The sequence below is a fragment of the Mytilus trossulus genome, chromosome 1, assembly GCF_036588685.1.
Source record: "Mytilus trossulus isolate FHL-02 chromosome 1, PNRI_Mtr1.1.1.hap1, whole genome shotgun sequence".
Taxonomy (NCBI): domain Eukaryota; kingdom Metazoa; phylum Mollusca; class Bivalvia; order Mytilida; family Mytilidae; genus Mytilus; species Mytilus trossulus.
In genome coordinates, this window is record NC_086373.1 from 29,186,929 (window position 1) to 29,331,107 (window position 144,179).

The window sequence follows — 144,179 nt, forward strand, 5'->3', positions numbered from 1 at the left end:
CGGAACTCAACACATTTATTCAAAAACAGTTGTTGGCATGACACGGGTTATGTTCTTCTCATATATGAGATGATTGTATGATACTAAACCCCTAACGGGAAGGATTGTGCCTGATATTCATATGATGAAATCATAATCTTTCAATCAGTTTAACTGAAGTCTGGAGCTGGCATGTCAGTTAACTGCTAGTAGTCTGCTGTTATTTATGTATTATTGTCATTTTGTTTATTTTCTTTGATTACATCTTCTGACATCAGACTCGAACTTCTCTTGAATTGAATTTTAAATATGCGTATTGTTATGCATTTACTTTTCTACATTGGCTAGATATATAGGGGGAAGGTTGAGATCTCATAAACATGTTTAACCCCGCTGCATTTTTGCGCCTGTCCCAAGTCAGGAGCCTCTGGCCTGTGTTAGTCTTGTATTTTTTTAATTTTAGTTTCTTGTGTACAATTTGGAAATTCGTATGGCGTTCATTATCACTGAACTAGTATATATTTGTTTGTGGTCCAGCTGAGGGACGCCGACGGGTGCGGGAATTTCTCGCTGCGTTGAAGACCTGTTATTATTGTTTTTTATATGGTCGGGTTGTTGTCTCTTTGACACATTCCCCATTTCCGTTCTCAATTTTATTGTATATGTTGTGATTTTGTACATGTACCAAACAATTATACATGTTATAAAATGAACAGTGCAAAAACTAAAGTCATAACATGTACAAACGTACCTCGCATATGTGATATCATGTACATTATATTGCTTCAAAAAATAAATTTTAAGAAATAAATTTAATGTACCACAACATACATTTAAATTTTTTTTTTGAAATTTGGTTAATGCTTTACACCTTATTTTGGGTGTCGTGTCATTGCATGGTGTTTGCAATTAAGCATGGCCTACAGCAGTGTGGTACTGCTTATTCTTTACACACATTTCGCCGATGACAACACAGAAGATAACTGGTTCATTTGAAATATTTTAGAACAATTTCTTACAATTCTGAATTATACCCCTCCCCCTCTTTTATTTTCATACTCTATGAAGACAAGAAAGCAGACAAATAATTGATTAATAACGGAATCAGCCCTTTAACATGTTTTGCCTTTACCATAACTTTAAGATTAATGTAAATCCTATTCATCTCATTATTCTTTAATGCAATAAGATCATCCCATGAGTCGAATGTGTTTTTTAAAAATGTTTTAAATTTCTATCTTCATCTACTTTAAAAACAGGGTGTTCTCGAGGATTTAATTACACAGTCTATCCTGCCCATTCTTTACCATCTTCAATCTAAAACTAGTATGACAGTATTGTACAGTTGCCTGTAAAGTAAGACAACACGATTATAATTCATCAGGTTAGAAAACTGCATGATTAACTGAGTAATTTTTGTTATAATGTTTGTTGACTGCAATGTGTATTTGAAAAGTTTTTTAGTATTTAAAGAAAATGTATTAAAAAAACATCAACATCATCATTGAAAATATTAAAACGGAATTGTGGTTAATGAAACGTGTTGTAATACTAAACATTTATATCCGTTTTCAAATTTTGTATAATTCATAACCCTCTTTAAGCAATAGTTGGTATTGTTATAACATGTACAAAATCGTAACTTGTACTCGACATTTATACCAATAAAACAGCATTCAAAGATTTATATTATACATGTTCTCTTTTCAGTATTATTACTCATATCAAACCATTCAAACAGGAAAACCAAAGGTCTAATCTATGAACAAAACTAGAAACGAGAAACACGTATGAATTACATAAACAAACGACTGTACATCAGATTTCTGACTTAGGATAAGTGCAAACATTTGCAGCGGGATTTAGACTAAAAAAACAAATTGTCAAATTCAATGTATTGTATAACTAACCATATCTACAAATATATTTTTCACAGTATAATCAATCTGCCTGGTTAAGCAGTTACTAATTAATAGGGATATGTCATGAGTAGAGTACGTTGTACAAACAGCAAAGAAGTGTTCAATAAAGATTTATTTTACCAAACAAAATTTAAGATTTTTAAACGTCACAACAGATACGACGGGCATGGTGACTCTTGCGAAACATAAACACCGTAAGGTGGTGCCAACGGAACATCACCATACAAAACGGAACATTAACACTAGCGTTAAAAAATCGTCTCTTTTGCAATATACTTTAGTGCGGAGTTTCCTGTTGAAAACAGAAAAGTTTAAATCTATGCAACGACAGTTATCAGCAATTGATTTTGATTTATTCAAAGTAAGTTCCTTTTAGTAATAAAGAAAGTCCGGTAAGGTCTTATTTCCGCCATTAAATTCAAAGTAGGGCTTATAAAAGATTTTTGACACTTTTTTTAACCCTTGAGTGTCAATTTTGTTTGATTCAATTGGTTATTGATAACGATTAGGACTGGTCTAGTCATTACAGACACTTATATTCGAGCTTAAACAAGAAAAATCCATCAACTATACTCATTCGTGTTCCACCTCAACATATATATGTGATGTGTATAATCATTGAATACACAAATTGTTTTTCAATATGAGGTGTGAACACAAATACGGTCACATTCAATTTAGACAAAACTGTCTGAAAATTAACCTTAGCTAACATTAGCTGGATTTTTCAAAACTTTTAGGAACTGTGGTCATCAATGCTCTTCATCTTCGTACTGTATGTGGCCTTTTTAACTTTTTTGGATTCCACCGTCACTGATGAGTCTTTTGAAAACTACACGCGCGTATATACAAAATTTAACACAAATATTTAAATTGAGGTGATACAATGTACCAGTATGTTTGCATGGAATAATGATGCTTGTATCTGATGTATGTTTGTTGTTTTATTAAAACAGCCCATATTTATGTAACAAAAGTATTCTACCTTCCAATTAATAATTATTTTTTTTCCCAATTCAACAACTTTATAAAAACACTATTAATTGGGGTCAAAGGTATTTTACTGGTTCCACCTCTTTCGTCAAAATTAACTATTTTCGAAGGTATAATTCGATCAATAATATATGTATGTGTTCTTAATATTCATTAAAAAAAATATATGAATGCAATGGTAATTGTTTCAATTCAGTTCATTTTTCTTGAAACTTTTTTCATAAGTCTGTACAAACAACGGTACATTGCCGGCTTATCTGCACGTTTGACTTTAGAACTGCCCACCATATTAACAACATATATGTCCACCATGGAAGAGGGTCTTCAGCAATACTGTACGAATTCAAGAGCATTGTGGATCAAAATTTGTAAGCGTTTTGCCCAATACAGATGACGTAATCATTCATCAGGTAGAAAAGCCTTCGTATTTGAAAAAGTTTTGTAAACAGTTAATTTATAAATAGGACCATATCAATGATAATCCATGTCAGTAGTGATGACTACTATGTGGATTCCAAAAAAAAAACTCTTAAAAAAAGAACCCTTGTATAATTTTTAAATCTCGATCTTTTCTGCTGAAATCAACACTTTTCATTTTTCAACCCTGTATACCACCATTTCTCATGACCAAAATGAGAAATCGTCTAAAAGAAATAATCCTTTTCAGCTTAAAATGGCAGTATAAGCTCAAAATTGATTACGTTCGGATACCCAACGGATAATTTTCTGAATAATGAACAAAACCGCTAAACTGAGGAACAAGTTATCAGTATGCTTGAGTTTCTATAATATTGACAATATATTTTTTGAATTTGGAAGCATATTTTTTCAACAAATTGACAGCATTTATGGTATCTAACTAATGGCGTTTTCTTGCCGACCTCTTATTTGATTTTCATTCGATACGGAGCTTCTTCGGTCTTTTGTCAAAAATAAAAAGACCAAAAAACGCCAGGCCATTTAGTTTTACATTCATATACTAGTATATTGATGGTGTTCATTCAATTTACAATCCAAACTTTTCCGATTGAGTTCTAGTAATTCATATCCCTCAGAACTAGAAAATTGAATTAACAGACATTCCGCTTCATTTTTAGACTTTCACCTACACAGTCATCTCATAACCAGAATCACGTAAAAGGAGACAATTTATTTGTTATAAATTCTAAATTCCCTCGTCATTTCGATAGTGTGCTACCATTAACTACTTTATTCTTGTCTTTCAATTTTGTACTTCTTTATAACAATTCATTTGACGTGGTTCTGTACTTAAACATATTGTCATTATGTTAATGTGCTGAAAAAAAATTGTATTCTTGTCTTTCATTTTTCTTATATGCTCTGTCTTAATGCCTTTGTGTGTTTCTCTGTTTCAAATGACTTGGCTCTGTACTTGTACATCCATCCAATTGTGTTAATGTAAATAAAATTATCTTAAGGCTTTCATTTTTGCTGATGAGCTTTGTCTAATTGCCTGTTTGAGTTTCCTGGTTACATATTTGTATGTTTTAAATCGATTAATATTAAAACGCAAAGTTGTCTGCTGTACCCCAATTGTGGAAATTTTTACCTACTTAGTCTGTTATTTTGTTTACACATCGGTGTCAATATGATATAATTTGATTCAACTGGCATACAAGAGAGAGGTTAAGCTTGTTGTGAAACCATGTTTTAACAACAATTTTCTACATATGATTGTTCCTGCACCAAGTCAGGAATATGACATGTGTTATCCATTCGTTTGATCATGTGTTTGAGATTTTCTAATTGCCATTTGATTATGGACTTTCCGTTTTAAATTTTTCTTGGAGCTCGTTAGTTTATTGATTAAATTTTTCATGTTTTTGTTAACCTTTTTCATGATTTATCTGTCATGCATGCGGCGTTACCCCTCCATTATTGATTTTTTACCGTAAAGGAAAGACTAATGGTATATTTTTTTTTTCATTCTTACACGATTTATATATTACCTGACCTATTTTATTATTTTATTTAATCAATATGGGGTTATTCATTGGCCAAAATTCAAATGTGACATCCCATTTTCTTACTGTCCCCTTCATTTTCTGTTGTGATGTCGTGACAAAAGGCGATCATGTCTGATGACGTCACATATGAGATTACTATCTTTTTAGATCATTCGGAATGAATAATCGAATTTGTCTGCATATCGTTTAAAATCATTAGAGAAACATATTCCAACACCAAATATTGTGCTATCCGATCATGAATTTTAATATTTACAAAGATTCGCAAGTACTGCGTTTTAAATTTGAAAATTTAACTGTCTCAAGTTGATATATGTCGTACCAAACTCGATGTAGTGGCAGAATCAATATATGGCTGGGACTGTAATAATTTGTAGGATCCTGAACACAAGATATTTCAGTTGATCTGTAACAATTCTATCTTCATGCCTAATATATATCATGAACTGTATTACGACACTAGATTAAAAGTGACGAGGAAAGGTAACACCCGGCCACCGGAAGCTATATTATTGTGAAGCCAATGTGATCGAGTGGTAAAGGGCGTCAGATATAGTACAGGCGATTTGGTGTCATGATATACCAGATGCATGAGTTCGAATCCATGCGAGTGAGAAACAAAACAATTGGCTTAAGCAAATTTACAGATCTAACACTGTTGGGTTGATTTTAAGACGAGTTTTATATACCGTATGTATAATTCGTCTAAATACCAGCCCAACAATGTTAGATCTGTAAATTTGCTTTCGGAATTTTTTGTTCTTCCCTCACCGGGATTCGAACTCATGCTGCTGAGATATTTATAAGCAAATACATAAAACTCCTTTCGACTAGAATTTTTTAATACGTAAACGATGAAATAATATTTATTTAAAGGAAGATGCATATGTGATAAAATCAAAAAACAAGTATATTATCAATTCATTAAATTTAATATGGATATTTAATTAACAGAGGATTCCGTTTGTAATTTTAAAATAGTTTGTGCATGTTAACGTTCAAATCTTGATTGATGCAATTGGTCTTATCTAGTTCAATTTGGAATGATAAAACAACATCACATATGAACTCCAAGCGTTAAATATACATGTTGTTAATTCGACCTGTTGATACTGTTTATAATGCTTTTTTGTTATTTTTTATTTATATGGATCTTGTCTGTACACCAGCTTTGATTATTTGTAATATCTTCAATTTTTCACTTATTCTTACAATATTTGTATAAACTTCAAGATTATAAAAAACCGGGTTTTTTCTAAGGTGAACATTGATTGGTTAAATATTTCTCAGTGATGTCCTGTGTTTGAATTTGTTTGTTAGCTTTTTGGTCATGAATGCTTGTCTCTAATATTTAATTAACTGTGCATTTGTATTCAGATATCGCAGATCAAATTTATTCGTTCATTGTGTAATCATACGTTTTTTGATTGAGTTAAGTCTGCCAATTGATATTTTATCGTATGTTTTTCTATGTTGTGATGTTATGCTATTGTTTTAGAAAAAGGGAGAAGGTTTGGATCCATTTAAACGTTTAATCCCGCTGCAAATGTTTGCACCTGTCCTAAGTCAGGGAGCTGATGTACAGTAGTTGTCGTTTGTTTATGTAATATATACGTGTTTCTCGTTTCTCGTTTTGTTTGTATAGGTTAGACCTTTGGTTTTCCCGTTTGAATGGTTTTACACTAGTAATTTTTGGGCCCTTTATAGCTTGTTGTTCAGTGTGAGCCAAGGCTCCGTGTTGAAGGCCGTACTTTAACCTATAATGGTTTACTTTTTAAATTGTTATTTGGATGGAGAGTTGTCTCATTGGCACTCACACCACATCTTCCTATATCTATGGATTTCATACACACAAATTATGTTGTGTATGCGGAATTTGTTTTAATGGATGTATATATTAGCTAATAGAAAATCAAAGCGTTTAACATAGCAAAATAGCAAAAAGAAACCTCATCCTTATAAGATATAAGAAGATGTGGTGTGAGTGCCAATGAGACAACTCTCCATCAAAAAAATATATATATTACAGGTCAATGTACGGTCTTCAACACGGAGCCTTGGCTTACACCGGACAACAAGCTATAGAGGGCTCCAAAATACTAGTGTAAAACCATACAAACAGGAAAACTAACGGTCTAATCTATATAAAAAGACGAGAAACGAGAGGCTAGTTGGTATGTAGTTAGAATGTTTGTTTTATATAGTTCAGCAAACGTTGGCGTCGGATATCTCGATTTTCTGGTTCAAATCAATATTATCATTCTTAGTAGTATGACGTGCTGTGTTCCATCGTAAATAACACCGTGTTGACATTTTGGATATATCTATAGCAAGCGCAGACACAGAGATGTACAATATAATTGCTCACTAAAGATACTTCCAACATAAATCCACACATATCTGCAAACGATATGGTGATTTTTCTGTGTTTAGAAATGCAAATCGAAATAAACCTACAGAACATGTGTCCTTTATTTATTTTCAGATACTCAACGATGATAATGTTCTTATTCGTCAAATCCACTGTAGGTGAGTTTACAATTTCTATTTAAATGTGTTTATTTGCGAAACAAAATTTCACAATTGGATGAGATAACATAGTATACTGACGTCTTCTAGCATTAATAAATACAAAAATGCAATGCATTTACTGAAGCATTTTTACTCGAAGCAACTGGCATATTTAGGAAGCAACTTTCAAATCTTTTCTTGTTGGGATTAATCATCTAAATACTGACTTTAATCATTGAGTTAATGACAACCTCCTGGTTTTGCTGAATGTTCATTATGTCTCCTTTTTATTTTACTTAAGCATGTATGTGCGTGTAGTTACAAAACCAATATACAAAAAGAAATTAACACAAGACGTATCGTTTAATATTTCGAATAACATATATTCTTTATGAGTATGATCATGTTGTTGAATGAATCATTTTAAGAAAGAAAAAATTAGAATCAACAAACTCTTATGAAATTCAAATCGGACAGTCTCTTATCAAATGGCAAAATCAAAAGCTTAAACTCATTAAAAAAAGAAACAACAGTTATATTCCTACCCTATGGTACACGCATTTATTCATTTCACTTGGTTTTTTTTTAGCTAAACCTTTTACTTGTATGACAAAATTCTGTTAAAATTACAACAATGTATGAACAAAGAACACAAATAGGATGAGCGAAAATGTCGAAAACTGGGGTACAGTAGTACAAACTGTGTAAGCATCTTCTTGTTTGTCATATATTATGGTACTGAGAAGACTACATATGTCAAATCCAAGGTATCAGTCCTAAAAAAGAGACAGAGGAAACCCTGTTTCTTTTATTTCTAGTTCTGTGGTATATATGTTAATGTAACCAAGTCAGGAAATTTTGGACTGTAAATGGAAAGAGAATTATAAAATATATCTAAACGTATTATTAAATGATGTGGTTGTTATGGTCTTTCTATTTTGGACAAAGAAATTCGACTCAGATGTCGACATGAAAAGGCACACAACACATTCCCACAAGCATATTTACAACTTACATGTAAAGAAAAAGTCTACCTCAATCAATTATGATATAACTTAAACATTCAATTAAGTTTAAACCACACGTGAATCATTTTAAAATGTTAAAATTGTAGACAATTTTATTAAACCTGTCTTTAGAGAATCTCCACACCTTCTGAAAGCAGTGTTGTGGTCTATGATAGTAATAGGAAATCTGTTTTACGATCTGAACATGTGGACTAAATGAAAGGTCGGTGTTGCATTTTTAAGATGTGATAACTTGTCAAATGAACGATAGTAAGTCAGCACGAAAGTAACTCTTATGCTGACCCTTTTCTATTCATTACGTAAATGTTAATCTCATCTGATGGTATTTATTATGGTGTAAATTATGATAATATGAATGGTACAACGCCGTCAAGTGGTGGCCCCTATGAATCCGTAGGAAGTTAATTCATTGTATATGGGTTGATGACGTCACTTCTACTGTAAATAGTGACATCGTCTTTTTTTATTGTACTTCATTGTTTTGTTTCTACATGATGCGGAAGGGAAAGTTGAACGTGCGATAATGCGTTATACGGTTAACTTTTGACCTCCCCCTTACGGACATAGATGATGATTATAATATACAAGAGATTCGGCTTTTGACCACAACCCCTTACCTAAAATTACTAACACTCTATGGATCAGTAGGGGATCAGTAGCGAACCATTTTACTTATATTATGTGGCTGGCCGGACTGTAGTTAATGCTTTGTTGAAATGTTTCGAATCACAATTCACGAGAGGGAGAAAGATATTGATGTGGGTCTGTAGACTTAACATACAAATCTGTTTATATCAATGAATCTTTCTACTAGTGAAGCAGTGTCAAGAAATTTGACCTTAGAGGCAAACACTTCATTACTTAGGCCGTGTTCACACCAAACGCTGTGTAGAGTAAACATGTTTACAATTAGTTAAGTGTAGTGTACACTAGTTTCACATTACATTTGTTCACATCTATACACCTTGTTTAGCTACCTGTACATAAGATTTTATCCCACTTGTAAACTATATGTCATTTAAATGTTCATTACGTAGAACTGAATTCAAAATTTGGAAAAAATTTTCCAGCGGTAAGGGAACAACCATTTGATTTCAAAAGGGAGGAGGGGTGGGGGATGAGAATGGAAATATTCCGATCCCCAATTTGATAAAAAAAATGGTCGTACAGATGATAAAAAAAATTATTCTGAATCAAGAGTTTCCCCATACATTATAGTGTTAAATATTGAAAAAAAAGTATTTGATCACCAGCACTGAAAAAAAAGGAATAAAAACGTACGCACGAAAAAAAATATGACTCAGATAAAAAAAAAATAACCCTTCCCCTTTTTTTAAGTTAAGTGGTTGCTACTTTATGAAAGCCATTTTTATAATTTGCAGTAGTTTGAATATACTAGAGATGTCTCGATAACGCAGTAGAAAACGTTAGCTGCAACAGCGTGCTTACAGCCGAAAACAAAGGATTGAGATATTAGGGATCACTACATTTTTATCTTTTCTGTTCGTTTCAAATGGTATTTCTTCTCCAAGGAGTATTTGGTAAAGGAATAGGGTAACGTTTTTTAATTTATTTTACGTGTTATTTAACGGATTTGAGATACTAGACAAACATATCATTTACATCGCACCTTTTTAGTCATGCATTTATGCGTGAATCGTTTTTTGAGTAAAGACCAGTGGCGAATATTTATGTGTAAGACAAGTCGAATCGTGAAGACCTTTTCAAATGAATTAGGCAGCAACTATTTACTTCTTTTTTTGTAAAGGGGGAGGAGGCGTCAGCTATTCATTTTTTTTTCAGGACAAATTATGGTGACAAGTCGAAATCAATTTTAGCATTATATAGTGGCAGCTGAGGGTGAAACAAACAAAAAAAATTCAGGGCCAAAAACTAGAAACATGTTTTGTTTCCAAAACAAAATCCATAGCTCACCACCCCAACCCCTTGCCTTTATGTTTCATACTCAACTATAATAGCCCCCCTCCCGAAAATCAGTTGGTTGCTGCCTTATGGGTTCGGCAATGATGCTGCTTTGAGTCTTGATTAGGGATTAATAAAGTACGTTAATTTTTAACAAAAAAAAATCTGTAAAATTTAGACAACTAGTTATTATCAAAAATATCAATTTTACTCAAAAATAGTTTCCTCCTTAAATATATACACGATAAAACTAATGTCCTAAATGCCTAGTTTTGTGTACACTTAACCTACACAAGGCTTACATTGACTATCGACTGGGCGTAGGTAAAACATGATTTAAACTACATGTACAAATTGAGTTTAATCAATGGGAACGCAATTGTGTTTAGTTTACGTGTGAGTTACACTAACCCAACACCGAATTTAGGTCAATGTGAACACGGCCTTAGTTTTAATGACAGATGGGTGTCGTTGGCGTGTTGATGCAATGATTTCTTGTTCAGTATCAAACCAATTTCAACTCAACACCGTCCATACATCATTAAGAATTAAAGAGAGGGATTGATGGAGAGAAAACCTAAAAACTTATCGTTTTAGTAGGTGCACAAAACATGTGGTTTACGATGGATTCATCGTAGATGTTCCATGAAACTGAAATTAGTGTTTGCCATTGAATGTGAAGTTTGTAGTGGATTTAAGGTGCTGCAAGAGGGCCAGACTTCAATACCATCTTCATTTTCATATTAGTTTAGATAAAGGTAAGCTCACTCGAGACTCATAGTGGTTTAGGTAAGAGATGGTTCAAAGTAAGGATAGTTTGTTGCATCTTAGATTTTATAAATATTTGTTTTCTAATTTTTGGTCTTAGATACAAATTGAATAAACGCTGAAAGGGTGGTAATAGAAATTAACTGTTGGCCTTTCTTGATAATTGACTTTGTGTTTTGTTGAAGAACAATACGTCTTGTGTTTGATTTAATTTTCTTAGAATTTAGATATGCTAATTTGCCTTTATCCATATTATTTTATGCAAACATAATTTTCGAGTCCCGAAAAGGAGAAGATAAAACTGACAACTTCAAATCCGATCACTGAATTAATTTGACTTTTTTTTTAAAGCTTTGCCATTCAGTACAGCTATTTGTAAGATCCAGGCAGGGGGTAATTCATGTATGTGTCAGAACTGTTTTATTCTTTTATATAATAGGCAGCTTAGACTTATTGAAATGAAGTTTGCAAGCTATTTTTTTTTATTTTGTTGAATGGTTGCTATGGAAACATGCAGCCATTTTTTTAGGAATTTATGATGAAATAAGACATGAAAATTGAAAAATGTGTATTTTTTGGTTGCAGCAAATTGATGATAATGACAATTTCAAGAAAAAGAAATTCAACATATAGTTAAGCATTATTTGAAGTTAATGTTTTAGAATTTTTTTTGACTTAAGGCTTAAATGGTATTTAAAAAAGGTGCAACAATCTGTATTTTGACATTTTTTAAAAATAGCTTAAATATCATATTTCAAATCAAGAAAAACTTACTTTGGGAAGACAAGTTCAGTATAAACAATGATTTCATCTTAAATTTATATATTTAATTATTAAAAACAGTGAAAAAAAAACATTTAAGTTATTTTGAAACATTTTGTTACCATGGCAACAATAATTGGTAAAATTCATAAAAATGACAATTCACAATACTTGTTCATTATTAGGTTTTTGATATTTTTTTGATATTTATGTTATTTAACAGACAATAAAACTAATAATTTGTTTGAAAATGATAAAATATATATTAGCTTTTAATCAAGTGGCTGAAAGACCATGGCAACATTAAGAAAGACTCTAGCAATCGGTCTGAAATTGTTGAATTAATGCAGAATCAGCATGAAATAGATGGTTTTCTAGGTATTGGATACATATAAATAATGGAGTTTGAAATATATACTCAACAGTTAGATAGTTAACTGTAGATCTGATTTTGGTAACCATGGGATCAAAAAAGTTCAGATTTGATACAACCATAGTACCTTATACTATCTGTTTTGCAGCCCTGTAAATGGACTTCTTTCAACCATTATCAACAAGCAATGTTATTTCTCTATATATACAACTCATATCTCTTGATCTTATGTAAGGGTCATTTGGTTGTTGTAATAACAATGTATGGCATAGAAATTTTAGATGGAGAGACAGAGTTAATAAAATAGGATTGCCGAATTTGGTGCATGGTTCCTCAAAAATTTGTATTCCTTGATTTTTCTCAACATATCAAAATTCAAATTGCATTTTGGTCTAGAATCGTAAAAGGAAATGGTACGTATAAACACTTATAAGGACTCATTAGTGCACTAACGATGTATACAATGCCACTTAGGACTAGAAGGCGTGCTGTAATAGGTATTATTTATCATTATTTAGAAATGATCCATTTAAACTTGTCGCTCCTTTAAATAATCTTATTCTTAAAAGTTATCTACTAGTATTCAACACTATATTAAGATCATTGAATATTGTTATTATTGTTACAAATATTGATTTTGTTATTAGTAATATAAAATCTAACTAAATATTACTAATATGTTATATACATATACACATGCATGGATCTACAATCTGTTGATACCTGTTTCTTGGCATTGCACAAGGTCATGTTTTTCTTTAGCTGTTTATGACGTCTTTACATTAAATCCTTTAGATATTGGATGTGAGCGGATTAATAGTTTAGTCTTAGATGCATCATTTTTTTATTAGTTGTTAGTGGCTTTGAACTAGCTGTCAGATAACTGCGAGTACTTTCATCTCTGTTTATTGTGTCTTTCTGTGTCGGGGTGTACAAGTACCCGGCTACGTCCACTTGTATTTTTGTGCATCTGATGAGCCTTTTTCAACTGATTTGTATAGTTCGTTCTTATGTTGTACTGTTATACCATTTTCCCAGGTTAGGGGAAGGAGTGTGATCCCGCTAACATGTTTAACCCCGTCCCATTATGTATGTATGTGTCTGTCCTAAATCAGGAGCCTGTATTTTAGTGGTAGTCGTTTGTTTATGTGTTACATATTTGTTTTTCGTTCGTTTTGTATGTATAAATAAGGCCGTTATTTTTCTCGTTTGGATTTTTTATATTGTCTTATCGGGACCTTTTATAACTGACTATGTGGTATGGGCTTTGCTCGTTGTTGAAGGCCGTACAGTGACCTATAGTTGTTAATGTTTGTGTCATTTTGGTCTCTTGTTGACAGTTGTCTCATTGGCAATCATACCACATCAATTGGGGTAATTAATAAAAAAAAAAATCAGTGATTGCACTGTCATTTAGCTGTTACAATTTGTTATGTTACCTTTAGCTGTCCAAACACTTTGAGAAAGAGTAGGGCTATTCTTGGACAGCTAAAAATAACATAATGGTTTCTTACAGGTAAATGATAGTCCAATCACTCATATAAAGAACAATGTTTTCCTTAATTACAAATACATTTACATATAACTATCATTCAAATAAACAACAATAGAAACGTATACTTTGCCCTGCTTAGAGCAACTGTTAATCTGAAGATTTATATAGTAACCGTTGATAAAGGTATGTCGTACATTGTCGCAAGGTGCAAAAGTGGCGCAGATTTTTTAACCTGTAGTCAAAGGGTGAGATTTGAAAATTTTATACAGTTTGGCCAAGTTCTTCTAGATAACTCATTTAATTGTCTAGTAAACTATGCTATGCGAATGCTCCATGAACTTAGTTAGTCATATTGATTCCCCATTGCCACACATAAACGATAGATACCGCCACTTTCAATATGTAAGACAATGGGGGAAAACATCTTTATCTTCGAAAATTATCGAGAAAAACATATTTATATTTATCATTAAGCTATGTATTGATGTATGACAATATGTATAGAGGATTTTGTGAGAGTTCCGTTAAAATGTAATTTATAATTGATTGCTTGTTTTTGTAACTTCATTGGGGCGTAAAAGCCTTGACTGAAGTACTTTGTGTATGAAGTTTTTCATTCTATAAATATGCGCAGGGTCAACACTTTTACATCCCAATGAAGTTACAAAAATAAGATTTCAAAACTTATATATTAATATAACATAAATATATTAGAGGATGAGGAGGAGTGCCAATGAGACAAATTTTCATCCAAGTCATAATTTGTAAAAAGTAAATTATCAGAGGTAAAACAAAAGGTCTTCAACACGGATTCCTTGCAAGCTATCAAAAGCTTTTAACATAACTAGTGTTAAAAGTTATCAAAGGTTCCAAGATTATAATTTAATACGCCAGACGCGCGTTTCGTCTACATAAGACTCATAGACTCAGTGACACTCAGGTCAAAATTCCAAACAGTTGTAAAGCCATTTAAACGGAACAAACAACGGTTTAATCTATATTAAAAACGAGAAATTAGAATAACACCTATGAACCACATCAACGTACGACAATCACTGAACATCAAGTGCATGTATTGGGACAGGTGCAAACAGTGGGTTTCACGTTTTAATAGGTTCCAACATTTACCCTTACTTGAAACATTATGTAACATCACAACATAGAAAGGCACACTATGAAGAATCAATGGCTGAACTTAATCAAAAGACATATTAACACCAACAAGTGAATACACACTCAACGAATAAAGTTGATTTAAAACACAATGTAAATAAAAAAAGAAATACAATAGGATGATAGATGTTAAACAATTTCAGAAAGACAACCATAACCTTGAACCAAATGCCGGCAAATAGAATAATGTTCACAGTTAAATGAAAATAAAACCATAGAAGACATGACATTATAGACAGTCTGTCGGATAGTTAAAGAGTTCACCTTTATATATAAAAAGAATGTGAGTGTGTATTCATTCATCCCGTTTGAAAAGATTACACATTTTGTAATGTTTTAATTTGCTGAATACAAAATCGAAATTTGTTGCCAATGTAAACCTTATTTAAAAATACAATCACAACATTGATCTGATAACTTTTACTGATGAGTTTTGTTAAAATTTTAACATGTGAAATACCGTTTTTAAATAGTCTACAGGTTCAACCAAATTTACTAATCAAATATTTGTATCAATGAAATAATTATGTTAAAGTTTTTATATACCAATATGGGGTTATTTTCTTTTAGAATGAAAGGTCATTTATTTTCAGAATCAACCCGGACGATACCATGTTTCAATGAAATATGCTCAAAGGCATAAAATAATGACCTGTGTGAGGTCTTTATTTTCCTTGATGAAAATGCAATTTATAATTTACTTCAAAATATTATTCGTCTTATAGTTTTTTGTTGCTGATTTGGAAATTTATATTTTAAAGTTCAATCGATGATAGATGAAAAAGAAATCCTCATTGCCCGCATTTTATTTTTAGAAACAAATCATGTGAAGTTTTGTTAATTTATCGCTTCAATAAAGAAACATTATCATAGATGTGAGATGAATTTTAACATAGACTTTCATAAATAAAGAGCCAGTTTACACATATTCGTGTGTTAGATTTTGAAAATCTTATTGAGTCACACTGAATAGGTTGGTTGATTGTTGGTTGCTAAGTTAGCGTCCAGTGGCACATATTTCATGCATGTTCAGGACGATAATCGCTGAATAGGAAATCATACTGTGTCCTACATGTATTTATATTCGTCTTTGTGTCAGTTCTTAACTGTTTTAAATTTATGTATACTTTTACTCTATCAAATGATCAAATAATAAGATAATCTTATATTCTAGATCAATTGAATACCATTAACATTACTGTGAAAAGGGTCGTTTGCGGTGGGTATATAACTATATCCTGGTTATTTGTTAATAACATGTATTGCAATTCAAAAGACAATCTTTTTTAATTTTTCATTCGATTCAATCTTAATTGTTAATAAAATAACCACTTTTCCGCGATAGAAATGACAATACAAATAGGAAGAAAAAAACATACCCCTCCCCCTTTTCCATAAATTTAGTGGTACAATAAATTACTTACAAAGTGTCTTGTATTTGTCATACACCGTTATCGGATGGTAACAATACATTTGTGTCTTACTTCATGCAGTAACAGTTATATTTTAATTGTGTATAAATAATGTTTTTTAAAAGGTTTATTTCTAGATTAATTAGTGAGTTTTATTTCACATTCTAAATGAGCCGTAGGGCGTATTAGAGATGACCAGGATATTGACGAACGAACGTACGAAAGCGTAACTTCGCGAATCTTACGAAGCGGGAGCGGCAGTTTACATATTATTGAATGTATCCAACATTAAATCGTCGAAGTGAAAGAAATTGCATGGTTCTGCATGTAGTTGAAAGAAATATTCTGTTTATAAGCTTCAATCATTAAAAAAATTATGTTTGCTACAAAAGAAATAGGTGCACTCGATTATTCAAAACTCTGTTTTAAAATATGAGGTCCCAAAAGTGTTTTTGGTGGTATAAAAGGGTGAAAGCATAGATATCAAAGTTTACCATATTGTTATAATTTCTTTTTAATTTTAAATCTTGTTTTCTTTTCCGAAATTTATCTATCTTCGTTGGCTTATGTCCCACAAACATGCCAGATAAGGCTGATTACAAGGAACCCTGATCAAATCAAAGACATAAGTTCCTGAATTCTAATTTTTTAAATATTTTGCATGTCGTAAAAGGGCTGCTGAAAAATGATATTGAAGTTTATTAATAGTGTATTGATACTTTTGATATTCAAAGTGCAGTTGCATCTCTTATGGTTATTACATTTTCCGCTCATTTCAATAGTGTATTCATTATAATTGCAAACTAGTACGAATATAAATGAGTTTACAGACTGCTATTATGTCCATTTTCACTGAACTAGTGCATAATTTTATTATGGAGCCAGCTGAGACCCACCTCCGAATACGGGATTTCTCGCGGAGTTGAAGACCATTGGTGGCCTTCAACTGTTATCTGCTCTTTGGTCGGGTTGTTGTCTTTTTGACATATTCCCCATTTCCATTCTGATTATTATTTAGAAATAATTTTTTGCTGATTTTATTTTGTAACAGCGGTCCAGCTTTTTGACAAATGGTGAAAGGAGAATATGTCAGGATATCACAATAAGACTAGCAATTTCAAGGGACCATTTCGATTATTTTTTGTATTGTTATTTTGTGATGATTTAACAGAGTTATAGCCGATTGCATTGAGTGTGTATGTAAAGGTAGAATCTTTGGTTAGCTTGCTTGTTAGCTAAACAATGAACTCAATATTATGTACAATATATTACCTTCCTTTTATTACGGGTCAAATTACGGCCTAGAACACGGAGCCTTGGCTATAATGTATGTTTTTTTCATATGCTTGGTGAGATAAAAAAAACAATAAAGAAATATATACTTTTTTGCAATAATAATATTGTTTAAAGTGAACTAAGCAATTGTTAATGGACCAAGTAAGCCTTGTATGAAATCTGATGACCAGTTTAACACTTAACAGATTTTTTCGTCAGAGGTTGACAGGTATGATAAAAGTCTACCATATATATTTTAGGGGGGGGTGAAATTTGAAAACGGCAGGACGTGAATGTGGAGCAAAAAAGGCGAGTAACAATTATGTAATAAAAAAATCAGGACAAACTTATATTAGAAGGCAGGACCGAATAAAGTGAAAAATAAAAGGGACAGAGATTACACTAATTTAAAATATAAATAAATGCAGGACAACATTTGACATACTGCCCTCCCCCCGTCCTCATTTAAAAATAATAAGTTTTTGAACGGGTTGCAAAAACGGACTTTATTTTTATATATAAACTGATCGATGAGTTGAGTTTACATATATAACTTTAAAACTCAATTAAAAAGACAGATAAAGAAACGATCTCACAACATTACATTTACATATTGTTTCAGAGCATCTAAATTATGCATTCATATCTGTATGAGTATGATAAAAGTTGTCGGTGCACTTGAATACGCCTGTGCGTGATGTATATTTCATCATGCGTTCAACAATAATAAAAACTACATGTATATGATATCGTAACATACGTAACACTTTTATTCGTCTTTTATCTATAAATCATGAAAACCATTTAAAATTTGTATATTTAATGCATTTATCTCTATTATCAGTCAGGGGCATTACTTAAACAAGTAACAATTAAAATTACCTATACAAGTAATGTTGAAAACGAGGCTAATTTAGATATAACTTATATAAGTTATTTTTCTGAATCCAAGAATACAGATTCTACTAGCTTTAAATAATGTTAACAGTTATCTGGTTATTTTTCCCTTGATATATAAAAACTAATTCTTCAGAAACACTATTTAACTTTCCTCTAAAATCTTGAAGGAAGACTGATATAAATAGATAGATACTTGTGAATTAATTAAGACCTGAAGTTATTTATAATTTGTAACCGAAATCAATTACATATGTGCCTTAGATAAGTGTAATTGCTATTTTTTTCAAAAATGTTTAAAATAACTTATTCAAGTAATATTTTTGTCATTATTTTCAAAGTAATCCTTTATCTCTATATTCCTCTCAAATCTGATAAATTATTTATTTCATGATATAAAATGTTGTTTAAAATCACGAAAACTCCATTTAGTCTATGTTTCTATTGAAAATTAACATAACTCTATGAAGTAATTTTATTATTTTTAAAATAACAAATTACTTATATAAGTAATTAAAAAAAAATAACTTGTTTAAGTAACGCTCCTGACTGATTATCGTGATTGCATCCGAATACAATTCAAACATATTAACCATAACATAACAACACCTTTTAGTTTTAAGTACGTTTGTAAACATATAATTACCCCTCCTAATACGTTCGTTCGTCGAGATAGGTTCGTTCGTCAATATCCTGGTCATCTCTATTAAAACCTGAACGTATTAGAAAGGAATATCCCACTTTAGTGTTGTCGGAAAAATAGGATACTTAATTTTGCAAATCTTTATAAAAAATAATATTTTTTTGACGGTATATAAGTCAGATAATGCATATTTTAAGGTTTTTCTTGTCGTAGAACACACCTCGGGTTGTCAGGATTGCTCAAAGAAAGACTTCCCTGTGGTCGGTCTTTCATTTGATCAATCCTGACACCTTTTGGTGTGTTCTAGACTACGACAAGAAAAGCCTTAAAATATGCATTATCTATAACTTAAGTAATTTATTGAAACGAAATCCCTCACTTAATAATTTACCAATGATGTATAGATTACGTTCGTTAAAATCTTTGACATCACTACAGACCTGATATATTAACACGATACCCAGAGATAGTATACGCTACACTGTTATCTATTATTTAATAAACTAACATCAAACATCAATATGCACGTCCATTTGAATAGTTAATGCTAAAAAAGTATCTTTGAATGTCAAGATTACTAACACTTCCGATACACAAATTCAATAGAAAAAATATATAAAGGTGTTTTCTAGATAAAAAGAGGGAGAGAACACTTGAAATAATATATATTGAGATTTCATAATTCAATCATCATCCGTAATGAAGAAATCTTCTTTAATAATTGTATGGGTTTCTACAATCGGCATTACCTTTTTTTAAACAGTTCTTGTATATTTTTTTTTAAATAATTAGGTAATGAGCATCAATAAAGACCGAAGAACAAGAGACATAACGTCCAATGCCAAATATTCCATTCGCTATTTGAACGTCATCTTATTAACAATATATACTGCATATAGGTTCTATGATATCGGGAATGGGAGATTGAGCCGTAATTTTTACTGTTATTTATTATTAACTCTAGTTGGGATTTTAATCTAAAAAAAATAAATGCGAGAAAAGACCGATTTGTTTATGACTTCAGTAAGAAGCTACTTCAATCTCTGTTATGTATAAGAGACCGCTTTAAATAAAAGTTGCGAGACTTTAAAAAATATGTTGCTTTCCAAAATACAACTAATGGAACTTTATAACAAGTGATAAGCTACACAGATTTTAAAGCGCAGAGAAAAATACCTTAAGTGAATACTTTTATCTTTTAATGAAATAGTAAAAGATCGTAAAATGAGTATACAAATAGCAAACAGATATAACTAATTAACCTACGTATTTAAAGTATGGACACAAATGATAGTTCCAGTAAAAGTAAAAAGCTTGATATGGACACGTTTTGGGGGTCGAACACGTTTGGGTGTTATAAAAAAATAGACAGGTTTGGGCGTTTATGCAAATGACATCATGTGGCGCCCTTTTACAACTAGACATGTTTTACAGTTCATTGACGTCGATGTACACACGATTGGGAGAATCGGACACGTTTGGGGGAAGGACACGTTACTGAGTGTTACATATATATACGCATATATATAGCTATAGGAATGATGTGAAATTTCAAACGATATTGAACTTCTTTTCACATTTTCCCCCGTATCATGAGTGATCTGTAAGATAGCAAACTATACCACAAGGAAACAAATATGTCATCCTGTAGATTATATGTTAGTGTTTGATAGCAGCATCATGATCCGATAAATTTGAGGCATTGGATGACAGTTTTTCTTTTGTCGTTTCGTCCAGTAGGTTTCGATGTTTCTGGATAATTTGCATCATCTTAATCATAACTGGCTCGCTCACATGACACGACATCCCTTAGTTAATACTTGTATCGTTGTATGACTTTTGTCATCAGAATCAACAATTATACCCCTCTATTTGTAATGCCATATGAAGCCTGTTTAACGATCATAGATTTATTGTCACACGTTTTAGTTTTCCCTAGTTCAAGCATATCAATATGTATTCTTTTTGTACCTGTAACGTTTGATAACATGACCTTCGCATTTTTTGTCGTTCGCATTCAATGTCACTATTAGTAATAATTCATATTATTTCGGATGTATTTCAATGCAGTTAACTTAATTGTATTCGAAAACTTCAATAGGAACATACCTCAATGATTTTTAAACCTTAACATCTGTACTTATTCAAACATTTATTTTCTTATTTACAGAAGAGAAACATATGTATATTTGATTTATTATGATAAAACCAAAAAGTCCGGAAAATAGGAGAGAACAGGACTTATCGAGGTGAATATTGTAAAGAAAAACTGCTATATGATGAGTAAAAAAAAGACTGATAAAACTTTATTTGTAAAGCTTCGTAGGTATTGGCTGTGCCGCTTTTTTTTTGTCAAAATCGACTACAGTTGATGTATGTAAGACATTTTATATAATATGACATGACGACGGAACAAAAATCCATATTACAATGTTTACTCTGTCATCATATGGAGTTTTTGCTATAAAGTATGTCGGTTCAATTCACTTGATTTGTCTTGATTTGTTATTCACTATAAACATTCATGCATTGACATCATGATAATAGTATGATATTCAAATCTGCATTTGCAATACACGTTAAAAGTTTTTATTTGGGTTTTTTTCAGCCAAAAATGTATCTTTAGCGGTTCTAGCCTTTTTATTTGGCATATGGATCGTGTGGACTTTACGTCAAATAAAAGACTTTGAAAGAACAAACTCTAATACTTTCAAGAGGCAACCGCAACATTTAAGAACACATGCTTCTAAAACCTTTTTTACTATAATGTTTTATGCAAAACCTGCCTGGTTTAACCCTAAAACTGTTGTGTTTGATAAGTGTAGCTTTAAAAACTGTGAATTAACCATAGACAAACAATTATTTTCCACAAGTGCAGCTGTCATCTTTCACCATGATTCATTTTCAACCTTACCCGAGAAGCCAAGCGGTCAAGTATGGATATTTGCTACTTTAGAGAGTCCATTTTATACTAGTAAAAGTTTCAACACTGATGGATCGAAGATGCATTTTAATTGGACAATGTCGTACCGAAAAGATGCAGAGGGATTTTCACCGTATGCATTTCTGAGGAAACAACTTCACATTCCAGTCAAAAACTACACTTCTATATTTATTAATAAAACAAATAGTATTGCTTGGGTAGTAAGCCACTGTCAAACTCAATCAAAGCGAGAGGCTTATGTCAGAGAATTATCGAAATACATCGATGTTGATATATATGGAAAATGTGGGAAACCTTGTTCTTTCAAAGGAGATTGTAAAATACATTTGAGTAAGACTTACAGATTTTATCTTTCTTTTGAAAATTCACTATGCAAAGACTATGTGACGGAAAAAATATTAAGTATGTACATTGATGGCATTGACTTTATTCCAATAGTTCGAGGTGCACCTAATGCAGGAGAAATTTTGCCACACAAAACGTATATATCTACGTCTGATTTTAAATCGCCGCAGAAACTGGCGGCGTTTCTAAAAATGATTGGCAGCGATGAATCACGCTATATTTCATATTTGAAAGAAAAAGAAAAATATTTGAATAATGGAAATGGAATGCTTAAAGCGGGAATTTGTGATATATGTCATCATTTAAATGTTAGAAAACAAAAGCCTAAACTCATAGACCTTAACAAATGGTTATGGGAAAATCAGTGCCATGTGCCAAATGACATACCGTCTGACAAATGATAGTAATTGATATCAGAAAACAATTGGAATTCATAATGAACTTAAAATAATAAGGTAATGCTTTACAAGCGTAATGATTAGCATGTTGATAGTTATAAAAGGTACCATGATTTTTGTAAACAGAAAATTTATAAAAATGATCACATTATTGATATTCATGTCAACACAGAAGTGTTGACTACTGGGCTGTTAATACTGGTAAAACTTAAAACTGTATTTGAAAAATGTGTCGACGAGATAATAACCCGACCAAACTGCAGAAAACAGCCGAAAATCAAAGGCGAGAATCAGCTGTCCCATTGAAACAAAAGTGTATGTATTTAACAGAAAATGGGTTGTGTGTGTTTAGAATATGTACCTTTATCTTTATAATGAGAAACTACTGTCTTTTTTTCATAATTTCTATTTGGTTACTGATATACATTATGTAATATATTAGTTAGGACATCAAACTGCAACCGAAATTTTTATAATTGATAAATTCGTAGCGACAGTGTCGAATTGATTTCTGACACTTAAAATGGGGACAAAGTCCCCTATTACAATAGAAAATCAATAAATAAGTAAATGAAAAAAATCGTGAAAATTTCCCAAATTTTTTATTGTACTAATGAACTCAAAATCGTTCAAACTTTTTTCAGTCGCTTTTTTTAACTCCCGTTTTTGCAAAGAATGTAAAAAGTCTACTTCCTTCTTCCGGTCTCGTTGTCGTGAGACTTTGAGTAGTCTAGTAAAATATAGGAATTCATAGAACAGAATACCAATATTTCATTTTTAATAATTCTTTGTCTTTGGAATAAATTGACGTTATGTAATGCATTTCATTTTTTTGTTTACATTGCACATGACGTCACAACTTAAATAACGTCACAAGTAAAATCCCTAACAACAGAACCAATATTGGAAACGTTACGGTATGTCCGTTCCTTTTTTTAACAAATATTTAGGTTACAAAAGAGAATTCATAAATACTTCGTCCCCATTCACAGGTAATGGCGGTAATGCCTGCCTAATATTATGGGGACGAACATTTTTGCGTTCTGTGCAAAGCGGGAATTAAGAAAACGACCAATGAACAAAAAATAGTTCAAACTTTTTTATTGTCGCTTTTTTTTAATTCCGGCATTTGCACAGAACGCAGAAATCTACTTCGGTTTGCCGGTCTCGTTGTCGTTAGACTTTGAGTAGTCTGGTAAAATAGAGGAACTCAGGAACACACAAATATTTTATTTTTAATAATTCTTTGTCTTTGATATGAATTAATGTTACTTGATGCATTGCGTTTCTTTGTTTACATTGCAACAAATGAAAGTTTTTAACGACCTTGACTGGCTATACAGCCCTTGCACGGTCGGTAGACATTGAACATGACGTTATACCTTAAATAATGTCACAAGGAAAATCCCTTACAACAGAACAAAATTTGGAAACGTTACGGTATTTTCGTTTCTTTTTTTTAACAAATATTAAAGTTACAAAAAAAAAAAATCTTACAGACTTCGTCCCAATTCACGGGTAATGCCTGCCTCATCTTATATAAACGAAACTTCAAATATCGTTCTTCAAAAATCGAAAATCGATTGGATTAAATCAAAACCGGCTTATAAACTGAAACCGACGGAAACACATCAACTATAAAAGTGAAACAGAGGAACAACATATACTGTGAATTCAGTAATATTCGTTGTATACCAATTTTCGTGGGTTTCGTTGGTACAGGTGAACCACGAATTATGATGTTCCACGAATAAAATATTTTCAATAGGCTTTGTATGAAGAGATTGGCAAAACCATGAAATCAAATATCCACGAATAAGCAAGTTTTCAGCAATCCACAAAATTTGATACCCACGAGAATAAATGAATCCCCAGTATACTGACGTGTAAAAACAAACTAACATTTAAACGAATTATTTGATAGGTACTGCAATATTCCTTACTTGTTACAGGACATTTTACGTAAAAACATTTGTTGGTTGATATAGTTATCAAAGGTACAAGGATCATAATTTATTACGCGAGACGCGCGTTTCGTCATCAATGACGCGCATATCAAAATAGTTATAAAGCCAAACAAATACAAAGTTGAAGAGCCTTGAGGATCTAAAATTCCGAACATTTGTGTCAAATACGGCTAAGGTAATCTATGCCTGGGATAAGAAAATTCTTAGTTTTTCGAAAAATTCAAAGTTTTATAAACAGGAAATTTCTAAAAATTACCACATAATTGATATTCATGTCAACACCGAAGTGCTGACCACTGTGCTGGTGATACCCTCGGGGACGAAACGTCCACCAGCAGAGGCATCGACCCAGTGGTGTAAATAGTTATCAAAGGTACCAGGATTATAATTTAGTGAGCCAGACGCGCATTTGTCTACATAAGACTCATCAGTGACACTATTATCAAAATAGTTATAAAGCCAAACAAATAAAAAGTTGAAGAGCATTGGGGATTCAAAATTCAAAACATTTGTATCAAATACGGCTAAGGTAATCTATGCCTGGGATAAGAAAATCCTTAGTTTTTCGAAAAATTCAAAGTTTTATAAACAGGAAATATCTAAAAATTACCACATAATTGATATTCATGTCAACACCGAAGTGCTGACTACTGGGCTGGTGATACCCTCGGGGACGAAATGTCCACCAGGAGAGGCACCGACCAAGTGGTGTTAATAGTTATCAAAGGTACCAGGATTATAATTAAGTACGCAAGACGTGCGATTCGTCTACATAAGACTCATCAGTGACGCTCATATCAAAATAGTTATAAAGCGAAACAAATAAAAAGTTGAAGAGCATTGAGGATCCAAAATTCAAAACATTTGTGTCAAATACGGCTAAAGTAATCAATGCCTGGGATGAGAAAATCCTTAGTTTTTCGAAAAATTCAAAGTTTTATAAACAGGAAATTTCTAAAAATGACCACATAATTGATATTCATGTCAACACTGAATTGCTGACTACTTGGCTGGTGATACACTTGGGGACGAAATGTCCACCAGGAGAGGCACCGACCAAGTGGTGTTAATAGTTATCAAAGGTACCAGGATTATAATTAAGTACGCAAGACGTGCGATTCGTCTACATAAGACTCATCAGTGACGCTCATATCAAAATAGTTATAAAGCGAAACAAATAAAAAGTTGAAGAGCATTGAGGATCCAAAATTCAAAACATTTGTGTCAAATACGGCTAAAGTAATCAATGCCTGGGATGAGAAAATCCTTAGTTTTTCGAAAAATTCAAAGTTTTATAAACAGGAAATTTCTAAAAATGACCACATAATTGATATTCATGTCAACACTGAATTGCTGACTACTTGGCTGGTGATACACTTGGGGACGAAATGTCCACCAGGAGAGGCATCGACCCAGTTGTGTTAATAGTTATCAAAGGTACCAGGATTATAATTTAGTACGCCAGACGTGCGTTTCGTCTACATAAGACTTATCAGTGACGCTCATATCAAAATAGTTATAAAGCCAAACTAATACAAAGTTGAAGAGCATTGAGGATCCGAAACAGGTGACAGAAATACAGCACAAACACAGTTAGAAGACTCATCATAGAAAAACTCTGAAATATATAGATCATACAGTCACAGAAATATATACATATGAAAATAACAACAAACAAAGGATTTTCAAATGATAATGACGTTTGTTTGAAGTTACATAAGTAAATCACTTTACAATCAATAAATCAACCAACCAACCAACCAATCACATGGAGAACGGAGATGAAGAATATTTTAAATAGTAAAAACCCCATCAAAAGAGCAGAAAACAGCCGAAAGCCACCAATTTGTGTTCAACACAACCGTAAAATCACGCAATCAGAGATTGTCTTCAGCTGCCCTCTAAATAAAAATGTCAACTAGTTCAATAAAAATGGACGTCACACAAAACTAAAATAAAAGAAACAAAACATACAAGCGTACTGGGCTATAGTTTCCTGACTTGGGACAGACGCAAACATGCGGCGGGGTTCAACATATTTTGTGACATCTCCACTATCCCCCTTTACCACTATAGCAAGCCAATGTTTAATAAACAGACAAACGATAATACATTCAGTAAAACTCAGTTTTAAAGAAATCAGAGGCCGATGTAAGAATAGGAAACAACAGAGACTAAGCAAAATGACAATGATTCATATATTAACAAAGAACTACTTATAGTCACTGACACGCTAGCTACAGACCTCAACTAAATTGATCGAAAGATAAGATTGATATAAGAAAATGTGATATGAATGGAAATGAGACAACTCTTCGTTCAAGTCACAATTTGTAAAAGTAAACAATTTAAGGTCAAAGTACGGTCTTCAACACGAAGCATTAGCTCACACCGAACTGCAGTATATTAAGGGCCACACAAATTAGAAAGATCATAAAAAATGTCATATGTAATAGTCAGTATTGAGATTCAAGTTGATTGGACTTTAACTCCTTCAAAAAACTACTTTGACCACGAACTTGAACCTGAATTCGAACAGACGAATCTACGGAAGAACAAACGGACACACACACTGAGAAAAACATACTGCCCAAAATGTGACATAAAAAAATGTGCTGAAGTTATATGGAGGGCTAGTAAATCGTAATGGGCCGTAATATCGTTTCTCGATGTTTGTCATATTTGATCTTTATCGTAAATTAATGTGTTATAAATTAGGCAGTTATATTTCTAAATTGAGCTGTCAGGACCTTTTATAGCCGAATATCCATTATTTTTTTCTCATTGTTGATGGTAATTCAGTTGCCAATATATAATGGCTTACAACCACTTTCTTTTTAAATTTCTTAGAAAAGCTCTCCTGGTCTTTTTTTTATCGTCAGGCGAGAACTAATTTAATTCAATGGTTGTTATTTTTTACGTGTAACATGTTTAAGAAATAATTCCTTCATGTCCTGCTCTATGCTTATTTTAACATGGGTAAGCATTATATTTGTCAATATTTTATACAGAGCGTTAGCGAGGTATAAAATGTGGTCAAATATAATGCTGACCTATGTTAAAACAAGCATAGAGCATGACATGATGGAATTATTTCGATTCTAATAGGACAAATACAGTATTTTTATAGGTCGAAGCGAACGAAAATATCGTAAATATGTTTGGCTGTTCCCGTTTTTTCCCCAAGGAGTCTATACATTGAATTTCACATTTGATAAGTTTAAAAAAACTACTAACAAGGCAAATATATGTTGTTTGATAAAAATATATAATAAAAGTTTATGTTAGATGCTTCAATGTATATATTTTATGGTAAATAATCACCGCCTTCATTTATCAGATTTCATTTTGTTCAACGTAATCTGTACTTTGTTTTACGTTTGAAGTTAGATTCAAAACAGACCAGACATAGCTAAATAAATATAGTTAATTGCTACCTTACTTTGCTATTAATAAGTATTGAAATGTGTATTGTTATTATATTAAATATCATTATTTAATTCAAATATAATCTTAAATCAATCCTTATTCTATCTTATTTTTTTCTTATGTGACGTCATTTTTTTTATTTTTTGATGATCTGTTTTACAATTTCAAATATGACGACACTTGGCGTAGAGGTTTGAGATTATCCGGATGTGTTTCATTTTGTCGGGTTATGTAATGTATTTCGGTTGTTTCCTGTAATTAGTTAATACTTCAGTTGTATCATATATCTTTTGTATAGTCATTTTATAAAATTTACTGTTTGCAATAGTATGAATTATTCTAAATAATAGGGATTTTCTGGTATTAACAAACATTCTGGCCGTTTTTGGCACAACTGTTGGTCCTCGATGCTGTTCAACTTTGAACTTGTTTCGACTTTCAAACTTTTGTGTCTGGACGTCACTAGTAAGTTCTGTGTGGACAAAATACTCTTCTGGCGTATCAAAATTTTAAATTTGTTGCCTTTTGTTAGCTATTATTCGTGTGTTTCTTTGTCAATTATGTTCTGTAATGTTGTGTTGTCATTTTAATGTTCTATTTTACATGGTCATAAAAGAGGGAGGTTTGGCATGCCACAAAACAAGGTTCGACCCACGTTTTTTTTTCTTTTAAAAATGTTCTGTACCAAATCAAGAATATGTCACTTGTTATATAATAGTTCGTTTCTGTATATGTTACATTTTAACGTTGTATTTCTGTTGTGTCGTTTGTTTTCTCTTATTTTTTACTGTGAATTCACATTGCTATAAGACGTGTCACGGTACTTATCCATCCCAAATTTCCTCAATGCTTAGCCCGTTTCTGTGTGTCGTTGTACTCTTCTTATATTTAATGTGTATCCGTCAGTTTTAATTTGTTACCGCGATTTTGTTTTTTGTCCATGGAATAACGAGTTTTGAACAGCGGTATACTACTTTTGCTTTAATTTAAGGTTAACGATGGAAATATAGTTAATATGAACAGTAAGTTCGTGCGCATGTGTCAAACATATTTTGTGATAATTAGAACATAGTTTTGTTTATTAAGCGTAATAAGGACGTCATATTAGAATTGTTCTTCGATTATTTTATGTACATAAGTTAGGCCGTTATAACGTTATAACTTGATTTCAATTTGCATTGCAGTGACTTTTATAACTGACTATGGGGTATTTGCTTTGGTCATTGTTGAAAGCCGTTAATGTCTATGTCATGTGGTCTCTTGTGGTAAAGTTGTCTCATTGGCAATCAAAGGACTTTATTTAATATCTTAGCTAGGTGTATACATGTTTATATAATATACTCATATAAATTCAAGTCCAAGTATATTCGAAGGCTAAGATTGACTTTGGGGGTAATTTCCCTAAAGGTTAAGGAAAAAAGGGTCAACAAGGGGTCAAAACAAGCAGTGCTCTACTTTCCAGACAAAATACTTGTGTTTAAAGTGGTATGGGAGTCTTTAAAAAATCGATATTATTAATTCATACTTTGCCGAAGTGTAGAATGTAGTGTGATATGATAAACAACAATGTAATGAACGTAATGGGTCAACGGGTATTTTCTGAAGCTACAGGTTACGACATAATGACAAATTTTCTAGGGATTATACTGGCAAAACATCATTATGTGATTAGAAGCTAAACTAAATGATAGAATTGTAAATTGAATTATTAGAAGTTAGCTTTTTGTAAATGCCTTGAAAATATCAAAAGAAAGAAAGGGTGACCATGTTTTTTTATCCGGCTTAAATATAACATAACAAAATTGTAAATTGTATATAACATTTTCATACGTTAAAAAGTTTTCTTAATGAACCATATATTTATAACAAACACACATTAATTGAAATTAATTTTTTAGCATGTTATGTTTAATAAATGCCTATAATTCTAAGGTCATCGCCTGGAGATAGAAATTAAGAAATGGAGACGCATGAGTGCCTGCAGTTGAAATTCGACAATCAGAGAGACGACATGGAATAAAGAACCGGGATGTCGCTGCTGCGAAAATCTAGATATTGAAATTGTAGCTGCAGGTAAAGTCCGACAAATATTCTGGCTCTCATGACATTTCAAGTATAACATCACATGAATGGGTCTGTAAAACCGCTATTGAACGTAAATTAAAGCGCCATTTGTGCCAGTAGATATACCAGCGCCTATAACTACATATTCAAAACTGGTGAGATAGATAGAGGTTAAAAAAATGTTCGATAGAAAAGATAGAGAATAGGGATTTCACTTGCTTATCGCTGATCAAAAATGGTGTCAGTCAAATTTAAATGCATATATAAGTGTAATATAATGTGATAACTGTTTAACAAAAAGCAACAAAGTTTAATACATTAAAACTATTGAGTCTATTACTAATGTATTTTTTTGTTATATTAAGATGCTTTTGCAACGATTTTCCGATTTAACTAGTAAATTGATTCCTTATGTGTCAATAGTTAGAGATATACGGATTTGATTTGAGAGATTTTTTATTGTCAAAAAATATTAAGGATAAGACATGCAAACAATCTGATTAATAAAAAAACAGTCTTATATTGGTGACATTTTATAGTACACTGTTATAGTAAATGGGCAACTAAAAAAGTAACCTAATTCATAAGACAAGTGTATCAACCCGAGATATTCTGTATGTGGCTATATATTCCAAGCATTTAACTCGATGATTTGTTGTGTGTTGTGGTATACATGTATCATATTTGTTTTCTTTCGTTGTTTTGTACATATTTTAGGCTGTGAGTTGCATGTGTGTACAAGTTATCATGTTTTACAAACTATTTTCTGTACAAAAAGTGCATGTACAAATAATTTATGACGAAAATTCACTAATAACTTGTACAATAATTCATAATATGAATTTTGGGTGAAAAAAACATTGATACACACCACGTGCACCATAGCATTGTTATTAAACTATCGTTAAGTACACCTGGTTAACAAATACAAGAATAGTTATTTATCATTCGTTTTGGCAGGTGATTGAAATATGGCATCAGTAGATGCATATATTCACATCAGAATAAAAGGCATCTCTTCGTCAACACTTCAACGGCTTATTACTTTTTGGGTCAATTGCTTTAATAAGTTGTCAAAGGTATATATCCCGGGATTTATAAATTACTCTTTTTTAGTCATTTACTGAGTTGATGCGATAGTGTAAACATGAATGACTTTATTGATTATGATCAGAAGGAGAAATTTGTCCAAAAGGTTCTGACCCTAGCAGGGAATGATACAATAAATAACAAGTATGTGTACACCAAGGACAAGCATAAAGAGCTTATAGTTAAATTTGGTAAGATACTGATAGTGAACACCTAATTAAAACTTCGATCATTCTTACTAGGAATCGTGCACCTTGTCGACATTAGATCCAAGACTAATATCTTACCAAATAAATAAAGGCAATAGTAATATACCGCTGTTTGAAAATTTTAAATCGCTTGAGAGAACAAAAATCCGGGCTACAAATTAAAACTGAGGGAAACGCATCAAATATAAGAGAACTACGACACAACAGAAAGACAACATTAAAATGTAACACACACAGAAAGAAACTATGATAATACCACGGCCATGGTCCTGACTTGGTCCAGAACATTTTTAGACAACAATAGTGGGTTAAACCTGGTTTTGTGGTAAGTCAAACCTCCCGCTTGTAATGCAATGTTAAATATAACATTTATATATGACAATGAAAAAAAATGGGAGAACATATAGGATAGAGAAACACACAAATATTGGCTGAACAAGGTACCAGGTTTTAAAGTTGATACGCTTGACGCTTTATATTTTTGAAATCTCAGGATTTTCTTATCCCAGACATAGATAACCTCAGCCGTAGTTGTCACAATTTTTTTTTGGAGTTTGGGATTCTCAATGCTCTTCAACTTTGTACTTTTCTGGCTTTCTAAATATTTTGATATGAGCGTCACTGATGTAGACGGAACGCGCGTCTGGCGTTCTAAATTAAAATCCTTGTACCTATGATAACTTATTGCACCACTGGATCTATCCCCCTGCTGGTGGACGTTTCGTCCCTGAGGGTATCACACGCCAAATAGTCAACACTTCTGTGTTAATTTGAATATTAATAATGTAATCATTTCGTTTAATTTCCTGTTTACAAAACTTTACATTTTTCGAACATTAAAGGATTTTTCTTATCCCAGGCATAAATAACCTTAGCCGTATTCGTCACAACTTTTTTTGAATTTGAATCCTCAATTCTCCTCAATTTTGTACTTGTCTGGCTTTATGAATATTTTGATATGAGCGTCACTGATGAGTTTTATGTAGACGAAACGCGCGTCTGGCGTACTATATTCTAATCCTAATACATTTGGTAACTATTGTTTGCACAAGACGTAAAAGTAACGCTCAGAGTAAAAAATCTCGAAAGCAAAAACAGGTACAAAGCTGAAGAGCACTAAGGACCTAAAGTTCCAAAAAGTAGTGTCCAATACGGTAAGGGTTTTCTGCCTGTGATAAGACCATCCTTGTTATTTAGAATACTTCTGAATCATACTTTTGCAAACAGTAAATTTTATGAAATGACTTTATATAATAGATAAACATGATCAAACCGAAGTGGTGACTAACTAAAGAGTAAGAACGGATACATTTCATAAAACAACATCAACAAGCTCAGAAACATACACAGCCGAGTTAGCCAAAACCGTCAACGCACAAAGTGACGTCATATTTGAATCTAATAAATGAACTGGGTAATTAAATATCTATACATAACACACGAATATAACAGATTTACAACTACAAACGTTAAGACATGTGACAAAATCCAATGAAACTAAAAAATATAGCATCAAAACAAAATACATGAATTTGGGATATAACGTGAATTTGGGATATTAAAGTACCGTGAATTTGGGATATTAAAGTACCAGACGCGTCTAGAAATGCGAATGCACAATCAGCAAAGCAGCAAAGCAGTCACAATCGGTAATAAGTCACGTTCGGTTATTAAAAGATCAGACGACGTTATTACAAACCACAATCTAACACGTGGTAAAATGTCCTTAGCTAGTTTGGACAAAGAGACATCGTATGGATCAACCTGTTCGTGATGGTGTTCGTAAAATTTACTGAGTATGAATTTTAATCTGTCCTCCTCGTATAACTTTGTTGAAAGCGTTTCTGCGTTAGGAGCAAACTCCTATATAAAAGGTCCGAATAGTAAATAATGTATCAATTGAGATATGTAAACACTATACGAAGGGGCAGAGGGTATGTTACTGCTGAGAGATTGGAAAACGATAACTTGGAAATTGAAGGAGGAATAGAAGATACAAGAGGGACAGTCAAACTCATAAATTGAAAATAAACTGAAAACGCCATGGCTAAAAATGAAAAGGACAAACAGACAATGTAGTGAAGTGTGAGCCAATGCTCCATGTTGAATGCCGTACATTGACCTATAAAGGTTTACTTTTATAAATTGTTATTTGGATAGAGAGCTGTCTCATTGGCACTCACACCACAATTTCCTAAATCTATAAACAATAGCACACATGATACAATATATAAAACTAAAGAATTAACAACACGAACTCCACCAAAAATTAGGGGTGACCTAAAGTGCTCCGCAAGGGTAAGCAGATCCTGCTCCACGTGTGGCACCCCGTTCGTCATAGATATGTGTGTGAAGTTGTCCATATGTGTCAATATTGACAAAGAAATCAAGGTATCAGTAGTATCCTTAATTTCAAGTTCACTGGGATATATGAGATGTAAATATTGGCTGAAAAATGGTTTGATTTAATATATCGGAAAGTAAAATTAAAGAATTTCGCAAGGTGCTTTCTCCTTTTGTCTTTTAGAAGGGTCTGAATGAATTCTGCTTCATACGAGTACAAAAACAAATCGGTCGGTAGAAGTGCACAATAAAAACCCATTGGAATACCGACTGTCTGTTGAGATATGATCCTCCAATCTCAAGAGGTATATTGTCCATCAAAAAGTTCAGCATTTTGATAATATTATCTTCTATATATTTTTTGGTAGATTCATTGTGGTTCTGCAGAAAATATGAATTATTGTAACACAAAACAAGAAATTTGTATACACGATTCCAATGATTATCGAAAAGTCTCTGTTTAATAAGATAGTGAAGTTTATCTTTTAACTGAGCTGCGGGAGTAGTTGTGTAAAGGGTAGAACAATCACAAGTCTTGATGTTGCTGCAAAATTGCAAAGATAATGATCGAATATTAAGCAGTAGATTTTTCGAATTTTAGTATTTTTGAAGCCACTCTTTTACTGTAGAAAGAATAGTTGTCAATACTTTAGAAAGATGTATAGTCGAACGATTTGATGACTCAGCTATGTATCGTTCTTTATATGGAGTTTTGATAAGTTTTTGTATCCAGTATAATGATGGTGAATGTTCTTCGTTTTCTTTGATGTTGATACCAAAAGAAAGAAGGACAGATTTGTAACTTTATTAAATTCGCCCTTGGAAAATGATGTTAAAGAATATGTATGAATACCAGTAGTTCTATTTATTCAAAGCTCTGTTGTGAGACATGGCTTGCAAATAATGGTTTTTATATATAAAGACATTATTATTGGAGGCTTTATCTGCTCGAACAAGACATGTGTGTCATGCAAAGAGGATAAAGCATCCACCATATACGGGTTCTTGAAAGGGTTATCAACTCTTGTGTTAATAGTACATAGTAGTATGCGCTTCTGAATGCATGATCGAATAGCTTTGATCAATTCAGACAAAATAGCCAGTTCGGTTTTGTCTGGTTTGCGTTTTTCTATTTCCTTGAATAGTCCACAACTGCATCCACCAGTAACTTGAAGGTTTTATTCTACTTGATTGGTTGGGGAGTTCTATATTTTTGTTCTTTGACTAACAACTCTCCCAGTTGTTCATTTGTAACGATGCTAAGTAATTACATGACCAGTAAGTTTATAATTGTATTGTGACAATGAACATGAGCAATTCGAAGGCTTGGCTTTCACATCTTTGAGGTTAAAAACCTCTAAAACCCTCTTGTAGTTCAGATAATTTAATGCAATAGACTTGATGTAAGTGTAAGACATAACAGGTGTAGCTTTATTTTTGAAGAAATCGGGAATAGTATTTTTGTACAGATTTTCTGATGGAAAATATTACACATATTTATATTTACAGCATCTAATCTTCATTGTAAACGAGACAATCCCCTTTATTTTTTAGCCTTGTTGTTTGGGGTCAATGTCATTATATATATTCAACAGAATGCTCGGGTAAAACCCGGTCTTCAAAATATCCAGGGCCTTTTTTAATCTGTAGATAAATTTTGAGTACCAATCGGAAAAGCTTTATGACTGTTAACAGAATATGTATATCTTAAAGTTAAATTGAAGCTCTGGAAGATGGAAGCCACATGTGTAATCGCATCAACGGTTCTTGTGCTCCAACTTTTTTTAGTGAAGCAGTTAAACAGACTTTAAAAAACATGTTGAGTGTTTTAAAGGTGAGCGATATTGACATAAATGTTTTATCTTTTTATGTTGAAAAAGATAAAACATTTATGTCAATATAAATTAACTCATCATAGATATCAGGACTAAATTTAGTATACGCCAGACGCGCGTTTCGTCTACAAAAGACTCATCAATCACCTTTAAAATTCCATTCAAAACATGTTCGATAACCTATAAATATGTTGTAAACAAGTTGTCATCTTGTACAAATTATAATTTGTAAAACCAAATCTACGAATTATAATATGTACTTTTTTGTATTTTGGTTAATAAAAAAACATGTTCAACACTCAATTTCGTAGGTTCGTTAGCCTTATTATGTGTTGGTCATTATTCGAAAAGATTCACATAAACATATTTGCAATATGGTTTTACAAATAGAGATGCAGATTTTATTTTTGTAACACATAAGAGAGATTTAAACTATTTCAGCATATACACATTCATCCATCATTCTGAGGGAATTTTAAACATTTTAGAATAAAACTATTAATTCTACATTTCAGATTAAGTGTCTCTGCAATACATATACAAACTACTTATACAATAGCTCTTTGGGGAATAAGGCAAAATAATTAATTTTGTATCTGGTAGAATGCAGAGTACTGGGAGTACTTATTTTCCAAAAGTGTCGACCAAACAGGATGAGCCATACACATAACTCTTAATTTAGAATACATCATTTAGTTCATGTTTTCATTTATTATAATTTTTGTTAATTTAGATAAGCTGGGAATCTAAAACATAGTATAAATACACATTTAAAAAGAAATGACTTTCAATATAATAGATTTTAGAAATTGGATTTACACAATTTCAAGCAAATAATTTTGCTCTAGAAACACTTTACGTAATCCTATGTTATCAAAATATCTTTAAATTAGATATGTGATCAATTGAGCAGAGTACAATGAGAATATGGCACAAAACGTAATCTAACTTCAAAGAGAAGGGCAAAAGTAACCAAAGGGACAGTAAAAATCATAGTGAAAGATAATCAGACAAATAACAGTACATAAGATGCAACCCAGAAAACAAAAGCTAGCAATACGAAATCCACAAACAGGACTCATTTGGATGAAATCAAAACAAGCTTTTGCTTAGATTAGATGAGGTAACATATTTTTAAACGAATGGTCATTTTGAGTTACGTCGTGGAAAATCTGCATATAAAAAAACGAAATAGCTAACACAATAAATTATTGTGGCATCTGCTCGTCTTGATAAAATATTATTTGTCGGTTCTTCAATACTTTCCAATGCTCTTGATTACTTAAAGAACAGTTAATCAGGTAATACTTTAGATCACTTAAAATGTACAATAGTTTAGTGCAAGACAGGTAAGTCTGATATGATATGGATTATGTTGCAGGTACAATAAAAAAAACTTTTCAACGTGTGCTGCAAAATAAATCAAGTTTTGAATAATATTGCAATTAGTGGTACTCTCCCTTATCACTTAAACTTAAGTACCTAATGTGGTTTTGATTCCTGATTGTGTTAGCAGTCAGTCTCATATTTGACGACTGAAATGTTTTTTTCATTTATTGCAAAAATTATATAATTACTTTTGATCAACATAGTTATCAATAGAAACATTCATAAAGCATTAACATTGTTTATATACATATAGATATCTATATATAACTAGTCTAAACATCAACCCGAAAATGTTAGATCTGTAAAAGAGAGACGGAAGATACCAAAGAGACAGTCAAACTCATAAATCAAAAATAAACTGACAACGCCATTGCTAAAGATTAAAACGACATACAGAGAAACAATAGTACACATGACACAACATTTAAAACTAAAGAATAAATAACACGAACCCCACCAAAAACTAGGGGTGATCTCAGGTGATCCGGAAGGGTAAGCAGATCCTGCTCCACATGTGGCACCCGTCGTGCTGCTTATGTGATAACAAATCCTGTAAACAGTCTAATTCGGAAGGTCATATTCATGAAAGGGAAGGGAATTGTTGTTACGACGTAAGGAACATTTCCAATATCATTTGTGAAATGGTTATTCGGAAACGGTCAACCAACTCATGATGACATCCGTAAACTTTACGAAGGGATGATTTCAACTTCACCATTTGGAACTCTTGGTTTGATAGCTTCGTTGGGAGTAGCAACCTCTATAAAAAAAATCATGATAGGAAATGCAAGCACGGGAATATCATAACAATTTGGAGATATATACACCGTATGCAGGTTCTGCTGGAATGTTGCTACTTAGAAATGGAAAGTTCACAATTGGAAAGCTGAAATCATCTCTTTTGTCGTAAAGTTTTGTTTACAACCGACCCTCATTTCAAAATGTAAGTCAAGATATCAGACAGACTTAACTGTATCTGTAGTATTATTTATCTCTAGTTCGATGGGATAGATGCGTTCCACATAGTCACCAAATTTTGAATTATTTAGTGAAAGAACATCATCTATATAGCGGAAAGTACAGTTAAATGATATTGCTAACTTCTGATCTATCTTCCTTAGAAGTTCGTGCATGAAGTCAGCCTCATAATAATAAAGAAACAAGTCGGCAAGTAGAGGGGCACTGTTTGTTTTCATTGGAATTCCGACAGTCTGTTGAAAAAAACGTCATCAGAACGCAAATTGTTGGTTCTTCCTTTGCCGGGATTCTAACCCATGCTACTAAAATATCATGACCCAAAATCTCCTGCACTAACCGATGCGCTACACAAAACGACCACCTGAACTTCATAAAAATGAAACTTGCGAAGGCCGGGTGATAATTTTCCACGTCAGTTTTAATCTAGCGTCGAATTACAGTACATGATATACAAGGCACGAAGATGTAATTCTTTCAGCACAGCTATCAGCTAAGTTATCTACGGTAAAGGATCCTACAAATTAATGTAAGATACAGTCACAGAAAATAATTATATTTATTAGTACGTCTGAACAAGTGACAACTCTACAACAAATTTATCCATCGGATCACTAGAAGTGATGGTGAAACATGGCTGTGTACACTATATATATATAACTCGTCTAAACATCAACCCAACAATGTTAGATCTGTAAATCCCATGCTACCGAAATATCGTGACACCCAATCGCCTGCACTAAAATCGGGTGTTACCCTTCCACGTCAGTTTTAATCTAGCGTCGTACAACAGTACATGATATATCAGTATGAAGATGTCATTTTTACAGATCAACTAAATTATCTTTAGTAAATGATCCTATACAATGTGTTCACTTATTTTTAGGTCTTACTTTGCTGTTTACAGTTTATCTCTTTCTATATTAATATTCATGACAATTGCCAAAAGCTGCAAAATTTTCCTAGCATTACCAATTCAGGGGTAGCAACCAATCAACGGGTTGTCTGGATTGTCTGCAAATTTCAGGACGGATAGATCAGGACCTAATAAGCACTTTTATCTGTGTCATATTTACTCTTAATGCTTTGGTTTCAGAGCTATCAGCCAAAAACAGCATTTTACGCTACCTACTATTTTTAGACATGTCGGCCATCTTGGTTCGCGGGCGAGGTCATGATGATTTTAGATAAGTTTGGTTAACTTTGTATAAGTAGTTTCAGGGGAGAAGATTTTTGTAAAAGATTACAAAAATTTATGAAAAATTGTTAAAAATTGACTATAAAGGGCAATTACTCCTTGAGGTGTCAAGTGACTTTTTTGTCACGTTGACTTATTTGTAGATCATATTTTGCTGGACTTTATTGCTGTTCAGAAATTCTCTCTTTTTATGATAATATTCAAGATAATAACCAAACAGCTGCAAAAATTACTTAAAATTACCAATCCAGGAGCAGCAACCTAACAACGGATTGTCCAATTCATCTGAAAAATTTACGGCAGATAGATCTTGAGCTGATAATCCTATCAGATTTACTCTAAATGCTTTGGTTTCAGAGATATAAGAAAAAAGTCTACATTTACCCCCTATATTCTATTTTAGCCATGTCAGCCGTGTTTAAATTAGATACCCAAATAATGATTATGCCCAAGTTTTGTTAAATTTGGCCCAGTAGTTTCAGAGGAGAAGGTTTTTGTAAATGTTAACGACGACAGACGAGGGACGCCAAGTGATGGGAAAAAAATAGATAATTTTGATGCAAAAGTAAAATGTCTTGAATGAATTGTAAAAAAGCAACTTTAAAACTGATTACAAAAAGGTCATGCCTGTCCCAGTTCAAGTTCCTGTAATTTACTGGTTGTCGTTTGTTGCTTTGTTCCATTTTTTTTTTTTTATTTATTCAAGGGTTAATAAGTTATGTTATTAGTTTACTCGATTGAATTGTTTGACATTCGTGATTCTTGGGCCTTTATAACATACTAGGATGTATGGGCTTTGATCATTGTTGTAGATCGTTTGGTGACTTGTAGCTGTTAATTTCTGTGTCATTTTCTTGTGCAGTGTTGTCTTTTGGCAAATATTCCACATCTTCTGTATTATACAGATATAATATTAACGAAATTATATAACTGAAAAAAGTAATGATAAAATAAAATTATAATTATAGTCTAATAAAAGGCTTATAAAATTAAGGATCTCTATCAAGACCCTTTTTGTCTGCCAATAATTTTAATGTCGCAAAAGCAGGACAAGAATTAGATTTGATGTAATTTTGACAGGAACTAGAAGCGAGACATAGACTGATTGCTAAACAAACAACACAACCAGCAAGCTTTAAACTAGGCTGTCGATTCATAAAACAATCGCTAATAACGACCAACGTTAATTTTAGCGTGTAACTTACGATTACATAACGATGACGTCTACGTGCGTTTCATTCACCGTACGAAGAAGTACTGATAGAATTTTAGACAATCGCTATTTATTTCTAGCACGGGAATCCCCGAAAACAGCACTCCTTTTCATCAGGGGTATGTAACACAGACATTAGCAGACGAAAATGAGTACAACTCTATCTGACTATGGAAGAAAAATAGTCCGAGAAAACCAAAATTTTCCAGTAAGGAGGTATATTTAATTGTGGAGGGAGTGCAAGAGAATTATTTTCTTCCTTTTTGGGCACTTTCTCCCAATTTAGACCAGCAAAAATAGAGGGATATCTGGTCAAGTACTGTTCAAAAGTATGGTGACATATAGTTGTAAATGTCTGTGTCATTTGGTCTCTTGAGGACAGTAGTTTCATAGGCAATGATACCAAATCTTCTGTTTTATATGTTTACACACCACTTAGTATTTCAAATAGACATTAATTGAATTAGAAAAAAAAACAGTTAAAAAAGCAAACCGAAATCAGTCAAATACCTCTTTTAAAAAATGTATCTTATATATAAGATATTACAGGGATTAAACATGTTTATGAGATCTCAACCCTCCCCCTATACATCTAGCCAATGTAAAAAAGTAAACGAATAACAATACGAACATTAAAATTCAGTTCAAGAGAAGTCCGAGTCAGCTGTTAGAAAATATGACCAAAGAAAATAAACAAAATGACAACAATACATAACAAAACATCAGACTACTAGCAGTTAACTGACATGCCAGCTCCAAACTTCAATTTAACTGATTAAAAGATTATGATTTCATCATATGAATATCAGGCACAATCCTTCCCGTTAGAGGTTTAGTATCATACCATCTTTATATATACGAGAAGAATAAAACCCGTGTCATCCCAACAACTGGTTTAAGAATAAATGTGTTTATTTCCAATGCAAAGACAGTATAAGTTAATCAATATTAAAGCCAAAATATGCAATCTTCAATGACCTGACAACAGTTTCGTAACTATATCCCTTCTTAAAAAGTCTAGTTAAAGATTTTGTTAGTTTCTGAGGGGAAAATTGACATTTTTGTACTTTATAAAGAATATTTCCATAAAAAATTGGATGTGAAATACCTGAACGTATAAGAAATCTGCATGTTGAGCATGTTGAGCTATGTTTACGAATGATGTCCTCGTACCGATGATAAAATTTAGTAAATGTTTTTCAAGTTTGTGATATCGAAAACCATGGTGTACTAATTTTTCAGTAATACATATATTTCTCTCCTTAAAATCTAAAATATTGTTACATACACGAGCGAATCGTTCAAGTTGAGATATATAAACACCGTAAGATGGTGACAAGGGAATATCACCATCTAAAATGGATAATTAACGATAGGAAATGAAAAATTATCTCTTTAATCATAAATTTTAGTTTTCAGCTTTCTGTTAGTGATATAGATATCAAGATCGAGACAAGGGCAGTGGGCATTGTTAGTAATGTTTTTTAAAGTAAGTTCAACAGGATAAATGTCTTTAGTATACATACTAAAGTCGTCATTATTGAGAGCCAAAATATCATCCAAATATCTAAAATCATTATTAAATTTGTTTATCACATGTTGATTCTATTGGTCTTTGCTGATTTGTGTCATTTGAATATGCTGAACTGACTGTGATTTACAATTGAATATAACGGATGTATATGTAGAGATGTGTTTGTTAATATTTTTATGAAGGTAAATATGATAATGCTTGCAATATGAACTAGATACCTTTAATAAAGTTTTAATAGATTTTGTTTGTTCGATAAGTTAAATATAACATTGAAATGACAACATAACATTACAAGACTACAATACAAATAAATAGGAGAACATATTAGACAAATAAACACATGAATAATAGCTAACACAAGGCATCAGGTTTAATTTAAAATGCAATACGCTAGAAGCGCGCCTCGTTCACACAAGACGTACCAGCCACGCCCAGATATAAAAGTTCGAAGTCAAAACAAGGACAAAGTTGTACAGCACTGAGGATCAAAAGTTCAAAAAGGATGTGCCAAATACGGCTAGGGTTTTCTGGAATAATAACATCCTAAATTATTAAGAACAATTAATTCTATTGCAAACAGCAATTTTTATCAAATGAATATAAAAGATATACATGATAAAACTGGAGTATTAACTAATTACAGAAAACAAAACCCGGATACATAACATAAACCAACACTAAAAATAGACACACCCGACTACGTCAAGGCCTAAACGCCTGGATCTATGCCCGGTATAAGAAAATATAAACGTGATATAAATCATTCGACTAGAAACCTCTTTATTGACCTATCAATCTAATCAATATACAATGTGTTGGTCTAAAATAAATTAAGTTTCGTACAATTAAAATCTTGATACACCTGTTGTTTATGTATGGAGCTTACCTTTTTTTCTGATAGTTGCCAAATTGCTGACAGAATGATCTATTCTTGTATAAGAGTTGAAACATGAGGTATCTGTTAGCAAAACATATAATTAGGTCTTTTCACTGTTCTGTGAAAAGTCTATTCATCAAGTCTTGTCCTCGAATCTAATAAAGTCGATGACATGAGCACTAACTGTTTGGGCAGATATTCTGTTGTTATTTCTTCGGTGGTTTTATTGTGACACCATTATAAACAAATTCCGGGAGATGAATAATGCGTATACGCTGATTTGAGGTTACGTCGTTTCACTTGACTTGTACTTTGGGACTACTATTCGTTATGCCATTATCTCTAAGACGAGTATTTTATTATATTTTAAGTAATATCCCAAGTGCTCGTTCTTTATCAGTTTTAGGTATTCAGGGCATTGAATTTTTGACAATTGTGAAGGTTACCTATCGATAAGCATAGTGATCATGATTTACACAAATGATCATCAACAGAACAATTCGATGCCATCTCTTTACAGGTATCTTTTTTAAAAACTATGATTATATGTTTGAAAAAAAAAATTGTTCTATTCAGAAATGAGAAAATTTATAGAAAATCCATGAAGTCCAATAATTTTAATCATACAAATATTTGAAATAATTATATGTGAATTCGATCAAAAACAATGTAACCTTTCTTTGTTGCTAAGTATATATTATCTTAAAGTTGTGGCGTTTTATTTATACCCTGCATGAAGGGTTATTTCTCGTATGTCACTGCACGAAATGTTATTCTTAATTATATTGTACGAAAATCTGTTAATTTCATTGGCTTACCCAGCCTTTTGAGACGATAGTACGACATTTCCTTTGGTATTAGTTAAGTCATTTGTGACTTTCAAAGTTAAAGACGATGTCAATATAGTACAAAACAACGGACATATGTGATTTCTTAATTAATACAAATAACACTCAAACTTTCGCCTAAAAATCTTCTTTTTGTAAAGTTTTGAAATCCTAAAGCGTTCAGTATTTAAACAATGTCCGATATTAAAGTTTGACACCGGAAGAATATATATGACATCATACCGCAACTTGCATTGACTAGATCCACGCGTTGTATATTTTTTTTATTTAACACTTTGAGAGTGTTGACCATAAGCGAAATCGTTTATACCAAAATTAATAAATGAATATTGCTTGGTTATAATTATCGTTATAAAATGTAAGGCTCGTTTATGAATGTATTGAAATAAAATTCAATTAAACCTGGGATTTCTTTTGATTTGAATGTTTCAAACAATCAATCTTTATAGCGTAAAATCTTTAGGCTTAAACATGGTAATAAGTAAAACTGGATAAATATAACAACTTGTATAAAACAACCCTAAGTTTTACCAGCATTGATAGATCAATTCATCTTTCTTCTTACTTAGATATACTTGAAAAAGAGAAACAAATGCTTAATTTAATTATTATTGTTCATATGAAACATCACATCATACCAATTTTCTGCTTGGCGTCCATCACATTTATTAGCAGCGTTGGCATCAATTCATGCATCTTCTTATCAATAATCTGTGCAAAATGATTGCAATATTTCCACTTACGATCATGCGGACATTTTCTATAATGATGTAAAACAACATTATGGGATCTGAGAAAAATTCTGGAAAAGAAAATAGTAAAGATTAGACTCTGAACAATAGGCCATGGAGTTCATCATTCACCGGGAAAAAATCAAGTCAACTATGCACGCCTTTTTCAGATAAGGGGATCGCATGTATCCCTGAACTTTTACCGTTTATCAAGCGTCCTAGTTGTCGTCATTGTGCAGGATACACCAGAAATAATGTTTGTTTTGTAATGACTTGATCACAAGTCCTTAATGCCAGCAATGCTTTTTTTTCAATTATGAGAATTGCATTTGCATGACATTGATCAAATCAACATTGGAACGGTAGTGACGATGCTTCTGAACACATAAAACACTAAAACCAGAGTTTTTGACAGAAATTCGTTGAACCCGAAAATTGTCTTTTGAAGGTCTTTCCAAACCAAATTCAAATATTTTGATATGAAAATAAAATAATCAAGTTAAAATATTCCATTTAAACAATCACAGTTAGATTTCTTTTTATCTCTAAAAGCCTTATGGATGACATATATGATATAAACAGTGGCAATAGCTACAGATCAGCTCATTCACCAGTTATTTTGACTTTACAGAAAAATGAGATTATGAAAGGCAGAAGCCTCTGGAAATTCAACATCTCTCTTCCAAAATACTGAATATGTCAAATTAATTAAAACCTCAATTATTAGCACAGTTGAGCAATGTGCAGTGCTAGGTTATAGCAGAGATGCTTTAAAAAATAGTAGTATGATGATTTTGATATAAAATTTACATTCAGTAACCATTTTTTGTTTTACACTTTCCATTGAGATCAGAGGCAAGACTATTCCATATTCGACTTATATAAAACGGGAGAGGGTATTCCATCCCACGGTACCGAGATATTGTGACACCAAATCACCTACACTGTAACTGGCGCCCTCGACCACACGACCACCTAGTCATCATAGAAAATGAAGCTTTTGGTGGCCGGGTGTTACCTTACCAAGTCACTTTTAATCTAGCGTCGTACTATAGTACATGATATATAAGGCATGAATATGTTAAATTTACAGATCAGCTAAGTTATATATCGTAAAGGATCATACAAATTAATGTAAGATACAGTCATAGAAATAGTTGTATTTATAAGTACTTCTGAACCATTGACAACTCTAGCTACAACAGATTTATCCATCGAATCACCAGTAGTGATGGTGATCCGATGGATAAATCTGTTGTAGAATTGCTAACGTTCAAGATAAAACTCGAATATCATGGCCAAGGCCATATGTTTATTTTCAACAATCTATGGCTGCCATGAATTATTTCAATTTTAAAAGGAAAAATACGGTCATAAAATACTGAAACAAGAGTGGGTATATTGTGTGTGTGGCTGTTCTTTTTTACTTCTCGTTCGATAAAGCTCAATCATTTTAATAAATTTATAGCTTGCATGGATTATGTCATGAATAATCGCTAGAAAACAATCTGTTTAATTCTTTAAATCCTCAAACCCAACATTTGCCATTTTTAGTTTACATGTTTTTCTCGTAAACTGCCGTCAAATACACAGATGACATTTCGTAACAAAGGAGCCGACATGTTGAAACAGTAAATATGCGAATATTAAATACAATAGAAAAGAAAATAAATAAGGCAGAACCTACTTCAAAAAATCACTTTAAATACAATACTATATGAATCTGGATGGCTCAGACTACAGACAACTTTCAACTCTATCATTTTTCATTTGCATGACGTCATGTTTTGAAATGAAGTAAATGTGCCAAAATCGTTACTAGGCTTCAACATGTTCAACGGAATTTAATTTAATTTTCTATATTATTGAATTTCCCGTGCTATCGTGCATAACTTCTTTTTAGTATGCATCCGAATAAGAATAAAAGTTATTTATCTTTTTTTTTAATTGTAATTTTTAAAACAATAAAATCGGCAAAGGGTTGCCAATAAATTCCAAAACATTTGGATTAACGTGGGAAGTATATTGTAACAGTCGTTCTAATGTATATTTCTGAGTCTGTGCTAGGTCTAGATAAAATCATGTTCAAAACAGTGTGGTTGTGGCTATTGATTGACGACCTAAATTATCCCATTGACTGGGACAGATAAGGCGAATGTTTGTCTGTAACTATCACTGCACACTACTTACTTATTATAGAATGTAAACTGTGAGGTCACCAAAGGTTCTCAACGCCTTTAATAATGGACTAATTCGAAAAATTATTCAGGAATAATCTATATATTTTGATTTATATTATTGATATAAATCAAAACTTCGTATTCTCCTGATTCGTTTTTCAAATTACTTTATTTAGGTGTTGAGAACCTTTGGTGACCCCACAGTTTCAGTGTCTTCAACAAGTACACAGTGAGCAGTGGTCGTTACAGAAAAACGTTCACCTAATCTGTCCCAGTCAATGAAATAATTCAGGTCGTCAGTCAATGGCCACAACAAAACTGTTTTGAATATGATTCTATTTTGAGAATTTTATCACGGTGTTGTTTACAAAGCGAAAGAAGCACGTCATATTAGAATCGGGAATACATTTGTCATTTGAAACTAAAGAATGGCAATGAGCATTATGATATGAGCTTGGGAGATGAGCAATTGATGAATACTTCTATTGAGAAATATACCTTTGAAACAGTAAAAAAAGATACACCAAAGCAATTACTTGTTCTACCAGAGATTGAGACTCTATATACATAAATTTGTGTATGAGATTATTGCTGCAATAACAGAGATACAAATTGGATGTCATGAAAATCAATAAATCAATAATGAATATCCACATTCTACCGAAGTGCAGCTAAAACATAATCTGAAATTTGTCATACAATAACCTGATAAAAATGTCTATGGTATTAGTAAAAAACAAATGTCCCATTCAGGCTTCATAAAACCAAAATTAAGGGCACGCCTGAAAAACAAATTTAACTAAGTCCCATAAAGACCAAACAACATAATTCTATCGGATATTGTACATAAATCTTGTATGATAAAAATAAGAATCAGGCTATAATTCAAGAGTTTTGTTAGATTGTTCTTCTGGTTGGATTTCTTTGTTGGATTTACAAAAGATAATTGTATAATTTACATTTTTCACTTTCCTGTTGAACAAAAACATTACATATAACTTGCATATGATGTCTTATTTTGTTTACCTATATAACTTGTGGGAAAATATATATCTCCACGGCGCCTGATTTTGGAGTATATACATTACGGTTAATACGATATGAAAGTGCTTCTTTTTATTCATAGCTAGTAACTGTTGACTAGATAAGTATATCTATCAAGAGTTTGAAATTGTATTCTAATTAGTGCTTTAGTGTAGCAGTAACCGTTCAGTCTCTAGTAGAATACAGTGTATTACCTTACGAATTCGTGGTGTTCGTGATGTGCAAGCTTTTTTTTGTGGTATTTTAAATCGGACAAAATATGTGCATTATAATTTCGAATGACCTTTTGTAATAACGAGTCACTATAAATAATAAAAGCTTCGCATTGCCATGAGTTTGACTCTTATCCAATTTAATAACATATATTTGAAAATCACGTATACGATATACAAAATCGAAATACATTTATTTTGACAGGCCTTTAAATATCTTCATTTTGTGTATCCGATGGATTTATTACCTGTCGATCTTTATCTATTGACAATATAGAAACAACCATCCGTCAAGGTATAATTTTTGTTGTTGATAAGATTAATTACTAAGATAATCTATCGAGAAAAAAGTATATGAAACATACCGATTGTATCCATGTTTTGGCTGGACTTCATGCGTGTTTACATATTGAGTTCTTTTTGGGATGTACAAATTTTTATACCGCTCAAATCGAGGATTTGTTCTTTTTACATATTGACTTGTGAGTAGTGGTTCTACTCCTGAAACACCCCAGTCCGTAATAAAGAAAGATACATTGAATGTGAATGCTGCAGCCTGTGGATACAATGGTAATAATTCGGTCTGAAAGAAGCAAATTATAAGTATGCAGGTATAAATATAAAAATGAATTAAGTTCAACATCGATACCCTTATTGAAATTGCGTATCCGCACAGATACTTCGTCAACAAAACACCCATCTCTGACGCTCGAATCAAAACAATCAATTTGGTAATATCAAGTTAAATATTATTGAGGAATAATAACATAAGAAAATGGGACATCAAATCATAGAGCCCGTACATGAGAACGTAGAAATATAACAAAAAGGCATGCAAACTCATAAGTTGAAAATGAACTGACAACGCGATGCAAAAAAAGAGACAAGAACAGTATACAAAGCAAATATATAGAAATCTCAAAAGATATACTTATTCAAAGGTTATCAATTAAGCATACTTGAATACATTGAATACTTGCTACTAGAATATCGTTTTTATCAATACTAACGTTGATGTTTTACATCTAAAAAAACATAAGTTCTTAACTGAGTACTGTTGTTTTGCAGATATGATTATTGAAGTCTTGACATTCTATTATGTGTATTATGTCTGTTTGTTTAACGCATCAATGTAAATAAACGGAATTTGAAGAGACTGTCATTAAAGTGAGAGGATTAGCGCTATAGAACCAGGTTTAATCAACCATTTCTATATTTGAAAATGCCTGTACCAAGTCAGGAATATGACAGTTCTTGTCCATTCGTTTGTGATGCGTTTTGTTATTTCATTTTGCCATGTGATTATGGACTTTCCGAATTGATTTTCCCCTAAGTTCAGTAGTTTTGTGATTTTACTTTTTGTTCATAGATTATATATATATATATGATAGATTTACTTTTTGATCACTTTTTTTCATACTTTTTGTCGTATGTCTTGTTGTTAATTGCCTACTTTGTGTCTGTCGTGTTCAAGGACGCATCATGCCTTTTTCAAAACTGTATTATTCTTGTCAATAATGATATTTTGTCCCAGACGGATAACCCTGACCTCACAACATTTTGGAGCTTTTGGTCCTCGGCGAATTTAAACATGGTAGTTGTTATGGCTTTCAAACTTTTTACATCCCAGCAGTTTTGTGTTGACGTAGCGCGCGTCTGGTGTATAAAAATATTTTTTTGACCTGTTGCCTTTCGATGGCTAGTCTTCGTTTGTTTCTCTGTCCTATATTTTCTCCAATTTATCTGTTTATTTATTGTAACCCTGTCATGTAATGTTGTATTTTTAATGTTTTAATTAACACTGCCATTAAAGCGGGAGGTTTTGCATGCCAAACACCAGGTTCAACCCACCATGTTTTCATAAAATGCCCTGTACCAAGTCAGGAAAATGGTTATTGTTACATTAAAGTTCGTTTCTCTGTGTGTTACGTTTTGGTGTTGTGTCTCTGTTGTGTCGTAGTTCTCGTATATTTGATACGTTTCCCTCAGTTTTATATTGTAACCCGAATTTGTTTGTTTTTTCTTTACGATATGTGAATTTTGAACAGCGGTATACTTCTGTTGTCTTTATTTACAAATTACCATTGATTCATGTAAGGGATAGGTTTGGGCGATTAAAACAGTATTCTTATTGATGTTCCTGTCCTTTGTGAGAAGCTTGTAATTCAATGGTTGCCGTTTGTTGACTGATAATATTCTTGGGTTTGTTTTTTTTTTTATAAAATCTATTTATTTTCTCGTTTGAATTGTTTTGCATGTGTATTAATTTTTTTGTCACAACGGTTTTGAACGTTTTTAAATGCTTCAAATATAAAACAAAAAAGAAACAAAAGAATTAAAATCAAAGATTAGAAGAGAGAGAAATAAGTATGTTTGCACATCATAAAAGGATGTTTGCTCATTATAAAAGGGTACTTCCACATCATTTCAGTATATTTGCACATTTGCACATCATATAAGTACAAGTGCAGATCATATAATGGTTAATGCACATCATATAATGAAAATGATCATAAGAAAACAGTGTTGGTTTTCCATTTATATGTGTTTTAGTACTTCTGTGTTGCTTTTAATGAAAGGTCTTTCGAATAATGTCTTGATATATATGCTGACAGATGTCTATCGTCGAAAACCAGTGTGTATTCTCAATTCTGTAAACAAATATCTTGATCGTAACACCGTAAAGATATCTGAGAGGCTTCAGTTCTTTTTGATGAGACCCAAAATCAGATATGACCTACTAGTAACGCCTTCAATTTGTTTGGTGCAATATTTTGTATACGTTTTATGTCTCTGAATCAATTGAAAAATAATAATTAAAAAAAAAAGAAACACGAAAGCCTCATAGGGCAACGTCAATTTTGAAACACCATGATGTATCTGTTTGCATGAATTTGCCTACTGTTTTTCGAGCATAAGTTTTAGAGTCATAATATTAATGAAAAAAAAATCAGTCATATAGATATAGGAAGATGTGGTGTGAGTGCCAATGAGACAACTCTCCATCCAAATAACAATTTAAAAAGTAAACCATTATATGTTAAAGTACGGCCTTCAACACGGAGCCTTGGCTCACACCGAACAACAAGCTATAAAGGGCCCCAAAATTACTAGTGTAAAACCATTCAAACTGGAAAACCAACGGTCTAATATATATAAACAAAACGAGAAACGAGAAACACGTATATATTACATAAAAAAACGACAACTACTGTACATCAGATTCCTGACTTAGGACAGGTGTCTATTTATATTTTCTTTATTTCTGCGTTAAGCGTTCAAACTTCAACTGAAAAGTGTGTCAATCTTAATTGTTATACAGTATCCAAATTTGTAAATCGATGCGTTATTGATTAAATGGTAAAATAGATATCCCCTTGGAAAGTATTGGCAAACCCACATCTTTGTTAAAAGTATTATGAATGCGTTATCATCGGGAACATATTTTCTTTATGATGATGCATTTTGGGTAAAGCTTCTTCTTTTTCGATAGTATATGACAAAATATCGTAATTACCTGACAACACACAAATTGACATATCTTAAAGCGTAAACTGGGTTTTATCTAGAGGGTTTCACAGAAGCCATATTAAATGTTATTTAAATCAAACTCCTCGACATTATATTGTTTACCATGTTATATTAGCGTTTGTTATTGTTGTGTTGATCTAGTTAATTTAAACAAGATGGGATATTTACACTACAAAAATTTTTAATTAGGCAAATGAATCAGTCTGAATTATTAATTGATTTTCAACTACTCTGCGGAATTTATATATTTAAACTCAAATAATAGTTCCGCGTCATCTTATGATTAACATTATAAGTTTGTAACAAAGTAAATTATTGAATCTAGGTATGAAGCAGATAAAAAAATGCATTCAGGAAGGTCGGTTATATTTTTTTCATCTTTCCGTTAGTCACTAAATTCATCAATGCTACAAAATTTAATCTGTATCTCCTAGCATTGATATATGGTATTTCAATGGCCAAATTTGTGTCAATAATTGCTAAAAAAAAAGGACAACATGATTCCGTTTTGACATATATTGATTTGTACAAGTGTTACACCTATCTTTCAAATAAGATTATTTACTTCGTGACATACATCTTTTTATTCTGCATGCTATGGATTATTCTTATATTGCGTGCTTATTTCGCTTTGTAAATAAAAACACGCTCTAAATCTTAAAAAATGTGTTTGCACATGCGTATAACATGTATAATGACCACTGCAGAATAATGATTCTTTTTATCAAATTGGTATTTAGTATGTTCCATTACATCAAATTCGTCCACACTCTTAAATGATGGATATGTCGTTACTAATTCATTTATTATTACCTTAATGTTTTGTATTTTGGCAGTCGAAAAGCTGACCCCGGTTGACACTATTTCTTAAAGCAACAATGGACGTCATATGATTACCATATATGTGCATTTTTTTAATAAAAAAGTGAAGCTGTTTTTTTGGAATTTGTAGTTTTTTGCATGAATTAAAACTAGTTTCCTTTTAAGTGAACATTCTTGAGTATATAAGAAATATATTACTCAACTCATTATGGATTAAACTAATTTTTTCTCTCCAAAAATTTAGATTATGTTATGTAACATAACTTGGACTATGATATGTCAAATTTGTGCCAGTTGACATGTTAAGATACCCAAATGTGCAACTTCGATGTGTTGATATTTCTGACGAAGCGGGGCCGCAGGTAATTCACGAGTTATGTCCCTTTGTTTGACACTATCATGAACAAACTATTGTTATATCAAGCTCCATATGCTGTTAATTACATGTGGATATTATTTAGAATAATCTTATTAAATATATTTTGATACTGTAAACATGTGCCAAAAATTAGAGAAACATATTTTATCACTTTTCAGAACTCTCTCCCAGTGAAATAGGCCCTATGTGTCCCTATGTGCCATAATAGGGTTTATAATATTTATTAATATCAATTTAATATTCCAAGAGTTATTTTAATATTCATGTTTTGGTAAGTATTTTTACTGCTGCAACCAAATTTTGTTAACACAGAAATCAATGTCTGCTCAATTTATACAAGGGGTAGTCTAAATATGCATGAATAATGGATCAAGACAGGATTAAATGATGAAATCAAGAGTTCTTTTTCATAACTGACACTTGCAAATTGGTCCTACCTTTTGCATTTAAACCTAAACGAGATCATAATGAAAGTATTCTGTATGTAAAATCTTTTTTAAAAAAACTAAACCTTTTTACTATACAAATCCTTGACTAAACAAATAAATAAAGGGTGATTATCATGAACTTGAAAATAAATAAGAACAAATAGACTAAGTAATATTTTTTATTTTTTCTATTTGAAAAAAAATTAATAACATTAAAAAAACTATGCATTTTTATATTTATATAAAAGTCTTTCAGAGCAGTTTCTGAGGGCTAAGTCAACAATTATGATTAGATCACAAGTCAAAATTAAGTCACGCTTCATGTCAGTATGATCATGCTTTGAATAAGATTGATTAAAGTGCTGCTTTGAAAGAGATTGTTTGAAGGCAGCAACCAATTGTGTTCAGGGATGATGAACTATTGATTTTTATCAGACAAGTTGAACACAATTCTTCTCGTTCAGCTGAGGGTCAAATTGTTATCAAAGGTACCAGGATTATAATATAAAATATTGATTAAGCCAAAAATTACAAAGTTGAAGAGCATTGAGGATCCAAAATTCCAAAAAGTTGTGAACAAATGATTTTTTTTATCCAAAATTGGAAACAAATTTTTGTTTTCAAAACAATCAATAGCCACCACCCCTACCCCCACCAGAAAATCAAATGGTTGCTAGCTGCCTAAGTTCAAATTGAGACAATACTTTTTCCTTTACTTTTGTAGGATTCCTTTATCACAAAAAAATATACATATTATAATAAACAACGAATGAGTTTTATGTCAGTCCTCCTAGGCAGTTAAGGTTGTGCAAAGACAGTATAAGATTGCCTTACCTTGTTTTAGTTAAGTCGTACATTTCACTGACTTAAAGAGAACAATTAATCCAGTCAAATATTCACAGCTGATCGCCATTATTTTTACAAAGAAACATACTTAATGTGTGTATATTGACTGTGTTCAGATGCAAGGTGACACCGATTTGTAAAACCGAAAAACTACAATGTCAAAAAATGTCTTTCCTTTGAAATTATGTTCAAACGGAGTTTCCCAAGGGATGATAGAACGTTAAACTTGATGGTTTTTTTTAAATTTTGAGATACGTATAATCACTTGTTTGTATAGTAAATATAGTCTTTGTTAATCTTTGAAAAATAGAAGAAAATAATTTTAAACGACGATCAACGGCATTACGGGATCGTTCAAAGTCGGTCAATTTGACATGTTTGAGATTTTTGTCCTTTTGATAATAAAATCCCTGCTAAATCTATTTCAGACCCTAATGGCAAATAGGAAACTGAAAAAAAAGATAAACTTCCAAATTGGCGCCAAAAAAACAATTCCGCGAAATTAACGCAATTTCAGAATGGCGCTTTTTAATATCAGTTCCATTGTTGTCTTAAGAAAGTGGCAACAACGGTCGTTTCTAAGGGCTTGCCTTCCGACTGTTGGAAATTAGCACATTTGACCAAATTAGACAACCGTTCATATACTGGCTTTTCAAAAACTTCTCACTCTGAAAAATCACATTGCCTGTTGTTTGTTTGTTTACAAAAAAAGGAGGTTCATGGGACAGCCTACACAAACTCTCTACACTTATACGCATCGGACATAGAAATTACCTTAATTGTCATAATCAGAATCGATATAATTGATGCAAGCTATATTTTATTGTAGTCTTAACAGGGGTAGTCATTATATTCGTGTTGTTTTAACTCGGGCAAAATTAATCAGGAATAAATATTAAAACTCGCATCAATTACCTCTTTTAATTAATCATAATTCCCATTTATGTTTACATACCTTTAACATCTTTTTGTATGACAAAAAATTATCTTGCACAATGAATTCGTCGAAATCGATGATTGCAACTATTTCATATCCTTGTAAAAATGCCTGGCATGTGTAAACAGCAATCTGTTCATCGTGATTACTCTGTTCAAAGTGCCAATTAGTTGACTCAAAACCACGATCTGAAATTATTATGTATTGTGTATGATAAGGCATATGAATAGAAGGCGATCCCTTCGAGAGAGTTAAGCTACGATATCAATATTTTAAAGAACAAACTACATTTATAAACTGTTGATGAACAAGAAAAACGCTATCATTCTTTTGATCGACAATTTGTTTTGAATAACGATATCGAATATGTAGTATGATGAAATAACAAGTATAAATATTTCAATGTTAGGATAGTTGTGCGGATGTATGAATGAATTCGGGTGCAATTCATTGAGAATTTGATGCGAATAGACGTTGATGAACTGATACATGACGTCATTGCCTAAAACTTCAAGTATTAAGAACCGTCGATCATCTTGAAAATATAAGGCAGTAAGGTCAAAGATAAATTCTACAAATTCCCTCTATTTATAAAGGTTTAGAAATGTGCTTATTTTAAAATACATCAGTTATTGTGACATAAATTACCTTTATGTGCAACATATACAAATATAACAGAATTCTGCCGCAAAGATAATAATTACACGATAAGAAGGTGAACAAAAGAACAACTTCGAATCGGTATTTTCTGTATTTCCGACTATCTTGCAACATTTATAAAAATCAAAGTACTGCAGTCCTGGACATTAAATGGCGTACGCTATGTTGAATGATTAATAAATGAAAGGCGGTAAACTGATACCGGCCAAACAATTATTCCATACACATGATATAAATTAAATAATCATACGCTAACACAACTTTTTGGTACGTTAACACATATGATTATGCTTTTTTTTTTTACTTTTTTTGCACTCGATAATGTCTAGGTATCTATATGAAAAACGTTCGCCTATCAGTCAAAAGTTCAAGGGACGTGTGTATAAACTTCTGCAGCATCATAACATCGGTATGACGTTTCGAGGTAAAAATGGGAAAAAAACATTCTTTAAAAGCTTTCTGCATTTTTCGTTACCAGGTACGCTCAAAGGCGAATATTTAAAAGCCAAGTATATATATACAACTCGTCTAAACATCAACCCAACAATGTTAGATCTGTTAATTTGCTTTCGCACATTTTTCTTTATTTTAGTACACCAGATCCGGATTTCCACAAAAAATGTCTCCTCAGTAATGTTAGGGATCGAAACGGTATATGGAAGGCCATTTAAAAAGTACCCTCATTGTTAGAAAAAGTACCCTCTTGAATTTTAAGAGTCAATATAGGATGAACGGATCAAATAAACCGGAGGAAAAATATGATACAAGCCTAAACAAAAACATATAAACGAGTCTAAATTGAAAACTACGTTCAAACCTATGATTGCGTTGGATAAAAACCGCAATTTTTATACGTGTGAATGTCAAACAAATTTCTTTGTAGAAGCTAGTTTTAAGGGTATAAAAACAGCACAAACAACATTTTCCAAAAAAAACAAAAAAGTACAAAAGTATATTTAAACAAGACGCATTTGACTAACAGGTCGAATAACTGATGTTATTTAACCCTGCTGACTGTATATATAAGCAAAAGCAAAGACTTGTTGCATTAAATTCGGAAATTCAATGCAGATAAAGAAACCTTAATTAGTATTAATTTGGTGTATTTTTTAAAATTGAAAATTAAGTTAAGTTACATTCAAGATAGGGAATGATTTTTCAACCTCCGGCAGTAAGATTCGAACACGCGATCTCTCCACCACGGGTTAGCTGAGGATACCACTGCACCACTGGCCCTTGTCAAGAATATATTGAAATTTTAGTAATCAAGTCTACTACTCAAGAAGTGAACAAAAAATCCCCACCTAGTTTGTTTTCTCTAAGAAATTACAATGTATGTGTTCAGATAATATTTTTTTTGTTGCAAAATAGCATGATTTTTACGCAAATATAGGAGGAATCAACTCGTTGGTCTGTCATTTTCCTATTGAAATACAAATATTCCGGTATCCTCACAAAGGTGCTTTTATCTTTATCATACCCGAATACTTTGCCAAAACAATTCAGGAGTTTTTAGTGGTTTTTGTCTCTTTTTCCCTAAAATATTTGGATTTTTAGCGCATTTCACGTTTATGATTGCGTTGGCACATTAACAAATTACATGTTAAACTAGTACCCAAGTTAGAATTATTATTTTAACACTATTTTTCAAACATTCACGGCATAGTTATTGAAAAAAAAACACATAGTCCCCCTTAAAGGAACTCATTTCTATTTCTATTTTGAAAATATTCTTTAAAATTCGATGAAAAAAAATGGGTTTTTTTCAGAACAAATACATGTTAATAATGGTCGATTCGACAATGATAATGATACAAGTTTGATACACATTAAATGACATTGCCGGTTTCGAGCCTTTCACCACATCTCTACGTCAGCCAATAGCGATGCAACAAGTCTAAATGCCCCAAAAATATCATAAAATAGCTTCATCGGGAAGCCGTACCTAAGTGAAAGGGAAAGGGCTAAAAAATAATTTCTTTTACTTAGAATCATATATTTATTAAAGTATATTAGTATTCGTATATGGTCAAATGTTACTACACGACAAACATTCGGATTGTTCTAATTTTATAAAAAATGTTGTATTGGCGCACAGTCCAATATCCTGTTTCCCTGTAATTCACGTATAAGTTGATTGAAATTGACAATAAAGAACAAGTCTTTTGATTTGTGTGGAGCCTGTGTCAATATCGATAGAAACTTATTTTGCACGTGCCGTTGTCAATGTAGACATCAACATGTCCATAAACGATAGACAGATTATCATTGGTCCTCTCAGCTCAATTGCTTTTTTCACATTCGCCGCACTGGATCAAGCGATAAAAACAAACTCTTTAAGGTGACCAACGATAATCTATGAATATCAATGAGATAAAAGGTAAATATATATTTGCATGTAAAATTTGACTATATGAATATCTTTTTTAGATATTGGAACTAAGTCGGAATGTTTGTGCTATTTCAAGGTTTCAAATTCATATAAAATACCACTAGCAATTGTTATGACGAATATCTTAAACTAATACAGAAAAATCTGTTTGTAATATAAATACATCATTTCCCATTTTCGTAACATCTATAAAGCTACGCAAGTGAAATATTTTTTTCTGATTTTAAATAAGATTGGTTCTGGAAGCTTCCCTACTATTTTCAATATACATATATATCTTATTCATGATGTACTTTAACTCCGTAATCACTTGTGTTGACTTTTTTGCTACTAGTGTATATAATAATATTTTATAAGACAATCATTATTTAGATATAAGAGAACACTTTGCACTTATTACCTGTTTTTCCTGGTAGCTCTACTGGATACGGCAAAATTTTCAATAACCCTTTTTGTCTGTAGTACGTAAACACTTTGAATGCTTCGTCATTAATGTAGTGCAGCATCACTACCACTGTGTCTACATCCATCATAATCTGGTATTCAAACCATTCAATAAGATTCGTATCATTGAGATAGTTAAAAGCAATTTTCGCACATATACCTGCACCATTTTCCACAATTAAAGGATATATTACAGAGGTGACTGTAATACATTGATCGCAAGAAACTCCATTTTCCACCAGTCCAATATACAATGGCTTGAAAGTGATGTCCTTTATATAACACACATATTGCTTGGCCGTTAGTTCAGGTTGCATAAATCTGTGTTGAAACATGTCATTGACTGCTGCCTTTGATTGATGCATGTTTGACTTGTCTTTACCAAAAATGCAACATTTGAATATTGATTGGAATGTAGAACCATCAAGAACATTTATTACAATATATTCCACTGATTTCCAATTGGATTTAGCTTCAGCTATTGCGTTAAAAATATATACAGTTTTAAAAAGCGTATCAGAGGGACAGTATCCTTTTCCCTGAAAGATAGCAAAATTGATTTGACTTACTTTGTATGACATTACAATATATGTTTTTCTTTCCAAATGTATCATTACAAAATCATATCAGCGAAACATAATAACTGTCACAACGTTACAATGACACATCTATCAATCAAATCAAAGGATAACAAACGTTAATGTATTCGTAAACTTTAAAAACAATCTCTTTGTTAAGGATGTACTTAGGTGAGGTTAGGTGAAAATTTATAAATTAAGAAGTTAAAATTGATACTTTAATCTGGTAGAGCATCAAATAAGGATACAACTAAGCTAAATTATTGATAGGTCATGGACCTCCCTTTCGCGATATTTGAGATTTAAAATATGGCGGGAAAAGACTGACTCGGACTTTTACCTTACATTAGCATTGGTATTATTGGGTCTCAAAACAGAAGAAAGAAAATTAAGAATCTTCTAAAATTAATCTTATATGAAAGAATAAATGGGTGTTATGGGGCAAAATATTTTACATTGTGTTAAATGGAAAAACGCCAAGGAGTCCGAACATTTGAACCAAATTCCAAAACCTCACCTAAGTACATCCTTAAGGTGACTGACTTCTGATTTCCCTCATTTGATATATATTTTTTTTTAGTTTTTTTTTACACTTTTTATACAGTATGAATAATATTTCATAAACATCCGCAGTACAAATGTACGTGTGTCTCAAAGTAGAACTTCACATGTATTTTCGTAGACATATTGTTTAATTATGCTTATTGTTATTGTAGTCTCTAATAGACCTTTTCAACAATTGTCTACACCTACAGTTGAGCATGACTACGACAGGTAAGATGCGAAGGGTCGTCTCAAAAATAAAAATTTAAAATAATAGTATGCATCACTAAGATATTGAATGCTTTAAATTTGTTTGATTGATAATGATATAACTTTCCAACAGAGCAAAATGGAAATGGGTTTTTAAAACTAGAAGGAAAAAAACAAAGATCAACTTACTGTACGGTGAAAGAAAAAAAAAGAAAAAAAACAGATAAAAAACAAACAAAAGAAACAGCGATCCCTGATCGACTAAAAAGAAATCAAATAAGAAGGCGAAGAATTATTTCCAAAAAGGCCGTACACAGTATCAACATTAAACTTTATTGCTAAGCAATTCCCGCTTCTTGCAAGAATCTCTGAGGTTATTTTCGATAACTGAGGAACGGTTCTACGATAAAAAGGACAACGTGTATTGGTTTTTTTTGGAACACGGGCAATCATATTGGACAATCACTTCGTCAGGACGACTATATAATTAAATGAGGGAAAACAGTCATTGAACTCACAACCCCTGCTTTTCACTATCCAAAAATATTGAACAATTACAATTTTAAGCTCTATAGTAACTAGTTTGCTGAATTATAAATTCCACACACAGGTATGTACTGCTTAAATGATGATACCTCTCCCTTATTCAAGAAGGAAATACACCAACTATAACAAGGTATCTTGATCTTTCCCATCGACCTTTGAAATCAATATGTGTAAACCCCTCCCAAAATTGAATATCTACATCGGGTAACTAAAAAAGGTTCAGATCATTTGCAAGTCTCGACCGTATTTACAAGTGTGATAACAGACCAATAAACAGTCTAGTAATAATGTTTCAGAAGTTCTCAGAAATTTTCAGAAAAACTATCACAGATACACATTTAGTCTTATTGGCATGCGGCATAATAATAAATTTGACGCGAAAGATGATCAGGAGGCGGAATGATTGAAGTAATGTGTTAGTAAATTCAACGTGAAATTTCGTGTAAAACATGTAATAAGAATATTGTATAATTTGTCTTTTAGACGACCCTCCATTTTACCTGTAAACTGTAGGTGTCATAAGTCGGTGTCGGGTGTAGTTGAAAGGGTTTAATATACAATCAACACTTCTTCAAGGTCCTGATACTTCACCGCTAAATGAATTATATGTAAGGATGAGGATAAGGTGAACGCGTGTTACGGAGTCAATATATATTATATCATATTTCTTGAGTGATATATGATGAAGTATCTTCTTTTTTTGTCTATAACAGTATAAAAATTATAGTTTTTGATGTATTAAACGCAGTATTTCATCATTGTAACGAGTAATAGTGTTGATACATGTCCAATTTAAATTAAACTGTTTATCGTCTTTTAAACTATCGTACATGCAGACCGAGATGCAAACACTGTAAAGTGAACATGTAGTACATATATATTATAAACTGGTATTGCATTTATTATTTTTGTGAATATTTACATGAAAGGAGTTTCTTATCGACTATCGCATTACTAGAACAATTTTGAAATTAAAATCCCTTATTATGGGTGTGGATGAGAATGATAACAGTTTTTTTCTGAACAGTTAATTGAAGTCGAACGTAACCTGACGAGTATGATACAAGAGGTAAAAGCTGATGTTAAAGTACTCAATGAAAAGTTTGAAACGTCACTAGAAGAAATAAAAACTCTTAGACATGATTATTTAGAGTGAGAAAGAGGTGTCCAATGTATGGATAAACAGTTTCAAGAATTACAAAATGAAAAGCTATTCAAACAACAACATAAAATTTCAGCAGCTAATTGAAGAACCTTGGAGAAAAAGCCGTTTTATTCGAGAAAAAAATTACAGGAAATATAATATACTTCTTAATGGCATAGATAACAGCAATCATGAGGGGAATGTCTATGCAACAACACGAAAGCCATTCAGTAAAAAGTTGCTAAGCGACGCTCAAAATGACAATTCCATGTCTCTTGCTAATGCACATAGAGTTCCAACACATGGGAAGGGCACATTGTCTATCCTAGCTCGTATTGTTAATTTTGGGGGTAATTTGTAATGTTTAAAGCCCATAACCTGAAGGGATGAACGATACTATTACTACATGTAGATGAACTGCTAGTTACTTTTAAGGAGGAAATAATCTTGTATCTCCTAAACGTATTCAAAAGAAGAAAAAGGGACAAAGTGCAAACACGAATTAGAGCAAAAGTGATCCATATTACTTAAGAGACCCATAAAAGCTATACAGAAAATTGGTCGCTTTGGGAATAACTGATAATTGTCTGTTACATAAATGCACTAAGAAAAACATAGATTATAAATAAATTTAATACTAATAATTGATTTAGCTTTTGTGTTTACAGTGCATATATATCTGATATAAAAATTATTTAAAAAAAATCAGTAATTTCAGTAAAATCAATGATGTTGTAATGTAAGATCTCATTTTCCAGGCTTCGATATGATCGTTTGATGTAAGTATTAAAAAAAAAAGGGTTTTAGTGTTGATCTTGGTTTCTTCTTTTTATTAAGTAACTTTTAGCGGAATAGTTTAATTTAATTACTTTGCAATTTTAGTTTTGCTTTCTCTATCTGTCGCATAATTGCATGATTCAGCTTGTTATAGATACTTATATCCCATAATATGTAATACTGAAATATTAATCTGTTGTTTTAGTTTTGCTTCTTTCATATGTTCATATGGTTAAAACTTGTATATAAATAAATCCAAACATTTATTAAAAAGTACATAATTTTGAGTAAAAACTAATGATGCTGTAATGTAAGATCTGATTTTCCTGGTTTCAATATGAACGTCTGAAGTAAGTACAGAAAAGAAAAAAAAAGATTTTTGTGTTCATTTTGTTTTCTTTATTAAGCTTTCAATTTTGCTTAACTTTTAGCAGAAATGTTAAATTTGCTAACTTTCCCATCTTACATATGTAGTTTTGCTTTCTCTATTTGCCGCATAAATGCATACCTTAGCTTGTTATACATACTTATATGTTATTATATGTAAAACTGAATGCTTAATCTGTAATTTTAGTTATGCTTTTTTCATATGTTAAGTAAACGCACGCCATCGCTTGTTATAATACTTATATATATGCTACAATATGTAGTACTATATGCTTCATTTGCTAAATTATTTTTGCTGTTTCATATAATATTCAGAAGATTTATGCTTAGGGTATAGCTTAATATATAGACAGTACTATGGTTCAAACTTGTACATACACAATTACAGAAATGTAAGACAACATTTTCTGAAACAGTTCGAAAAAAAGATTCTGCAATTCATGAATATATTATTACTTACCGCAAAATATAAATCTTTTTAATATCTCGACAGTGATAATTTCAATTAAAATATAATTTATGTACCACTAGAGATTTCCAATAAAATGACTTTACTCAACATAACCGACCTAACTCAACATCTTTCGTCCTACTGCATTGAAGCATGACGGAGGGGAGCATACACTACATGCATATTTTGCTCTTTTTACACGCATTGTTGCTGGAATATGCCTTCAGTAAAAATCAACCCCATTATTTTTTTTTACTCTTTAAATATTTTGTCATGAAGCTTTGAATGATTTTATTGACATAAATACTATAATGGAACAAGAAATTTAGCAACTTGTAATCAAACACACCCATCATTTCTTGTCATTTCACTTGACCCATATTTTAGTTCTCCTCACATTAGGAATTTTTAAAAACTACCAAGACGACATTTAGCATACAAATATTAAAATAACGAATTCCGAGGCGTGAAGGTTGCCATTTTATTGTTTTAAAAAGATTTAACGTTTAAAGTAAATTCCAACACACCCGAATGTAAAAGGTGTACACGACTTTTAAAACCAAATAATATTTTTCTATAATTTAATTGAAGATAATTTGATGTGGGCAGAAATTCATATCAATGATATATTTTACAAAAGTACTTTCTCGTCTTTACCTTTACCAAAAAATGGGGCGAGTTTTTTGTTTAAGTATACCTAAACTTGCATCCGAGGATACAGGGGTAGAGGGCGTACCCCCCCCCCCCCCCCCCTTTTCGATCGGTAGATAAGTTTTGAACTCATGTTTTCCACAATATCATTTCTAGCGTATAATTGTCCAAATTGTTTTTTGCATCGCCTCGCTCGTCAGTATAAATTCAATTATTGAAAATTACATGCTCTTTCAAATATCTTGGATCCGGCCATAATCACGAACTGTATTTCACGAAAAAAAATCCTGACTTGATTATCGTTTGACTTTTATAAATACTTTTTAAAACAACAATGTCTGAACATTAGGCATCCCGCATGATTTAAAAGTTTAAGACTACAAACTGAATTTGATTTTCCCCCGTGATTTAGTAGCTCACTGAATACAGCAATGTGATACTGACGTGTAATCTAATGAACACATGGGTACTACATAAATCTGCTATACAATTATGACCACTAATGGTTCTACAGACACTCTGTACTTTTGACATTACAAAAGGTCTCGCTTTTCTGATTTTAAAATAGACAACTCTTCACAAGAGAACAAATGACACAGAAATTTTAACCACTATAGTCCAAACGAAGGGGTTTCAGCAATGAGCAAAGCCCATACAGCATAGTCAGCTATAAGAAGCTCCAAGATGACAAATGTAAAACAACAAAAACTAACAGCCAAATTAATGTTAAAAAATCAACGAAAACACAACAACAAACGATAAGCACTGAATTAAAAGCTTCTGACTTGGGATAGTCACATCCGTACTAGGACAATGGTGTAACAATACGAAATCATTATTATAAACGGGATATTCATTTTTTATTTTTAAGTTGTAGTTGTTTTAAAGATAGTGTTCAGCAGCTTTGGATACTATTATTTCGGTACATGGAGTTTATTTGGAAATATTAGAAATGTCTAGCTGTTTTTATGCTTCGTTTCAGTCTCACGAGTCAATCCCTTTCTATCTTTTTTAATTATGATCATGATCATATGATTAACATGCTACTTTGATCTACATTGACTATACCTTAGATATTTATAAAAAATATGTATCATAGATATGCATGCGTAAAATATGTTCTCGACATAAACTGGCTAAAATATAAAATAAGAATTACGCCTCACGTTATACTTACGACAAAGAAGCCTCAAGCTATATAAAAAACGTGTGCTTACGACGGAGATTTAGCCTCAAGTTATAGTACTTATGATGATGATGATACTGATGTATGTCTTATATCCAGCGACAAATATTAAATATATATATTGAGGATGATGAAAATTAATTATCTGATAAATACATATACCGTTTTAAACATGCCCGACAATTAAGAGTCGCGTTCTCATATGCTAGCTAACAAGAGAGCGTAACCACTATAAAGAAACATTTGTCTTTCTACGAGTAAACCAATACCTGCTCTTGCTCGTGAACGCATCATGCTTGGTGGAGAAGACGACAAATACAGTCTTAAAGTCATTCGATAAGGGGGTCCAACAGAATAATTGAATTTGTATTCGAGGCGAGCCTGCTACCAGTCAATCCCATATACAAGTATATAATTATATAATTATGAATATAAAATGTTTTTTTAGTCGTGTAACACCTTCACTGGTGATCCTGTCATTGGATCTGTCGCATAGTTGTCACTTATATATATATATACCTCCAAAGCGAGACAAAAGTTGAAACTTGAAATTTTTGCTAGCTCAATCAATATATGCGATAGCTTTAGAATCTACTTCTAGTTGAATAAATACGAGTAAAAGAAAATTCACGTAAAACCTGAAGTGACAAAAATGTTACAACTATATAAATTGACATTCTCGTCCACTTTTAATTAGAAAAGCTTGGGTACAGGATATTTTTATCCAATTACTATAATAAGTTGATAGTTTACTATCCACAGTGGTCAATACAGGTTATTAGTAATCAATTGATAATCAAGTAGACCTTCTAAATTATAATCTTTATAACGAATTGGTGTACACATTTATTTTCACACATTATTATCAACTACAACTTTCTTTTTTAATGTTCGTTGACTTTCATTTGAAAGAAAAGTATATGTCAACTACTAAAATTCAAAGAAGAACATTACCTGTCATGTTTTTTTTAATATTCACTTCCCGTTGACGTATGTTTTCCCTGTTGAATATGTTTTTAGAAGATTGTAAATTGAAGAGATTAAGTGCAGAAGAAGAGAACGTTTGAAATGATACTTAATAAAGTATGATGCAATCCCAGTTTTCAACTTTAACTGAGATTTTGATTAACATTTTGAGTTCATTTTTTTCTGAAATAACGAAAAAATCTATATAAATGTATACCCACGGCCATTAAGTATTATAAAACACTACAAATCGAAAAGAATAATCTATCTGATAACGACAAACAAAATCAACACAAATATCAAAAAATATATCTGAAAATCAAAGTCATTGTCAAAACCATAAAAAGACAACTCCAATGAATCGTATGGTAGGTAAAGATACGTATAAATACGTGGTCTTATGACAGTGAAGTTTAGGCGGGGATCTCAATAATCACGTGATATATAAAAATCATGATTTCTTTCGTTTTTCATCATCTTACAAATATTTGATATTGATATAATTTATTATGAATGGGTTTCATAGTTAATGAATACTTAGTTAAAACTTGAGTAACGCATTTAACAAAATTAATTGGTTAGCAATAACCGGTCCCGTTACTCGCGTACGTCGAATTAGGTACGTATGTCATTTTATTGGAAATCTCTAATACCACTTAACTCTACATTTCAAAAACAAAACTTTGGATCTAAACTATACATCAAGCATGAATGTTTAGAGGAAATCACTGTCAGTTTAAGTGAGCTGTATGTTTTTGATTCTTAAATCTCGCTCATCTTTCTTTATTATGTATTGTGTAAGCTTTCACTAACCTGTGAATTGTAGATCACACCATGAAGTAGTAATTGTGCTCTAACTATAAGGCAAGTTTGATCAGATCGGACGAAGAAGTTCAAAACAATGGACATGCTGTGATAACGTGCTTCCCTTTTCTTAAGCCATATTAATCTTATTTATTATTCAATGAATACTACAGTTTACCAATTTGAATTGATATTCTGCGAAGATGAAGGTGTCAAGATAATGTCATGTATTACAAATAATGATGTAGATCAATATACATTAAAGCTTAAATATACTAAAACTAATATCTTCTTGACCACAAGTGTAAATCTGCATTTGAAATATCTTAGTATTTTAAATGTGTCTCCTTTTCCTTTGTTTTTGTTTATTTCATGTACAAATGTATATATTTTATATAAAATATGGAATGTTGTCAATTGGTACATATATGGTATATTTTTTAAGCAAATAGAGCAATATGGAAACAGTTGATATCTCAACTAAACCTTTCATTCCTTTGGGTTGTCAATTATCCAATTTCAATTTTTTGAAGACTTATAATGGTAATAGAGGGTAAAAATATCAAAATAATGTATCATCTTTGTCTATGACTTCAAATGAGAGAAAAAAGGGGGAGACATTTCTAAATATCTAAGTTTAAAATATCTTCATATATTGTCTTCAAGACACAAAATGTGTAGAACAAGATGAAACCATGATAAGAAACTAGTGCAAAGGTCCATGCATTTTCTATTCTTATGCGTCTTATCAACGAGAAGTTGCTAACCTGTTTAAAAATGATTTTAATATAAAATACACCAAGTTAAAAAAGATACTTACAACTATAAACATATAAATCCACCAAAATGAAGGGATTACATTTCAAAAATTATAGAATAAAAGACTCTTGTTGATCCATTTAGAGAGAGATCCCCTTGTTTTTTAACGATTTATATGAAAAGAAAACATTTAAAAAAAACCACTGTAAGATTGTTTTCTTGATCATTGAAAGCCTTATAGATGATATATCAATATGTGATATAAACATTAGCAATAGCTACAAATCAGACCCTTCCACAGTGATTTTGACTTAATAACATAAATCACAAAAGGCAGACGCCTATAAAAGTTCAACATCTCTCTCCTTCAAGATACTGAATTTGTAAAATTAAATTAAATGAACGGTTATGAGCACAGTTGAGCAATATGCAGTGCTTGGTTACAACCGAAACGCTTTAAACAATATCATTGGTGATTTTGATACACTAAGAATTTACAATCAGTGACCAATTATTTTTAGAAACACTTTTCAATGAGATCAGTGGTACGACTATTCGACATATCTAAAAAAAAAAAAAAAAAAAAAGGAAAGTGTAAAACAGGGAAAACACTATCAGAAGAAATAAAAAAGCTAGAACATAACAGAATCACTGGGGACAATATAAATGTAATAGAGAATATAAACATGTGAAACTAGAACTTTGCGATAAAACAAGGTTAAGGTCAATATGTAAGGCCCAGTGGATTGATTCTTTTTTGTAACCTAGAAGCCAACACGTTTATGAATAAAACTATTACAAAAATTATTATTAATGATAACACTGTTGGAGAAAATCAAAAGAAAATGTTGAAGCTTTACAGAAGACAGTAGTGTATAAATGATGTCAATCTATCAAGTGTAATATCATTTTTTTAAAACACCCAAATTCAGAAGATAATAAATATAATCTTTACTGAACTATCACAAACATTGAAAAGGATGACAAAATATATAAGCCCCGGTCACAGCAGAATTTTTTTAAGTGTTTTGGATAGAAATCGGAAAATTTGTCTTCAGGTCAATTAATAATGCATAGGAAAAAGAATAAATGTCTGCCACACAAAAGCAGGGCGTAATCACATGTATTCCAAAGGAAGGTAGGTCGAAACAGTTTAAAAACAAAACAGGCGTCCAATTATCCTTAAAAATTCATCTTATGAATATGCATATTACTGTAAATCAGACAGAATAAAGTCATTAAACTAATCAATTCTGACCAAGCAGACTTTATTCCGGGGAGATTTATCATGGGAAAATGTTAGCTTTAATATTATATTCCACATTTCACGGATGAAAATGACATCCTTGGAATATTATTTTTGATTAATTTTGAAAAAGCATTCGACTCCATCTCCTGGTCATTTTTATTTGAGACACTAAAATAATTGGAATAGTAAAGAATTCATCATGAACTGGATATAAACATTATTATAATTGATCTTCACCAGTAACTCAAAATTGTTGCCTTCAGATTGTTTCATGTGGAAAAAGGCTATATATAAATGTCTTGCTAAATATTTTTTTCTTCGCAAATATTATTTTGCGTCCCTTTATAATAATATTATTTTTTTATAGTTTAGTCATATTTGTGTATAATTGTATAGCCAAATATATCTCAATATTTAAATTTGGTATTGTGTATCTCCTGCGTGTACCTCACTACCTGTTCACGTGTGCAGGTGTGTACACTGAAATTGGAGATAATAAATTTAATAAAAGTCATCAACATCGATCAGAAGTTACAGGCATGCGGCGCACGTTCTCTGCAACGCTTGGTTTACCTTTGAAGTCGAAAGCTACAGGTATCATGCCCCCGGGTGGTGATATGTAAGACATCGGATATACGCACTATTGCGTAACATGCGTCGAATCTGTGTACGTGCATGATCACCTACTGGGTGAGGTTGGCAATTGTTACGGATATAAGTTACGCATTAATGCATATCTGTTTAACCTGTTTGAATAATTTGAATAAACAATAGTGAATACCTAACTGCCGTATATGGCGTTTTACGGAATAGAGAAAAAAGGACTGACAGTGCAGTTTTAAAAAGGGGGCGGATAGAAAATTACGGGTTTGTGAATTTACTTTGTAAAGAATGGAGTATAATAATAATAATAATTTAATAAGCAAAATGAATAGAGAATTAAGAAGAAATGCTTCTAAAGTAAAAATTAAAAATTAAAAAAGCCTGTGAGTCACCATAACTTATTCATAACCTGTAGTTGGTACATAAATTTCTTTCTGAGTTTTCTAATAAAGATTAGGCAGGTATGAAAGGTGTATTGCAATAAGTTATTACTATTTACCCTTATTATTATATTTATTTATTATAAATCACTTTATTTCTTGATAAAAAAATAGTTGTTAATAGATGCTAAGTGATGCTTTTAAAGTGACCGACCATTGATGCAATGTTATTGCGGTGAAATATTATACGCAAAAGGTGACTTGAATGAGAAACAAATATTTTGGCTAGTGAATGTATGCAAGTCTTTATATTGCATAACACATGAAGCCGAATAACATACTTTTAACTCAAATAATGCAAATAAATCCAATTGATACATACCTGGGAGTAGTAGATAATGTAGAAGTATAGACTGAGTTTGTTGAAACATATTTTATTTGCTGAATTAAAGCAAAATGGATCAGACACAAGTAAATAATACTTATGAAATCTTCTCCATAATACAATATAAAATTAGGATTATTGTAGTATGATATAATGGACATACATATAAGGCAAACAGTTTATAGAATACTTATGATGACGATCATGGTGTTCCGTGCCAGTAACAATAACGCTCTATCAAGGCATAAAAAAGCTGTTTGACCATTTTTGGGAATTTTGAACATGTTTGAAAATTTGATTATTTTGTTCAATCGAAAGTTCCATGTGTCCGCAAATAATAGTTTTGTATTGTTTAAAACCTGCATAAATTTCAGTCTTGAAATGCCAATATTTTAACCACCAGCCATCCAATAGAAGAAAATAAAGATATTCTGTTAAACAGACAAGTTTAAAAAACCAGTAATAAGTGCTTTTGATATAGATTCAGTGCAATCTGTTTAAAGAAATACAATTCTTAAGTGCATAGAAGTTCACATTTTACTTGCTTCGTACGGACCGCTAGACCTAGACTATTAAAACAGCACCTTTTGAACTCTTTTTATGCTTTTATCCACTTTGCTTTGTGTTTAGAGTTCACAAATGAGTAAAACACATGAAATAAATACCACAAACACGAATAGATATCAGAAAAAAATGTCAGAGAAAAATTAAGGATGCTGCTTTTGCAAAAATATTGAAAAAAGTGAAAAAACTACTTTTTAGGCATATCAACTGAAAAGTGACTTTGTTTTACAAATTTCTATCAAATATTATTGAATAAGGTTTTTCTACATGATGTTTATTTTGGACAAACAAAGAAGTAATGGTAGACATCTTCAATATCTGACCCACAATGACCAGAAGGATCATTTATAATATTAGCTCTAAATAGATCATTGTTTAAGAATGAAGGGGAACATCTCAATTGCGTTATTGTGCCGTACAAATGAAACGTTTCAATTTTACATAATGGCCTATCGCTTATTTTTTAATTTCTGTTATACATTACTGCTCTCTATTTTCTGTCGTGAAGATAGTCCTGAAACCAATTCAATAATTTTACGTCAATACCATAAGCTTTCATTTTACATATAAGGCCCCTATGCCAAACTTTGGCGCAGTTAGAGAGAAGTCACAAAATACAAAACAATATATAGACTGAAGATATACCTCACATAAAAAATATCAACAAAAAAAAGTCAGTACTCATAGAACATTTTCAATGGAATTATTATGGAGAAGAAAAAGACATATGGATATATTTTACTGTTTAATACTTCTTAAAATATTACTTTTAACAGCCCCCCCCCCCCCTGTTATATCATACGTATTGCACATTTATTGGTGACAGCTTAAGTAATTCAAATTGTACACCCGTCATACTTGGTAAGGTGATAGATAATTTATGACGGTTATTGAGAATTGTTTTTAAATTATAAGAGAATGATCTTGAAATATTTTATTTTATTTTATTTATTCATTTGCTAGTTTAGGAAATTTTTCATGAATTTGATTAATGAAAAAAATATTAAATTTTAATCATGCAAAGGAAATAACTGACGCCAAAAATGAAGCCATTTATAGATACCAAGCCACTTTGACATGTTATTTTTATAACAATTATTTGATTATTGATATCTATTTAATAATTTTAAGTAACAAAGATACTGCATATATAATAAATCAAGAATTTTGTATTTTTCTAAATGATTTTTTTCTTGTTATTAGAAAAATAATTTCGAATAAAAAATTGTGACTTTTTGTAATGTGACTTTTGTCCGTGACTTTTAGACTGTGAAATTTTGTCCTGTGACGTTCTGTCCTACATTCTTTATGAGCTGCCATTTTTTCTTATTAAGTGTAATTCAATTGTCCTGAATTTGTAATTTTAAATTTTTTTGCTTGTTTTTTTTTTGTCTTGAATTTTATTACGGATAGAGAGATAAACTGTGTACAGCAAAATATAATCTAAAAAAAAAGTCAGCACAAACAAAATGGGCAAATGACACCTCAAAAAGTTATTGCCTTTTATAGTCAATTTCATAAAACATTGCCCACTGTAACTACTGGGCCAAGTTTATTATAGATAGAGATAATTGTAAGCAGCAAGAATGTTTAGAAAGTAAGATCTACTAACACATCACTATCACCAAAACACAATTTTGTCAAAAAACATATGTGGCGTATCTTAACCTATAATGGTTTACTTTTATGAATTTTTATTTGGATGGAGAGCTGTCTCATTGGCACTCATACCACATCTTCCTATACCTATACGTTTAATATGCACATAGACCATGGTGTGCTACACAGGCGCTTAAGGGCCTCTAGTTACAATTTTATGATCTTAAAGTAGTATTAAAAATTGTTACAATCTATGGAAATCAACACTGAAAGGGAAAAAACAAACAAGCTTATTTACTTTTTAATATAAACAATTTTTTTGCAAGTCAAACAAAAGTTCAAAAGACAATTAAAATATTTAAAACAAGGTGCAATACCAGTTGTAATAGCAGCTGAGCGAAAATTGGATGGTATATTGAATAATATTGTATGAGATTGGAAAAAAGCCTGTGTCACTACAATTTCAAAATATACCGAGCTCTTTTGATTCCAATACCAAATTATTCACCGTATTTTAGGTTCTTATACTTTTCTTTTAAAAAAGAACCTTGTACAGTGGTTTTTTTATGTACATGTTGCAAGGAACAATCAGAAAGATCAAAAACTAATTGTGGGGCTGTCATATTATAACAAACATTGGGCACATCTGAATGCTAGAAATTTTGAAACAACACATATTGAAATTCTACTAAATGTAGATATATTCATGTTTAGTCTTTGATCAAAGATGCTAGGGATAAAGCTTCACATTTAGGAACTCAAAATCTATTTCGAAGAGAACTTCCATTAGAAAAGCATATTTTTTTCTTGAGTTCGAATTATTTTGTTCTATATAAGTGCTTTCGTTTTTCGTTTTACGTGTTTATTTTTATTCTGTTGTAAATCACCACTTCAGTGTTGTCATGCACATCATTTATATGGTCATTTTTATAAATTTACTGTATGCAAAAGTAAGAATTATTCTAGATACTAAGGATTTTCTTATCCCAGGCATAGACTTCCTAAAACGTATTTGGCACTCCTTTTTAGAATTTAGGATCAGGATAATTGCCATTGTTATATAATAGTTCGTGTCTGTATGTCTTACATTTTAGTTATGTTTCTGTTTTGTCGTAGTTCTCCACTTATATTTGATGTGTTTTCCATTCCCCATTTCCATTCTCAATTCTATTTCCGCAGTTTTAGTTCCGCGGATTAGTTCCGCGGATTTTTGTTTTTCTCAATCGATTTAAAGAATTTCGAACAGCGGCATACTACTGCTGCTAGCATGATCGTCTTATGATATACAAAAAACGTATTTAAATAAACATGCTTTTCATCTTAACCCCAATACAATTGTTCTATTAAATCAACAATGTGTATACTTACAGTTTTATGTGTATTCATTCTCAGCAAGATAATACAGAACAGTAAAAAAAGGTACAGTATAACGTTCCTTATCGTCCGACATTTTCTCCTAATCATACTACTTGTTTTAAATACAAAACTCAACTAACCGTAAACACACTAAATATGTAGAAAAAAACTCGATATGAATTTTAGGCTGAGATGGTTTCAGATGTTTGGATGACCAGCTGTGAAATAGTGTTATCAACTAAAATTCTCATTTTTAACAACCTTTAAAGTAAATCCTATTTGGAACCGGTTCTAAAGCAATTATAATTCGAAGCTTTTCGTTAGTAACCATGGAGCCTAATGAACTTATTTGTGATTAACGTTTTAGGCAAGGGATTCCGTATTTTCCACAATTTTACTTTTTTGGTTTCGATGACCAAAAAAATGCAACTCGATTAATGCCAGTCAAGACAAATTAAGCGATCGGGAGACTGCTCTGACTCGTTGGACAAGAATGTTTGGGGTTGTATACTTGCTGGTCATCGATCTGACCTTCTACCCGAGAATGTTTAACGTGTCAAAAAATTTTGAGTAAAGGTCCAGAAGCAAGTCAATCACGAAGAGATCGAAAATTCGTCGATTAGCAATCTAATAAATCAAGAAATAATCGTTAAGAGATCGAGCTTGGTCGGAACTCAAATAGTTTACCAATCAGTACTCTATCATCTCGACCTTTGCTCGACTAATATCCGATTGTTTATCGATCATCTCCATCTTCTTTGATCTGTGATAAAGATAAACTCGAATAATTTCATATTGCATCCCGATCATTACGGCTATTATTGTGAATCTTAGACCAACTTGAATAAAGAAAATCTCTTTTCGACCTCCACTCATTCATACACGAGTATCCATGCTTGAATCAATTTTCTTTGTCGTGTCGCTGTCACACTACTTTCGTACAATAGTTGTGAGTCTGCCCTGTCTCTTTTGATTCGCGTTTGAATCCGAAATTCTAGAATATTTATTATTGCGTGCCATTTGTCATTTGCTTTCAGTATTACTCAGTGTCAATATATGAAAGGTGGAAACAACGCTATCAGGACAATATTTTTCTCTTGTTGGAGTCCTGCAAGGCTTCTTTTCAGCAAGGCCAAGCGTAACGTTCTTGTTGAAAAGCCATCTTCCTGCAATGCAGATGAGAGGTTTTTCCATTCATTCCTTCCCCCCGAATTGTATTATTTTAAATATATTGCACGACGAACGTACTATTGTCGTACGAAATTCGGTATTTGTGAGGCAATCGTGCGACAGTCTCACTAGTGTCTTATGACAGTCGCGAAATTGTCGTATGAAAATCATGCAACAGTTGTACGATTGTTTTATTAAAATGGTTTGTGTTGGTACCTATGACAATGTTTGTTATCGCACGACAGTCGCACGACTGTGGTAAGACACTATTACGACAGCCACAAAACAGTGGCACGACGAAAAAATCGTTGAGCGAAACAAATTCGTCCCATGTCACATGACAGCGCCACGATGCTCCAAATATCGTACGACTGTCGTACGACGATCACATATGACCTGCGATTTCATCACACTTCGTGTCACTGCATTGCACAGTTTTGTCTCTGGTACTTTGTGACCAAGGCTTAAGAAAAGTCTGTCCTTTCAATTGGTTTTTATGCCCCTGTTCAAATGTCATGGGCATATTAATCTCCCTCTGTCCGTCTAGGATACATTGTTTTTCTAGCTTTCTACATGTTCTACTATTCCAGTTTTAAAGGATGATCATACACATGCATAACAAAGATTTACATGGCCACAGGATTATAATTTTTTGCAAATATTCTAAAAATTAGAGGTTGTTGGACTTTTTTTTTTTATACAAGCTTGATTGTCAAATCTAAAACGCATGTACTAGTATGTAAAAATATATTAATGCATATAGCAGACAAGCAAAAGAGGGGGTATTGTCCATACATTGTTCAAACAGAACAATAGATTAACTTCGCAAAATATTTTCTTTGTAAAGTATGTAGCTTTAATATTATAAAAGAGAGGGCGGAGATACTTCAGGAGTAATCAATTCAAAGGTAAAAAAACCGACACATCCATTGAAATAAACGAAAAACGACGACAAACAAACAGCAGTCCACATAACACATCATAGAAAACTAGAAACTTTGTAAATGAAACCCATCAAATTTATACGTGTAATACGTCGTGTTGCTTAACATATGTACCAATCTGCCGACTAGTGTCATACAAATGTATCAAATTTGATCATGAAATATGAATGTTCTCATTTCTGGGTGGTGAGTAATTTACGTTTCACTCAATCAAAGTCCTTAGTTCAGAACTGTTGAAGAGCGTCGGCCGGACTTTCAGCATTTCTGACCCATATGAACTTGAAGTCGAAGAGGGCCAGTAGCGTGATCTGCGGTCATTATTGCGATGTCCCGATGACTGTCATCACCTTTTTCAAGTATTAAAATATTCCAATACTTTCGGAATATCCAATAAAAAATGTTTGACAATAATAAAAGAATAAGTGAGTTCTGCATAAAAAATGCCATTTGCAAAAGGTGACAGCCGATTTCAGTTTATAACTTACATCGATTTCATTGGGATGAAATTATGGAACGCCAAGACTTCCTTTTGTGGATGATCAACATTATATGCAGTTGTAACAACATTATATGAAGTGCTCCCAAAATTATATGAAGTGGTCACATCATTATATGCAGTTGTCACACCATTATATGCAGTGCTCACAACATTATATGCAGTGCTCACAATATTATACGCAGTGGTCCGAACATCAAATGCAGTTGTCGGGACATTATGTGCAGTGGTCACAACAACATATGCAGTGGTCACAGCATTATACTTTTTTCATTCATGAAGGTGATTATCGGTGATGGTGATGATGATGATTTGTGTAATTGATGGTGGTGGTTAAGATTCGGTAGTAGGCAAATAGTTTTTAGTTTTTCTTTCCGTTCTCTTGGTTGATACCACTGGGTTCAGTTGATAACTTGAGTTTCTCTAATGCTATGGAAATTAATCCCTTTCCGAACCCATTGTATAAAAAAAATTATCAACGTGTGGTTGCCGGTGATCTCAAAAGATCATTGGATGATTTTAAGGGTTATAATCTTTTTAGCTAACTGGATGAATCAAAATTGCAAACAGGTGTTAAAGAAGTTGACAATTACGTGGTATAAGAAAGGCGTTCAAAGGGGATATTCGTTTAACAAAAACAAATTAATCATTAGATCAACACATTCTTACATAGTTACTCGTGTATTATCGGATTCATCCAATCTTGATATTTGAATTATAAATTTCAAAGTCCTCACTGAGGCTCGAATTTAAAATGGATAGTTTAAATATCGCGATTGGATAAATCCGATAATCCACTGGTATCAATGTAAGAATCTATATATATCTTGCTTGATTTTTCAAGACATTTAAAAGTTTGTGATTTTGGCATATTCATATTTATCGTGATGTTTTTGACGGAGCGAAAGTTCTGAATAGTTGGCAATACATTTTACACTTAATCCATTTGTGTAGTGATTGTTTATTAGTTCCAAAAAATCACATTTTACCATCGCTGATTTTAGCTCGTTGTACCATATTTTTTTTTATATTTACTGAATAAGTTAAATCACATTTGGAAAACACGATTTGTAATTCGACCTACGTACATACCTAATTTTCCATGCCAAAGTCTTATCATGTTACACTGGCGACAGATACATGAAGGAGTCTAACCCATATCACAACAAATAGCCAGAATCGGACCAAATTCCAAACCTCTATAAATGTCCTGATTGCTCTGTTTTGGAGTCTTCCAATATTATTGTAAGACTTGTTACCACAGACACCTGATGCATAGTCCTTTATTGGAAGAACTGTACTTGTAAATAATTGTGTGTTTGTTTCGTAATCAAAATCATTAACCAGCAATGATAAGGCACCAAGTGCTCTACTTCTAGCTGTGATGAGTTCATTCACGCACTCGTTGTACTAAAGAGTTTCAGATAGTGTAAGTCCTAGGTATCTATATCCTTGTGTGTCATCGATAGTTTTGTTCCCCATCTTAAATACTCTGTCTGAGCACGGAGATGACTTGTGCATACCTTTCGTTTTATCACAGTTCACTTGCAAGCTTTATTTCACAGACGAGTTATCTAGTGCTGTTACTGTCATCATCCAATCACCTTTGTGGTATTTAAATACTTGCCTGACCAGTATAAAAAATCTTAATTAAAGGGTCAAATTTAAATGACTGATAGCTAGCTTGCTTTTCTTGTGTATCATGAGCAATGTCCTGAATAGAGTATTCTATTTAGATATGGTACATTTTAAGCCATTTCTTTTCGTGTCTCTACACAGTCAAGAAGGAAATTTCAATCAGTGAATTTAGCTTATAAAAAAGTAGATATATGTTTGCTTAATAGTGTTTTTAATGTGGGATATATTTAAAGTTTCTGACACCTGATAAGGAATTAAAGTGTTTGTGAAATGGATTTTGTTTTGGGATAGCCCATCAAATTGTGAATAATTCTACAAGATGAATTATGTGAGGCTTGCAGTTTTCTAATGGGATATATTTTCATGTTGTATTACGATTTTTTTTTACATGAAATAGTAATGATGCTAAGTATCATTTAATATTCAGGATCTACTTTAATTGAAATTAAGTGCATTATAAAAGTTGGATTTACCAGCAATAATTTATTTGTGATTGTTAGCAAAATGAATAAATTTATAATAAATATCTTAGTAGAGAGAAAACAATGTCCCATACCTAAAAAGAATAGTCATTTCAGGACATTAGACACGAGGAAAGCATTCTAGCTATCAGTCATTTAAAATTGCTCTGTCAAAAACAACTAATTAAATCTACATGTAGTTAAATGACCACCTGTTGATAATAGCTTTCACAATACCTATTGTACAATTAATATGGCAATTTTTTAAACTGGACAGGCAAAAGGTAATTCACTACCACAAAGGTTATTAAATAAGCACAGTAATTGTTTTTGTAGTCAATTTTCTGTATCCGACATAAGCACAGTCAGCATATAGTAATGTTCTGAATTCAAAGTTAGTATCTAGACGGATTCCACAATTCAAAGCATTTATAACTTTAGATATATGCAAGTCTAAATTGAACTAAAAACTTCCAAACCTATGATTTCATTGGATGAAGAACGCAATTTATATACTTTTCATGTAGCAAACTTCGTTGTAAAGGGGTCTAAATATAACACAAACAACATTTTTCAAAAGACCAAAAGATTGAAACTATATATATCTTAACCAAACACATTTCATTGCCTGTGTGAAATTTAAAATTATTTGTATATACATGGAACGACAAACATATGTGACGTATAAATTTTCTGACGTCAGACATGCGAAACAATGTATGTTTTGTGTTCTGTTAAATTGTTCCTTTTAAAATTGTTACACGATGATGAGTGTTGTACATTGTAAATATAACGGAATTTGATAAGGATAAGATTGTCATCAAAGTGAGAGGGTTAGCGCTATAAAAACAGGTTTAATCCACCATTTTCTACAATTGGAAAATGCCTGTACCAAGTCAGGAATATGACAGTTCTTGTCAATTCGTTTTTTATTTGTTTCGTTATTTGATTTTGCCATGTGATTATGGACTTTCCGATTAGATTTTCCCCTTAGTTCAGTATTTTTGTGATTTTTCTTTTGACCAACAGGTCGAACAACTGACCTTCTTAAACCCTGCTCACTTTCATTGATGATTGCCAAATAAAAAGATCAGAAGGTTTAAAAAAAAATTGAGTCCTATTAGTTTAATATCAAGTTAAAAACAATACGTTTGCGGCAATGAAAGTAAAGCACAACATGTAGTACTAAATTTTACCCCTTACCCGTGATGTTAGGGATCGAAAAGTATGTAACTTACATGCCTTCGAAATACTTTTCGATCCCTAACATCACGGGTAGGGTGTAAAATTTAGTAGTGTACAAGTTGCGATTTTGTACAGGTTATAACATGTACAAAAATATTGTACATGTTATAACTTGTAAAATGCAAAAATACAAGTTATAACATGTACAAAAGTACCTCATACATGTTATAACCTGTACAAAATATTGCTTAAAAATGGTTTACACTTGAACAAAATAAAAAAATAAGGAAATGTTTTTATAATCGCAACAGATGATATTGACCTTAATAACAATTTCATAACTTTTTTATTATTCCTTCATGTTAGTGTGTTTTGTCCTTTTTCGATACAGTTATTAATGTCCAGGGGTCGGTATTACGAAACATTCATGTCTTATGATCCTCTTATGACTATCTATGGACGTATCTTTATTTGATGAATTACAATTGAGTGTCCACGTTGAAGGCAATAGTAAAATACTTTCATTCTAGTTGACACTAAAAGACATAAGAGGATATCCACGATAGATGTGTCTACAAATACAATTGGGAATTGAAATTTGGGTATGTGTCTAACGACAACAACCCGCTAATGAAGCAGACAACATCCAAAGGCTAAAAATAAATGCTTTCAAAGAAAAGGATATATATTTAAAACATCAAAATGTCATTCGCCTCATGCAATGATCTTATAGTTTATAAAAAAAAAGTGACTTATAAATTTACATAAATCATGCTGAAGGCCAAAAATGTGGAAGAGTAGGTCCAAAGATATTGACAATAAAGCATAGTCCAATGAATACTATTTCAGCTTCTTTTGCTTTTACAGAGTTAGCATATAAGACATTTTTTTAGTCTGTGCATGCTATAAAAACGAGAGGGAGGAGAATTTTCTAAGATTATTTAAAATGGTTTTTAAATATTTTGGGAGAATTGAGAAACTAGTTTATCTAATGTAAATGTCATTGAGATATGCAAGCTTTTAGTAAATAGTTTCACACTTATGTAAACCATGATGGACTGCATAAAACATACAATTAAATGAAAACACATTTTGCCAACATTATTCATGAAACATATATTTCTGAAACTTTGTGATCATTGTCCTTTACATAAAAAGACACGTTCTAGTCTATTCATTGTAGTTCTTTATGCATTGGTGAATTTAAATGTATATTTTACTTCTTCAAGATGTATTTTTAATTTTGTACAAGTTAAAACCATTTTTAAGCAATATTTGGTACAACATTTAGTTATAACATGTATGAGGTACTTTTGTACATGTTATAACTTGTATTTTTGCATAATACAAGTTATAACATGTACAATACTGTTGTACAGGTTATAACCTGTACAAAATCGCAATTTGTACACGACATAATCATCTTGTTTATTTAAAGATTTACTGTTCAGACTATTGAGCCTGACATTTGTTTATTTATCGGTGATCTAATATGAAATTAAGTTTTTTTCCAAAGAAACGTCTATTTTTTTGAACGACTTTGACTGAATGTAAAGATTGTATTCTCAGATAATTTAATAAATATATACTCTCGAGTATCAAATCTCTTAACGAAAAAAAACGCAAAAAACAAATGCTAAAACTTAAGCTTTTTTAGCATTCTTCTATGTAACTCTATATTGAGATCCGATGACGAATTAAAAGACATTGAAGTTAGAAAGATTTCCCAGATAATCAAGAGTTGTCTATGGTCTCCATATCCATGAGATGCAAACATATTCTTCAAGCGCAGAGGTTGTGTATACGAAAGAATGAATCTTTCATCATTTTGTACTTCAAGATCCAGTTTCAAAGCCACGATTCCAAGGTAAACATCGTCAATATGAATGTATTTTAAATATGGGAATGTCGTTCTTAATAACTTAGCAATAGTCATCGACATGAGAATAGCACCACCGGCAAGGTACGTCGGGAAAATGTCATACGGATATTCCTCGTGACTTAAGTACCATTTCGAAGATTTGTTCCTATACGGCGTCATACCACTTATGACAAAACCTCTAAACAATTGGGATTTATCAGCTATAGATAATGTTGCTAAAAACTTATTTATTTTCAAAATGTTTATGAAAAAATCATCATCTACGAAGAACAGAAACTGAGTATTAACACAATTTTCAACAGCATACTGGTATGCCATAGCTGTTTTGTTCATATTGTTATCGTAAATGTCAACAAAATCTCCCTGTAAAATATCTTCATATGTATTAGATTCTAAATCAATCATATCCTGCACAACACTGTAATATCCTAGAAGATATATAACTTTTATACGTGGATGTGATATATTCCCCCATGTTTGTCGGATGGATAATCGACGAGCAATATTTGCAGCATCCGATTTCACTAACACTAATAAGAAATCCGGTCCATTTCGGAGTTCACAGACATCAAGCGGTTTGTAAATATAATCGACATTGGTTGGATTAACGGGTTGTTCGGCTGTAGATCCATTTGTGTAAATTTCAGAAACGATTTTTTGAACATGTTTATTTGATATGGAACAATATATACAATTATTTTGAACCACTATAAACGTGTGTTTCAATAAAAATAATAAACACGATGAAACAAATATTGCCATCAGAAAATGAGATTTATATCTTCGAATGGCAAAAAGACGACACTTTTGACGAAATAACATCTTCTTATACGTCCCAACCACTCTAGCTCATGCATTTATTCTGCGAAAGAGAAAAAAGAATAATATCATTCAAACAAAAGATCCTTCTTAATTTAAACATGACGTATTACCATGTGCACGAACCCTGATGGTGATAAATTTATGCAATACAGATTTTAGAATTAATTCATAAAAGCCATAGATATGTTAGAAATATACACATGGCCTTGACCGTGCGATTGGAATTTTATTCCGTGAACTAGTGGGGGATAAAATAATAAATATTGTATAAATTTCAAACAAATTTATTGCTTCCATGAATTATTTCGATTTTTATATGACAAAAAAGGTAGGTGAAAAATGAACCATGGTGTGTGGCTATTCCATTTTGTCCTATTTTAGATAAAACTTAAATTTTCAAATAAATCTATTTATTGCTATTTCACGAAAATTTCTTTTGATCTTGCTATCTGATTAACTAATTTCTCGGCAGATTAAAGTACTCTGTAAAATCTGCGCAAGAAACTAAGTTAGCAATGAAATTAACAACGTCATCAAAGGGAAAATTGAGTTTTATAATTTATCATTGTAATTTACTAGATTGCTTTTCTCACTTCTTTTTCTTCCAGGCAATCAATCGCATTGAGATTATCAAAATAATCATTCAATCTACATTTATCTATTGTAAAAAAAACTCTAGAAATGTGATATGTGTTTATTCAAACGTGCTATTTTTTATTTTTACTTTTTCATTCCTTATATATTTTCTAATTCACAGTTGACTGTTCGTAAGTGTACATTTATTAATGGTAAGACGTTAATACACGATTCACCTATCTATGATCAATCCCATGTCTAGAAATCCTCCTTTGAAAATATAGGACGACGTTATAAACGATTAGAATATTGTTTTGTTACACTGATGGGTTTCAATTTAAGGCTCAACCAATCCCTTTTTCAACTAAAATTGATATTTATAGTCTCTCTCTCTGTTAGATAAGGATGAACTTTTGTACCATTAAAACGTTTAAACCTGCTTAAATTGTGTGCAACTGTTATAAGTCAGGAATCTGATGTTCAATTGTTATTGTTTGTTGATGTGGTTCATAATAAAATTAACGGTTCCAATTTCCTTGCACCAGCTGCGCATTTTGACAATACATGTCTCTTCAGTGATGCTCGTGGCCACAATATATGAAATCCAAAGCTTATATAAAAGATAAACTATTATCCAATGGTCCAAAAAGTATAGCCAAATTCGTGAAAGGAAATAGAAATTTGCATGAGGATGATACATTCCTTGATTTATAATAATTTCTGATATTTAATAACAGCAAACTTTAATAACATAAGAAAAATGTGTTTCTCATATCTCGTTTTGTTATATAGATTGGACCATTGTTTTTTACGTATGAACAATTTTTCACTTATATTGTTTTGTTCGAAGCCTTTATAGCTTGTTGTTCGGTTTGAGCTTACCCTCCGTGTTGAAGACCGTACCATGAAATACAATGGTCTACTTTTTTTTATTGTAACTTGGATTGATAGTTGTCTCATTGGCACTCATATCAGATAATGATAAATTTCAGGGTTTGAAATAACATGTATGCAATAGATGATACTAAACGTTCAGAAAATACCAATGAAACAAATATCATGCACGAAACAGAAACTACTGAATATAGCCATTGAACACATTGTATAACGACAATCTGGTATAGTATATTGAAATATCACACATTTTGTTTGGTACGATTCATCAATAAGAATGGAAAAAGTAATGATCTGATAAAAGTAAATAATTTCGGAATCGCTATGATAAATACAAAAATGCAAGCCAACAATCTAACCATTTTGCATGTCTTAATATTTTTCTTAAAATGTGTGATGCTCGATTTTCTTGACAATACACACTATTTTAATTGACAAACGTTTGAATGCAAGATAAACATTGCTAAGGTATTATGTTGAATCAATACAGAAAAAACTGGGAAAAGCGAAGCCATAGAATATGTTTAGTAAAATACCACCAAAACTGACTAAACCGTCTATGAGGACACAACGTATCCAAATTTCATCCTATGAGAAAGGAAAACATCCTAAAGGACAAATGTTATCCTAAAGGAGAGACAAATCCTACAGGGAAACATTTATCCTAAGGGAGAGAAAAATCCTATAGGGGAGAAAACATCCCATTGGACAAAACAAATCTCTTAAAAAAATCCTCAGGGCTATCTCAGAAAAAAGTCTTTCATGATAAGCGTATAAGATACACAAATATCCCATTGGATACTTATTCTATCCCATAATAAATAGATTCTCCCATAGAATGATAAAAAAAAATCCTATTAGATTAAGATATCCTTTAGGATATCTAAAATATTCAATGAATGTCAGAAGTGCTACCAATACTAGTGAAGGCAGATCTCGGAGAAATTTGTTAAATAAACAACTCCAGAAAAGCAAACGATTACAAATTCTTTAAAAACAAATTTATGAGATCTGTTTTGCTTGTAAAAAGATTCATAGACATCTAAAAATATTGTAGACATCGATGTAGAGCAATCCTTGTAACAATCCTCAACCGAATAAGAACAAACATTTAAAGGAATGTATCAATTGTTTAAAACAAACCGCAAACACACACAGTGTCGATTCACACGTAAAATCAAATCTGCCAAAGGCTCAACAAAAGACTATAAAGAACCTTCAAAATGATGAATCTACTATGATAAAAGATGCGGATAACGGCGGGAGTAAAGTAATTATGATAATAAAATTCCGCGTGAAGCCAAGGAACACTATTTTATAGGGAAAGTATAATCTGACTGTAAATAGGAAGTGAAATTCGGTCCGAAAATTAGAGTTCGTCAAATATAACGAAAATGAAACTACCACATGACGTAACTATTAAATAACGTCACAAGTCGTTACAATTAGACATTTGCGGAAACTAGGTCTATACCTAGAATTACACTTTTGACCTACGATTACAGGTGATGAAAACAAGGGGTCATCTCAAAAAGCAAAAACAAACCAAAAATACAGACACAAAATAGCAAATGATGTCTTCTATGTAAAAAATATGTAAGCAACACGTTATAATTTCATGTGTCCGAAGCGCTTTTCTAAATTTACCATCAGGACCGCTAAGAGCCAAATATTTGAAGACAATTAAGGATTTACAAGGACCGAAGGTGTAGATACATGTAGATGTATGATATATATATTATCAGCAGGACCAATAGACTTTCCCGGCGAAACAGGGTATTTTTAATGCAATGGTAAGTATACAAAAACCAGCAAATATATTGTTCAGAGGATACTCTACAAACTGTTTCATTTGATGTAGTACCGATGTGTCGTTTTTTGTTTTGCACGATTACAAATTTATATTCGCAACTATTGCCTAGCCAACTTAATTAGATTGTTATTTTTGTAACAATTTGTCGTCTGCTACACTTATGCAGTTTTTATCCATAACAATCATTTGACTAGATTTGCGTCTAAACTTTGTGTTGAAATGAGATCATGGGCTGTTCCGGGGTTTGGAACACCACTTTTCCTGCCGATTAATGCTTTTGAATAGGGAAAAATGGTCGGACCCCCTCGTTTTTATCTTGGGTCGGAATCCCCTTTTGATAAGGCTAAATTGGCCCCTGTGTCGTCAATGCACTCTATACAGCGGTTCACTGAAAATAGTACAAGTCTCGAAACAGGGGTTTGAATAAACTCATCATAGATACCAGGACTAAATTTAGTATACGCTAGACGTGCGTTTCGTCTACAAAAAAAACCATCAGTGATGCTCGAATCCAAAGAAGTTAAAAAGCCAAATAAAGTGGATGTTGAAGAGCATTGAGGACCAAAATTCCAAAAAGTTTTGCCTAAAACAGATAAGATATGCCTGAGGTAGAAAAGCCTTAGTATTTAAAAAAAATCAAAAATTGTAAGCTCATTAAGCTCATTTTTCAAACATACCAGTCCCACTTATGTTAATAGGGTATACTTATCGACAACGCAAACAAAAAACGTCTATTCTTAATGATTTCAAAGATTTCTTTTATAATAATTGCATAAAAAAAATTACGGAACTGGTTTGACATTGTTTGTGTGTCAGTGCTGTTGAAAACATAGATAGTAACGTTTTGACTATTTGAGTACAACTTTTCTTACATACCAACAGAGTATGACGAACAGTCTAAAATATATTTCCCACTTAAAGAATTTCGTTGATTCCTTTTTTTTTTTGTTTGATTTTTTTTCCTCGAATAGTTTTGATTTTTTTTCTGTTGAAACCAAAAACGTAGACAAAAGCCTGTCTTATCCAGGAAGATAACAGATTTTAAAATTATCTTGAATGGCAAGTGAAATTTAATAAAGAATAAATACTTAAAAACACCATCCGCTGTATTTCCTCATTCTCTTTAAAACACAGTAAAAGAGAGAAAGCCTGTCTTCGCATTAACATGCTCACTTGCTCAATGGTTGATTGCAACTTTACAATTACAGCGTTTTCCACCTAGATAATACATTAATGGTAACCTATATACTTCGCTTAGAATAAATTTAAAGGTCCTGGTGAATAAACTATACAGAGAACAATACCTGTTGTGTTTGTTTAATGGGACCATAGAACTGCCAAAAGTTTAATTGGACAGTTAACTATCAGGTGAATCTATGGAAAGAATCAATTGGGTTCGCTATAATATATGATATATACCAATTCTGCCTATTAATTTCATTATTTTTTAACAATAATTAAAACAGTTTCCCTTTAGGTTTCTATGTTAATTTTAATTTTTGAAGTGTTTATTACCTAATGGAATAAGTATAAGAAGTGTAACGACCTTCAAATCAAAGCAAAATCAACATACATGTGCTTTCAATTTTTGTTTATTTGTACCATGTGACTATACCTATTTGAATATTAAAGGACACCAATGAACATGATGACCACTTTGTAGTTTTGATTATTGATTTTATATCATTATACAAGTTAACTAACTATACAAAAGTTTTTCATGCTTTTAGAATGGGGAGTTGTATAACAATACAAAGAAGCTCTGAAAAGTTTATAAAAACAGACTAAAGTTAATGTACATTCAGATATTTATAAATGTGCATTTCTTGGATGCAAACAATTTAGGATAATAAAAAACATGCTTTTATAGTTGGTAACTTCTGTCATAACCCGTCCACTAACATAAGATATGAAGGTTAACATATAAAACAATATTCATTTTCATATCATTTGCTTATAAAAGTAATATTCCACTAGTTTATACTATATATCTAATATATTTTTAACCAGAAATGGAAATTGCAGTTTCCTATCATCATATATATTACAATTATAACAATGACATGACATGAAATCTAAGTTTGTTTGATGGTCAGTAGAGGTTATCTTAAAATTTAAATATACAAATTCATATGATACAAATAAACAAACATTACAAACACAGGTATGTTGTTTTTGTTTTGGTTTGAAGGCCGTTACACTACTTATACTTACTCCATCATGTAATCGATACTTCAAATAATAATATTAACATAGATACAATGTACCTAATGGGAAGCTTGTTTAGTTATTAACCAAAAATTATAAAATTGATAGTCACAGCTCGTATATATCATATGAGCCAGTCCATGCGAAAAGGTACAAAAAGTCCTTTTGGTAAACTTTACAGGACAAGTTATCAAAGTTTGTTATAGTATTTTTGAAAATCTATTTTATCCGAAAAAAATTACATTAATGTAAACATTCATAAAATTGTCAATTCTATCCCGAATTTGTCAATCAAAACAGAAAAAGACGTAGAAATATCTGACTTTTTTGTATGTGAACAAGAGTAAAATCATTTGTTCCCCCGACTAATGCTTTACCGACCAGAAACTATAAAAAAAAAAAAAAAAAAAAAAAAAAAAAAGCCCGATACTATACAGAGACAAAAGTCAATAATTTCAGTCAGTTCTACAGGTTCAAAGAAAGTAAGACAACATTAAATCATGAGGGAAAATACAAAAACTATGTCATCTTGTGTTTTAGAAATTGAAGTTAAGTTAAGTTATTTAATATTATATAAATCAACCTCAGTTGAACGGGATTCGAACCATTGCCCGGTTTAATTGCATTGATATCAGCATCCTAAGCGAGAGCCTTATCCCCACTGCTACCGGGGCTAACCTACCGGGGCTAACATTATCATTTGGTAAATCAAGCCATTTAAACCTTACTTTGAAAATGATTGAAATTTATGAAATAATTCATTAAAAATCTTGATAAAACTAAGGGGGGGTCTCAGCACTTGCAGGTGCGTGTAGCCCACAGCTTGATGATATGAGGAAAAGTAAATGTGTTTTTTAAATCACAAGTCTACTACCAATAATTATGGACACTTTTTAGAATTTCGTAAATTTTTCGTTTTTGTACCTTTTCGCATGGACTGGCTCATATATTAACCAGCATCGAGGGAAAAAATATTAATTTATAAAAATGAATTTTTGAGAAATTTTTTCTGCAAATATATAGAAGTCAAATGGACAATAAGTATGTACATATTTGTAGCAGTACATAAACAAACTGTAGAATAAGTTTTATAATTATTATATAATTTCCTAAATTTGAAACGTTTAACATGATTACATAACAATTTAAAGAACCGTTCATTATTTTTGAAAAAGATTATAAATGAAAGACGAATAATTTATCTTTCATGATAGATTGATTGGGAAATTAACCAGAGTTTTCTAATATTAATCACAGAGAGGGACTAGCAAGCAAAATTTAATTTTAAAATTGAGAATGGAAATGGGGAATGTGTCAAAGAGACAACAACCCGACCAAATAATAAAACACCAGCAGAAGGTCACCAACAGGTCTTCAATGTAGCGAGAAATTCCTGCACCCAGAGGCGTCCTTCAGCTGGCCCCTCAACAAATATATACTAGTTCAGTGATAACGAACGCCATACTAATTTCCAAATTGTACACAAGAAACTAAAATTAAAATAATACAAGAGTAACAAGGCCAGAGGCTCCTGACTTGGGACAGGCGCAAAAATGCGGCGGGATTAATTATGTTTGTGAGATCTCAAACATCCCCCTATACCTCTAACCAACGTAGAAAAGTAAACGCATAACAATACGCACATTAAAATTCAGTTCAAGAGAAGTCCGAGTCTGATGTCAGAAGATGTAAGCAAAGAAAATAAACAAAATGACAATAATACATAAATAACAACAGACTACTAGCAGTTAACTAACATGCCAGCTCCAGACTTCAATTAAACTGACTGAAAGATTATGATTTCATCATATGAACATCGGGCACAATCCTTCCCGTTAGGAGTTTAGTATCATACCATCATAACATATATGAGAAGAACATAACCCGTGTCATGCCAACAACTATTTTTTAGAATAAATGTGTTTAGTTCCGATGCAAAGACCTTATCAGTGACTCAATATTAACTTATTTAGCATTTAATCAATTTTCCACTATAAACGAATATTTATACTGTAAACAAATATTGTCATGTAAATATAATCATTATGTAAATAAGTTCACAAGCGAAGAGAAAAGTGCAAAACAATCATCTTGTGCTTACTAGCGGCATACTTTGTATAGTATTTTGTGTATGCAATTGTATTGCACTCTCACTCTGTATCCATATAAGTCCTTAAATTATATAAACACAATTTAAAGAATGCAGACATTTATAAACGTCATCGTCGATACTAAGAAATCACCTTTTTATGACTTACCAGATAAGATATTATATTAATATTACGAAGGCTGGGAAAATCAATCGATAACAATGGAAAGGTAGAAGCGAAAAAAGTCTACTACTCACTTACTCCACAATTTATAACTAACTAAATAATAAATTATCATATGCTACGATGATTTCTTGTACATTGAATACTCGCAACAATGCGTAAATTAATTAACGGTTACTAGTATTCCATTTAAAATTTGTTGGAGATTTTTCTGGTTGCAATCATACCAATTACTTATTCATATATACTGTATTCAGATATTATACATGTTGTCTGTTACCTAAAAAATTCAATCAATACATTCATTAAAAATTTGGTTGATAGTTGTCTTATTGGCATCATATACCAAACTCCTTTTTTATATATTTATATTTCTAAATAGAATTTTAAATTTATTGAGAATATCGTTCCAAATTACTACAATTGACTAGCATGATCTCCGAACCCAACACACAAAGCCAAAATCGTATCAACAAAAATATCGTGTGGCAATGATTTATTTTATTTTTTTATCTGACATGGTTTGTTATACTTTTTTTACCTTACATAATCGTCCTTATGGTGTCGTGATACACTCTTTCAAAATATAGTAATGGATATAAATGTATATAGTTTCTGCATGGTTAAATCAGTTTAAATAATTTGTTCTTCAAAATATTAAAAATGGTGTTTATGAACACAACAAATACGATATCAATTATAAGATCATTTGTGCTACTTAACATTTTGCATTTAATTTTACATCTCATCATTTTGTATGACATTTATTGTGATTTATTTAAAAAATGACTAATTTAATGGAAAGTGTTATGGCTCCCTATTAACTACTCCAAGTTCTGTGGACAGCAGATTTGAAAAAAAATCAAGTTACCAAATCATTAAAAATTCCAATCAATCCAACACAGCTGGTGAGATGTGTCACTACAACAAACACATGAAGCAAAGGTAGATAAATATTAGACAGTTCAGGTCAGATATTTAGAATATTGTATAACAAATACATTTATTTAATAATGTTGTGTTTAACAATGACTATGCAAAATAGTAGCCAGTGTGAGAGACAATAGTGCACGACCCGAAGGGAAGAACCCTGGCTACTGTTTTCCATAGTCAAAGTTAGAATGACTACCTATAACTTTTGGACTAGTTAAAATCTCGGTCTATTTCTGTAATTTGTTCTTACATACTTTTGATTTTTAAACTCTGTATGCTTACATTGCCTATGTAAATTTTAAAACTGTTTGTATGCACATTGAACGACAAATGTATGTGACGTATACAAATTTTATGACGTCAGACACTCAAGTCAATCCATGTGTTCGTAGATAGATGTTTTTGTGTTCTGTTAAATTGTCCCTTTTAAAATTGTTATGCGATGATGACTGATGTACCCATATTTTGACTATTTTATTAATTGTGACTGTTTATTTAACGCATCATGTAAATATAAAGGAATTTGATGAGACTTTTATTAAAGAGAGAGGGTTAGCGCTATAGAACCAGATTTAATCCACCATTTTCTACATTTGAAAATGCCTGTACCAAGTCAGGAATATGACAGTTCTTGTCTATTCGTTTTTGATGCGTTTTGTTATTTGATTTTGCCATGTGATTATGGACTTTCCGTATTGATTTTCCTCTGAGTTTAGTATTTTTGTGATTTTACTTTTTAAACACAAACTTAATATCATTATCTTGATTGTTTACTATTTTTTAATAGCGACAATAGTGTATTTCAATGTAAAAAAAATGCCCTTTATGTTACTCTTTATAAACATGTATTGAAATTGCAACTAGTTTCGTAAAAACAATAGCATAGCTATATTTTGTTTAATGTCAATTTCATCATGGAACACTTTCTCCAAATCAGGGGTCTATTAAGGGATCAAAATAAGTTTGACATTTGTGTAAGTACGATTAAAAAGCTATAATTTTATTAATTTAAGTTACAGTATTAAAAAAGTACTCATATAACTCAATGTTAAATTTACAAATAAAATAAACAAAAAACACAATTATATCGAATCATAACCATTTACTGTAAACATATGACACATAAAAGAGGGACGAAAGACACCAAAGGGACAGTCAAAAGTATTCGAACAATTTTGGCTTCACAAACAGTCACTAAAGTATTTTAAAGTATCTTAAAATCTCAGAAAATTTAAATGAATATATTTCTACTACTAAAATTAAATATACGCCACGTTCCAGAAAGACTACATAAAAGGCTTCTTTTTTAGTGAATAATTTGTTGTTACAGCATTAACATGAATTTCAATTATCTATAAATATATATTTATCAAAGTTTCTTTGGAAAATGTTCTATCAGAGCAGAATTTAAAAATAGGAGAACAGGCTCCATAAATATAAGTTAGAGTGGCTTATTCTGACGACTTAATATTCATGATAGAATCCTAAATAAAGGAAATTTTCTCACAAAATGTGCCTTGGAGACTCAATCAACTCAAAATATTTCGTTTTGTGTAATAGTTGATTGAAATAGCAAGAAATTTTAACACATGAGAGTACTAGGAAGATCAAAGGTGAATGTAAAGCTTCCCGTAAAGAAGACATAATTTTTTAATATACTGAATGTGACTTTTTACGTTGTAATACTGGTAATAATCTAGAATAATGAAAAACTACATCTACGGCGATTGGAGAAAAATTTCTTTGACAAATCCAAACCAAGCCGCATCATAATAGAATATAGTGTAGACCAATAAATGATCAAATATTTATCTCATGTGCCTATAAACAGCTGTAAATAAGATTCAAAAGTTGATTTTACGAAGATAAATACCACCAATGGACCTCTTTGTTTTCTTTATAAGGTCTCATTTGGTCGTTTTATACCTCTCATCTCTTCAAAATGTTTCAACTGTTCATGCCAATGATGAAAATAATGAGATAACATTTACTCGTAAATGATAAAAATGTTATGAGAAATGAGTAACTGATGTATTCAAGCAGTATTCACAATCAACATAAAAGTTTACTTTCTCCAAGGAGACTTCAATGCGTCCTTACGTAACGCAACGTTCCAAAGAAGGACATGAAAGGCTTCGCTTTTAGTAAATAATTTGTTGTTACAGCATTAACAAAAATGTCATTTACTAATAAAATATATATTCATAAAAGTATTTCTTATGAAAATCAGAGCATAAATAAAGGTAACAGTAGTATACCGCTGTTTAAAACTCATAAATCCATGAACAAAAAACTAAATCGGGGTAACAAACTAAAATCGAGGGAAACGTATAAAATATAAGAGGAGAACAACGACACAACACTAAAATGTAACACACACAGAAACGAACATAGCATCAGACAAAATCCCACGAGAATAAAAAATATAACATCAAAACCAAATACAAGAAATGAGGAGAATATGGCTCGACAAAATACTAAGAATGGCTTGTTCTGTCAACTGAATATTCATAGTAAAATCCTATTTCAAGGACTGTTTCTTATAAAAGAGGGACGAACGATACCAAAGGGACAGTCAAACTTGTAAATCTAAAACAAACTGACAACGCCATGGCTAAAAATGAAAAAGACAAACATAAAAACAATAGTACACATGACACAACATAGAAAACTAAAGAATAAACAACACGAACCCCACCAAAAACTAGGGGTGATCTCAGGTGCTCCGGAAGGGTAAGCAGATCTTGCTCCACATGCGGCACCCGTCGTGTTGCTTATGTGATTACAAATCCGGTAAATAGTCTAATTCGGAAGGTCAAATTCATGAAAGGGAAGGGGATTGTAGTTACGACGTAAGGAACATATCCGATATCATTTGTGAAACGGTTATTCCATAACGGTCAACCAACTCGTGATGGCGTCCGTAAAATTTACGAAGGGATGATTTCAACTTCACCATTTGGAACTCTTGGTTTAATGGCTTCCTTGTGAGCAGTAACCCTCTATCAAGAAAATCATGATAGGAAATGCAAGCACAGGAATATCGTATCAATTGGGAGATATATACTCCGTATGCAGGTGCTGCTGGAATGTTTCTACTTAGAAATGGAAAGTTCACAATTGGAAAGCTGAAATCATCTCTTTTTTCGTAAAGTTTTGTCTTAAACCTACCCTCATTGTCAATTTCTAGATGTAAGTCAAGATATGAAGCCGACTTAACTGTATCTGTAGTATCCTTTATCTCCAATTCGATGGGATAGATGCGATCCACATAGTCACCAAATTTTGAATTGTTTAGTGAAAGAACGTCATCTATATAGCGGAAAGTAGAGTTAAAGGATATTGCTAACGTCTTATCTTATAAAATGTGTTTTGGAGGCTCAATCTAATGTAAATATTTAATTTTTTGTAATATTTCACTCAAATAGCAGGACATTTTAACACATGAGATATATACATGGTCAAATGTGCATGTACAGCTTCCCAATATTAGGTGTAATACCAGCAACTTTCCCTCCTAAGTCTTTGTTATATTTGTATTTTGCAAAACATTGTACATAATTTATCATTGTTTCAAATCAAGAAATAATTGGCATGAGTAAAGTTTGACCTTAATAAAAAAAAAATACCTATTGGTGACAATCAAAAAACTGCTTACTAATTTTGGACTGAGCTGTTTCGAGATGATTTAGAATTTCTAAATCGTGCATCCAGTTATCTCTGTTGAACAGTTTGTACACAAATCTCACGCATCAGTTAGATCTGGAAGCTACATCAATTTGATTTGAATAAAATGGATTAATGACTAATTGTCTTTTCTCTGATATACTTACTTGAAGCTTTGACATTTATTCTCGACCATTAATTTATTGGCAGAAATTATTTCCAAAAATAATTAACAAAATCTCATCGCACATATACGCTGAAAGATCGGTAAGCATAAACATGAGATTTATAATTCGCTATAGCCATCCGTAAAGTTACCAGAATTCAATAATGCAGATAATGTATCTGAATGTATTTACTGTTTTTGTACAGACATCTACACACCTATTCATGAATATATTTAAAATCAAACATTATAACATGGTTTAGCACTGACAAGCAAATACAATGAGACAAAAGTAAATGTGTATACATTTGTCATGAAGTAAGTATTTGTTTTATAAAAAAAAATATGTATTAACTAATGGGTTATTAACGTTAATTTTAATTCATGTGCTTTGATTCTAGATGAATCTGTTTTTGCCCAATTGTATTGGAAGCTAAATACTACGGTTAATTTTTATTACTTAAGAATTGAATGCTTCTTTTTGTAACTTCATTGGGGTGTAAAAACGTTGACCGAAGTACATTTTTATGAAGCGTGAAAGCGCTTCATTCTAAAATGTGCGCACGGTCAATGCTTTCACAACTATACGAAGAAACAAAAAAAGGATTCAATAACTTTAATTACATTTTTTAGGATAGGATTATGAAAACACTTTCTTATCAAGTTTTTATTTCATTTACATGTGCCCTTCATTTTGGGACCTCGTGTCATCATGAATGGTAAATTTTTATTGTGTAATTCAGTTCATTAAGATATAATACAGTGTTGTCCATTCGAATAATGTGTTATGATGAAACATACATCTAATATAACATCTTACTGTTAAACAGATAAACATTGAAAGTCATTTACAGAGGATACATATTCAAGATAATCATTTTCTTTGATAATTGTTTATACTCGTTTGCAAAATACGGTCAAGAGTTGTTAAATATTTGGATACCTTGCTAACTTCCAAGCTTTGGTTTGATAGATCATCTTAGTAAAACATGCATTTCTTATGTTGTAATGGAGTGAATTAGAAAACGTTAATGCTATGCTGAATAAACATTCCCATGCTCATCTATACTATGAAATGAGAAGACCTCATATTGTATGTCGCTTCACTTCTTCAAACAAAAAATTAATCATTATGTCTTTGGTTTCTATAGGTATCATGAATAGTCGTATGTGTCGTTCTTGGTTAATCCGTTTGGGTTATTTTTGGGAGGAAAACGAAATAAAGTCGTACAGACATTGTTCCCGTCAAAGGACGGACTGTTAATTCAAGACTACCACTTAGGACTGTTTTAAATTCCACGAATGTTTCATGTCATAGGTACTTGGGACTAGAAAAACTTTTTTTTCTTTTTTCTTTTTACTATGAACATATATGATATATAAATAAAATGGATTGGCTTTTAGCTACCAATTCTAAGATTACTACCTATTAAATAAAGATTTTAATATAAGTATGAGTATAGTATACAGAAATACCCGAAACTAATTGAAATCAATAGAAAAAAATAACGGATTTTTATCATGAGGAGAGGGCCAAAACAATTTCCCTGTCCTAAAGTTCTATATGTTTTCCTATCGTTCCTTTACAAATTGCGAACATTAATCCGTTCATCTTTTTATATGTTCAACTTCGTTCTAAAAGCCCGCTATTTCGCGGGTGTGATATAGTAAATTTATGTGTTATAATCTTAATAAATACTGATAAATACCTGATCTCCATGTCATGGTTCTAAAAATAGTAATGGAGAAAAAATGCTTAAAAGTCATGAGTCTTATATAGATTTAAACATTTCTTCTTTTTTTCTAATAACTACAGAATTGTGTTGTTTTTTCCATATTTAAAGATATTATGTGAAGGTATTTTCATTAAATATTGTTTTTAGGTATCCCTAGTATTTCAATTACATGCCTGGCGAAACTAATAACATCAGTATTTTAGACTGATTAATAAGTTATCTCATTTTACTAAACATAGTACAACGTAGTAATGGGGTAACATGTTTAAAAGTCATTTGCCGGACAAAACTATTGCACTTAAAGTATTTGCCTATAATAAACAAGCATTCAAGAACCTTGATTTAGAACAATATTTAGTCCCGCTGACTTTTCCCACTTTCCTTATATAAATAGCCTATCTGATCATGTTATTACTTGGGATTTAAACATTATTGAACATGAACATCTACAACAGGTGACAAAGCATGCTCCTTTGTTTAGACAACCCAACACATCAATAGGAAGCATAACTTATGATTATCGATTTCATTCACTCTACTTAAGAAAAGAAGTTGAACTGGAATATTTGTCAGAATTGGGAAAAACAATCAGGCCTCTTATAAAGCGTCGCAATAGTACAATGATAAACTGTGTGAATGATCGACCAACCGTTTCAGAGACACAAAGGTGGCAACATGTCTATCATTTCTTTACGGTAAGTATGTTGTTGTTCTTTCAGACATGGCTTCAAATAATATTGTCTTTGTATGCAAATCGTACTTCTACTAGTGTCTTGTTAAACGTATGAATATATCAGGACTCAGGTTATCCCACTCACAAAAAAAAAAGCATATCCTTTGATTAGGATCAGGTTTGGGCGAATCATAAAAATTTCGTTTAAACAACGGTACATTGAAGGATCGTCTGCATGTTCGACTAAAGAATTGTGCATTAGATTGATAAACTCTGTCTGTGATAAATAACTCTGAATAATTGTCTTAGATAAGTTCTACCAACATTTGTTTTATTCTTCAACCCTGCATATCACCATTACCCATGTGAACTCAAAAATCGTCTTAAAGGAACAATCTATCATATTTTTCAACATATAAAAATGATAACATACGCTATAATTGCATTACTTTGGGATACCGTACAGCATGTTTTGTTAAAAGTAAACAAAAAGGTAAAACATGCTAATCAGAGGAACAAGTCATTACAAGGTTTAAGGCTATTATAGACAGCATGTGTTTAATTTTGTGGTAGACATTTTAAACTAATTGCTGGAACCCCTATGGAAACAAATTGCGTGTCTCTGTTTGACGACTTCTCCTTTTTTCATATGACTCGCTGTTCATCAGATTCTTGTCAAAACAAGAAGACAAAGAAGTAATTTAATTTTATGTTCAGATATATTGATGGTGTTCTTTTATTAATATATCCCCAGAACTATATCTAAGGAAACAACATACACGGCTTCTGTTTCTTTATATTTAGACTTATACGTCGAATATAATATGGTCTTGAAGTATAGATTAAAGAGTCTGACGTTGTTTATCATATTAATGATGTAATATAGTATACTTGTTTGTCTTTTAGGATTTTATTTTTACTGTTAAGTCTATTTTTGGTGATTTCCATTTTGGCGTCGCTCGGTACTTAAACATCCAATAATTGTGTTTTATTCTTAAGTACATATTTGTAAATTGTCTTTGATATTTTGACCTACTTTGGCTGTTTGTTTTGTTCACACAACGTTGTGAATATATTGGCATGTTACTCTACTGTTAAACAAGAGAGAAGTTTATAATCTATAATCATGTTTAATAATCCATTTTTTACATAGGAAATGACTGTTCTAAGTCAGGAATATGATAGTTGTTATCCATTTGTTTGATGTGTTAGAGCTTTAAATTTTTCAATTTGATTGGGCACTTTCCGTTTTGAGTTTCCCTCGAATTTTGGTATTTTTTATGATTTTTTATTTTGCTACAACCTTGTCGACTGCTACTGGATTATACCCTAAGGGGCATCATTATCTTGATCGCTTAAGGTTCATGTGGACCCAATGGCTAAAATGGCCGTATTTTCACCTCAAAATTTACTCTGAATACAGACAAACCTGCACATCTATAAAATAAAATTCAGGCATAGCATGCCCTAGATAAATGAATTTTGAGTATGTTTTATGTTTTAGAAAAATAAAAACTTACCAGGATGTTGCCGTGCACTTTTTTTCATTCCTCCAGAAGGTGCCAAAATAAACTAAGTTGGGAAACAGGTTGGAGAACTTCCCCACAAGTAAAAGTTAAAGTGAGCATATTTAATTGACATGGACATTAGACACGGCTGGTAATCTACACACGCAGAACATTTGGTTCTGCAAGGAAAACCGTGAGAGGATTTTCCGGTTGTGCTTGAGTGGAGCAACTGTCACCGCTTCAAAGGGTATAGACATTTCTAAATCGCAATTTTCTTATTCGACTGATCAAAATATTGAAAATCGGAGAATGCTATGCTGTGGTGAATACTTTAACGAAGATATATATGTGTCATTTACTGTTTTACGTGGAGTTGAACTCCTACAAAAGCAGTTGCCGCACGAAATTTTGCCTAAAAAAGTGACATTTAAATTTTGAAATGGTTCTTATTACAGACCATACAGTTCAAATTTACTTTTTATTCGGTCAATGGGTATGAATGTCGATTTGGGCAGCGTGTACGCTGTCCCGTGTTGATCGACATCTTAATTAATCTAAAAACCTCATATGTTTATTATGTCATGCGTGAGGGGATCGGTTCTGATTGAGGACATCGTGAATGCGTGAGGGGACTTGTAATCATAATATTATTTCCAAACTATGAGTCTTTGAAAGTTGCCTAAATGTGGTCAGATTGTTCGTGAAAAAACACATTTGTGTGCATAAACAAAATTAATGAAATAGAATTTTGAAATACATTGTGGGGAGATATGTTTTACGAACAATAAAAGGAAAAAAATATGTCAACTATTTGTTTCTAGCTACAAATAAAAGTTGAAAAATTTCATATCAGCCCATCAGCCCAGTATATATTTTTTACGAAGTGAGTTTACTCCCCTTATATTGCGTATTTAAAAAAAAAAATGGATTGCTAAAACACAAATTTTGATATTTGTTTGAATATTTTGATTTATACAATACATCACAAAGTTTTCTGTATATGAATAAACAGTCTAACCAATAAATTGCAAATATGTTTCCCATAAAGGCAACAGTAGTAAAACTTTGATCGAAATTCATAAATTGATTAAGAAAAACAAATTCGGACTACAAATTAAAACTGAGGAAAACACATCAAATATAAGAGGAAAATTACGACACAACAGAAACACAAGTTCACATTAAACTTTAACACACACAGTTGGCACAGGACATTTTAAGAAAAAATGGTGGGATGAAACCCGGTTTTGAGGCATGCCAAACCTCCTGCTTCCAGGGCAATGGTAAATATATCATGCAAAGACAACATAACATGACAGGACTACAATACAAATAAATGAGAGAACATATATGACAAGACAAACACGCCAAATATAGCTAACAAAAGGTACCAGGTTAAAAAAAAACTTATACGTCAGACGCGTCTTTCGTCCGCACAAGGCTTACCAGTGACGCTCAGATGAAAAAAAGTTCGAAAGCCAAGACAAGCACATTGAGAGACAAAAGCTCCAAAATGTTGTGCCTAATACGGCTTGGGTTTCTGCCTGAAATAAGAACATCTTTTTTTTCCGAATAATTCATAATTTTGCAACCAGTGAAGTTTTATAAAATGACTATATAATAGATATACATGATAAAATCGAAGTGGTGACTAACTATACAATAAAAACGGATACATAAAACAACCTAAACCAGCACATAAAAATTCACAGCCGAGTTACTCAGTTAGCCATACCATCAACGCACAAAGTGACGTCACATGAATTTCTTAAACAATATTCCAAAAATAGGATAGACAAAATTCAGCATTAGATTTTCAATACTGATATAACAATGAAAATTACAACATTAATTAATATCAAATTGTGGTAGTAAACTATACCGATTATTTGCCCAAATCCACGAATTTTGATGAAATTTATTGGTTAGACTTTTATTCATAAAAAGAAAACTTGATTTATTGTTATTTCAAAATTCTATCTTGTAAGTTTTATTTATGTCCAGTAAGACCCCTTTTTGGCCCCAAAATATAGCAGTTTTACAAAATTGTTAAAATGTAAATTTATAGTTATTTATTGGATAGAAGCATGCTTCTGCTACATAAATATGGGCTGTTTTTGACAATGCAATGCAAATATATCGGGTAGTAGAACCATTAAGCAATGCTAAATTACCGAAATCTCCACAATTCTAGCATTTTAGTTAAATTTTTTACGGTTCCGTGTAAAACGAAAGTGGCCGCATTCGTGTTTATCCTTAATATTGAAATGTAAGTTGTATTTGATGATAATACATAACGTATATAAAGGATATGGATGAACACGGATACGGCCACTTTCATTTTTCAAAAAAAACATCTGAAAAGTGACATTTTTCGGCATATTTGGTAGTTTTTCATATTTGAGCTTAAATCGGATCGTTTCTTATGACTAAATCAGTTAAAATCTTTCACATAAACTAATTGAACCAAATGAAATAGACCCTTAAGTGTTTAAAAAGTGGTCAAAATTTTTCAAAAGATGAACCTAAAATTTAAGGCCAAAACTGGTCCTTACCGGGCCTACTCCTTTGTTTGTGAAATCTAACCATATCAATGCAACTTTCAACGACTGATAGTTTATATATAAAGATATAATTACAAGTCCCCTCACGCATTCACGATGTCCTCAATCAGAACCGATCCCCTCACGCATGACATAATAAAAATATGAGGTTTTTAGATTTATTTAGATGTCGATCAACACGGGACAGCGTACACGCTGCCCAAATCGACATTCATACCCATTGACAGAATAAAAAGTAAATTTGAACTGTATGGTCTGTAATTAGAACCATTTCAAAATTTAAATGTCACTTTTTAGGCAAAATTTCGTGAGGCAACTGATTTTGTAGGAGTTTCAACTCCACGTACAACAGTAAATGACACATGTATATCTTCGTTAAAGTATTCACCACAGCATAGCATTCTCCGATTTTCAATATTTCGATCAGTCGAATAAGAAAATTGCGATTTAGAAATGTCTATACCCTTTGAAGCGGTGACAATTGCTCCACTCAAGCACAACCGGAAAATCCTCTCATGGTTTTCATTGCAGAACCAAATGTTCTGCGTGTGGAGATTACCAGCCGTGTTAGATGGACAATAGATACCTGACAATAATTGGTAATTTAAACTGTGTACCTGAGTGGACCATATCAAGGTAAACTCAACTGTTAGTTAATTTTATCATCTTCTGCAAAGACGGAAAAAAGTGTACGGCAAAATCCAGTTAAGTTATGAATTTTCTAAATCATACAATGCATTTGAATTCTATTTATCTAGGGCATGCTATGCCTTAAAACTTTTCCAGATGCACAGGTTTGCCTGTACTCTTGAAAATTTTGAGGTGAAAATACGGTCATTTTAGCCAAAGGGTCCACATGAACCTTAATGCATGATGAATACAAATAATACAAATAAAATACCGGCAATATCGGCGCCCGGGTTACTTAAGTTCTCTTCTGTTACACGGAAAACTGTAGTGTATAATTTGTGTGTGTAATTGAACATCCTCCAGGATACCCCGGATTTGATGCATGTTCAGCCAGAAGGTAACTACAAATTTCTAAAATTCAGACAATTATCATAAATTAAAACCATTTTCAGTTAATATTTTCTACTGCTAAGTATATCAACATCTATTATTTCTTCTTGTGAACACACAAAAGAAAAGGGAGCAAGTGCAAGACATGTAACATGTTAATCACGACTATTGATTTTACAAGTAGTTTACCAGGAAAACAATGTTATACTCATATTTTTAAGCTTTTGGACAGTTACACGGACATTGTCGATTACGGAACTAAATGTACTGTATGTAAACTACCTTGGGTTACGGTAATTAAAGATTATTTCAATTTTGTTTACATCTGATAGATCCCTACGTTTGGGAAAGTATGTTCAGTTAGAAATCAACTCATCATAGAAACCAGGATAGAAACTGTATTTTTTGTCAAACAACACTGTTCAAATACATTGACTTATGTAAGGTACACGAATGTGCATCCAAAATTCCGGAATGCAAATACAACAGTGCTACCTTCACACGGTAAAGTAACTATTCTACAACTTCGGGTTAGGAAAGGATCGGATCAGGTTGATTTACGGAGTGGGACGTATTGTTCGATGTGCGCGTAATCGATTTCGGTTATGGAATAGATCAGTATAAATTTCGGTTCTGGTGCTTTCCTCAGAGTATAAGACTTAAGTTTCACTTTATGTTCATGGTGCGTTTTTTCCAAATATGAAATGATTTGCTCAATAAAATACATTTTTAAAGAGCTGATGTAAAAAATAGCCCGCTAAGTTTATTTGTGTGATCATAAAGATGTGTTAATAAAAATAGAAAGATGTGGTATGAGTGCCAGTAAGACAACCCTCCATCAAACTCACAATGTAAACGTTAACCATTATAAGTCAGGATACGGTCTTCAACACGGAGCCTAGGCTCACACCGAACAGCAAACGATAAAGGCCTAAAACAATTACTTGTGTTAAACAATTCAACAGGAAAACCAACTGTGCAATCTATATAAGAACCGAGAAACACTTGGACAGGTGCAAACAATAAGTATGTCTTTTGGGCCATTTGAGTTTTTTTATACGAATTGGTCAAAGGAGTTTTACAGGGGAAACGAGGAGAAAGACATGGTATTGTTCTTTCTTCTGGTATAGATTTATATGTGAATATATGTTCAAAAAAGGTACCACTCATTGGCATATGTATTATACACGTATAGGCATACGTATGACACCTTCACATCCATTATGACACTCTTTTGTAGCAGATTTGTTATCTTGGATACACAAACAGTAGAGAAAAATCATCGATTCCAATATTGGAAATATTATTTTTGAAAGATAACAAAGATAATTAAAAACCAATTGTTCAGAGAACAATTGAAGGTCTTTCCACCAAAAAAAATGTATTTTAATATGAAAGGTGTAAAATTAAGTTTAAAATGTCATTTCGATCCTCAATTGATAGCTTATTGTATGCTGATTCCAAAAATATATGGTTTCTATACAATATTTTTAAATAAGGGAGATAATTTATTACTTCCGGTTTGAAAAATGCTATTTCCGATAATATTTGAAACATTTACTTGACACTGATTCTAAAAATATCTTGTTCTATATACTTTTATATTAATAAAGTACAATAAATAGCTACTTCCGGTTTACACAAGGTCACTTCCGGTTGTTTTTTCAAGGTTAAATGGTTTGATACCGTTTGCCAAAAGTCTTATGGCTTTATCATGTATACTCATGAAGTAAAAGCAAAGGTCAAAATCTAGAACGTCAAATTAAGCTATGACCTTGAGATCAATTTCAAGGTCATTAACCAAGAACCTCAAATCAAAAGACCATAGATCTTAATTATGTTTGGTTAATGAGTTATATCACCATACGGGTATTTTTAAATACCAAAGGGGAGAAAACACCTTTTACGTTCAACGTACCTTTGTTATCGAAATTTTCTTGTTACGACATGTCGCAAATAACAATTCAGAAAAAATAATTTGTCGATATCTTATACAGTTTCTGGAAATTAGTGGAAATAAGCCAAATTCAAAAATTAGAATATGACCTTGACCTTTGACCTTGACCTAATTTTTATTTTTTTTGGACCAAGGACCACAAATCAAAAGATCCTTGGTCTCTAGCACTTATGGTTTACAAGATAGAAATGCATATCACTTATATCAAATGCATAAGGGGAAATAACTCTCATATGGAGCGTTCATATCACTTCGGTCAAAATAGGACAAATCATGCGAAGGATATAACGAGGAATTTTGTCAAATAAATTTGTCATAATACTTTACAGTTGCGAAGGAGTTGCACTCACAAGAAAAACAGTGTTTGGGGAGATAACTCCTACAAAGAAAAGTATTCGTTTACGCAGGGTAAATTTCAAAAGCGCATAAACTGTTCAATATCATATACCAAAAATCTAAGCCACATATTGCGAAACAAATGTTTATCGCAAGAACAAAATTAGGCGGAAGAAAAAAAAAATAATCAGAAGAAAAACAATAGGTCTTTCCACAGAAAAGTGGAAAGACCTAATAATTATAGACAAATGAAAGTATTTTATTTGAAATACCATTTTTGAGAGATAATTTGGATAGACGTATGAAAATATTTAACATGAACATAAAACTTTTACTACTTAAAACAAGGAAAAGAGAATGGTTGGAAATTTGGAAATTTAATCGTTACTCTGCTCGCATACTCTGTATTTCTAACAGAGGTTTTTAAGTTTGCTTTGCGAAATAAATTTGTTGACGTCCGTATTGCAGTGATCCCATAAGGTCTTTATTTTCATGATGTTTTCATGAGCGGTTCATTTCCTGCTTCTGTAATTAAAGTTGTACGGATTTAACTCTTCTGATGTGTTTTGCATTATTTTGCCGCTGTTGCTGCTATGATGTTGTTGTTTTTTGCTGCTATGTCTGTTGCTGCTAAAGGGACACACAATTGGTTCATGAAGAATTTTCACTGCTTTTGGAATTCTGTTTGTGTCTTCTTTCGATGAGGATTTGTGCTTCTACTGCTGCTGCTAATGTTACTGAAGAGGCATACACAGGTTTGTTCGTGATCAGTTTTGCTGCTCCTGCAGTTGTTGTCGTGTTTAAATCACTCTCTTAGGGTTTATTGTTTCTGCTGCTACTGCTACAAAGTCTTCGTAACAGCTGTAAGCTCTTTCATACCGGATAAGATAATAAATGTATTTCAAATATGCACATGTTGCAGCTTAGTGTATTGTTTATTATATGGATGAATTAATAATTTCAAAATTTCAATGGTGTCGTTTGTCGCGGATTCTGCCATATCCGACACCAGAGTATTCCAATAACCTGCTTTAATCGACACATGTTCATGGTCTCAAAATATACCTATCTTTGCAGAAATAGCCTGTGTATTCCGACAGTCTGTGCAGAAATTTTTTGTGTTGTCCCGTAGTGTGTCGGATAACAGTCTTCAGAAGAGACAGATAAAGGCGTGGCTGTTGTTTTTTTAATTTCTAATTTTGAAGAATGGATATAATTATGGACGCCAACTAGACAAGTTTGAACTGTTTATCGAAAAACAATATCAATATAACTGAATGTGAAATAAAATTATATGACTTCCTTGATCTTCTTGTGTTTGACAAGTGTTTGAAAGAATTCTGACGCAGATGAAAATAAGAACAGATCGGAGTAGTGAGGCGCACAGTGCTTTCCCATAGGAATGCAGACAATTTGTATCAAGAAGTTCTTTAGAGTATTTTGAAATCCACAAATGGCTAATACGACTACGTGAGATAACATTATGACAGTATTTATGAAAACCCTCTTCCACTGCGTCCAAAATTCAAAAGCGCTCTTTTTTCAAAATGCCTTAAATGTGACAAATCTTCGTTAAAACTTTAGTGGAAAATTATGGCCAACTTAGTTTAAAATAAAAGTGTTTCAAATACATTTGCATTTCTGTTTCTACTAAGAAAATTTTTGTGTAACCTTAATCTGAAGTAAATAACAGTGTCAAAACTTTTTTGCTTGCTGTCAGATTGCACTTCTTTATCAAAAGGCTTTTTGAATTGTGCATTGTTTCCAATTGATTAATTGTGTCTCTAGTAGCGAGGTCTCTTATATATGGCAATCATACTACATTGTCCTATTGCTATGCTTTATTCCTTCATATTTTTTTCAACTTTCGATGTAGTTTTAAAAATAATAGCATGAGCGATATTTTATATTTTTTTCAAATTGTGAAAAACATATATATCCTAATATAAATACAATAGACATACAAATAGTTTTATTTTGTAATGAGCGTACTGAAGAAGCAGAAAAATAGATTCCAATACAAGCACAAGTTATACTAAACACAAACATTTGAAATGGATTGGTTCAATATAGATTAAATTATTAATATTGATATAAAATAGCATAGGTAAGGGAACATGAAAACAGATGTTTATATATATCACAAGAAAAGTGATTCAATCTAAAGACTTGGTCACACTGTAACGGATGACGAATGGATAACTTTTTTTCAATCCGTTCATGTCCGTTAGATGTCCATCCATATCCGTTTCGTGTCCGTTTAGCGTACGTTTTATCCGTCGACGTTCGTTCTGTCCGGTGGAAAATGTTGAGAATGTTCGAAACTTTAAACGGACGTCCAACGGATGAAGAGTCCGTTGAAAGTAAGGTAGGCGTCCGTTTTGTACAGTACTCGTTCGTTTCGTTTCCGTTTTGTATACGTTACTCGTCCGTTAAAGTTCCGTTGAGATTGGAGAACAAAGGTAGCAATAAACAGTAAGGAAAGAATATAAAAATGTGCCCTTATAAATTTTACCATCCTCTTTTCATTGCTTTCTTGTAATATCAAGCTTACTGTTTGTGTCATGTATGGGCATATGTATGTAATCAGAATCTTCCATAGATTTTATATCCAGTGTATAAAATGGTAAAATATAACTTCTTTTGGACGTATCCATGGCAACAAACTGCATTTATTTGTTATAAAATGTTGCAAAAAGGGGGGGGTGATGTCACATATTTCTTTTTTTTTTGTAAAATTGCGTCAAAAACTTAGAATTCTAAATTAGCACTTAGCTGTCTAAAAACGAATTTTATTACACAATAACTTTCCTATTTGAAAAATCCACAGGGGCCAAAATGCGAAACTAAACTCCTAACTGTGTATTGCTGCCTTACTAGTAAATATTTCTTTTAAATTCTCCCTTTTAGCTTTTTTTTTCTTTGTTCTGCTAGCGAAATCGATCAAAATGGCCTTTTATTTCTGAAAATTGGATGAGTAATGAATCTTCTATGAAGGTTAGCAGTTGGCACTGAAACGTGACAAAAACTGATTTTAAAGAAAGGTGCCAAGTCAAAGTGTAAAGTCTTGCCTCTACTTCAACTTTTAGCAAAATCTTAAAAACGATTCCTCGTTTTTCAGTTTTTTAATGTTAAAAATCTTAATAAGATCTCTGATGATGCAAAATATTACAAAACTTAGCAATTTCAAGCATAAAAATGTTAATCTTTATGCTTATTGCATACCAAAAACTTGATTAAAAAACTTGGTGAAAGGATATCAATTTCTTACTTCTGATTTAACTATACATTTAAAATATGCCAAAATGTAACATGAATTCTTGATTGAGACAATAAGAAAAAAACCAAATGCGTGCAGTACTTAGGCTACTACGTTCAGCCCAACCCATCAGAAGCAAGAGGTAAGCTGATAGAGTACAAATATAAGCCTTATGTCAAAATGTCTAATTTTGGTCGCAAAGAACTGTAAACAATAAAATTAACATGTATTGTCATTCTTAAACACTTTTATGTTTTCAGAAGTTGATTTGGAATCTACCTATCAATAGATTTGTGGCATGAAAAGTCTTAAATTATACAATTTTGAGCTTAATAAGTATGCCATAAGGTAGCAATAAACAGTTAGGAAAAAATATTAAAATTTGCCCTTATAAATTTTATCATCACCTTTTCACTGCTTTCTTGCAATATCAAGCTCACTGTTTGTGTCATATATAAAATGGTAAAATATAATTTCTTCTGGGTGTATCCATGCCAACAGTCTTCTTTTATTTGTTATAAAATATTGCAAAAAAAGGGGGAGATGTCACATATTTCCCCAAAATTTGGCTAAAAGTAGAATTTCAATCGTTTGAAGTAATACCTTTTCTGAAACTGTGTACATATATCGTTCAGCAAATCGAATGAAAATCATATGTCTGTCATCTCATTTTTTGGTAAAATGCGTGAAAAACTTCCTGCAGAAAAAAAGTGTTGGTAAACTGCATTTATTTGTTATTAGATATTGCAAAAAGGGGGGGGGGGGGAAGATGTCACATATTTCTTTTTTTTTTGGAAAACATTGCGTCAAAAACTTCGTGTAGAAAAAAGTGTAAGCATTACATTAATTTCTGGACCGATGGCCGATCTAGCTATAAAAATACGGATTTACAAACAGAAAACAGCCCATAAAACATGTAAAAAATAACCATAATGCTCTGATAAAACATCTTTGAAAGCTAAATTAGCACTCAGCTGTCTAAAAATGAATTTTATTACACGATAACTTTCCTATCAAAAAAACAAAAAATCCACAGATTCACCAACGGACTTCTATCGGACGTTAAATTTACAATACAAATGTTGAACGAACATAAAACGGACTTCTAGCGGATGTATAACGGATAAAACGGATAATGAACGGACCTGTGCCAATTGAAAGTATCGGGACAGAAATGCCAATCACTGGTATGTCAGATTCATTCTTAAAGTTCATGACTTCTTATTATTCATAATCGATCTTAAAGCAAGGGATCGTCTTTAATATCAAGCAGCTGTTATTCAGGCCAGACACTGTCCTTTGGCGGTATTTTGAGGAACAAACCAAAACCAGTTACACAAAAACATTTTAAATATTTATGAGATTAACATGTTTTATCATTGTCGCCTTTAATTATTTCGTATATCTTGTTCATCTGTTTTACCCGGATAGTTTCCGTTCGGTGTCCGTTTTATGCGATACTCGTCTGTTCAAGGTACGTTCGACATTCGTTCTGTCCGGTACGTTTCCGTTTCTCGTACGTTGCACATACGCGGTGTATGTCCGTTATGCATTCGTTACGCGTCCGCTCTATTTTTGTAAACAGATTTCTTATATCTTCATCCGTAAGGCGTTCGTTCATGCTATCTAGTAAGGTGTGACCGCCGGCGGGGTCGATATATATCAAAAGTAAAAATAGAAAAATATGAGAAAATAAATAACACCAGCTATATATTATCAAAACAATGCAACTGTTTGAATTTGTTTTAAGTACAAATACTCTCAGCATAATGAGAGTGCAGATTTATATAGTTAAAATATTCTGTGTCTGTTTGTCTTACTGACATCATCTAGTACACATTTCAGATTTTATCGATTTATTAGCATAGAAAAGGATTTAGTCTGTGCTTCTTTTCTGAAATGTATGACTTAATTGTTCGTGAAGTTTGTTTTTCTTATTTTCTAAAGATATGTCTGTTATATCCGTTTGTGAGAATCTCAAAAAGGTATTGTATTTTCCCCTTGTATATACTGTCAATTTATTAAGTGATGGAGTTAAAACTAATCCTCAGTTTTTAACCTTTAATCGTGCTTGTTGTGTAACTTGGTGAAATTATTTTACTTGAGAGACCATTAGTACGTCATATACACAGTTACATAATTATTTAATGATATCTAAAGGCTAAATGACAGTTGTATTTCAGAGTCTTCAATATTTAAGAATATTAGTTTCGCGTAGATAGTAATGCACAGGACTCAAAGAATATGTGTATCCGGACAGAAGGTGTTTCATCGAGAGATGTATGAGTCCCTAATTTTTTAGCTTCTCAAGTATCTGTTTTCTGTGCGCATCATATTTTGAGCGGACAAATTGGAAATATGCAACATCGTCTGTGACTTTGCAGCTTTGAAGAATTTCACTTGAACGTTTAACTATTTTTTAAGGATACGTATTGACATTAATACAGCCAGATCATTATCTGAATATGGTTCGTTAATTTTCTACATACAACGGCGGAATACTCATCCTAAAAGATACATTATTTTGGATGGAATGCAGTAATCTTGCCTTTGGGTTTGCTGGCCACGGTTTTTGCCAAATGTGCCTAAAGATGTTTTTGTGAAACATTGGATGTCGTCCTTATAAAGGGGATATGACACTCTGGTTTACCCTTATTGAGAGCATTATTTACTGTCTGGTCTCCAATTTCATTTCCTGAAATTCCGACGTTGTTTGGGATTCACTCAAATATTATGTAATTGCCTAGTTTGACTATTTGCTTATAATTTTGATCTTTAGATCCGTCTGTAAAAAAATTAAGAAGGAAATGGAGAATGTGTCAAAGCGAAAACAACCCGACCGTAGAGCAGACAACATATATACTTCGAAGCCATGCTACTGAGATATCAAATTGCTTGCACTGTTGCCGTCTCGCTAGACTAACGGGACTAACTAAATTCTGGAACATCTAATTTAACCTTAAATATGCGGACTTTGCGATTGTCTTTTTTTTACATTTTCAGCTTTTTTGTTCTGTTTTTGCATCTTTATTTTTACTCTCAATAAAGCTCAATATTTGTGATAACATTTTGAAAAAAAATGTCTAGATTGAATCATTTAGATCTCTCTTGATAAATGGTGTTGTCCTAAATATATCATCTTTATTGAAATTCGAACGAACACGCAATTATATCTTACAACACGTTGGTAAGTCTTAATTTTATGAGCGGAGTAAGGAATAGTTATCAAAAGTGCATATTCACTTCCAAAGCGAATTTTAACTATTACAGAATTAAGCATATAACTATTGGTATTTCTGTTTGTTGATTTTGCCTTACCAATTAGAGTAATTGTTTTCTGTTTATAATATTATAATAAATCAGAGGGTGTTGGTTTACGAAGACTGTATGTGTGTATTATTTGAAATCGATCATGTGGTATCAAACTGCTTTTTTCAGATTTACATAGAACCTTCTTAAAAGAACCTCAGACATCATGTTTAAAATAATTCACATGAAACAGAGGAATATCCGGAAAAGAGTTGTACGACTGCTTCCACTTTTTCTATCGTTTGGACTCGTATTTTTAATGTTCTGTTACATTAGCACCAGCCTGAGATCTGTAATTTGTAATGTAAAACCTTTATTATTATACAAAACTACAGGTGACAAAGTTTTTCTTCAAGAGTTGAACATGCAACAACAATGTACTGGATGCTTCCCAGAAAGCATTCACTTAATTATCGATAATGATCAAATTTGTAAACCTAGTAACGTGTCTATCGATATACTTATTATGATAATGTCTTCTCCGCAAAATAAGTTGAGTCGAAATGCTATAAGAGATACTTGGTTAAAGCATACGAAAACGAACAAAGGGAACATCAGATACGTATTTTTACTTGGAGACTCGTCAATGACAAATGAATTAGAGAAGGAAAATTTAAAAACTAATGATATTATTTTGGGAAGCTTTAAGGACACATACAATAATCTAACTTATAAAACATTGATGAGTTTTCAATGGGCAGCAAAACATTGCAGAAATGCACAGTTTGTTATGAAAACGGATGATGATGTGTACGTGCATATTCCTGGACTAAAAAGGGTCATAAAGGAGAACGCAAAAGCGTTACAGACCGCAGTTGGGGGATACTGTCAACAAGTTGCAAATCCTGTAAGAGATAAGGAGTCCAAATGGTATGCTTCATTTGAAAGCTATCCACAAACAACATATCCGGGGTATTGTTCTGGCACTGGATATGTTACCAGTTTAAACGTTGTCACGCACATAGTGAAAATATCAAAAATTGTTCCGTTTTTTCATCTGGAAGATGTGTATATTGCTTTGTGTATACAAAAACTTGGATTTTGCTTACATTCTTTAAAAGGTTTTATGCTAGCTTATGATTTAGACAACTGTAAAAATCACGATAACACGTTAGTTACCATTCATAAAGTGTCAGTCAGCATGTTGAGACGTATTTGGGAGATACCTTGTACTTTTAATTTAGTATGACTGAACATTGACAAATTATACAATATATGTATTTGCGTTTTTGCAAAGATGAGTTATACCAATAATAATAAAGAAACGATACATTCAATATTTCAAAATGTATTTTAATCTTTATCTGTATCTGTTAACCAGAAAACATAACAGTCTTCTGTTGATATAATGAATATTATTGATAAAAGACAACGTAATAATAGGTCTCATGGCATACCTATCAATCGAAATCAACGAGTTAAACGTCGTTGAAAAATTTCACACAATTAAACTGTAATATTGTATCTATATTTAAAAACAATTGTAGGCATCAATTCCAATGAAATTCATAAAAAAAGGCAGCAGTAGTATACCGCTGTTCAAAACTCGTAAATCCATGAACAAAAAACAAAATTGGGGTAACAAACCAAAACCGAGGGAAACGCATGAAATACAAAAGGAGAACAACGACACAACACTAAAATGTAACACACACAGAAACGGACATACCAGTGAAGCTGTGGCCATTGATTGGCGTTCTATAATTGCCCAATGACTGGGGCAAATTAGGTGAAAGTTCTTCTGTAATGCTCATTGCTCACGACGTAATTATGATAGATATTTAAACTGTAGTGTCAGCAAAGGTTCTCAACGCCTAAATAAAATGATTCAAAAAACAAATACAGCAATAACCTTTATGTTTATCCTTTGATCGATATTGAATACTTCTTTACTTGTGTGTTTGTTATGTTTTGATAATCATTTTGTATGATATCGCAAGTACTTTCAGAAGAAGAAAAACATATCAACTGGCTTTAAAAGTTAATGCATGTGTTGATAAATATATTTTCTTTGGACGTTAATGTAATTTATCAATTGTTGTTGTCAAATTATGTATATCTTTTGAACTTTTATCTGGTGGGAAATTTTATTTTTGAACGAGATTTGGGTGCTAAATCTTTGGGACAAGAAGTGATTTTGTCCAGTTAAAAAAGGAAAAAAAAATAGTATGTCTGAAGCTGTCAAGCTGAATTTTAGATATAGGAATATATGGTATGAGTGACATTGAGACAACTCTCCATTGAATAACAATTTACAAAATTAAACCATTATAGGTCACGGTGCCTTGGCTCATACCGAAAAACAAGCTATAAAGTGCCCCACAAATTACGGGAAAACCAACTGTCTTACCTATATAAAAAACGAGATCCACTAAACACAGAATTGTCAAAATTTTGAGTTAGAGCTGGTAAAAACCGCAATTTGTCCAAATAGTAGTTCACTTCATTGTAAAAATCGCAATGAGATAGAGCAAGTGCGATTTTGAACTTTTCTTCTCACTACTATACTTGTAAAAACCCTTGGCAAAAGAAACGTATTCAACTTTTATTTTTTAATCGACCCAACTTACATAGTCATGAATGAGTTCGTGCATTGACTGCATATAAACTATGTTTAAAATATACTATACACTGTAGTTCGCATAATCATTTTTTTTCTTTTGTTGATAGATTTGTCTTTCTGCGAGTGATTAATTATTATTGACTCTTTCAGTTTACTCATAAATCATCTTAAACTTACATTATATATAAATATCCATACCAACCTTGATTAAACATATGTCCTAGTCATATATAAGGACATAGATTCGCAAGGTCTTTTATTCATTATAGTCAGTTGACCCAAGTAATATTGCGAACCATATGTCCATGCGGTGTCCGTGGGTTTTTTTGTTGATTATTTTATTTCTTGCTCAGTTATCATCCATTTAACTTTCGTGTTTGTTATGTCAAGACCTTTTGGAGCTTTCATGTTAAAATATAGTGTGTGTTTTTCTTGTTTTTGAAGTTGATACGGTGACGTATAGTTCTTAACGTTCGTTGGTCCCAAAAAAAGATTAGTCTGATTGCCTATCACACCACATTTTTATATGCAGTAATGTCTATAATAATAAAATTGAGAACTGAACCGCTGAATGTGTCAAAGCGACAACAACCCACAACAAAAGACCAGAAAACAGTTTTTTTTTTTTATTTTAAACATATTTTATTCATTAATATATGAAAAGAATTAAACAACAGGCACAGCCTATAAAAGCTCTCTATATAATACATGTACAAGGTATAATTTAACTACAACAACTGTATTTAAAATAATGCAATTTAGTGGAACATGCATGCTACTCATGAGCACACATGAGCAAATATTTGTAAACAGTGTTACTTAATACATGCAAAGTATATTTAAATTAATATGCAATTAATCATCAGTTATTAAAATAAAGGCAACAGTAGTATACCGCTGTTCAAAACTCATAAATCCATGGACAAAAAACAAAATCAGGGTAACAAACTAAAACCCAGGGAAACGCATTTAATATAGGAGGAGAACAACGACACAACACCAAAACACAACACACACAGAAACGGACCAAGCATCAGACAAAATACCACGAGAATATGAATATTACATCAAAACCGAAAACATCAATTTGGGATAGACAAGTACCGTGCCACGTCTTATCGTAATATCTTGAAACATGCTAATATCCTTTATAAGACATTAGAAATATACATATATGGCTTGAAAGAGACACTAAGCTTGCTTAGTGGAATAGATGAATTAATGTTGGGGTGTAGGAAAAAAACAAAAAAAACGCTAGATGAAACAACTAGAGGCTCTCAAGAGCCTGTGTCGGTCGTCTTGGTCTATGTGCATATTACACAATGGACACAGATAAATCAAAACAAAATTGTGTTTTGATGATGGTGATGTGTTTGTAGATCTTATTTAACTGAACATTCTTGTTGCTACAATTATCTCTATTTATAATGAACTTGGCCCCGTAATTATAGTGGAAAATATTTTCTAAAAATCTACAAACAATTATGAAAAATGTAAAAAATTGACTATAAAGGGCAATAACTCCTAAAGGGGTCAACTGACCATATCGGTCATGTTGACATATTTGTAAATCTTACTTTGCTGAACATTACTGCTGTTTACTGTTTATCTCTCTCTATAATATTATTCAAGATGATAACCAAAAACAGCAAAATTTCCTTGAAATTACCAATTCAGAGGCAGTTACCAAACAACTGGTTGTTTGATTCATCTGAAATTTTCAGGGCAGATAGATCATGACTTGATAAACAATTTAACCCCTTTTCAGATTTTCTCTAAATGCATTATTTTTTTAGTAATAAGCCAAAAACTGCATTTTACCCCCATTATATATTTTTAGCCATGGCGGCCATCTTAGTTCGTTGACCGGGTCACCGGACACAATTTTGAAACTAAATACCCCAATACTGATTGCGGCCACGTACGGTTTATTTTTGCCAAGTAGTTTTAGAGGAGAAGATTTTTGTAAAAGATTACCAAGAGTTACGAAAAATGGTTAAAAATTGACTATAAAGGGCAATAACTCCTAAAGGGGTCAACTGACCATTTCAGTCGTGCTGACTTATTTGTAAATCTTACCATGCTGAACATGATAACTGTTCACTGTTTATCTCTATATATAATATTATTCAAGATAATAACCAAAAACAGAAAAAAAATCCTTAAAATTACCAAATCAGGGGCAACAACCCAACAACGTGTTGTTGGGTTCATCTGAAATTTTCAAGGCAGATTAGATCTTGACCTGATAAACAATTTAATTCCATGGCAGATTTGCTCTTTATGCTTGGGTGTTTGAGTTGTATACCTAAAACTGCATTTTACCCCTATGTTCTATTTTTAGCCATGACGGCCATCTTGGTTGGTTGGCCTGGTCACCGGACACAAATTTTAAACTAAATACCCGAATTATACTAGTGGCCAAGTTTGATTAAATTTGGCCCAGTAGTTTCAGAGAAGATTTTTGTAAAAGATATCTAAGATTTACGAAAAATGGTTAAAAATTGACCATAAAGGGCAATAACTCCTACATGTAAAGGGGTCAACTGACCATTTCGGTCATGTTGACTAATTGGTGAATCTTACTTTCCTGAACATTTTTGTTGTTACTGTTTATCTCTATCTATAATATTATTCAAGATAATAACCAAAAACAGCAAAATTTCCTTAAAATGACTAACTCAGGGGCAGCAACCCAACAACGGGTTTTAGGGGGCAGCAACCCAACAACAATTTTTAAACAAGATACCCCAATGATGATTGTGGTCAAGTTTTGTTTAATTTGGCCCAGTAGTTTCAGAGGAGAAGATTTTTGTAAAAGTTAACGACGACGGACGACGACGGACGCCTGACGCAAAATAATGCTCACTTACATGTAGCACTTTTGGCCAGGTGAGCTAAAAATTAAGTAAGTTTCAAACAAAACGTTGAGTGTCATTGATATATTTAATAACAGATTTTAAAATAGCAATATTCATATCATATGAAAAAATTCTGTTTACAGAAAGCGCAACCTATACAAACATTTATTCAAAAAAAAATTTTGGTAAAAACTTTTTTTCTCACAATGATAATTATCTTTTATAATTATAGCTTTGAAGAAATCACCGCTAATCATATTCAAAATAGGGTGGCTGTGGCTCTTATTTGACAACCTAAACTATTCCATTGACTTAGACAGATTATGTGAAAGTTTGTATGTAACGACCACCGTACTTATGACACTATTTTCAACATGTATTACCGTAACCTTTTTCCCCTTGAATACATAGGCTATAATAAAACAAAACAATATAGTCATATTGCCGATAACCCAGACAGCTTGAAGGACACCGGATTTTAATAAGTTGAATATACTATTCATAAGTATAAATACATAAATAAATCAATACAATTATAGATGATAACTGAATGCTGATATATGACATATATGTTGTATATTTATTCAATTACCAAAAAATAACAAGGGCTCTTTCATCAACGATCCCGCCGGCCAGGAAAAACCCAACCAAAACGAGTTAACTCGGATCAAACTACATTAAATACCAAAAATATGTAGTTGAAAAAAGTTGGAAACCTGCGTCCAAACCCTATGCTCGAAAGACCGTCTCCACAGGTATACTTGGACAGTATAAATATATATATATTTGTCACTGACTCAGACGTACTTATGAATATAATTATTTTCTGTGACTGTATCTTACATTAATTTGTAGGATCCTTTACTATAGATAATTTAGCTGATCTGTAACAATAACATCTTCATGCCTTATATATCATGTACTGTAGTACGCCGCTAGATTAAAACTGACGTGGAAAGATAACATATGGCCACCGAAAGCTCTTTTTTGAGAGCCCAGGTGGTCGTGTGGTCTAGCGGGACGGCTGCAGTGCAGGCGATTTGGTGTCACGATATCACAGTAGCATGGGTTCGAATCCCGGCGAGGGAAGAACCAAAAATTTGCGAAAGCAAATTTACAGATCTAACATTGTTAGGTTGATGTTTAGACGAGTTGTATATACATTATGTACACAGCCATGTATCACCATCATTGATGGCGATCCGATGGATACATCTGTTGTAGGGTTGTCACTGACTCAGACGTACTTATGAATATAATTATTTTCTGTGACTGTATCTTACATTAATTTGTAGGATCCTTTACTATAGATAATTTAGCTGATCTGTAACAATAACATCTTCATGCCTTATATATCATGTACTGTAGTACGCCGCTAGATTAAAACTGACGTGGAAAGGTAACATATGGCCACCGGAAGCTCTTTTTTGAGAGCCCAGGTGGTCGTGTGGTCTAGCGGGACGGCTGCAGTGCAGGCGATTTGGTGTCACGATATCACAGTAGCATGGGTTCGAATCCCGGCGAGGGAAGAACCAAAAATTTGCGAAAGCAAATTTACAGATCTAACATTGTTAGGTTGATGTTTAGACGAGTTGTATATACATTATGTACACAGCCATGTATCACCATCATTGATGGCGATCCGATGGATACATCTGTTGTAGGGTTGTCACTGACTCAGACGTACTTATGAATATAATTATTTTCTGTGACTGTATCTTACATTAATTTGTAGGATCCTTTACTATAGATAATTTAGCTGATCTGTAACAATAACATCTTCATGCCTTATATATCATGTACTGTAGTACGCCGCTAGATTAAAACTGACGTGGAAAGGTAACATATGGCCACCGAAAGCTCTTTTTTTGAGAGCCCAGGTGGTCGTGTGGTCTAGCGGGACGGCTGCAGTGCAGGCGATTTGGTCTCACGATATCACAGTAGCATGGGTTCGAATCCAAGCGAGGGAAGAACCAAAAATTTGCGAAAGCAAATTTACAGATCTAACATTGTTAGGTTGATGTTTAGACGAGTTGTATATACATTATGTACACAGCCATGTATCACCATCATTGATGGCGATCCGATGGATACATCTGTTGTAGGGTTGTCACTGACTCAGACGTACTTATGAATATAATTATTTTCTGTGACTGTATCTTACATTAATTTGTAGGATCCTTTACTATAGATAATTTAGCTGATCTGTAACAATAACATCTTCATGCCTTATATATCATGTACTGTAGTACGCCGCTAGATTAAAACTGACGTGGAAAGGTAACATATGGCCACCATAAGCTCTTTTTTTGAGAGCCCAGGAGGTCGTGTGGTCTAGCGGGACGGCTGCAGTGCAGGCGATTTGGTGTCACGATATCACAGTAGCATGGGTTCGAATCCCGGCGAGGGAAGAACCAAAAATTTGCGAAAGCAAATTTACAGATCTAACATTGTTAGGTTGATGTTTAGACGAGTTGTATATATATATATATATAAGTGCCTATAAATAGCAGCACATGACATTCAAATCTATGGGAGTGTGGATTAATCAGTACAGAGATTAATTCAATTACACAAATAAAATTATAGATTGCCTAACAATGTAATTTTAACACACTATTTAGTATATAAATATAAAAATGTTTAAAATATTTACAAAATGATGAAAATAAACGCAATATTTCGCTAGACCAACTGGCTTTATCAAGCGTGCATCTATCCAGGTGAAATCGGATGTAGATGATAAGAAACTTTTGCAGCTCAATGTATATGTTGAACTTAGCTGCCTTGAAAATAAGAAAATTTTGCAGCTCAATGTCTATGTTGAATTTGGATTGAGCTGCCTTAAAAATTAAAAAAAAAATGCAGCTCCATGTATATGTTGCTCTTGGATTTAGCTGCCTTAAAAATACATAATTGGAAGTTGAAATTAGCAACGTCCATTGGCCGATATTACGGGATAAAAAGGACGATGCTTTGTTTTTAAATTATATTTTATCTTTCCTGTATCTTTTCTCGTCTTTTTCGTTAAGACCATCAGGTTCTAAAGTGTGGAGTTGGTGGATCCAAAAGTTTTCTCTTCTCCTTCTCGCCGTGGTGTCCCACTCGGTGTTGACTTCTATAATTTGGAAAGTGACATTTTCAAAATGATGTTTCGTTGAACGAAGATGTCTTGTGAGAGGACAGTTTTTGTTGGTTTTGTACGATGAACGATGGTTATTAAGCCGAATATTAAATTTGTCCATTGTTTCTCCCACATACTGAATGCCACAAGTGTCACATGTTAATATATAAATTGAGTTCTCCGTTTAACAGTTGGAATTTGAGTAGATGGTATAATTTTGTTTAGTAACGGAGCTGACGAAAGAACTGCTTGTATTGGCAGCTTTACAACACAAACAATTCCTTCGACCACATTGTTTGTAGCAACCGGGCGATGGAGTAGGCTGTTTTGCTAGTACAGAAGTCACTAATTTGTCACGGGTGTTTTTAGGTCTTCTGAAGGCCATGACTGGTGGTGATGAAAATACTTTTTTTAGATTTAAATCAGTTTCTATAATTTTCCAATGCTTCTGAACAATGGGATACATTCAGCCAGGCATTACGAATCAAGAGAATATGCTCTAATGAAAATACGAAAGATGCTAGACTTGGACAACTTCGTAAACATCTAGTTGTTCGAAGATACAATAACAACATCATTGATAGCGCTTTCGAAAGAGCAAACAAAACTAGTCGCCAAGAACTTCTTGAGTACAAAGATAAGAATAAAGCAGCTAACAGAACACCCCTTGTACTCACTTACCATCCTGATTTTAAAAATGTGTCATCCATTGTTCAGAAGCATTGGAAAATTATAGAAACTGATTTAAATCTAAAAAAAGTATTTTCATCACCACCAGTCATGGCCTTCAGAAGACCTAAAAACATCCGTGACAAATTAGTGACTTCTGTACTAGCAAAACAGCCTACTCCATCGCCCGGTTGCTACAAATAATGTGGTCGAAGGAATTGTTTGTGTTGTAAAGCTGCCAATACAAGCAGTTCTTTCATCAGCTCCGTTACTAAACCATATTATACCATCTACTCAAATTCCAACTGTAAAACGGAGAACTCAATTTATATATTAACATGTGACACTTGTGGCATTCAGTATGTGGGAGAAACAATGGACAAATTTAATATTCGGCTTAATAACCATCGTTCATCGTACAAAACCAACAAAAACTGTCCTCTCACAAGACATCTTCGTTCAACGAAACATCATTTTGAAAATGTCAATTTCCAAATTATTGAAGTCAACACCGAGTGGGACACCACGGCGAGAAGGAGAAGAGAAAACTTTTGGATCCACCAACTCCACACTTTAGAACCTGATGGTCTTAACGAAAAAGACGAGAAAAGATACAGGAAAGATAAAGAATAATTTAAAAACAAAGCATCGTCCTTTTTATCCCGTAATATCGGCCAATGGACGTTGCTAATTTCAACTTCCAATTATGTATTTTTAAGGCAGCTAAATCCAAGAGCAACATATACATGGAGCTGCAATTTTTTTTTTTAATTTTTAAGGCAGCTCAATCCAAATTCAACATAGACATTGAGCTGCAAAATTTTCTTATTTTCAAGGCAGCTAAGTTCAACATATACATTGAACTGCAAAAGTTTCTTATCATCTACATCCGATTTCACCTGGATAGATGCACGCTTGATAAAGCTAGTTGGTCTAGCGAAATATTGCGTTTATTTTCATCATTTTGTAAATATTTTAAACATTCTTATATTTACATACTAAATAGTGTGTTAAAATTACATTGTTAGGCAATCTATATATATATATATATATATACATGTATGTAATTATTCGTAACAATACACAACTAACCAAGAGCAGAAACCTGAATTAAAACTAAAAATATTACATATCTGAAATATGTAAAAATAAACTTGACACTACGACTGTTGGGTAGAAAGTGAAGGCTTCCAAAATATTTTCCAGCACTTGAAAATGTTCATGTGACTTAATTAGAAAATTCATACGCATCGTTAATACAAATGTTTCCCGCAATTTGTTGAAACGCGGGAAAATGTAAGTATTACCTTAACCTTTTCCCATTGAATATATAGGCTATAATAAAACAAAACAATATATTCATATTGCCGATAACCAAGACAGCAAGAAAAATGTTACATATCTGAAATATGTAAAAATAAACTTGACACTACGACTGTTGGGTAGAAAGTGAAGGCTTTCAAAATATTTTCCTGCACATGAAAATATTCACGTGACTAAATTTGAAAATTCATACGCTTCGTTAATACATATGTTTCTCACTATTCGATAAAACGCGGGAAAAACGTAATGATATCGATATGCCCTAAATTTCTAAGAGTTTACTGTTACTGAAATTCTATACTACTATTACCTCCATTTTTGGACTTCCTAATAATTAAAATTGAGGCGCTACAATTTTTTTTTATTCTATTCTGGTTACATTCCCAAGTGATGTCTCTATGACACGAAGCACAGAGATCATATATGAAAGTCAAAATTGGTGGAAGAGGCAGCCAATTTAAAAAAGGGGTATGTTTGATTTCTATAAATTCAAACAAAAATCATTTAATTTATGTTAAGGAGGACATTGACACGATAAAAACCTGCTAAATAGAGTGAGATTGTTTATACCAATTGTCTTTTGAACACAATTTATGAAAATGTTACCCATATTGAATGGTGGCCCTCCTGGAAACCCCGGAATATTTCAAGCCAAAATAAGTACAGTCCAAAGTCATAATGTAATAAATATACACATACAATATATGTAAATTGTCGGAAAAAATAAAATTTGTTTGTATGAACTTTAGAGACAGGACTTAAGAGAGGCCCGTCAAGTTGTTATCCTATTTTATAGCTAGTACAAATTAATTCTATATTTTCAACAATCTACATATATAGGGGCCAGCTGAAGGACGCCTCCGGGTGCGGGAATTTCTCGCTACATTGAAGACCTGTTGGTGACCTTCTGCTGTTGTTTTTTTTATTTGGTCGGGTTGTTGTCTCTTTGACACATTCCACATTTCCATTCTCAATTTTACAATAACTGTTTAGTGTCTTTGAATATCAGCTGTATTTGTACGAGGCTAGGAAACAAGGTGTATGTGAGCTACTACACCTGTTTCGAGCCGAGTTCAAATACAGCTGGTATTTAAAGACACTAAACAGTTATTGTCTTTATCCTGCAATAAATTCTGTATATTGTTTGTGTCTTTAAAGACACAAAAACTAACATATTTAGCATTTGTTTTCGATTTGTAATCCCTTGAGGCCCGCGTAGTAATATCAAAATCACACATTACCCTGAAGACGAATTCGCAAAAAAAGAATTTCGAATGGTCAACAAGAATACATTGCTCAAGATGAATAATTATCTTTTTTAACATAACAACTAATTTCAACAGTAAAAGCAAATAACAAAACATTGTCAAATTTGAAACAGAAGTGTAAGAGTTGTCCTACGTTTCAGACTTGACATTCACTGAACATGCATGAAGAAATTGTCATGGTTGATTTTGTAACACAATCATTTGAAATCGACAATTGTCATTGTAATTGGAATGCAGCTGGAATACACATTCTGAGGTCACACAGGTTCAAACAGTACTCAGTTCAGCTGTGGGTAGAGCATTAAAGCGATATCTGTATAGTATACAGAACAGCATAGCGATATCTGTAGGGCTGTATCTATATAGTAGGACACACAATTGCAGGATACATTGTGTTTATCCTGACATTTATACCCAGCACTTGCAAAAACTTTACTTTTAAAAATCTGAATCATTGTCTTTTATGTTTCAATGTAATCGACACTGTATGAATGCTTACAGCGAAGAGGACCTCTAAATGAACAACCGCTTTCTCGAAAGATGTCGGATTACAGGAGAATTTATTTAGTACAAATAAAGCAAACAATTTATTATGCACCTTTTTTGTACAATATATAGTTGGCTAATTTCAGGATAAATTATTTTGTCGATATCATTTATCTGAAACAACTTCCAAAAAGCATTGATTGCTGACATAATGCTTATTATATCATACAATTAATATCATCATGGAATCATCTGCTGAAATCTTCTAAATTGATTAGTTGTACATATTTTGTCAACCCACACAATAGCTAACTCTGTTTATCATATTCTATCACATTGTCCTCCACATTTACAAAGATTAGTACAACTGAATACTGCCTTTAAATATTTGCATCGTCCTCGGTAACCGTGTGCATATTCACATTTTACTAGTTAAGCACTTGGAGAAGGGTTCCTTTATAGTTCAGTCGTATGATAAAACCTAGTATAGTCATCACAAATGACAAGGACTATCGTCTGTGGATATCAGAAATTGAATTTTTGATGGCCATCTTGAATTATGGCTATTTTGAAAACATAAACTTCAAATATATCATTATTTGCTATTCTTATTATTTCACTGTTTGCATTTAAACTTTCTTTTGCTAGTTTATATTAGATATTCACCAAGTGGTCAGTTCAGGAAGCACATATTTAGTAAATACAGGTATCAATGTCAATGTTTCCTTTACCTCCACGTTTGAGTTATAATTCTTTCACAACAGATATAACGCATAAACGAAATAATTTTATGATAGAGCTTTGTCATAAAAATTGTAGATTCCAAAAAACAATGGAGCTATCAGCTGAATAACTTATGGATAAATAGACTAAATTTACTGTGTGAAATGGCAATAAATAGAGGACATGCGATGATTTGAAATACCAAACAGATACAAAAAGAAGATCAGACGTAGACATTTAAGCTGAAATCAGTCCTTTGATGCAAGAATATGTAAATGTTGCTGTTGAATTAGTTTTATCGTGACGGTCTTCATTTTGAAACAATTAGGGCAATATCCGCTACTGTTTCTGCAAAGTGGTAATGGAAGCAATTTTTTCTGTAGGTCAGTCCTTATCATAAACATGGATATGCATGATGGCTCGTTTCGAAGCTGGAACATTTTCACATATGTGGTTAAATTTTTGGGGTACGAAGTAATATTAGTTGCCAATTGAAAGAAAATAGTAAACAACCTGTCCGAGAAAGGTATATCTGGATAAACAATGACTACAGTGTATTTTGCTTAGGTGATGTATCTGAAGATCTCTACGATGTATTGTCATTTAGAAACGACAAAAACAGTGCAAATATGTGTCAGTGTACTACAAGACAGTGTTCTCTTACCCTAATTAATTGCTGAATATGTCACAGGAGGACAAGAATCATGACAACATATCAAATAGACAGAACAAAAGACCCTATAAGAAATCCAGGAAACGTTTTGCCATGGAATTGCGCTTTCGATAATAATAGAACACATCCACATCACACTATCTGGAATATATAGTGTGCCAATTTCTTAGCTTGCCGTTCAGGCTATATAGTAAAGTAAACGCCTTGAACAGCTTAAAATTGCCATTGGAGAAAGAACTGGCAAAATAAAAAATTGCAATGTAGCTGTCATAAAAGATCTGCAAGTTTATAAGAAAGGTAGGTTAGTTCTCTAGATTTTTAAAGAGATTGTTCATGAAAATTTGAAAAAGGTCATATCTTTCAAGCGTAAAATGAAGACATCATCATAGCCAAATCCGGCAAAATAGTTTGAAGAGATACACTTGATACTAAGAATAGCTTTACAGGGACCTTCAAAAACAGCTATCAACATGAATCAGGTCAATATATATTCGTTTCCTTAATGAAAAAGATGCTAGGATGGCCAAACATCGAGACACCGTGCAGTTATATTGTTGAATCTCACACAGCACTCACCATTATTTAGCTATAATATCTCAATAGTGCAACTCGTCGATAAAAGTATACAACTGCAAATTATTACTCCTCATATCTAGAGCCACGTGTACGTGGCTCTGTGTTTGTGGAACGCTCGAATCCAAAAAAAATTAAAAAGGTCAAAAAATGTATGAAGTTGAAGAGCATTGAAGGCCATTTTTACTAAAAGTTTTGCTAAATCCAGCTTAGGTAATATATGCCTGAGGTAGAAAAGTCTTAGTATTTCAAAAATTCTAAATTTTGCAAACAGTTTATTTATAAATATAACCATATCAATGATCATTTATGTCAGCACAAAAAGTTCTGACTAATGGCATGGGCTGGTGATACCCTCGAGGAAATAAATCTCCACCAGCATTGGCATTGAATCAGTGGTTGTCAATAAACTCATCATAGATATCAAAAATCCATTTCGTATATACGCCAGACGCGCGTTACTTCTACAAAAGACTCATCAATGACGCTCGAATCCAAAAAAGGTAAAAAGGCCAAATAAAGTACAAAGTTGAAGCGCATTGAGAACCAAAATTCCTAAAAGTTTTTCCAAATCCAGTTAAGGTAATATATGCATGAGGTAGAAAATTCAGAATTTTGTAAACAGTTTAATTATAAATATAACTATATCAATGATAATACATGTCAGGACAAAAAGTGCTGACTACTGGGCTGGTGATACCCTCGGGGAAATAAATCTCCACCAGCAGTAGCATCGACCCAGTGGTTGTAATAAACTCATCATAACATTAATCGAATGCACCTCTAAACCTGAATAACATAACATTATTACATAATCGAGTGTATCTCTCAACTCTAGATTACTTATTAGGTCTTTCCACTTTTCGTGGAAAGACCTTTTGTTTTTCTTCTGATTATTTTTTTTTCTTCTTCTGCCGTCTGAGATGCTTTTTTGTTTTACAACATATCGAATGGATGTTTGGCCAATGATGTTGTTCAGTAATGGGGGTTTCAAAACTCACCCTGTGTAATCGAACATTTATTCTTATAGGAGTTATCTCCCCGCGTCCCCTTTTTCTTGTTATCGCTATATCTATAAGATTTTAACAAACTGTTTTCACCAAATTGTTCGTCTACCCTTAAGAATGATTTGTTTAATTTTGACTGAAGTGATCGGAAGACATCTTATAGGAGTTATTTCCCTTTGAAAATTTAAGATAGACAATATGTTGGATAAATTCATACGGTATAAGTCGTAGAGGCCTACAGTCTTTTAATATGAAGTCCTTGGTCCATTTAAAGGAAATTGACGTCAAGGTCAAAGGTCAAGGTCATGTTATAAATTTTGCTTGTTATCGTTATTCAAAAGAAACTGTTACAGTTAATGATATGATATGTTTGCAAAATTACTGTTTACAATAAGGCTAAACTTCATCATATTCAGTCGAAGGGTTTTGGTTAACCCTAATAGGAGTTTTCTCCCCTTATGTATTTGAAATCATTATTTCTCCACAACCATACAAGTGATTGACCTCGGACCTTCTATTTTGAGTTCACTGATCGATGACCTTGAAATTGAGGTCAAGTTCAAAGGTCAAGGTCATGTTATAAATTTAGAATTTAGCTTGTTATCGTTATTCAAAAGAAACTATTACAGTTAATGATATGATATGTTTGCAAAATTACTGTTTACAATAAGACGCAACTTCATCATATTCAGTCGAAGGGTTTTGGTTAACCCTTAGAGGAGTTTTCTCCCCTTATGTATTTGAATTCATTAACTCTCCACAACCATACTAGTGATTGACCTCGGACCTACTATTTTGAGTTCACTGACCCATGATCTTGTAATTGAGGTCAGGGTCAAAGGTCAAGGTCATGTTATAAATTTTGAATATTGCTTTTTATCTTTATTCAAAAGAAACTGTTACATTAAATGATATGATGTGTTTGCCAAATTACTGTTTACAATACGGGACAACTTCAACCTATTTCAGTCGAAGTGTTTTGGTTAACCCTTGTAACAGTTTTCGCCCCTTATGTATTTGAAATCATTATTTCTCCACAACCATACAAGTGATTGACCTCGGACCTTCCTATTTGAGTTCACTGACCTATGTCCTTGAATTTGAGGTCAATGTTGAAAGTCAAGGTCATATTCTAAATTTTGGAATTTGCTTGTAATCTATATTCGAAAGAAACTGTAACAGTTAATGATATGATGTGTTTGCCAAATTACTGTTTACAATAAGGGGCAACTTCAACCCATTTAGGTCGAAGTGTTTTGGTCAACCCTTATAGGGGTTTTCTCCCTTTTTGTATTTGAAATCGATATTTCTCCACAACCATACAAGTGATTAACCTGGGGTCTTTTAATTTGAGATCACTGACCTATGATCTTGAAATTAAGGTTAAGGTCAAAGGTCAACTTGACGTTCTAGATTTTGACCTTTGCTTTAAATTCTTTCTTGTTCATTATAAAACAATTGAGTCTTCTGCATATACCTATTAATCCTATTTTTAATATCAATTTGAGGTACCAAATTACCTCAACAAGGAGTGACCTTTTCTAAAATCTTTTTTTAAATTTCATTCTTATTATCGAGGTGGAAAGACCTTCAATTGTTCTCTGAAGAATTGGTTTTTAATTTAATAAAGAGATGATTATTTTCTTACATGCAATTAAGCGTAATGTGGAACTTTGTATATTTATACTGGACAGGATAAAAGTCTACTCATACCAAGTATAACTTAATTTGAAGCGGGGATAAAGTCTACACAATGTTTTGAAAAGTGAAAACTTAACAAAGACTAATAGGGGGAAATCTATGAGAGCTGAACTGCACGGGATACTTTTGTAAAGCGTTGTGGGGTGACAAATTTTTGGTGAAAGATGTTAATGTTTATCTGTAGATTTACAGTAGATGTGAGTTGACCTGCAAGCCTGACGATGTATGTTGACCTGTAAGTCGTCATTTGAGATCACCTGGACATGCCTAGATGATCTCATAATTCTCACCATCACTATCATAAACCGAAAGGAGGATTAGTTGAGGGGTAACAGAGTTGCTCGGGAAAGTTTTTTTAAAAGAGAGTTTAGGACAGTGTCATCCGAGGGCACTTATGAAAAACACATCATTTAACAGAAATTAGTCCCTACTATCACTTGTTTACAGTAACCCAGAATTAAGAAGATGACGCTTACCTTTTAAGGAACTGATTCCTCATCAAGAACATCAATTTTGATTTTTAAAAATTACCAGCGTAAAGATGAGTAAAACAATCAATATTAAAAGTTCAGTTCATTATCACATGTCGATATAAGAATTATTTAGCATCTCCTACATGTAATAATTATTCGAAATTATTAACACGATTGTGATTTTTTTTTTTTTTTTTGAGATTTTGTATCCTATAAGACTTGTTGACGACCAATACTCAAAAAGTAAATTATACATTAAACGTCTTGACACGATTTTAGTCAACGGTCATCTTTACGAGGGCGCTGGATCATTACGAGAAACATTACATGTACTCAATAAATAACTTTTGTAAACGCCTTTAAAGAGTACACAACACCAATATTTTAAAAGAAACATTACATTTAATCAGTCAAGATTTCGTCACAATTATCTCCCCATTACGCCAGTTCATTTTTACAATTGAAGGAATGGAAGCCATTGTAGAGATGACGCGCTGCCAATTTAGCTCTGAAAACCGATAAATTTATCCACATAACACCATTACAATCCTTAAATGTCAGTAGTATTTCAAAGGACACATGTATCTTCTCGCTAATGAGCATCAGTTAATGTTCTTGTCTGCATTGAGTCAACTAAAAACTATTATCTGATCAATTGTCAGGTGGAATTTTTGAAAAGCCAGACTTAAAATTTTCAGTGGTTGAAGATACGCATTATTCAGATCCAAATTAAAAGACTGTCGTCAAAAATAAAAGCTATTCGAACACATCTACTCTGTTTTTGTTATTTATTAGAAAGGTATTTCACTTGACCCATACATTTCATCTTTTAGAACAGTAAATTTCTAATGTAACTGTAGCCTTGATTTAATAAATAATGAAAAAATCTTAAGCGAGATGATGTATCAAATACTCTTGCTTTGTACTTTTTTAAGACAAAATATTCATCTAAAGCACACCCTAACATCATTTTTACTTGTGACCAAATCGATGGATCTATCGTAGAGTTGTCACTTGTTGAGACATCCTTATACATCCTTTTACATAACACACACCTAAACCTATGTATAAACCAGCTGAAGGACGCCTCCGGGTGCGTGAGTTTCTCGCTGCATTGAAGACCCATTGGTGGCCTTTGACTGTTGACTGCTCTATGATCGGCATGTTGTCTCTTTTACATATTCCCCATTTCCATTCTCAATTTTTATATTTACCTGTTTATCTGAATGTGCATGTTAAACTACACATCTTTTATCATAAGACCCTGACAACGTAAATTTTAAAAAAAAATGATTTTTTGTATCTTTACTGAAAATGTTACTATATGGGCGCGAAACAATAGGAAGTCTGAAATAACACTGTTGTTCTTCGATTGTGATGTCCAGCGTGAAATGTAAATTAGCCAAGTTTGTTGTGTTCCCATTCGGAGCAATATTCAAAGGTTCTAGATTCGTATGCCTGATGATGCATTATTATTTATTATTATTATACAGTATTTATAATAGCGCATTATATAATATTAAAATTACCCTAAGCGCTTTACAACATATTTTCATATACATAAATAAGTATTTACAATAACTTAAAAATATAAAAGCCCAGATTTAAAACTTTTAGAACAAAAAAATTGCATGCCTAGACGAAGCCGTTTATCTTGTCAACACATTCAGTAAAAATCTGTTATATATAATAAGCTTATATTGGAAGTTTGTTTTCATGGTTGTCATCTAGCGAAAACTCAACTGTTTTTCGCTAAGCACAAATCGCTATATATAACTGAAACCACCGTCTCACTCTTGAGTCAAAACAGTATGGATTTAGAATTACATCTTCTGTGAACTTTAAAACCTTTCTCTGATGTCATGTTAAAATTTCAGCTCGTCGTATCGGTCTTGTAAAATTCAAAAGGCCCATCTTCTTATGGTTTCATGCAATGTGTCACCACTGCTTTTAAGAATACAACCGTTACGTTTAAAACAACATGTACCTTGTTTTCGCCTTCTTATAGACTGTATTGTCACTTAAACGATGGACAGTCTTTGGACAAAATGAGTTCCTACTTCATAAATGTAAGATATGCTGAGTCTTAATAGTTATATAAAAAGAAGATGTGGTATGATTGCCAATGAGACAACTATATATAGTCTGTTGATTGGTTATGGCAATTCGAAACCTAGAAAATGTCTTTCAATCTCGCAAAGTTTCGGATCTGCAATCTTCATTTTAGTTTTTGCAGTACATCATGATCAATGATGTATATCAATACACAGGAACATGATTTGATATCGGAACTCCTTGTTATTTTGTTATGTATAAAAACGAACACGTGATCATTCCATATTATAGCAAGTGACTCGTTGTTATTACATCTCAACTTTTGAAGAACATAGGTGACCAGAGTCAGATCTATCCTATCAGATTACCCTACCCTTAGTTTCTCTGTTCTATATGCTTCCTTCTGTTCTGCAATATTGGGGCAGGAATGCCGAACATACAATACAACTTTGAATCATTATTGCAAAATAAAGAATAACTTCCAAAACTCCACTAAATTTCGAGTTTCTGTTTATGGCCTTCAGCATATGAAGCAATATTATGGTAATTGTATGACTGAACTAGATATTATAAAGCGTAAACATGAAAAATGTGTTCCTACTATTCATTGTAAAATATACACATGGAAAAAAGTATTGCAACACCTTGTTTTTTTTTAAACTTGAAAAATCAGCCTCTTTTTTCGGATGAAATATAATAAAATATGTGTATAATATTATTGAAACATAGTTAATGATAACATTGGCATTGAAACGAATAAAAAATGTTTTAAAACAAAAAGATAACCACAATTTTCATAACAAAATGAAGTGTTTTTTGTACAAAAAAAATGCATTTTACAACTTTTACTGTAGTCGAACTTTACAATGTCAGACATTTCAAAATTAATCTTCAGATGACTGTTCACATCATGGCTGATCGTTATACGCCAAAGAATAAGTACTTTGTGCGCAGCCTCCATTCAAACGGATAATCGCATCTTAACGTCTTCTGATTCTTGCCATAAATCGACTGATTTGTTGTTAATGTGGCAGCAACCATTTCTAATGAAGAGCATTGTTTATTTCATGATGTGTTGAAACTGGTGTGTCCTTTGGCACACTTTCCACCCAATAGTGTCCCATATATGCTCGATCTGGTTCAAATCCGGGCTACGATCGGGCCAAGGAAGATGAACCGAATTCCAATTGAACATTGGATCTTCCTGCACGATGCTTATTTCCAACTTTGGCGAGCTCTGCACTACATTGTATACGGACAACTGTGTGTCTGTTCGTTAGCAAAGGTCTCTGAAATTGTCTTATCGCACGATAACCGGTAGCGATGAGTTGATATCGAATAGGTCTGTAAAAAGCTTCTGTATGGCCACCACTCTCTTTTTAGGAATTTCTTGTTTGCTATAGGTTTCCTTCCGACCAACCTTCATTATGCTTGATTTTCTCTAACAAATGGTATAGAGGGTCTTCATTATCTCGGAAGGTCTTTAACAGCGTTTATTGCCTGATTTTTATTCTCAAAACGACTTATAGTGGAATGGTAATGACCAACAATACGTGCGGTTGTTACAGCGACATCCCTGCTTCGTTTATGCTGATAATCTGCTATCTTGCTGCAGTTAAGAGTTGTCAAGGACTCATTACAAGGTGTCAATCACATAGATTTAAAAACTTGGTTATTTAAAGTGTTGAAAACAATGAGAATAAACACATCTGTTTTGCTGTTTACGGGTACAGTAGCTGCATGTGCAGATAAAAACTTATCGAGTCGATAGTTATTGATTAAACTCAGGTGATACTTAAATAATGTTTAACTAGTTCTATTTAACCAAATTATATTACAAAAAAATAGAGAGTGTTTTTTTAATTTCAATTTAAATTTGGTGTTGCAATACTTTTTTCCATGTGTATAGGTATCTCATTCGGAATGAAACATTTTAGAATACTATCAATGTAAAATAAGTAGTTATATTTGAGAGAGTATGAAAACAAGACTTAAATCAAAATCAGCTTACTCCATGTGCATGATTTTAGTCTAAACATAACTAGAACCTGTATGACACTATTATCATAATAAAATTGAAAGCGTTTCAGAAATGAATTTATCAAAGTTTTACGAAATCGAACATAGAAAATATTGTTTGTTTATATTTAAGACTCGTTTAATTATAGTAAGATCGTTTCGATTTGGATACTGAGTTCATGCACGAGTGAAATCAGGTGGTTTAAAGTCATTCGAGCCATAGCTGTCAAAGTGTACAGTAGCATTTTGCAAAATAAATAATATTATTAATCATATTATTTATTTTCAGATTTGTGGACCACAAGTATGGGGAAACCAGTACTAACTGCTTAATAGCTATATATTTATATGAACCTTCAACAATATTATACTCATATCTATAATAAAAAGAGCACTTGCTTCTACAAGTGGCGTCTACCATGTAAGAGTGTGTGGTTATTTTATGTTCGTTTGAGTTTACAAATTAGAATTTAGTGCTATAAGCGTATAGTTTAGAAGTTAATCATTTCAATATTTAAGATTATATTAAATATCAAATCCTGTCCACATGAGTTTTTCTGTCTCAAATGGCCAGTGTAGAAATATTGTCACAACGCTATTTTATCTAACATTATAAAGCTATATATGAATAGAAATCTTTTCTTTTTTTCTTTTTTTTTTATATATTTATTCATCAAATATGCTTGTTACATTGTTACACCAAGACACCAAGCTTTTCTTGATGCATCCTGTAATATTCCACCGATTGCCCAGGTTAGCAATCAGCTGCTGGTATATATGTATATATTATAATAATATGTATAAATTTCTTGAAATACAATTTTACAACATTTTAATATATTATGTTTTATTCTATCTATCGTCTTAACTTCTTTTTGGTGAATTTAATAATGGATTAAGTTTCATTGTTCTGTTTTCGTTGTATCTTTTTGTGTATTCTCGAACAAAAATTTGATAAACATTTACCTTTGTCAATTTCTGATTAGATACATAATATGATTTGTATATGGAAAAACCTTAGATTGTTATTTAATAATTTAGACCAAAATATTTTTTGTCAACAATTTTATATCCAAAGACTAATTGCTTTAATGATACTCTAAAATTTCTATTTGATTTTCTCATTAACTCATAATTACTTTTCCAAAAAATTTCTAAAAATCGACAAGAAATATAAAAAAAGTGGTTATAATCTTCTTCTTCGTTACATACATTACATAATTTGGCATTCTTCTGTTTCCATTTAAACAATAAATGATTTGTTGGTAATATGAATTGTAAAAGTTCCCATCTATATATTTTTAACTTATTTTCTTCTAAATAATGAAACATGAAAAAATATAGTTGGTTAATACTAAGGTTCTCCTTAATTTGTAAAATACGCATCCATTTGCTAACACCAATTGATAGTTCAGTTTTATCTTTACAAATTGACTTATATATAAAATATGTTGAAAAATTTGAAGCCTCAGTGTAATTACCTTTCCAGATTAGTTTCTGTCTAGGAATATTTACAATACTTTTTTTAGAACTTTCAGACTGTTACATCTGAAGCCAGTCTTTTGGGATGGCTTTTTTTTAATATTTGTTTCTGCAATCCAATGAATAGAAGTCTTGAAACAATGCCATATTTGAAAAAAATGTATGAATGAAATTACTAGTCTGATACATGAATTCTTTTATTATTTAATAGAACTGACTGCCTGAGTCTGGTATATGCATACATTCAGCACAATTATTGTTTTCTATGCAAAACCTTAATAATAATAAAAATCCTAGCCTTTAGAGGCTAAATTAACTGTTTTATGAACCAGGGGTTAGGGATTTCTCTCTGTCATTTGCCGCTGGTGCCTCATGTTTTCGAAAAAGTGTAATTTCTTCCGTGTATGTGAATATTAAGAACATTTATAGGATAGAACACACAATTAATTGTGATATGTTTGTATCTCTAGCATACATGTTTAACATGTGAAATTACTCGGCAGCAAGGTAGGTCATTAGAAGACCTCGATGGTAACATTTGTTTTCTGCTGGTAAAATTTTAGTCGAAACTAAAGTGGTATTAGTATGTTCTGAAGTTTGTTTGTTTGTGTTTTTTTTTTGTTTTTTTTAGGGGGTTGAACTAAGAAGATTACTCTGTTCTATATTTCAACATGTGCAATGTCTGTTGCATATACAATTATTTATGAGAATTAAATGTCTTGGTATGATGACAACTATAACCTAATAATTATTTGCGGTAAATACAGCGAAATGATCGTATAACATAATAATGATCTAGAGTGAAATATATGCGTTTACCTTTGTAAATGGTCTTCTTTTTATTAGTATTCAAATACAGATTTTCTTCCCTAAATCTTTATTTACGTTTTGCTTTACTGAAGAAACAGATGATAATTAAATGTAGCATGATAATAATAAAGAGTCTTTAATTGTGCCTAAAACGGACGAAATGATTGTCAACCCAAAATAAAACAGTTTCGATATATCACAATCCTGGAAGTACTTCGTAGCAGTAAGCCTCGCTGTTGGACTAAGACGGACTTGATGTTGCATTCCTGTTCAAAGTCTTTGACACAAGAACTCGAAAGTTGTTATCCATTGTCCGTTGTCCATTGTAGAAGGTGTGCAAAATATAGTAAACATTGGATCTAAACGCTAATGATGGTTTACATACACAAAAAAAGTCATGACAACAGCAAACCAACATCATGATTTTAATGTAGTAATCTAATCAAAATATATTATATATATATATATATAAAACTTTCCTTTTTATCATATTACAAATGATATGAGTTTAGTATTTCTCATCGTTCTAAGATATTAAATGAAAAGAGGGTTGTAATGTATATACAAAATATGATGCACAACACCATAACGCTTAAGTTTCCTGCAGGCTCTAAATTGAAGTAAATGTGTATTGTGAAACAAAATCAATGATACAAGTACAGTTAATATCAATAAAAGATAAAACTATATGTATCATGGAAAACTGTATCTCAACACGGCCGAATTTTCGAATGAAATCGATTAATTTGAATCAGAAAATTGTCACTTTATATTAGGTTTCAGGTCGTTTCTTCTGCTAAACGATATTGGTAAATTAATGCACCAGTAGTGTACCGCTGGTCAAAAGTCAATAATAGATTTAGGGAAACAAACTCGGTTTACAAACTAAAACCGAGCGAAACACATCAACTATATATGAGGAAAACAATGGAAAATCAGAATCAATAAAATACAACAATAACAAAATTCAATGCAACATACATATATAGACAGGAACTTTTTTTATGAAAAATTGGACGTTGAGTCTGGTTGTACGGCTTACCAAACCTCCAACTTATTTGACAATGTTAAAAAAAGAAATAACCCTAAAATGACATCACTACGAGACAGAAATACAGCACAAACAAGCAAGAACACACTAAGACAGAGAAATGCAGAAAAACATAATATAATAATCGTTAAACGTGTAAACGAACATCTTCCATCTACGACAGCGCAGTTATCACAAACAGTGACATATATTTCTAAGTCATATATAATCCTGAAGCTCGTACAATTGTATTTTTCAATACAATACAAGTCCGACCAATTATCATGATTATGACAATAAAGATATGTGCAAGCATATGGCGAATAAAGAACATCAGCTTTTCAAATGGCTGAATTCTTCATAACAAGTAAATTAATTCTGATAAATGTCAAATTCAAATTCGCTAGTGTTCATCAATAAGATATGCTTAAATGTCAAAAATCTGTTTACTTTTGGAACTGTACCCTTAGAAATCGGAATATTACGGCTGTAAATGCCGTTGTCAACCAACCAAGTGTTTTGAGAAAAGGATCTTCAAGTTTACGATTGGTGGAGCATAACGAAAATAAACTGTCTTAGGGATAATATGGTGTAGAACAGCATACGAATCGATGATCTTAACATTCATTTCACTTCAGTTTACAGAAGAATCGAAATATTTTGAAATTATTGATTCATCATAATTTATAAATCCAATAAGGCTACTTATATGATAATATTATTGGGTATTCTTTTGGAGGGGTGAATAATATAAAACAATTTAATTTATGTCAATCAGACTGAAAACCCCAATTTTAAAACAATGAAGTTTATGATTTTAAGTATTTTTTAACATACATTCCTTAACGGTTCAGTAATCATCGTCTACCTTATAATAATGTATGTCCTGCATGAAACAGATAATTTAACCCGTGTAACATTTGCAGCAAAACATTGTTAGATTAATACACTAAAGCGTATACAATGGGTATGGTGAGTTGATTTTATTTTCAAAAAATTAACAGAGCAAATAATTGATTTAAATGTCATCTCAGAAAATTTATACAAGGGGTCAACATAAAAAGACATGAAGAAAAAATACATTCGAAAACTAGGTATTGATATGATTTGGATATTACAGTATGCAAATTGTTTAAAATAAGTAAGTATTTGATTCGCTTTTAAATTTATGCAAAATTCTATAAATCTCCTACCAATGAAACTCAACATATTTCAAATGTGCTTTGGGAATATTAATAAATAACGACTTATGTGGACCTTCATAAGAATGTCTGAAATACGTTATGTTTTGTTTTGTTTATCTTTTAAATGATGTATTTTACGAGTCATAATATTTATTCTCTAATTTCCTTCTAATTTCAGCAAATGATTGGTCGAAATTTTATTGTGACGTTAAATTTTCTTTGTTTCTTCTGAATTTTCCTTTTGTGACAGTATGAAAAATGCGACCATGCCTGATGACGTACATAAAAAGTACACAACTTTCTTCACATCTTTGAAAGAGAAGGAGAAAAATCATAAGAGAAACCGATTCCACCACTATAACTCGTGTTTTATGATATTTCTCCACACTCGACATTTAAATTTGAACTATTTAAAAAGCTCGGCAAAGCCTCGCGCTTTAAATATTAAAAATCAACTGTCTCGAGGGAAGAAATGTCGTAACACACTTGTTGCAGTTGTGGAATCTATATTTCTCATCTTTACTGGTTTATGTTTTCGAAAAATCAAGCAAATATGACCTTGAACCAGCTAAGCTAGTACTTGACTTCATGTGGATATCAAATTGATTTTAATTTGTGTCTTGTTAAATGGTGGTTAATATTATAAAGGTGTGAATTGTAATTCGGTTTTAGTATGGAGGATAATACTGTTATATGTATTAGATTGTGTTATTTTTATAGTTGCGGAGATTATGCAATTGTCATGTTTAATTTGTGTTTTGTTCATTGTTTGGGAGATTATACCTGTTCTATTTGTGTTAAGATTATGGCTGTGGATATTAAACATGTTTTATTTGTGTTATTTTATTAATGTAGAGCTGTGTTTATTGTTATGGAGGTTAAAGGTGTGCTATTTGTGTTTAACAACTGGTGATGAGGTTATAATAGGCTAAACATGTGTAGCATGGATGTCTATTTTTTTCCCTTTGTTTCAGGAAAGTAGTTTATTCTTATGATAGATATATTGTTGCTGATGAACGCAAATTGGCGGCATTAATTTGTCACACAACCATGTTCACTTAAAGATAACCGGTATGGTTAACTGATGCAGCGTTTACATTAAAAAGGAAGTATTCGTTATATTATGTTGTCTCCTTTTAGAAAACATAATCCTGTCAATAATGAGGTGCTGCAAAAGATTTCAACGAAAACAAATGGTATACGTAACTCTTGTCATTCTTTTTGTGTGTATATATAAAGTTTTCTATGACAACAAATCGTCAAAGATATCAGGTACACAAACCAAAACAAATTCCGCGGAGGAATCATTCAAGTATGAAAAAATAACTGATACCAAAACAGAGTCAAACTCTCCTCATGAATCAATAGTTGCTGTAGAATACATTAGGAAGGATTGTGGCATACTTTGTGAAACAAATGTTATAGGGGTACCCGGGCCATACTTTAATCAAATAACTGTACCAATTGATTGCGATGCGCTCTTTAAAAATGAACACATCGATCGTGGCCATGGCTTATCGATTGCTCCAAAAACAATACCTAATCATTTGCATACTGATTTTACGATGAACAACCGTTTGAAAGTGTCACTTTGGTATTTTAATCAAGCATATTTGGGCAAGACAGCAAAAATGGCGGTGTGGACAGAGCAATTAATCGAGGATTATATTTCGTTGGCGAAAGATGATAAGTTAGAAGGAACGTATGGCATATCAGAAACAAATGCTTTGAGAGATGGTTTGAAACATGCACCAGTTGGCATTATAAACGGTCGAGTTTTGGTTATCGGTTCAGAAATTCCCTGGGTAGAAGCATGCGCGTTGGAAGCAGGAGCACGCGAGGTTGTTACGTTAGAATACGGTAAAATTGTTTCACAACACCCTAAAATAAAAACAATGATTCCCGATCACTTTCGTAAAAGTTACTTAAACCAGACTTTAGGGAGATTTGATGCTATTGTATCTTTTAGTTCAATAGAACATTCCGGTTTAGGTAGGTATGGTGACGGACTTAATCCATGGGGAGACATTATTGCGATTGCCAGGGGATGGTGTGTAACAAAAGATGAGGGAGCATTAATTATGGGGTTCAATACAATTATGAAAGTGATCATATCAAATTTAATGCCGGTAGATGGTATGGGAAGATAAGGTATCCATATCTGGCAACAAATTGGAAACAGCATTATCGCGGCCATGGACGACAACGCGTGCATGTTTTTACTAAAATTAATGTAAATTTCACAAGAACGCTGGGATACTATTTGAAAAAACCAAATCCGTATTTTCCTGTTAACAACTCTGAGAAATACTACTCGCAAGCACACCAGGATAAAACTATATATAAAATTTCTCAAAAAAAAAAAGGATTTTTTATTGAAATGGGAGCATATGATGGTCAAACATATTCAAATACTTTGTGGTTGGAAAGAAAACATAACTGGACTGGACTGCTGATAGAAGCTAACCCTGATCTTTGTCGTCAAATTGATAAGTTGAAACGGCATGCTTGGCGTTTGTGTGCCTGCATTTCAGATAAATTAAGAAAAACAGATTTCATTCAGAGCGGTGCTGTAGGTGTCATGGCGTCAGAATTAGATAATGATCCGATACAGATGATTAAAAATAAAAGAACAATTTCAGTTCCTTGTTTTGACATGGCAAAAGTTTTAGATCAGATAGACGTGCAACATATTGATTACTTTTCTTTGGACGTTGAAGGTTCAGAAATGATTATTTTGGAATCAATAAGAAACAAACTGATATCCGGAAAAATTGTGGTGAATATTTGGTCTATTGAATACAGGACATGGGATGGAAAGAAAAATATTGTTAACAAGTCATTACAGAAACTACAGAATTTGCGAATATTTTTTTGAAAGCATTGGAGGTTATGTGGAACATAGTCAGTTAAATAATGAATCTAATGATAGCAGAGACGGTATGGCATTGGATGTTGTGTTTGTCCGTACTTAATGTCAGGTTATTGAACCATCTTAGTTGTAATATATTGAAACGGCCGTAAAACCCCAAAGTGTAACGATATCGCCTCGACTTAATAATATAAGTGTTGGGTTGTGACTAGTTTATGAACAAAAACACATCTAACGTTAACGACATTTAATAAAAGAGAGAGAGTAAAACAAAAAGGCGTTTCCGGACATCACTTGTACAATTCCGTAAAACATGTAAAACTGAATTACACATATATAATACATATATATAACATCCCCCGCCAGAAAGAAAATTCCCAATGATTTTTTGCATATATGGAATCCAGATTTACAATTAAATAAAAATACATGTACATGATCAATATTACAATAATATACTTCTAACTTTCATAATATTCAAAATTCTCTAACTTTCAATATATCTAAACAAACAAGTAATAGTAACGGGTATGGATAACTTTGTGGAATAAGCATCTTGTAACAAATTGCGGAGTACTACATGTATAAAAAATATCTTGCTCGTCATAAACGTGACAGTTAATATCATATGATATAAAATACTATGGAATCACCAGAGACCTTACTCTTATTTTGTGATACAATATGCACACATTTAAAACAGTCTCACACAAAAATACAATATAATACCAGCTCATAATACTCTCATGCACTCTGAATTTCTCGTGAACAATACTATTCGCAGCAATACTACTCAGGTAATTTGTGATTAACATATAAAAGTCACTGACAGATATTCATAAAATCTCATTTGGTTATCTATGCCATACTACTTCAATTTCCATGTTTTGGGGATATTCAACTTGTTTCATTACCATCAGCACTACAGAAAAAACAATTTTCATTTCATAAAATAAAGTGTAGTTTTCTTTAAAAGGTTTTGACAGTACGATTTAGTCTTTAACTAATCCTTGCAACTTTCGAACTTATATTGTTATGAAAATTACATACAAATACGATAGTCCTAATTATAAATTCAAAACGGAGGGAGAAAAACAACAAGTAAATCTTCTAGCTACATGTTCTAAAGTCAATGATTTTGCCTTTCAAAAGTAATTCAGGCTATCTGCCCTTAAAGTCTAATAAAAGCTTCAATACAAAACAAAAACATGTTAATCAATCAGCTTCAATACAAAACAAAAACATGTTAATCAATCAAACACAATTATTCATGTTATTATGACCGGACAATTTGGACAGTGCAATGAAATTAGTTTTTTAAACAACATTTTAGTAATTCAATTGTTTTAATATATTTAGGTTTTGCATGTATTTAATTATTCTAGACTTTGTCGTAAATTTAGGCATAAGTGTTTTACACGGATTATGTGTCATAATCTTGGACAAAAGGTCTTAAATGCATTTACTCTATTTATTTCATTATTCATTCTCTGTGACAATTTGGACTATAATTTACAAATACGTGTCGGACACTAATTCTTCCTTCTTGATTTACATATAGTCGAATAGCCATTTCACCCGGCTATATTATCAATAATCAATACAAAATACGATATTTTAATTATCATATCTAAGTAGCAAAAATGTAAGTGATGCCGGAATCATATATAATAAACACATCAATGCATAATAATACAAAATATAAAAGGGAACATGCAATAAATGTTAATATTAGTCTTTCTCTTTTGCCTCTTGGTCTTCATTTACGGATATCCGGTATAACATATATCTTACTATGAGATAAATCTCACGAGTATATAAATGGTGGACGCTAATTAAATAAAGATGATGTTATGACAATAAAAATGTTTAAATATTTGGTGGAGGTCGAAATTTTAATTTGGCCCTTGCTTTCGGTCCAAGCTGATGTTCTTGAAGCCACATAGCGTGTTGGGCTGGTTCACCAACTATATGAGCAAGATACGCTCTTTTTTCATTCATTATTGTGTGCGCTAGGAATCTTTTCACTTTTAACTGACTTGCAGACTTTGAATCGCTAGATACGTCAACCTCACTAAAATGAATGAAATTATTATCTTTATTTTCTTAGTGCGTGATTGCCAATGAGACAACTATCCACAAAAGACCAAAATGACACAAACATTAACAAATATAGGTCACCGTACGGCCTTCAACAATTATTAAAGCCCATACCGCATAGTCAGCTATAAAAGGCCCTGATAAGACAATGTAAAACAATTCAAACGAGAAAACTAACGGCCTTATTAATGTAAAAAAAAATGAACGGAAAACAAAAATGTAACACATAAACAAACCACAACCACTGAATTACAGTCTCCTACTTGGGCCAGGCGCATACATAAATTATGTGGCGGGGTTAAACATGTAAGCGGAAGTTTGCACTTCGTTGTCAATACTTATTGACGAAACTACGGTATTTGGCGTACTAGAATTTGTAAAATCTGAGGTATAAAATTTATCAAATAGTGTTTCCAGACAGGGGTAGCTGGCGTCTCAACATTTGGCAAACTGAACGAGGTATTTAGTTGTAGCGGAGACGCCGGTGGCTGCAATTGTTCTATGTCGTCTGTTATTTGGATATGTTCCGGACCATATGCGTATCTTATGGAACGCCATGACTGCCTTATGTTAATGATCAGCATTATATTCAGTGCTCACAAAATTATATGCAGTGCTCACACCATTATATGAAGCGCTCACAACATTATATTAAGTGCTCACAACATTATATGTAGTGCTCACACCATTATATGCAGTGCTCACATCATTATATGCAGTGCTCACAATATTATATGCAGTGCTCACAACATTATATTAAGTGCTCACAACATTATATGCAGTGCTCACAACATTATATGCAGTGCTCATAGCATTATATGCAGTGCTCACACCAATATATGCAGTGCTCCCATCATTATATGCAGTGCTCATAACATTATATTAAGTGCTCACAACATTATATTAAGTGCTCACAACATTATATTAAGTGCTCACAACATTATACGCAGTAGTCCAAACATTATATGCAGTGGTCACAACAGTATATGAAGTGGTCAAAACATTATATGAAGTACTCACAACATTATATGAAGTGCTCACAACATTGTACGTTTTCTGTTGTATGATGAGATTGATGTATAATGAGATCATTCGGTAAACTTCGTTTTTTAGCGGAAATTACAGAATCCATGATTGGTTAATAAAGTAAATTGCCCAGCAAACAAATTTAAACAGTTATTATTATATATGTTATCGTTAAGGCAGTATACAATATTTAAAACTGATTGAAATAAGTAAATTAAGAAGTATGATCAATATAACACAAATTTATTCCACACGAGGGCATTTTAACTTATTTTGAGGATCAGTTTCGCCATATTCACAACTTTTAAAATATGTATATATATTTAAGTGTTTATTAAATTGCTTCGTCGAATGCAGTTGGATACGACAGCAGAGGTCCAACCCTGAACCGTTCAGACAAAAATGGACACACTATTCACGCTTGATTCAGGTCTGAATTTGGAATGTAATTAAATATTTGACACATAATAGGTTTCTGACACATAATAATGAACTAAAAATTGGTTATATAATTTGAATTTATAATTATTTTTTGCTTTTGCACTACGCTGTTGTGAATTGCCCCACCCCCTCCAAAAATAAAAAAAGTACCCTCCTTTTTTTGTTGTTTTGAGCAATATACTAAGCTGTTGCATACGGACTCCAACCTCAAGAAAAGAAAAATGTGTCCCCCACTTTTTTTCTTTTTAATTTCTGAAATCTGATATGGGAAAAAAATCTTTACACATAATTTTAAAGCAGTGTAAGGGAGGTTATCAAACATGTCTGGATTACCTCAATATATTTGGATTACCTTCCTTACACTGGTTTCAAACTGTCTTAATTGACATTAACCGAGAAACCCTTGTTTTTCCCTCTTTTTTGCCTCTAATTCCTAAACGGTTGAGCCATAACACCTCTCCCACCTAACTCTCCGAGCAAATCATAACCATCCCTTTTGTTGTTTGAAAACTTGCGATAATTCCAGAGAGATTCATACACTTAATGACTGGAAACTACAAAAACGTTTATTTCGACCCCCTTTTTGGCTCCTAAACAGTTAAGACCACAACCCCCAAAATCAATCCAACCTTTCTTTAATGGTTATAAACCTTGTGTTAAAATTTAATTGATTTCCTTTTACTT

At 32.2% G+C, this 144,179-nt stretch overlaps 4 protein-coding genes, 1 long non-coding RNA gene and 1 pseudogene across 6 annotated transcripts in view; 4 read left to right on the plus strand and 2 right to left on the minus strand.

Moving 5' to 3' along the window:
* The window catches only part of LOC134707390 (uncharacterized), a 9,323-nt gene extending 1,907 nt beyond the window's left edge, over window positions 1–7,416 (plus strand). Inside the window, exons 2-3 of the long non-coding RNA XR_010105705.1 lie at window positions 1,239–1,363; window positions 7,368–7,416. This is a non-coding gene — a long non-coding RNA (uncharacterized LOC134707390). The remainder of the gene's footprint in view (window positions 1–1,238; window positions 1,364–7,367) is intronic.
* Window positions 7,417–21,807: 14,391 nt separating this feature from the next.
* LOC134707398 (4-galactosyl-N-acetylglucosaminide 3-alpha-L-fucosyltransferase 9-like) lies at window positions 21,808–23,730 on the plus strand. Its single transcript, XM_063567113.1, has one exon. It carries the CDS (start codon window positions 21,909–21,911, stop codon window positions 22,830–22,832), a length of 924 nt encoding a protein of 307 aa, XP_063423183.1. The 5' UTR covers window positions 21,808–21,908; the 3' UTR covers window positions 22,833–23,730.
* Window positions 23,731–42,336: 18,606 nt separating this feature from the next.
* Window positions 42,337–73,642, minus strand: LOC134707407 (uncharacterized). Its single transcript, XM_063567125.1, has 5 exons — window positions 73,556–73,642; window positions 58,362–58,944; window positions 54,928–55,097; window positions 48,332–48,549; window positions 42,337–44,601 (listed from the first exon to the last, which is right to left on the minus strand). Exons 1-5 carry the CDS (start codon window positions 73,571–73,573, stop codon window positions 44,427–44,429), a joined length of 1,164 nt encoding a protein of 387 aa, XP_063423195.1. The 5' UTR covers window positions 73,574–73,642; the 3' UTR covers window positions 42,337–44,426.
* Window positions 73,643–79,674: 6,032 nt separating this feature from the next.
* On the minus strand, window positions 79,675–94,832 carry LOC134707415 (beta-1,3-galactosyltransferase brn-like). 2 transcript variants are annotated; one of them, XM_063567138.1, is made up of 2 exons: window positions 94,672–94,832; window positions 79,675–82,181 (listed from the first exon to the last, which is right to left on the minus strand). In XM_063567138.1, exon 2 carries the CDS (start codon window positions 82,139–82,141, stop codon window positions 81,074–81,076), a length of 1,068 nt encoding a protein of 355 aa, XP_063423208.1. In that variant the 5' UTR covers window positions 82,142–82,181; window positions 94,672–94,832; the 3' UTR covers window positions 79,675–81,073. The 2 variants fall into 2 exon arrangements, with proteins under 2 accessions (XP_063423208.1, XP_063423215.1); XM_063567145.1 differs by lacking the exon at window positions 94,672–94,832 and adding an exon at window positions 89,891–89,990.
* A 15,433-nt stretch (window positions 94,833–110,265) lies between these two features.
* Window positions 110,266–112,266, plus strand: LOC134707427 (beta-1,3-galactosyltransferase 1-like). The gene is made up of 2 exons (XM_063567157.1): window positions 110,266–110,458; window positions 111,162–112,266. Exon 2 carries the CDS (start codon window positions 111,199–111,201, stop codon window positions 112,219–112,221), a length of 1,023 nt encoding a protein of 340 aa, XP_063423227.1. The 5' UTR covers window positions 110,266–110,458; window positions 111,162–111,198; the 3' UTR covers window positions 112,222–112,266.
* Window positions 112,267–138,687: 26,421 nt separating this feature from the next.
* Window positions 138,688–140,360, plus strand: LOC134711534 (uncharacterized; annotated as a pseudogene).
* Window positions 140,361–144,179: the final 3,819 nt, after the last annotated feature.

Coding starts and splice junctions, on each gene's coding strand:
- LOC134707398 (XM_063567113.1), top strand. CDS start 21,909: ATGTTTTATGCAAAACCTGCCTGGTTTAACCCTAAAACTGTTGTGTTT.
- LOC134707407 (XM_063567125.1), bottom strand. Junction 55,098..58,361: donor AGAGCTACCAGGAAAAACAG/GTAATAAGTGCA, acceptor TAATAATTTCAG/ATCGTGGTTTTGAGTCAACT. Junction 48,550..54,927: donor CATACAAAAAGATGTTAAAG/GTATGTAAACAT, acceptor TGCTTCTTTCAG/ACCGAATTATTACCATTGTA.
- LOC134707415 (XM_063567138.1), bottom strand. CDS start 82,141: ATGTTATTTCGTCAAAAGTGTCGTCTTTTTGCCATTCGAAGATATAAA.
- LOC134707427 (XM_063567157.1), top strand. CDS start 111,199: ATGTTTAAAATAATTCACATGAAACAGAGGAATATCCGGAAAAGAGTT.